The sequence below is a fragment of the Oryctolagus cuniculus genome, chromosome Y (genome assembly GCF_051225735.1).
Source record: "Oryctolagus cuniculus isolate XC-2025 breed Fujian yellow rabbit chromosome Y, ASM5122573v1, whole genome shotgun sequence".
NCBI lineage: Eukaryota > Metazoa > Chordata > Mammalia > Lagomorpha > Leporidae > Oryctolagus > Oryctolagus cuniculus.
Genome location: NC_142889.1, coordinates 27,670,557 through 27,814,735, shown reverse-complemented (window position 1 = coordinate 27,814,735; position 144,179 = coordinate 27,670,557). Strand labels below are relative to the sequence as shown.

At 38.1% G+C, this 144,179-nt stretch overlaps 1 pseudogene; it reads right to left on the bottom strand.

Moving 5' to 3' along the window:
• Positions 1 to 25,178: 25,178 nt before the first annotated feature.
• On the bottom strand, positions 25,179 to 87,769 carry LOC149119433 (putative vomeronasal receptor-like protein 4; annotated as a pseudogene).
• Between the last annotated feature and the right edge of the window lie 56,410 nt (positions 87,770 to 144,179).

Sequence of the window (144,179 nt, the reverse complement as noted above, 5' to 3'; positions counted from 1 at the left end):
CTTGAAGTTTCCTTACACCAAACTGGAATCTTTAAAAAAATAATAATTACTACGTGCTCACAACATTTAGTTCTCATTCTAAAGCTGGCTTAAGTTTAGAATCTGTAAAGTGAAGCTTTGGCAAAGGGACTGAGGATATTCTCTTTCTGCATTCACTTGGAGGGCAGCTAACCTCTGCAATCACCAGGAGGGCAGCTAACCTCAAGGCCAGGAAAGCTCAGACAAAATTTGGGATTATGAGGGCTGGCGCTGTAGCGTAGTGGGTAAGGCCAATGCCTGCAGTGCTGGCAACCCCTATAGGCACCGGTTGAAGTCCCAGCTTCCCCACTTTCAATCCATCTATTTGCTATGGTCTGGGAAAACAGAAGATGACCCAAGTCCTTGTGCCCCTGCAGCCATGTGGGATACCCGGAGGAAGCTCCTGGCTCCTGGCTTCAGATCAGCACAGCTCTGGCCATTATAGCCATCTGGGCAGAGAACCAGCAGATGGAACTCCCTCTCTCTCTGTCACTCCTCTGTCTGTGTAACTCTGACTTTCAAAATAAATAAACCTTAAAAAAATTGGGATTATGTAATGCTATCTGTGATATAAAGGAAAATAAAAAAAAATGCCCAGACTCACCCAAAGTCTTTAGAACAAGTGTGTTGTTTAAGTTGTTTCGAAGATAGCAAAATAGCAACAAGATGATCTGAATCATGTAGGACAATATTAATATTTAAAAAAGAGCGAAGATATACAGCTGAGATAAAGCTGTGGGAAATTTGAAGTGGGAAACCCAGTGAGAACAGCAGAAATGCTCCAGGTCTGCACTGAAAGCAAATAAGGAAAACAAAAAGCAGAATCTCAAACCTGGGGATGTGAGTGCTGGCCCCTGGCAGACCATGTGAGAAGTGAATCCACAGGTCCACAGAGCTGCGGATAGCAGCAGGAAGGAGAGCTTGGCAAACTGCCTTTGAAGATCCAAGCAGGAAAAAGAAATATAAAGGAACAAATAGGGAGGTTGGGCATCTCCCTCCCCACTTCCTCCACCCTGCAGGGACTAGAAGCTGGCCAGGAAAAAGCATTTTGCTTCTTTGTACTTTAGGAGGCAAGCAGATGGCTGCCACCCTTGCCTTCTGTGCTTGTGCCCAGCAACAGCAAGGATCACCTCACTTCATGTCCCCATCCAAAAATGAAGACCTCAACAATTCAGAAGGATTTCATCCCCTACCATGCAAGCTGTATGACAAGGGGATACTACACTTATTGGAAGCTCAAAGTTACCCCCACAACACTGAGAATGAGCCAGTTTCCAGTAGGTGGAGCTCCAAGCACCAGCTTGCAAAGCATAGACCTATAGCAGCTCATAACAGAGGGAAACATGCTCACAGTAAGTTTTCACAGATAAAAATATGCTGTTCATTAAGCAGTGCAAACTAATGCTGAACACAGCAGGGAATAGCACTGGGGAGTCCTGCTACTATGAGGATAAAGGCAGGTCACACCAACAAAAGTGAACACCCTCTTCCAACCAGATAACATGAAGAAAGCTACAAAGCCCTATGGGGCCTTACCTTTGGTAATTGCTTTATCATGGAATACTTAAGAGAGAACATAGGTCACATCCAGCACATGCCTCTTGGTACTCATGGAAAGTATAGATGTCCCACTAAACCACAAGAAACAAATCAAAGAGAAAAGGAGCCAGCCTGAGTGGTCTGAACATGTGACTCAGCCATCCCTCTCCTGAGAATTTACCCAAGGGGAATGAAATCAGCATATGAAAAAAACTATCTGTACCTCCATGTTTATCTCAGCTCAATTCGCAATAGCAAAGATATGTAACCAACCCAAATGCATTCTTTCAACAGAAGACTGGATAAAGAAATTATGGGATATGTACACCATGGAATACTACACATCAGTAAAGAAAATGAAGTCTAGTCATTTGCAACAAAATGGATGAAAATGCAGAGCATCATACTTAGAGACATAAGTCAGTCTCAAAGGGACATCTTCTATATGTTCTCCCTGAGCTGTGATGACTAATACAGCACCTAAAAGGCAACATGTAGAAATGAAAATCATTGAGAAGCAATGATTTTGACTTCCTTTCCTTTGACTGTTGAGAAACCACTTTTTATTCTAAATTTTTTATTTATTTTTTCTTTATAATATTTTTCTTATCTTTTTTTCTTTCATAGAAATCATTGAACTCTATAACTTACTTAGAGTTAAGCATATATCTATAAAGTTAATTGAAAAAGATCTTAGTAAAGAATAATAGTGAAAATCAGGGAAGAGGAAAGGGTTGATTATGTGGGTGGGAGGGCAAGCACAGTGGGAATAATTCTCAAGATCCTAAAGCTGTAATTGTGAAATGTAGGAAGTTTTTAACTGCAAAGCATTATAGTACTACCTACTTTCCAGTGGACTTACTTCTAAGGGTACAGCTTAACAGCTTGCCATAGGACTCCCAAATCTCTTAACCTGGCTCATGAAAACAGCAGCTTAAGTATTAGAAAGATCAACTGAATAGGATTAAGTGGAAAAGAGACCATAAATATAGGACCAAGTGATAAAGCAATCTTATAAGTAGGACTAAGTGTTTGGAAACAATAATAGATAGCATTAAAAAGGAATGAAGGCTACAACATGGGAAGCAGTCCATAAAGCAGACTCATAGCATGACAATCACTTTAAGAAGCACTCCAACCTCAGAATCAGCCCTTATGTCATTCTGGTCTGGCTGGAAAGCTGGGGTGGGGGGTATTTTCAGTCATGGGAAGCCATGGAACTCTCATAAAAAATGTCTTGCATAAAGGACCCTTCTGAGTGAGACCCCAGTGGAAAGAATAGCTACCAAAGGAGGAGGTACTTTTCTCTGAGAGGAGGAGATAACTTCCACTTTTCTGTGGCCTTGTTGAAATAGTGAATTCAAAATGCTTCCATAGCCAAGGCAAGAGCCTTGTGTTATCACTGATGTCATTTATATGACTATTATTTGTTAAATAAACAAGAGTTACTGTGCACTAACTTCTCATGCATGACCTCTATTCCCAATGAGTTGTACCATGAGACTTGTTCTCAAGGGTCACTTCCTCTTAGTGCATTAAATGGAGGATATTAAGCTATATTTATTTCTGAGAGTTCATAAGCTATAGTTATGTCTAAGAGCTCACAACAGATGTATCATCCTTGGGTTCTTTAAAGACAATTAATTTTCCAACAGCAAAGAAGTGGGAGGAAGGAAGGGAAAAAGGAAAGGGTGAAATAAAAAAGCAAAGTCACCTTAGAGATGAAATAACATAGAACAGTCCTTGTATAGACTGTTGAGGAACAGTCCTTATTCTTTCTTTCTTTCTTTTTCTTTTCCATTCTCAGACAAAACAGGAGAGTGAAGAAGAAGTGGGGGGAGTATGGGTGGTAGGGTGGGTATGGTGGAAAAATTACTATGTTCATAATGTTGAATTTATGAAATATATAGAAATAAAAATAAAATTAAAAAAATGCTTTGTTTAAAGGATGATTAGTGGCATCATCCTGGATGCTTCAGCACAGTCTCTCTTCAGCCTATGCCTCCTTCTCCTAGAACCCTTGTCTCTGTCATTTTTCTGATCCATAAGAAGATCCTTTGGAAGTCTTCCAGATCTCTTGTAGATAAACACAGATAGAGGGAGATAGCCCACAGTGAGTTTCATTCAGGGGTGTCCAGTGGCATATGGACTTCATTTAACCCAGTGACTATCAGGTAGATCACACTATGTTTGACAAGAGACTGGTGAACTTCAGAGAATTCACCAGTGTGTTGAAGTACATCACAAGCTGACAAAATAGCTTCTGTTTGAGACAACCTCAGGATGATTGACAATAAGAATCTTAAGCAAGTACTCTTAGCTTTGGGCTAAAGGCTTTCTGATCCATTCCATGATATCCTCACTTGAATTGTTAACAATGATGGGACAGAAAGCACTTGCTACTTCATCTAGAGCAGCATAGTCCTGCAGTGATTGATGAATATATTTCAATGCTGCTATATGGATTAGGATGGGAGGGATTAGGTGTCTTATGGACAGTACCTTCCATTATATTCAAAATCATATAACACCATTATTTTTTGAATAGCAACACAAAAGACAGTAAAAATTCTAAGTGTCTTCCAGATTCTAGGTACTATATTTTATATAATTAATAACTGGTTCCTGTTTGTAAATATATGCATAGCTGATTTTAACAGTATCATTATTATGTAAAAGCTACAATTATAAAGAAATTGTTATGCAAATATTGGGTTTAGAAACTCTTTAATTGCACCACTACATATATTTTATTGTTAAAATCAATAATGTGTCAGGAATTCTGCTTAGAAAAACAGATCATATATTTTTCTAAGTATTTCCAGTTCTACAGTAAAAATATGTGTATCCATCAATGGTACTTTACTACAGAATTTGCATGGATAGATTTTGTGTGCCTTAGTTTTAAAAGAGGTGTGTTCATTGGAATATGTACTGTAAGCAATAAAGTAATACCTATTAAGTGAAATAATACTTTAAATCTTTCCAAGTATTGCATGGACATCTAGATTCAGAAGGCTCAAGAACCCAAAACAGACTTTCAAAATACAAACATCCTCCAACAAGTATTTTAGTCTATCTCTCCCTCCCTCTGTGGCTCTGTCTTTCAAATAAAAAAAAAAACTTTAAACAGAGGAAGTTAATAATTATTTTAAAAGCACCCAACTATATGCTGCCTACAGTAAATTCACAACAGTACAGAAACACATAAACTGAAAGTGAAGGGCTGGAAAATGATATACAGGAAAAGGAAACCAAAAATAAATGGCAATAGCTATACTGGTATTAAATAAAAAATCATATTATATAAATGCAATATAAATAAAAGTCAAATTATTCAAATACTGTAGAAACAGACAAAAGGGCCATTATGTATTGCTAAAAAGATTCACTCCACATGAGGGAATAGCAAGCATAAATATATATTCTCCTAACACAACACCATATGTATAATATATTCATAATGCATATTATTAGACTTAAAGGGACAGATACACTCCGATACATTAATAGTGGGTAAATTCAATGCCACATTATGATCAATGAACAGATTACCCAAACAGAAAATCACTAAAGGAACATAAGAGTTGAGGCTGGCGCTGTGGTACAGCGGGTTAATGCCATGGCCTGAAGCACTGGCATCCCATATGGGTGCTGATTCGAGAGGTGGCTGCTCCATTTATTATCCAGCTATCTGCTATGGCCTGGGAAAGCAGTAGAAGATGGACCAAGTATTGGGTCCCTGCACCCACATGGGAGACCCAGAAGCTCCTGGCTTCTGGCTTTGGATCGGTGCAGCTCTGGCCATTGCAGCCAATTGGGGAATGAGCCATCGGATGCAATATTCTCCTTCTCTCTCTCTCTCTCTCTCTCTCTCTCTCTCTCTCTCTCTCTCTCTCTCTCTCTCTCCCCTCTCTATGTAACTCTGACTTTCAAATAAATAAATAAATATTAAAAATAAAAAAGAAACATAAGTTTTGAACCATAATATTGAATGAATGGACCTAATGCACATTTTAAATACTCTATCCAATTAGATATAGAATGCAAATTCTTCTCATCAGTACATGGAAGATTTTCTACTATTCATACATTAGGCAGAAAATCAGGACTTAGCAAACTTTAAAAGATTGCACTATATAAGTTTTCAGGCTGCAAAGGATTAAAAGTAGAAATTATCAAGAATAATAGAACATTTGAAATACATGGAAATTAATCTACCTGCTATTGCATGACTGGAGTCATTGGAGGAATTGAGGAGGAAGGAAAGACAAAAGTTCTTAGGAAAATGAAAATAACATATTAAACCAGTAGGGAATAGCAAAATCCACATAAGAGGAGATTCTATCACAATATGTTTTTACAGTTAAAATCAGAAAGAGCTCGATCACAATATGTTTTTACAGTTAAAATCAGAAAGAGTTCACATACCAGGGGACTCCAATTTAATCCCATCAAGGTGGCATGTACCAATGCCATCTCACTAGTCCAAGTGATCAATTTCAGTTCACAATTGATCATAATGAAAGGACTAAGAGTCAAAGGAAGCACATAAACAAGTCTAGTACCTGCTAATACTAACTGATAGAATAAATAAAGGGGAGAGTGATCCAACATGGGAAGTGAGATACTCAGTAGACTTATAGAATGGTGGATGTCCTAAACAGCACTCTGGCATCAGAATCAGCCCTAAAGGCATTCCGATCTGGCTGAAAAGCCCATGAGAGTATTTCAGGCATGGAAAGCCAACACACTCTGGAAAAAAAAAAAAAAAACCTAAATGAATGATCTCTGTGAGTGAGATCCCAGTGGAAAGAACACGTCTTCAAAGAAGGAGGTACCTTTCTCTGAAGGGAGGAAAGAACCTCCACTTTGACTATGACCTTGTCTAAACAAGATAAAAGTTGGTGAACTCAAGGGGCTTCCATAGCCTTGGAAACTCATGACTGGTGCATAGGGAGATTACTGATGCCATAAACAGGAGTGTCAATTTGTAAAGTCAACAACAGGAGTCACTGTGCACTTACTCCTCATGTAGGATCTTTGTCCTTAATGTGCTGTACATTGAGACTTAATGCTATAATGAGTACTCAAACAGTATATTTCGCTTTGTGTTTCTATGGGGGTGCAAACTGTTGAAATGTTTACTTAATGTATACTAAACTGATCTTCTGTAAAAAAAAAAAAAAAGAAATTATCAATTCCCAACTTGACTCTCACTGGGATTAAACATGACAATAGGTCTGATCTGATTTCATCATCATTTAAAAAATCATCTATTATTTTTCACTTTATGTTTGTGTGGGAACAAACTGTTGAAATCTTTACTTAATGTATGCTAAACTGATCTGTACATAAAGAGAATCAAAAATGAATCCTCATGTGAATGGAAGGGGAGAGGGAGTGGGAAAGGGGAGGGATGCGGGTGGGAGACACGATATGGGGAAGAAGCCATTGTAATCCATAAGCTGTACTTTGGAAATTTATATTCATTAAATAAAAGTTAAAAAAAAATAAAATAAAAAAAGAGGCTTCCATAGCCTTGGCAGGTCATAAGAAGAGCCTTGGGTGATTACTGATGTCATCAATAAGAGTTCCCAGTTGTCAAATCAACAACAGGAGTCACTGTGCACTTGCTCCCCATGTAGTACCTCTGTCCCTAATGAGTTGTACTATGAGAATTAATATTAAAATTAGTCTTCAAACAGAAAAAAAATCAGAAAGAGCTCAAGAAATGACTTATGCATCTCAAGGATTTAGTAAAACAAAAATCAATGCAAAATTAGCAGGAGGTGAGAAATAATAACATCAGGGTGTAAATAAATGGACTTCAAACTAGAAAAATGATACAAAAGATGAACAAAATCACAATCTGATTTGTAGAGAAGATAATAAACTTTTATACAAAGAAAATAGAGAAAATTCAATTAAATAAAATTAGAGATGCAAAGTTGATACCTTATATATCAGATATTCAAAGGATAATAAGAAACTACTATAAAACTGCCTGCTAACAAGTCTTAAAATCTCAAAGAAACAGATAAATCCCTGAACACATAATGTTATAGGAATAACAAATGATTGTTGGATTTCTAAAAGATATTTTTAAAATTTTTTTGAAAAGCAGAATGACAGAGTGAGGGAGAGACAATAGAGAAGGAGTTCATTGATCTGCTCTTTCACTCCCCCAATGACCTCAGTGGCTTGTGCTGACCTGGAACATAGGCAGTAGACTGGAACTCCTTTGGGTCTCCCACATAGGTCACACAGCCTCAACTACTTGGGTCATATCCATTGCATTTCCATATGCATAAGCAGGGAGCTGGATTTAGAGCAGAAAAACTGTGACTTGAACAGGTACTCTGACATGTAATGACATCATCACAAGCAGTGACTTAATCTGTTGTGCCATAGTGCTTGCCCCTATAGTTTGGTTTTAAGCAAGCAAATAACATCATCAGATACAATTTTTGAAAAAAAAAATTAAGAAAAGCTGCAGATATGGCCAAGGTTTTATTAGGCAACGTGGCAAGGAAAACAATTAATATGTTACTACACGGATTCCTGAGTAGTGCATGGTAGTAATTCTGACATTGGGTAAAAACATAGGAGAATCAGAATCAACACAAAAGACCAGGAATGCCATTCACACTGAAAAAACTACACTGGTAAGTATATGAATTCCTTGGCTGAGAATTCCATTATACAACAGTTCTTATTCAATTTAAATTTCCAGGACATTTCTAGATAGCACTATAATGTATCAGGAATTGATATGTAGATATTATTACAGAAATATCTTAGAAAAGTATTATATTCATGCAATGATCTTATCTGTACAATGCATTTCAAGTTTTTCTTTTTTTTTTTTTTTTTTTTTTTTTTTTTAATTTTTTATTTATTTTTTATTTATTTTTAACTTTTATATAATGAATATAAATTTCCAAAGTACGATTTATGGATTACAATGGCTTACCCCCCATACCGTCCCTCCCACCCACAACCCTCCCCTTTCCCACTCCCTCTCCCCTTCCATTCACATCAAGATTCATTTTAAATTGGCAAACAAAAAAGCGGTCTGCAGCCTAATGTTTATTGCAGCACAATTCACAATAGCTAAGACCTGGAACCAACCTAAATGCCCATCAACGGTAGACTGGATAAAGAAATTATGGGATATGTACTCTTTAGAATACTATACTGCAGTAAGAAACAACGAAATCCAGTCATTTGCAACAAAATGGAGGAATCTGGAACACATCATGCTGAGTGAAATAAGCCAGTCCCAAAGGGACAAATACCATATGTTCTCCCTGATCGGTGACAACTGACTGAACACCAAAAAGGAAACTTGTTGAAGTGAAAGGGACACTATGGGAAACGGTGACTTGATCAGCATAGCCCTGAATGTTAATGAACAACTTAATACATTATCCCTCTTAGTAGTTTTTTTGTCTGTTCTACTTAATATGACTGATTTAATTCTGTAATTAATACACAGTTATTCTTAAGTGTTGAAATTTAACTGAATTGTGATCCCTGTTAAACATAAGAGTAGGAATAAGAGAGGGAAGAGATATATAATTTGGGACATGCTCAAGCTGACTTGCCCCAAATGGTAGAGTTAGAAACATACCAGGGGATTCCAATTTAATCCCATCAAGGTGGCATGTACCAATGCCATCTCACTACTCCAAGTGATCAATTTCAGTTCGCAATTGATCATAATGAAAGGACTAAGAGTCAAAGGGAGCACATAAGCAAGTCTAGTACCTGCTAACACTAACCGATAGAATAAATAAAGGGGAGAGTGATCCAACATGGGAAGTGAGATACTCAGCAGACTCATAGAATGGCAGATGCCCTAAATAGCACTCTGGCCTCAGAATCAGCCCTAAAGGCACTCGGATCTGGCTGAAAAGCCCATGAGAGTATTTCAGGCATGGAAAGCCAAGACACTCTGGCAAAAGATCTCTGTGAGTGAGATCTCAGTGGAAAGAACAGGTCTTCAAAGAAGGAGGTACCTTTCTCTGAAGGGAGGAGAGAACCTCCACTCTGACTATGACCTTGTCTAAACAAGATAAGAGTCGGAGAACTCAAGGGGCTTCCATAGCCTTGGAAACTCATGACTGGAGCATAGGGAGATTACTGATGCCATAGACAGGAGTGTCAATTGGTAAAGTCAACAACAGGAGTCACTGTGCACTTACTCCTCATGTAGGATCTCTGTCCTTAATGTGCTGTGCATTGAGATTTAATGCTATAATGAGTACTCAAATAATATATTTCACTTTGTGTTTCTATGGGGGTGCAAACTGTTGAAATCTTTACTTAATGCATACTAAACTGATCCTCTGTAAAAAAAAAAAAAAAAAGAAAAGAAAAGAAACTATCAACTCCCAACTTGACTCTCACTGGGATTAAACATGACAATAGGTCTGATCTGATTTCATCATCATTAAAAAAAATCATCTATTATTTTTCACTTTATGTTTCTGTGTGGGAGCAAACTGTTGAAAGCCATTTCAAGTTTTTCAATCAGTAACACAGAATATTAAAACAATTCATAATCCTCTCAGGTTGTTTCAGATGAATGAGCAATATCATCATGGCCATTTGTAAAATAAACATTCTGGCTTTGATCTTAAGAATTATTTGAACCTTAATCTTAAATGTATATATGTACAAATTATTTGTATATGAGCAAAAAAAATTAATACTTTAAAGAGCCAATTTATTTTCAAATGACAGTTTCTTAATCACCCATTACAACTAAGTTCCTTTTTAAACAAAAGATTATATTTGGGGTCAGTGCTGCCTCATATAAAGTTAAACCTCCTGCTGCAGTGTCAGCATCACATATCAGCACCTGTTTGCATACCAGCTGCTCCACTGAGAAAGCACCAGAGAATAGCCCAAGTGCTTGGACCCTGCACTAACTTGGGATACCTAGAGGAAGCTCTTGGCTCCCAGGTTTGGCCTGGCCCAGCTCAGGCTCTTGTGGCTATTTGGGGAGTGAACCATCAGATGAAAGATCTCTCTTGCTCTCACTCTCTCTCCCTCTCCTTTTCTCTCTGTATCTTTGCTTTTCAAATAAATAAATCTGTAGTAAAGATTATTTTACTTTACCTTTTATATTTTAAATTTGTATTTAAATAGTAATTTATTTTTATCTGTTTGAAAAGCAGAGTAAGACAGAGAAAACAGATACACAGAGAGATCTCCCATCTGATTCTTTGTGCCATCAATTCTCACAAATATCAGGGTTATACAAAGCCACAGCCATGAACAAGAACCCAAGAGCCAGGAACTACACCTGTGTCTCCCATGTTGGTGACTGAAGCCTATACACTTGATCCATCATTGGCTGCTTTCCAGGATGCATTATTCAGAAGCTCAGTTGGAATTGGAGTTACCAGGACACAAGCCAGCAGTGCAATATTAATGTGAGTGTTCCAAGTGGTAGCTTAACTCACTGTGCCACGTTTCTGCCTTGCTTACACTCTTTCAATAAAATGATATGGGCAAGTCAGGGATATAGATTATGTTCATGAGCTGAAGACCACACCTTACCTGCCTCCATGTGATCCATCTGTATCCTCCTAGCTGTCAGTCAGATTATGTAACTGCTCCCATCTGGAAGTGAGTAAGAAATCTGGTGAAAGGGAGGGGCATTCTTTTTTTACTGCTTTCTCTTTCACTTGCTTGGTCCTCTGGATTGCTCCTGCACTCTCTTTCTTTGTGGGCTCCTGGAATGACTGGTATGAAGGTCCTCATTTACCCTTTCTAGTACACTCTCCCTTAATAATGTCCTCATGTCCTTTTGTATTTTCTCACTTTCTAAATAAAACAAATCTTAATATGCTGCATGTCATGTTTGAGCCTATGCTTCGAATTCTGTAAGTAAAAGGCAAAAGCCAAAGTTCTTAATTTTTAGGTTAATATAGCTAACAACATATTGTTGACCATGAATGTCTAGACATTTGTTTCAAAAGTGGCAGCATGGTAAGTGGTTTGCAATATCTGTCTTAGCATAGTGTGGTTTCTTTTTCTTTTTCTATTTCTTTTTCTTTTTTTTTTTTTTTTTGACAGACAGAGTCGACAGTGAGAGAGAATAGAGAGAAAGGTCTTCCTTTTCCATTGGTTCACCCCTCAATGGCCGCTGTGGCCAGCGTAATCCGGCCAGCACACCACACTGATCCGAAGCCAGGAGCCAGGTACTTCTGATCTCCCATGTGGGTGCAGGGCCCACGGACTTGGGCCATCATCAACTGCACTCCCAGGCCACAGCAGAGGAAGAGGAGCAACCGGGACAGAATGCAGCACCCTGACTGGGACTAGGTCATCAAAGAAGGAGGTACCTTTCTCTGAAGGGAGGAGAGAACTTCCACTTTGACCATGGCCTTGTCTAAATATGATCAGAGTCAGTGAACTCAGGGGGCTTCCATAGCCTTGGCAGCTCATGACAAGAGCCTAGGGTGATTACTGAGGCCATAAACAAGAGTGTCAATTTGTTAAGTCAACAACAGGAGTCACTGTGCACTTACTCCTCATGTAGGATCTCTGTCCTTAGTGTGCTGTACATTGAGATTTAATGCTATAACTAGTACTCAAACAGTATTTTTCACTTTATGTTTCTGTGTGGGAGCAAACTGTTGAAATCTTTACTAAATGTATGCTAAACTGATCTTCTGTATATAAAGAGAATCAAAAATGAATCTTGATGTGAATGGAAGGGGAGAAGGAGTGGGAAAGGGGAGGGTTGCGGGTTGGAGGGACATTATGGGGGGGAGCCATTGTAATCCATAAGCTGTACTTTGGAAATTTATATTCATTAAATAAAAGTTAAAAAAAAGTTACAGATGCTAGTAGAAGGTGAACTTTAGAATATAGGGTTATATTCTCAATGCCCTCAATGGAAAATTATTAAGGAAATACATGACTCAACCCATCTGAGGAGAGGAGCTTTAGTGTGCATAGTCTCTTGAGTGGTTAGATGGAAAGGAGCGAGTGTTGTCATAAGGGAAGTAACTCATTCTTGTCCACTTTGTTTTTTTTTTAAGATTTATTTATTTATTTGAACGTCAGAGTTACAAAGAGGGAGAAGGAGAGGCAGAGAGAGGAGAGGCAGAGAGAGAGAGAGAGGTCTTCCATCTGCTGGTTCAATACCCAATTGGCCACAACATCCAAAGCTGTGACGATCCAAAACCAGGAACCAGGCACTTCTTTCTGGTCTCCCATGTGGGTGCAGAGGCCCAAGGACTTGGGCCATCATCTACTGCTTTTCCAGGCCTTAGCAGAGAGCTGGATCAGAAGTGGAGCAGCTGGATCTTGAACTGGTGCCCATATGGGATGCCGGCACTGCAGGTGACAGCTTAATCTGCTGTGCTATAGCACTGTCCCCTGTCCACTTTGTTTAAGAATAACCCTGGTGATCATGTGAGGCCACCTTCTTTACTGACTCCTCTGAAAGAAGAGAAACATATGTTTCAGGTGAAGATTGGCAGGTTGACTTTACTAATATGCCTCCAATAAATAATTATAAATACCTTCTAATTTTAGTTGATACTTTTACAGGATGGATAGAAGCTTTTCCAACTTGAACAGAAAAGTCACGAAAGGTATCCAAAGCCATTCTGAAGGATATTGTGATACGCTTTGGACCCCCACCATCACTCTAGAGTGACAATGGACCTTAGTTTGTATCTAAAATAACTGAAGAGTTAGCTGCTGCTCTAGGAATTTTTTATCATGTCAATGCCTCTCAGAGATCTCAGTTGTTGGGTAAAATTGAAAAAGCTAATCATAATCTTAAGAAAATTGTAAGATCTGCCAATGCACCTCAGAAAATTGGAAGAAACTATTGCCTATTGCCCTTCTCAGAATGATAATACCATTAAAGACTGTCTTCAAGTTTAGTCCATATGAGATGCTGTTTCAAAGGCCATTCTTCACTTCTGACACCCTCTTGATTAAGAGATTCAGGATAAGATAGCATATAGTATCAATTTAGGCCAGGTACAGAAGGCTTTGATAGGCTGATAAAGTTCTCCCAGTGCCGGATTCTAAGTCACATGAGTAGCCTATTTCCTCAGGAAATTTAGTTTTGTTAAAAACTTGGAAACAAGGATCACATTCAGACCGTTTGCAGCCTAAATGGAAGGGACCCTGCCAGGTACTACTGAGCACACCTACATCAGTGAAATTATAGGGCATCCAAAGCTGGGTGCATTTGTCAGGATTAAACTTCTACATCCTAAGTCTTTTCCAGATGCACTTGAAAGATATTATGGCCTTCTGCTATGAGCCAATGGAATGTCTCCAATAAGTGAAGCATTTCTTTTTGAAACATCAAGACTGCTGCACTTTATATAAGACATGCTGTACCTCTCTCTTCTTTTGATTCTTCCTTGGAGCTGTTATTGGCAGAAGGAATCCTTAGTATTTTTTTCTATTATAATATTCGATGATCACACTGAGCCAAATGAATCTGATTTTAAAAACCTGGCCACTGATTTAGGCAATCTGGCTTACACTTCAGGCCAACCTTTACAGCAAGTACTTATGTCTGTTGGCATTCTATTGAAGGTAGTAATGGACAGTTGACAGGCCTTGTAAAATATGTTAAAAAAAAAAGAGGGGCATGCACAGTGATTAGTGGGATCTACCACCTCTACTTTAACGGTACTATGAAAGATATTAAAAAACTGCTACACTCAGGCAATCTGCATAAAGATAGCCTGTCACCACTCACTATCCGGGGGTCTATAAAATATATTATTTCCATCTTAAAGGACATTCCACTTCCAATTTGTTTTGTTCCAGTTTTGCTCATGCAGATTGATAAATTTGTATGTTTCAGAATTCAACAACTTCTGAGAGTAATGATGACCATGTTGGGGACACAGGCATCAGCCATGATTGAATATACTCCAGCTCATGAAATGAATTCATTAGATTACTTGGGAAGAGAATCCAGACTCAGGACATGCAGGGCCTGTGTCCACGATGAGCTGGAAGTAGATACAGAAAATATGATGAGCCTATGCCCTTCAGTGAAGATGAGGGACTCTTTTTTCAGTATTTGCTCTCTGACATTCTCAGTTCTATAGCTTGCTCCCACTCTCTCCTGCTGAACCCTTGGAATGAGTGGTATAAAGATCCCCATTTACCCTTTTGAGCCCACTCTCACTTAAAGCCCTAATGTCCCTGTGTATTCTTCTCACACTCTAGACAAATCTTACAATGCTGCATGCCATGTTTGAGCCTGTGCTTAGACTTCTTTTCTAAGTAAAAGATAAGAGTCTGAGATACTAATTTTTAGGTTAACCTAGCCCATAATATCACTTTGCCTTTATAATGTGTTGGTTTAGTAATGGAAAATGGTCTTTCTGATAAGATACATAGTATGTTACATTTGTCACAGAAATCTGTTGTTAGATCTAGCATGAATTTTACACATACTGCTTCCATCACATTTAGTAATTGCAGTATATGGAAAGCACATGAAAATCATCATTCATGGGGTTTTCTGCAAAGAACTTAAATAGTATTTTACAAATAAGTTTCAGTACTCACAACAGCTTTTTTTTTTTTATTGAAAATATCTTTAAGGGTGAGCATTTGGTTTAGTGATTGAGATGCCAGTTGTATCCCATATCAGAGTGCCTGGGTTTAATTGATGGATCTCCTTCCAATTTTAGCTTCCTGCTGTGTATCACACATGATGAATTTTGGTCCAAGTATTTAAAGCCTTGTCACTGATGGGGGGGACCAGATTGAGTTTCTTGCTTCTGACTTTAGCTGAGTTTATCCAAGGATATTGTAAGCATGTGGGGAGTATGCCAGTGGGTGAACAATCATTGTCTGCTCTTTTCTGCCTTTAAAATATGTATTTGAAAATATATTAAACTTGGCTCATTTGCTTATATCAAACACTATGAGTAATTCCCCCCCCCTACCCTCCCACCTTTGGTTTTGACAATCAGAAACCTTGATCTAAACTTGATTATGCATTGTGTCATTATGAGTCACATACTTTTTTGTCCTTTAATGTTACTTTCTCTAGTTTAATCACCATTGCATAAAATTATTGTACCTTAAATTATCTGTAAACTGTAACAACTGGAAAATGGATTACCAGTGGTTTTTTTTTTTTTGTTTTTGTTTTTTTTTTTTGGCTCAAAGTTAATTATGTTTTCTTTGTAAATAAGCTCTGAGAAAACTTGTAGGAAAGAATTAGGTATCATTTCTGTTGCTCTTTTTTTTTGACAGGCAGAGTGGACAGTGAGAGAAAGAGAGAGAAAGAGAGAGAGAGAAAGGTCTTCCTTTGCTGTTGGTCCACCCTCCAATGGCCGCCATACTGCGACCGGTGCACCATGATGATCCAAAGGCAGGATCCAGGTGCTTATCCTGGTTTCTCATGGGGTGCAGGGCCCAAGGACTTGGGCTATCCTCCACCACACTCCCAGGCCACAGCAGAGAGCTGGCTTGGAAGAGGAGCAACCGGGACAGAATCCAGCACCCCGACTGGGACTAGAACCTGGTGTGCCGGCGCTGTAGGTGGGGGATTAGCCTCTTGAGCCGTGGCGCCGACCTACTGGTTTGTATATTATTTTTTTAAGATTTATTTTTATTTATTTCAAAGAGTTATAGAGAGGGTAGAGACAGAGAGAGAGGTCTTCCATCTGCTGATTCAATCCCCAAATGGCTGAAATGGCTGAAGCTGTGCCAATCTAAAGCCAGGAGCCAGGGGTTTCCTCCAGGTCTCTGGATGCAGGGGCCCAAGGACTTGGGCCATCTTCTACTGCTATCCTGGGCCATAGCAGAGAGCTGGATCGGAAGAGGAGCAGCCAGGACTAGAACTGGTGCTCATATGGGGTGCCAGCATTTCAGGCCAGGGTGTTAACACACTGCACCACAGCACTGGCCCCCCACTTTGTATATTCTATGTAAAGATACATATATTTATATTTTTGGTGAGATTTATCCATTTTTTATTTTTGTCTGTCCTTCCCTAAAATTTTACCCAAGAAACTTAAATCCTGGATCATAAGCTATGGACACTAAAGTCTGAACCATAAGTTATTTCTCACCCAATGAATTCTCCATAATATATATAGTATATTAAGTAAAATGTGTATATTAAAAATAAACTGTACAGTTAATTGTGTTCATCAAATCACTTTTTATGTCACTGAAGTGCTCTATAAGAGGCATAATAATTAACTCAGAAAACTGACTCAAGTTTTGACTTTGCTTCTGCTGCTGCTAAAGGCAGCCTGGAGGAGCCTGCATGGGACTGGGAACCCAGTGTTCTGGTTACAGGAGGGCTGGACCCTGTTACCATTGAGTCTGTAAAGGCCAGTGTTTTGCTGGGTCCTCCAGACCCTGGCTCCTGGCTCATGGTCCCTATTACCTGTTTCTGACACTTTTCCTGAACAGCAGGAGCTGCCTCCCTCAGACTTGTTCACCTGTGTTGACAGCTTTATCCTCATCAGGGAAGTGGTACCCAGACTGATTTTATCCCATATGACATTCTCACTCTGATGGAGGAGATCAAGGGACAATTGGCCCTTCTTATATGAGGTAAAACCTTCTTCATGGCTGAGATTTCGGCGATTTTTTCCAGCATGAGAAACCTAAGGCAATCCTGGAGAAGAGCAACCTCTCATCTGGAAGTCTCCACAGAAAAACCCTGCGTTCTGTAGTCTCAGCTTACAGTAACTGTGACCAAGCCACGCCATTAAATGAAAATGCACCCGAGTGCCTCCTAAGGACCAACCACTGCACACGCACATGCACAAGGAAGCCGGTGTCCACCAACAAACAGTGCCTATGGCGAGTCCTCCATACTGAGCGATGGCCTTGCTTTCAAAAGCACCTGGGTCCTGGGTAACAGTTGGAGACATTCTGGGAAAGAAAGATTCCTATATGGAACTTCAGGAGGATAGAGGCTTTACCCAGATTAAGCTCCTCTAAATTCTAAATAACGCTGTTTATCTCTGAGGTCCAAGTGCTTCTGAGTCCTAGCCAGTTTCCTGGGGAATTTAACAGCAGCACTAAAATTATGTTGTTGAGATCTTAGCAACTTTGTCATCAGTTACAAATTTAGAAGGAGAAATCAGTACACATTTGTGTATTTCAGTGTTTATTAGAATACTATTTTGTTTACAGGGACAAAGCAAAAAGATGCATCTTTTATGTGTATATCATGTAAAATATTGTAAATATAGATTCTTGTGGATACAGATTAGATTTAAAAATTCTTTGAGGAAGCACCATTATTTTTAAATCTGACTTATTTGTAATTAGCTAATTTTTCCAAAAAAGTTTTTGTCTTTCAGGGCTGGAGCTGTGGCAAAGCAGGTAAAGCTGCTAACTGCAGTGCCAGCATCCTATATGAGATCTGGTTCGAGTCCCGTATGCTCCATTTCTGATTCAGCTCTCTACTATGGCCTGGAAAAGCAGTAGAAGATGACCCAAGTCCTTGGTCCCCTGCACCCAAGTTGGAGACCCAGAAGAAGCTCCTGGCTCCTGGCTTTACATTGGTGTAGGTCTTGCTGTTGCAGCCAATTGGGCAGCGAACAAGTGGATGGAAGAACACACACACACACACACACACACTCTCTCTCTCTCTCTCTCTCTCTCACTCTCTTTCTTTGTGTGCGTGTGTGTGTAACTCTGACTTTCAAATAAATAATTATTCAAATAAGTTTTTGTCTTTCTATTTTTATTCTACTCTGATTAGTAAATAGTTTTCAAAATGTTTGGACAAAACTTTTATGCTCTGAAACAATAGAAATCATGTTTCTAAATGATGATCGGCATTATAAAATATCTAATAAATAGATTAGATTTTTGCTAATGTTCACTTAATGGCATATAACTGAATTATTATGAATGCAGTAGTATTTAAATATTATGGGGAAAATAAAAAATGTTATTAAGTTCATGTCTTTTATATATGGAAAGGAACATTTATTTGGTGTTAGTACTACTCACTGACTGAAAATTTAGTGTTTTCCTGATCTTCAAAAAAAGATAAATAACCTAATTAGTGAATGAAAAACAAATTCAATTTTTACCAAAGCTGCAATGCAAAGGTGAATGATCTGAGAATGCTAACAGAGGATATAAATTTTAGTAAGGCTAATTTTGGCTTCTCAGCTGTTAGAATTTCAATTTGCAAAAATAGTGTGACTCAAAACCTGAAATTTATAACTAGAAATAAAATGTTTAGGCAACATCTCCATTCAACTATTTCAGAAATCAGAAAAATAATCAGTTTAAATTGAAAAAAATCGGCCGGCGCCGCGGCTCACTAGGCTAATCCTCCACCTAGTGGCGCCGGCACACCGGGTTCTAGTCCCGGTCGGGGTGCCGGATTCTGTCCCGGTTGCCCCTCTTCCAGGCCAGCCCTCTGCTGTGGCCAGGGAGTGCAGTGGAGGATGGCCCAGGTGCTTGGGCCCTGCACCCCATGGGAGACCAGGAAAAGCACCTGGCTCCTGGCTCCTGCCATCGGATCAGCGCGGTGCGCCGGCCGCAGCGCGCCGGCCGCGGCGGCCATTGGAGGGTGAACCAACGGCAAAGGAAGACCTTTCTCTCTGTCTCTCTCTCTCACTGTCCACTCTGCCTGTCAAAAAAAAAAAAAAAAAAAAAAAAATTGAAAAAAATCAATTTAGGGAAAATTTCTAACAGGAGACATCAAGTTAAAAATTAGTTATGAAAACTCTTAAAGAAACTGTTTAATAAAAAATAAGAGGTAGAAAAGTTGCATTTCATTTAAAAATTTAATATTGAAGGATTATAAAGATGAAAAATGCAGTTTGAAAATGTTGTCACCGTTAAGAAAATAGTAAGCCTATGGAGAATAACAACAAAGAAAATGATTTTTTTTTAAATTAGCAAAGTTTAAATGGAGCAGTTGAGTGTAGATTTGTTTAAACCATTCTCTCATGTTCAAGAAAATCCTCAGCTTTATAAGTGTTCACAAAGAAGTGGAGGTAAATTATTTACAAGGAATTTTTGAACAGAAGCATTCTAGGTGAAAGGATAATCTGAAGTTTTCCTGCCAAAAATATATCCTTTTGAATGACTGCTGTACCCTGATAATTGAGTATAGTTATCTGAAAGAGCAGAAAAGTTGCCAGTGTATTTTTTTTTTTTTTGACAGGCCGAGTTAGACAGAAAGAGAGACAGAGAGAAAGGTCTTCCTTCAATTGGTTCACCCCCCAAATGGCTGCTACAGCCAGAACTATGCTGATCCAAAGTCAGGAGCCAGGTGCTTCCTCCTGGTCTCCCATGGGGGTGCAGGGCTCAAGCACTTGGGACATCCTCCACTGCCTTCCCGGGCCACAGCAGAGAGCTGGACTGGAAGAGGAGCAACCAGGACAGGACCAGCACTCCAACTGGGACTAGAACCCAGGGTGCCAGTGCCACAGGTGGAGGATTAGCCTACTGAGCCAAGGCGCAGGCTGCCAATGTATTAAAATGTAAAATAATTAGTTACAATAGTACAAATATTTTATAGTTAGCTTCAAGATAAATGACTAATACCAAATACATCTGAGAGCATTGTCTATTTTATAGCTATAGTATATAGACACATAAACAATATTTCTAAAATACACTTGTAATTCAACTATGAACTTAAGAAATTAGTGTCTATAATACAAATTTTATGTTTTGAATTATGTTTGAAAATTGAGGTTTTATGATGAAGACACACAGAATTTAAGCTTGTCTTTATTGAAATATTATATGAGACTCTACACATTTTGAAGTATATTTGGAATGAATATCATCTTGAGCAAAAGGATTTTAAACTTGATATTGATATTAATCTTAATTTCCCACAATACAAGTACATGTTTAATAAATAAATAACAATTTTGGTAGGCTACAAAGCAATTTCTCACCAGAAGTTTCTCAAGAATTTAACATTAATTGAAGCTCTATGTTTTATCCATTAAGTGACCTAGGCCAACAATGCCTGCTCAATGTCAGCTACTTAGGGTTGGCTATGAGAAAAGAAAGTTTTCAGTTTGCAGACATCTCCCAAGAGTAACTGTGTGCTAGGAATGGAATCTGGTAGTATAATGGTGATGGAAGAACTTTAGCCCCAGATTCCTGCAGGGAGACAGTTAATTGAGGTGGTCTTTTATTGAGTAAAGATAGAATCATTGTTTTTAGCTGCTTCCCAAAAGGGAGGCAGAAGAGATCAAGATGTTGTTGCTCATTTGGAAAGCCTATAATGAGAAAAAAAAAAAGAAAACCCAGTACAAATTCTTCTCTGAATATCTTCAGATGAATGAAGCTGACTCAGGTTGGCTGAAGAACATCCATTTGTGGTCTACATTATTATCCTGGTCAGACATCTCTGACCAACAGTAACCATTGGCTGTTAGCTTTTCTTTAGACCTCATTTTTTTCCTAGGCTATGCCTTTTTACTGTCTACCTTAGGGTTCACTCCTGGAGAGATTTTAAATGACCCATAGTGATACATGAGCTATGTTATCTTTATTTGCAGAGCAAAGCATTTGCACTTTAACTCCAGTCAGGGATACTTTTTGAACAGCCATGGTTGTTTTGAACCCGATTGTTAACTGGAAGTGGAGGGACACTCTCAACTTTTGTATAAAATATAGTAGTACCCACGATCTAAGGAGGGGAGAAAGACACGGAAAAGTAGGATCCTGATTCCTAAGGGTAATAGGCACTAGGGCTCTGAGTGCAAGAACAATCCAGTTCCCTTAGAGAGTTAAGAAAGAGTGAATAGGCCGGCGCCATGGCTCACTAGGCTAATCCTCCACCTTGTGGTGCCGGCACACTGGGTTCTAGTCCCAGTTGGGGCACCGGATTCTGTCCCGGTTGCCCCTCTTCCAGGCCAGCTCTCTGCTGTGGCCAGGGAGTGCAGTGGAGGATGGCCCAGGTGCTTGGGCCCTGCACCCCATGGGAGACCAGGAGAAGTACCAATGGCTCCTGCCATTGGATCAGTGCAGTGCACTGGCTGCAGCGTGCCAACTGTGGTGGCCATTGGAGGGTGAACCAATGGCAAAGGAAGACCTTTCTCTCTCTCTCTCACTGTCCACTCTGCCTGTTAAAAAAAATAAAGAGTGAGGAGACCAAAGGAAAAGAGATGACATCAACATTTTTCATTAAGTAAGACTCCGCCATTAATTCACAAACTTGAAAGTGCAAATGATAAAATATCAGCAGTTGATCCAAATTTAGATAGGTGTATCATGATTTAAATGAGATCAGGAAGAATTTGCTCCATGATAAATGTTATAACAAAAAAGAGACAATGCCTACCAATCATCATCACAGTTCTTCACTACTAGAAAAGCATCCACTAATTGCAGTAACATGATGTAGAGACATGGTCTCAACTGGGAAATTTGTGAAATATCTGGAGACATTTCAAGCTGTCACATAAGGGACTGCACTGTCTTTTAATTGGTAGATGTCACCCTTCATAATACAGTACTTTCCTGTGCTTCAACTAAGTTTATCCTGTTAAAGATGTGTAGGGTGTTCAGGTGGGAATTTAGACATAGGAAAAAATATATACTTGCTCCACTTTAGAGTCTTCACCTCTTAAAACACTTTTGCAAAAGTACGGGATTTTTTGTATCATGAACAAAGTTTTCAGAGAAGAGTGGGCTTGGAAAGCAGAATTTTAAGAAAGCACCTGATATCTTTACCTTGTGTTATGGTCTGTGTTTTCCTCTCCCTTAGATTGTGGCTAGCTCTAACTGATTGAGCATGCAAAAGCTAATAAACTGGCACTTGCATTGTTATGGTCTTGTATATCAGGAACCAGCTGGAAAATTTCAGGGCTTCCTTTTCTATCTGGCTTTTGGCTTTGGATCAGCATAGCTCTGGCCTCTGAGAACAATTGGGGAGTGAACCAGCAGATGGAAGATCTCTCTCACTTTCTCTTTCTCTGCCTCCACTTCTCTCTCTTTAAAAGTATCATACAGTTTCAAATGCATCAAGAGAGAAAAATAACAGAAATTAGCCATTTCCATTGATTCATTAAAAGTCAATCAGTATGTAAACAACAAAGAACTGCATGAACATAAATAATTTTCAGTAATTTATTTAAAAAATGACTAATTAAGCAGAGAAATAAATGAGAAACATATCATCCAGGGAACAAAGGATGAATTTCTATTTCAGAAATCAGATATGAGTATTTAAATAGAAAGATTACGTATAAAATTTGTCATTAAGTCCCTCACAGCAGAAATGCACCAGAGAAAATTTTCTGGGCACTGTAATGACAATAGAAAACATAATGTAAAATGTAACCACAAAAGCTGATATGTACCTACATGTACATTTAATGAAGACTGTTTAAGTTAACTTACAATTTAAACAAGAAATTCAGAAGGATTATTTTTGTAGATTAATGAGAAGGTTAATGAGGAAAAATGATGATAAAAGATGAAATCCTCATGTCCTGAATTGCACATCTCTTCCCTCTCTTATTCCCACTCTTATATATAACAGCGATCACTTTTCAGTTAAGTTTCAACACTTGAGAATAACTGTGTATTGATTACAGTATTCAACCAAACGTATTAAGTAGAACAAACAAAAAATACTAAGAGGGAAAACGTATTAAGTTGTTCATCAACAGTCAGGGCTTTAGTTAATATATGCTAAACTTATCTTCTGTATATAAAGAGAATTGAAAATTAATCTTGATGTGAATGGAAGGGGGGAGAGAGAGGGAAAGGGGAGGGTTGCAGGTGGAAGAGAAATTATGGGGAGGGGGGAAGCCATTGTAATCCATAAGCTGTACTTTGGAAATTTATATTCATTAAATAAAAGTTAAAAAAAAACATCTTAAATACAAAAAAAGATGAAATCCTGAATTCAGAAAATAAGCCCACCAATATTAATTTAAAGCTAGAGCAAAACTAATTCTGAACTTGTATATAGGTACCATTCTTGACAAGGAGTGTAATATTTCATAGGTTTGTGAAGAATATGAAATCAGTTTTATAGTGTTAAAGTTATATTCTATCAATAATCACTACCCTGTAGTGCATTGGTGAGGAGGAGTGTGTTCCAAATAATAGGAAAAGGGGATTTCTCGTGAAATATTGTTGTCTAATTCAGAAAATCTATGTGAAATGCCATTCTCTATACTATTGATAATTGCACTTTTGGAGAAAAATGTTAGCAACCTAGATTGGAAAAAGGTAAAATATTCAATGCTATTACATTCATTTGTCTAATAAAATTGGAATAAAATTTTGGGGACTCCCAACGACAAGGAAAATGGTCCAGGGAAAATAGCAAATGAATAAGCAAATATTCCATTCATAGAAGATTCACCACAAATATGACAAATTAATTTGCATAGTTCATATTGGAGGGATCAAAAGGCATTAAAAATAACTAACTTCAAAATTTCCAAGATTATTTCTTACTTATATGAGAATCAATCTTTACATTATTTTTCATATGAGAAATAATGTACCAAAATGAAATTCCACATTACCTAAGCTTCAAACACATGGATTATATTTTTAACATGTAAGTCAATATAATGGGGATCAGGAATCACAAAAAATAGCATTAGCATGAAAATGACAAGAAACTATATGCATAAAAAGGCATGTTTGGAAAAAGAAAGTAAATAACTAAAAGTATAGTGAATCTACTTAATATAAAACATGTTGAACATTATACAGTTAGTGCAGTCAAATACAATGAAGTTAGATTCATACAATTTTTAATATAAATTTACATAGACAAAGGTTAGAATGAAAAGGAATTAAATAACCTAATTGTTTCTCTGAACTATGGAAACAAAATAAAAGACAATATTCTAATTATTTATATTGTATAAGTTTCAAAACTTGACCACAAGACAAAATCCATGAATTCACAAGTTGATTGTGTAAAAAGTGAAAATTTAATAAAAATGCTTAACTAATATTCACACTTTGTAACATCAAAGAGGAAAACAAGATTGACAGAAGTGAAAAAAGAGGATTACAGTCTACAAAGACAAGAGCAAAATTCCCATAGTTGTATAGTGTGAAAACAGAAATAAATATTGACAGATCACAGAGAAACTGTCATTATTGTAGAATTTGATAGTGATTTCATATGCCTTCAACAAAGAAAACTAAATTTAAACTACTTTCTGCAGTAAGAAGATCATTTCTTTACTTCTTAAAAGAAAAGAAGATCTTGGGATTAGGTACCAAAAGAAAATTCATAGGTGCACACACCAAAAAGAGAAAGAAGATTTCTTTCTGCATTAAGTTAAGAAAGTACAAAGGATAAAGCTTCAATTCATGAAGACCATTGAACTAAGAGAGGCACATGGTCTTTGGCGTGTCAAAGTAAAAAAAAAATTAGATGCAAGTAAAAAATACAAGTAAAAATCCACATGTATAGATTATACTTTAAAATCTTGAAATTTTAACTTTATTTTTTTAATTTTTTTAATTTTTAATTTTAATTTTTTTAATTTTTAAAATAATTAAAATTTCAAAATATTTAAAATATTACTATTTTAAAATATTTAATGGATGTTATGATTTGTTTTCAGATTTGTTTCATCAACTTGTTAAAATGGATGTCATAACAATCATGTTTGTAGAATACCAATTATTCTTTTATCAGCACTAATAAGCACAAAAGGACTGACAGTGACATAGACATTTCCCACAAGTCTCTGGACACCCAGGACAATTGTATCATATTTCCACAATATGGTTGAGAAGGATAACATTATAATATCCACACAGTACATGATCACGAAAGAAACTCACAACAGCAGGACAGTATTGGTGGCCCTTTTTGCTAGAGAGATTCTTGGTAAAATGCTCATGCTGTGAAGGTACTCAGATCTTCTCTGATGATGATTAGCTAGGAAAATCGCCATGTATGCATTGCAGAGAAGCATGATTCCTACAAAAAAGATATCCTGTGACAATGTGAGAATAAAAAATATTTCCATGAAGATAGAGTTCATTGAGGAAAGTGAGCAGTACTTACTGACATGGAGTAGATGGGTAATGTTTGAATGAGCTACAGTGTACATTATCATGCTACTCTTGGAGGACAAGTTCAAGGACCAAAAACAGAAGAAAGCATGGATAGCATAATTTGTGAGTTTTTGCTTAAGTCTTATGAAGGAGGTGCTGGGGCTGATGGAAATGACCTGAATGATCCTAAGGAGGCAGGTGGTACAGATGGAGAGACCCCTCATCAACCTGATCATATAGAACAAAGCCTTACATTTTACATTATTTGGAAAATTCAGTGACTTGAACATGTCTGCAGATAAAATATCCAGTGTAGAGAGTAGCAACACTATGCGGACAAAAGCCAGGTGACAGATGGTCACATCAGTAGGCTTAGGCCTATGAGTGTGGTAGATTGTGAAGATGTGGAAGAAAAGAAGGAAGGCATTGGCTAAGATTCCAATTCCAGCTTGGAAAAAAAAAACATATTTCTTAATAACATAATTGGAAATTTCATTGATCTTAACAGCATAGAAGAAACATGTTAGATACCTGAAAATCAAACAAAAAGGTGACCTATCATCAGTAGTTTTTCTGTCATGAAAATAATCAAAAATCATTTTTATTTTGCCCACTTACTTCTAACAAATCCAGTTTATTTTATATAAATTCTTGGTAGTAAAATTCTGAACTACCCTCTACAATAAATGAAGTTTTGTCCCAACATCCAACATCGATTTTCTGAACCCTTTGAATATCCCTCTATTTGTAGATTTCAAAAACTTTTGCAACAAAATAAATGTGTTTTTAATTTTGTTTTCCTGTAAACTTTTTGAAGCATTCTGTTTAAACACACACACACACACACACACAGAGCAAACAAAATTTGTATTCAGCAAAGAATGGCTGAAGTAGAAAATTCCTCTACAACCATATCACCTGCATGAGTAATGTGTCAAAGGACACATTTTCCAGGTGATTAAGCACTTGTTGAAATTTCTTCAAAGGCTAATATACCAAACATATTTATGTATCAGAGCTGAAGAACTTATTGTTCCATAAACATACATCTGCACCCTCTGGACAATATAGATCCAGGAAAAGCCCCAGGATCATATTGACTAAAGGACTATTTCCATGTTTGAAGGATCATAATCAATTCTATTCCATTAATTAATGTTAGCATGGAGTAATATCTATGCAATTCTTATAGCTGTATATGTATATAATTGCATTGATCTACTCCTACTACTATTAGCAATTCAGTAAGAGACACAATAATTACATAAACAAGTAGATAAGTGTTTAAATATTTTATTCTTACTGCATAGCAATATTTGGATGATTCTCTCTAACTTGTATCCTTCATTCTGTAATTGCCCACCATTCCCTGAAACAGATTTGATCTCACAGATCTTCAGTTGCTCTTTTTAAAATGAAGCTCTTGGGTAACATGCAGCCAGAATGAGGGAAAATCATGGTTGATGTGGAAGGTCATTAACAGATGAAGTACAATCACTTACATAATTTATTTTGAAGAGTTGTCTAAATTCCCCAGATTAGGTGGTCTATACCATATGTAAGAATACAAAAATGATATTTATTGTATATTTACATTTTAAACTTAATTTAACATCATAAGTTTTTCTGTGAGTAATCTGACAGTCTCATCATTTCATGATCACTGAATTTATAATAAAATTCTACTGATGTGTGAGAAATGGAATAGAAGAAAGTTTGAGCATGGTCACCTATAATTCTGTCAGAGTGTAAAGAATAATTGGGTCCTTTATTGAACAAGGTAACTACTTAAAATCTGGATGTACAGCTCAGTTATCACTCTAAGAAGTGACAACCTGTGGATACTTGGTCTGAAGGTGAAGCCCATGAACAGTCTCAGGATACAGAAAGTGTGGACAACATTCATTTGCTTTATTCCGGCTTTCAACTTATATTCCAATGCACAAAGGTAATCCTGGATCACAGTGAGGATAATACCACAATTAAATGAACCAGAAATCAAAAGATTGATAAAATTTCTGGGCTTAGGTTAGACATTCACATAAAACAAAAGAACTGTAATGACAGACAGAAGCCACCTGCACAAACTCAAATGCTATTTTTAAATGCACAAACACACACACATAAAGTGTGTGTGTTTGTGTGTGTGTGTGTGTGTGTGAGAGAGAGAGAGAGAGAGAGAGAGTTATCTTCCACCACTGGTTCACCCCTCTAGATGCCCACAAATAAAGAAAATTTACATACCTTAAATAAATTTTTTAAAAATAAAATAATCTTTAAAGAAAAAGTATCAAATTATGTTTTCTTTTACTTGTTTATTTAATAAACTTGAATTCTACAGCATGTCCATAATCATTTATTATTCCAAGAGCTTTCTGGTTCATTCTTTGAAGTTTTCCAAATAGAAATGTGTGTCTTCTGGGAACATATTCTTATCTCTGTGCAGAAACTCCAGTAGCGATTACAGTGCTGTCTTGTGGTTCATGGTTTTCTGATGTTATTAGATAGTTTAGGATATCTTGGTTAAGATCTTGGATGAGGATGGATGAGTATAATACCTTCATTAGGAGGCTGGAGGGAGTCCTTATGTTGTTATTCCAGATTGCAAGTCATATCAAAAAATAAATGAGAAGAAACTCAGGACAGGAAATCCAAGGATAAGCCTGGTATGATGATGAGAGTGCACTGAGCAGTTATGGGGCAATGGGAGCTGTGAGATATAGGGATAAGTTATGTGTGCTGTTAATGGACTCTCTCCAGGACCTTTGCATACACTCCTCTAAGTTTGTTTCTCTTGACAATCAGGCTAGCGTCACATTTACCTGCTTTAGAAAATATTTATGTATGCCAACTGCCATGATTTTAGACCTCTCAGGTACAGTTTCTCATTCCTTAATTGGCATCATCTTTTTCTTTTTAGGGTGTTAACTTCATTTGTGAAGAATCAGATAGTCCTAACCTTCATTGGGTAAATGACCTGGTCCTGCCCTGTTAAAGTGGGAATCTTTATCCCCAAGCTGTGGGGAGACTGAAGCTCACAGTAACCTCTTCAATTCAGCCCATCTCCAGCCCCCAGATGCCTGAGCTGGAAGATCTAATGCTTCCCACGAGCATGTGTTTTGTCTTGTGAGCAGTGAACTCTCAAAACAGTGTGACAACAAGCCATATTTCTGTTTTTCATACAATTTTGTGTTTTGCCTGGAGTCAATAATTATGTTAGCATAATTTTCTGTGTACTTATCAGGTAACTGCACATACCACAGCTACTATGCTGTATGATACACACACTTTATGAGGTGTCTGTAAGTATTGCTAAAATTTTCTGAATCTAGGTGCTCACATGTTGAATAAAATATTAGCACACTAGGCAGCATAACATTTTATTGCTTTAAAATCCCAAAATTTTCATTATCAATTTGAATGCAACTTTAAGAACTTTATATCTATATCTTTATATAGAATTGTTACTCCATTACTGATTTTATCAAGTTAGCTACTACATCCTATATTCAAAATCAAACATCTTCTATAAATGAGAAATTTTCTCATTTTACCTTAGACTTTATTATTCCTACCTGAATAGCTAGCTAAGAAAACCCTACTTTATGACCATCCTAACACAGATACCATGAGTTTCTTTATCATTATATGATCTTGCTCTAAGTGCTGCAAGTTGTCCTAACTCAGGTTAACAGGATTTAAGCATTGGAAGGCCAGCAGAATTGTTATCAGTAGTGGATATATGTTTGTTTGCTTTTTATATTCTTGGATCTGTTAACTAACTTCCGTTTTTTTAAATTTTCCAAAATGTATCATACCACATTTTTGCATTTCAGCAAATATGCATGCATATGTTTGTCTTTTAATTATGGTACACCCTAAAATATTCATTATTGGTAAGGGGAATCAAAGCAGAAAATTACTTTGTCATGTCCATTAGATTTATTTTTTTAATTTTTTTCTTTTGTTTTATTATTTTTATCCCATATTATCAAAATTAATAAGCTCACCAATCTTTTCACTACAAATATACGATTGTTCTTTTGGGCCTTTACATTTTAACATGATAAATTCACTGAAAATTGTTTGACTTGTCCTAGCAACTTCCATCTTCATGGTCTATCAAATCATTTTAGGATGATATGCGCTTTTACACATTTGATGAAATACCTTTTTCACATGTTTATTTTTTAGTCTCACCATTTGCCATTCACTTTAAAATGCCCATGCATTGGATTGAGACACTATTTCCACAGTTTCAAGATTATATGTGGGAATATGAGGGGAAGGAGGAAGAAGAGTTGGAGGGTGGGAGGGAGGAGAGGGTCATATTGCCATGTTCCTAAATCAGTATGTATGAAACACAGGAAACCTGTATATATTAAATAAAATTTCAAAAAGAAAAAAATATTATTGCAATAAACTGGGGCTGGAAATGTTGCATAGCAGGTAAAGCTGCCACCTGCAGTGCTAACATCCCATATAGGCACCAGCTCATGTCCCGGCTGCTGCACTTATGATTCAGCTCTTTGTTATGGCCTGGGAAAGCAGTAGATGTTGGCCCAAGTCCTTGATCCCCTGCACCTGTGTGGGAGACCTAGTGAAACCCCTGGCTCCTGGCTTCAGATAGGTGCTGCTGAGGAGTGAACTAGCAGATGGAAGGCCTGTCTCTTTATCACCTTCTTTCTCTGTGTAATTCAAATAAATAAATCTTTAAACAACAATAAAAAAGAAATAAACTGCTTATGATTCCCTTGTTAAATGACTGCAACATTTCTGTATTTTAAATTAATTTTGACTATTTAATTTATATCCATTATATCTTCTTGTGAACCCATTCTGCTCCTATAACATTCCCCACTGGTATACCCAGTAGTCAAAATATAATACACATAGAAAAATGAACATTTATCTATTGTATTTGAATTTATATCTACCACCTGACTAAATACTCAACCTAATTTATGTCAAATCTAGCACAAGAAATTTCAGGGTACATTATTTTGCTTTGTCTCTGGTAAGGCATCATCTGTCTAAATTCTAGAAAATGCCTGAGCAAATTTCATGTTCATACTATTTGAGAACAATCTAATGCCACTTCCATCACTCTTATTAGTGTCTTTTATAGCCTTTATGTATTATCATGAAGCTTTAACATTTCATGAAGGGCATTAGGCTATTTACTTGTTTGGTCTTTGAATTCATGGAGCTCACTTTTTTTGGAATGTTGAAGCAACCCAGCATAACAAGAATAAATATCATTTGGTCCAGATGGATGATCTTTCCGATACATTTTGGAGTTGATTAGCTAGTATCTTGTTGAAGCGTTTTGCATCTATGTTCAGTCTTGTTTTATTTTTTTCAAGTTTAATTATTTTTTTCATCCTACTAATTTGGGGTTTGGGTTTTTTTCTAGGTTTTGTGATGCATTGTTAGACCTTTCTAACTTCTTGATGTACATGCTAATTGCTGTAACATTTCCTTTTAACATTCCTTATGCTGGATCCCATAAATTTGGATATATTGTGTTGTTATCTTAATTTGTTCCTCAGATATTATTATTTCCATTTTTCATCCACTGTTCAAAATGGACATTTGTTCAATCTCCTTGTGTTTGTAAACTCCACAGTTGTAGGGTGAACCTGTACTATAGGTGTCAATTAGGTTCCTTTGTTCTGTTAGGAGATTAGTCATATTTCTTCATTTAATTTTGAATATTTCATATGTGCATTGACAAAAGGTAGTTGTTAAAGTCCCCCATTATTATTTTTAAGACTTACTTATTTATTTGAAAGGCAGCATTACAGAGAGGCAGAGGGAGAGAGAGAGAGAGAGAGAGAGAGAGAGAGAGAGAGACAGTCATCCATCCAATGGTTCAGTCCCCAGATGGCTGCAACAGCAGGAGCTATACTGATCCAAAGTCAGAAACCGGGAGTCTCTTCCAGGTCTCCCATATATATATGGCGGTGACCAAAACTTACAGAATCAAATTACTTCTCAGTAATTAACCAGATAACCAAGCCAACAAAGTAACTGGAGACCTTTGAAGGAGAACAGATCAACACATATGAGATGTTTAGAATGTAGTCACTGGGCATACAGACACAGGAGAAAACCCTGAGATGTGGTAATATTGGTTCCAGAAACATAAGGAGGACAATGGCTATAGGTAAATGGCATTGAGGCATCTGATAAAGACAATTGCCTCAAGCATTGGCATAAAGATATCTAAAGTCTTGCATGATATGGAAGCTCAGGAAATAAAGTCACTCCATGGTAGGCTCAAAACCATTCTGAACAAGGAATGTAGATAACTGATAGAAGATCAAGACTACATGCAGAGAGGCTGGAGCACACAAAGATCATCATTGAATGCAGAGTGGAGACAAGCAAAGAAAGTTCTGCTATAGACACAGGGGTGGAAACTCATATGACTGGCACATGGTGTAGGCACAAGCGATGGTAGGAACTTTTGAGAGCTGATATAGATGATAGATTTTAAAAATAACACAATAGCAGCTCTTTCTCCTGAGCATACCTGTGTTGCTTGTCAGTGTGCCTTCTGCTTTAAATAAGTCTTGCCTCTATTCATTTTCCTTAAATCTCTTCCTTGAGTCCTTCTGGATAGGGGTCAGTACAAAACCTAAGAGACCGTAGATTTTGAAATAGATGATGAATGGTGACTAATATTCTGATAAGGTAAATCCCAAGGAACAATAAACCATGCAGTTATCTGAGCCTTTCAGGAAGGAAGGAAGACCACATGCTGCTGAAAAGAAGAGGGTGAAGGGTCTCGGGAGGATGGGGTGACAGGTGGGGTTAGTGTTGAGGTCTGGGAAGGTGCTGAAGGTCGTGTAGAGCTTGCAGGCCCTACGAATGCTTCAGACTTTTACTCTCAAGTAAAGAAGGCACTGAAGGAATTTGACCTCACTTCAATTTCACAGAGATGTCTCTAGTTGCCTGCTCTGGGTTTCAGGAGGGAGGCAGCTGTGTCCAACCATAACCTGAAGGATTAGTCCAGATGAGAGGTGCAGGGGCTTGAGAGCAATTGTGGAAAGGGAGAGGAACTCCTGCGTGTCCACCATGATGCATCCTTTCCTCAGACTTCCATCAGTAGCCCCAACTCACTGCAGTATTGACATCTCTGATGTCCTCCTCCTTTCCTGTCCAAAACCTTCTTCATGTGTTATTTCCTATCCTCTTCATACAAGCACTTGCTGCCTAAATCCAACACCTCATCTGTGAAACCTTCTAAGAGGCAGTCGTAGCTTGTGCCTGACCCAGCTTCTCTAAGGAAGCTTCTAACTTATGCTTGGGGAGAACATACAAACCAAATCCAGACTTTTCTAGGGCTCTAAAAATAAAAAAAATTAAATTAAAATAGGACAACAGACAACTCGAGTCACAGTGAAACAGAACTGTAGGTTTAGGACATCAAAATTGATTATGATGGTAACTATGACAGTACAATAGTTTCCATGTTGTCACAATTTATGTTGCCATAAAAAGTGTTTTATGACTTTACGATGATGTTTATGTTTTTGCTAATCATACATCACACTTTATGGCATATACTTGATTAAGAATTCACAATGGATTTTAGGACATCACACTTATGACATAGCAATTGTTTATGACATCCAAACAGTGGTTTATGACATCACAATTATTACAAAACAATAGCATATTTATGATATCATGATCGTGGTTTTAAGAATAAGATATTGGTTTGTGATATCACAATCAACTTTTTTTTAGCATTTCTACTGGAAAGGACATTATAATGATGGATTTATACATCACAATAAATTTGGACATCACAATGTTTTTAGGACCTTAGAGTTGATTGCCCATCTCTTTGGTGATTTAAAACATCACAATTGCATATGAAAACACTGTTGGTTTATGATATCACCATTGATTTTGACATAAAAATTCTTCATTACAGCATGATGGCTTATAGCATCATAATTGATTATGCCATCAAAAAGTTCATTTTATTATGTCACAGTGGTTTTATCTCTTCAAAATCGATTATGATTTCATACCATCAGATTATGATGTAACAATAGTGGTTTATCATATCCAAATTTATAAATCAGAAACATTAGTATGAAATTATGATTACAAAGTAACAGTGATTATTTATAACACCACAATATTTATATGATGTCACATTTGATTTTGACAGCCCAATTATTTTTAAATTTTTACAGTGTTTGATGTATGGATATAAAATTGTTTAGGACAGTAGAATGTTTTTTATGGCATCACAATTGAATTTTATATCCTACTGAAGTTTATAACATCACAATTGATTATGAGAAGAAATTGGTTGATTCACAAAACTGCCATGGTGGACTTACGGTGTAATGATATTAGTTTATGATATCACAATTTATTTTGACATGACAACCATGACTTATGACATTACAATTTCATTCATTACATCACAAAAATTGGAATTTAACCTCCCAATGGTAGGGTTACTGTATGACAATGTGAGGTTTATGACCTCACATTGATTTCCTGACATTATAACTGATTTCTCACACAATTGTTTTATGACATTAGAATTTCGGATTTGTGACATCACAATTGTTGCTTATATATCACAATTCTATGGCATCAGAACAGATTATGGCATCCCAATGATTTTTAGAACATCATAATTGATTATTACATAATATTGGTGGCTTATGGCATCAAAAAGATGACATTGCAATGGTATTATGACATCACACTAAATGTCAACATCATATTGTATTTATGAAATCACAATGGCAATTTTATGACTTCAAAGGTTTATTACAGTACAATGTATTTATGACATCACAGTTATGGCAGTAAAGTATTAGTTTATGAAATCACCTTATATTTTGATGTCATCATTGTTTACGACATGATATTCTGTTTTATGACTTTACAATTGCCTATATCACAATGGTAGTTCTTAAATTTGAGAATTTATTTGTGCTTGTAGTATGATAAAAATGTGTTTAATATCTGTCCCCAATTTCTGGTGTGAATATATTAAGGGTTCAAACAAATTACATCCTAATACTGTGACTTTCATTTACTGAGAAGACAGAATATGCCTTTCTGTTTATGGATCCAATGAATTTTATATTCAATTATTTACTTTTGTTGAGAACTTCGATATTTGATAGTATTACTCTGTGTATCTAATATTAGCTCTTTCTTTCCTCCTATAAATTTTAATTTTCATGGTTATATAATCTGAATTTTTGTCATGAGTTCTTTCTTGTGATACACAAATAGCTTTCTGAATGTACATATTCCAAGGTCCACCAGGGTGACAGCTATTATGAAAAGAGCTATAAATATTTATAGCAAATATGCTGTGAAGTTCAAATGACTGTTGTGCATCAATAAGAAGATGTTCACAAGAATTTATTAATGAATTTGGGCTTATTTCACGTGTAATGATTATTATTCCAAGCAATAAGATGCTTCTCTGTATTGTATGTATTGAAGAAGTTTTCTCTGCCTAATAGTCCTTACCAGGAAGGTAGCAAGAATAGGTGCAGCTACAGATAATTTGGAATGAGCACCAGTCCGTGGTAGTAACAAGAGGGAAATAATGGGCATTTCCATGATTTTAAACGTTGTCACATTCCATTTTTGACACTTGTTTACACAATGACATTTTATGTTTTTTTGAAAGATTTATTTTTTACTTGAGAGTCAGAATTACTCAGAGAGAGGAGAGGTAGAGGTAGAGGTAGAGAGAGAGAGAGAGAGAGGGCTTCCATCCATTGGTTCACTCCCCAGTTGTCTGCAGTGAGTGGAACTGCACCGATCCAAAGCCAGGAGCCAGGAGATTCTTCCGGGTCTCACACACAGGTACAGGGGCCCAAGGACTTGGGCCATTTATACTGCTATCTCAGGCCATAGCAGAGAGCTGGATCAGAAGTGGAGCAGCCGGGACTAGAACCAGCACCCATATGGGATGCCGGCATTTCAGGCCAGGGCATTAACCCACTGTGCCATAGCACCGGCCCCTTATGTTTTAATCCAAGGAAATCACGGGGAAATAGTTTATGATGCTGACAGTGTATGACATAATCATGAATCTCTTCAACAACCCAAGTCTTATTTTTGTTGAGGTGAAACCAGTCCTGGTCTTCATGACCTATTTTATTTTTGCCTGTGTAATTCAATAGCCAAACTTGGAAAGATCTCCTGCACTGTATGGTGCACTGTTTCCTATTAGGTACTCCACTTAAAATAAGGAAAACTATGTAACATATCATTAAAAATCAACTTTTTAATTCAAATGAGACCAAGTTGAGGAGGTTGACATAATTCAAGTCTACAAAAAAGATGAGATATTATAAAAATTTCAGTCAGGCTTTTTTTGCTGTTTAGAAAATGTGTTCTTGATGCTAATTTTTCAACGTAAAGTTAGATACCAAAATATTATACTTGAATTGTAAAGAAATCATCACAAATAATCTGGAAATTAAAGGCATTGGATATAATTACACAAAATAAAATCTTAAAATTCAGTGCATCTGTTTTTGGAAAAAATAAAGGTAGGCAATAAATAGTAGCCATTGTTTAATAAAGTGGAATAAAACACACTTTAATGAAATAACTGATGGCACCTGAGCTTTTCAGGAACCCTGGGTGTGTGTATATCTTCACTAAGTGGAAAGGGATGTCAGGGATGATGTCATCATTCGTTATGTATTTCTACTTCTAATACATATTCAGCATAGTTTTAAAAATGTCTCAGGCATGGATTGTATGTGGTTGAAAAATAGGTAGTCTTTCCTTCTTGATTCCCCATAATAAAAAGATATATTCATGGTTCATATTCATATGTACAAGCATTAAGTATTCCAATACTGCTTGTTCTTAATTTGTTTGATGAATCTCTGCTTCTCTTTAATGTCACTTGAAAGATTTCAAAAGTGTCTTTTACTTCCTTGGTTAAGTTTATTCCAAGGTATTTGATTGTTTTTGTAGCTATTGTGAATGGGATTGATCTTAGCAGTTCTTTCTCAGCCATGGCATTGCCTGTGTATACAAAGGCTGTTGATTTTTGTGCATTGATTTTATATCCTGCTACTTTGCCAAACTCTTCTATGAGTTCCAATAGTCTCTTAGTAGAGTTCTCTGGAACCCTTAAATAAAGAATCATATCATCTGCAATGAGGGATGGTTTGACTTCTTCCTTCCCAATTTGTATCCCTTTAATTTATTTTTCTTGCCTAATGGCTCTGGCTAAAACTTCCATACTATATTGAATAACAGTGGTGAGAGTGGGTATCCCTGTCTGGTACCAGATCTCAGTGGAAATGCTTCCAACTTTTCCCCATTCAATAGGATGCTGGCCATGGGTTTTTCATAAATTGCTTTGATTGTGTTAAGGAATGTTCCTTCTATACCCAATTTACTTAGAGTTTTCATCATGAAAGGGTGTTGTATTTTATCAAATGCTTTCTCTGCATCTATTGAGATAAACATATTTTTTTCTTCTGCAGTTTGCTAATGTGGTGTATCATGTTGATTGATTTGCAAACATTGAACTATCCTTGCATACCAGGGATAAATCCCACTTGGTCTGGCTGGATGATCTTTCTGATGTGTTGTTGCTTTCTACTGGCCAGAATTTTATTGAGGATTTTTGCATCTATGTTCATCAGGGATATTGGTCTGTATACTTCTGGTATTAGAATTTGCCCCTATACACAGTGACTGATACAATTAGGTAAACCATGTAAATCCTTCTAGATTAAGAAATCATTTTGGCCATCTGCACAGCTCTTTTCCATGACAGGTTTTTCCTGTGACTAGAATGATATCAATGTCAAATTACTTTAATTGTCTCATTGAAAGATTAAAGGGAGGCTGGTGCCATGGCTCAATAGGGTAATCCTCTGCCTGTGGCACCAATACTCTGGATTCTAGTCCTGGTCGGAGTACTGGATTCTGTCCTGGTTGCTCCTCTTCCAGTCCAGCTCTCTTCTGTGGTCCAGGAAGGCAGTGGAGGATTGCCCAAGTCCTTGGGCCCTGCACCCACATGGGAGACCAGGAGGAAGCACCCGGCTCCTGGTTTCAGGTAAGCGCAGCGCTCCAGGCGCAATGCGCTAGCCATAGTGGGGGTGAACCAATGGAAAGGAAGATCTTTCTCTTTGTCTCTCTCTCACTGTCTAACTCTGCCTGACCCTCCCAAAAAGATTAAAGAGAGATTTTGATATTTTGAATTCAGTTACCCCTAGAATCATTGAGGTTAATAGCACACAAAGTTTCTGACCTTGAGTATGTTCCTAATTTAATGAGGCAAACCCAGTAGGCAAAGCACAAATATTCCAGTCATTGTTCTCCTCTTAAAGCAAAGTATTTAAATTTCCCATGTTTAGAATCTCAACTATACATTTGCCTCCACTAAATTTGAAACATACTCAAGGTCAGAAACTCTGTGTGCTATTAATCTCAATGATTCTTGGGATAACTGAATTCAAAATATCAAAATCTCTCTGTCCTTAATGTGTTGTCCAATGTGAATTAATGCTATAACTAGTACTCAAACAGTGTGTTGTCCATCACATTAGGTTATATATGAAATTTCCAATAATTATCTCATGTCAGCACATAAAATGTCTCAGAAATTAAAGCTTTTGGGATTTTGTGCTTAGGAATATGCAATCCAGAATGTTGAAGCATTTACATTGAACTATTTCATTTATGTCCAGAATTACCAAACGTGTTCCCTCTTTCAGTAGCAAAGGCCTTAGTCCCTAAATTTCTTCCCAGAAGCTTGAATCACAACTCTAGATTGAGTCTTTCATACTCATTCCTGGTCTCCATGTCTGGGTTCCTGAATCCAAGCATTTGTTCTTAGATTCAAATTGTTTCCTGGGATCTGGGTACATCCCTTCAATCCCCAGTCCTATTATCCAGGAATGACTCTACAACTTAAATTCATGATTTTGTCCCTGGGAGCATCCTCTAGATAGACAAGGCCCACATTTATAACTTGGATGTGACTCCACATCCTCAGCTTCCACTTTGAGGCTTAGTACACTGTCTCCTGCACTAAAGTTCCTACATGCAGAATAGCCCTTGGCATTCACAGACTTCCATCATGCATTTCATGCACTGCAGTCTGGAGTGACAGAACTACAGCGGTTTTGCACCCTGTGTTAACTCTTACAGGCAGATGATGGGGAAGGTGGACTGATCCTCTGTGCACCAAATGGGTTCAGCTGGGTAAGGGAAAAGGGTGCTTTCTCTGTGCTTATATTTGGTGCTTCTTCCTTTCTCCTTGGAATTACTCTCACGCACAAGTTCAAAGTTACATATCAGCTCAAATTGCAGTCAAACTTGCTGTCCCATGGAGAAACAGTCTCCCAAGAGAACTGTCAATGCCCTGGCACCAGTGGCCCAGTTGAACAGATTAATATAGAATAAATCTCTCCAGGTGCAGCTGTGGGAACATCAGAAAAAGTTATGAAATGGGACTCAGCATGGGGATCTGATATGTGACTGAGCTGAGAAAAAAAAAACAGTACATGCGGAGGTGGATTGGATGAGCCAGAAGGAACAGAAGGCCTTTTCAGAGAAATGAAGTTGAACTCATTTCCTCCTACCCACAGGGAAAATCCCACCAATGCTACAGCACTTGCCATATGAACTGCTCACATTGTTTATGGCATCACATGAATGGTTTATGATATATGTTTAGAATATGACGACAAAATGGTGGATGATATCACAATGGTTTAGGACTTCATAATGGGTGCTTTATAACAACACAAATATTGTTGTTAACATGCCATGGGTTGATTTATGATGTCACCATATTTTATGACATTAAGATGATTATTTTAAAATATCACAATGGTGAATAATATCACAATGTTTTGTGGTACCACAATGGTTAGCTTATGATATCTCTGTCTGGTTTATGAAATCCCAACTGTGAATGGCATCGTGATGTTTTATGACATCAGAAGTTTTAATTTATTACACATGGTTTGTGACATCATGATGTGAGTGACATCACTGTAGTTCACAACATCACAATGCTTTTTCTAGTGCAGCACAATTCTGAATGTTTATGATACCACGATATTTGGTATATGGCATCAAGGAATTGAATGACATCACAGTGTTTTGATTATGTCTCAGTGGTGAATGACACAAACTATTGTTTAGCTTTATCATCTCAATGTTTGTTTCATAACATCACATTGGTGAATGAACAATTTTAAATTCATGATGGTTTATGACATCAGAATGTGATTGACCTAATTTCACTCCATCAAATGGTTGGTTTATGATATCACAGAGTTGAAAGGGATCACAAATCTTCATGACATTGTAGTGTTTGTTTTATGACCTCACAATGGTACAAAATATTACAAATGTTTATGATATAACTGTTTTAGAGATTAAAATGGTAAGTTTATGGCATTACAGTGCTAAATTATATCAAACTTTATTATTACACCACAATGGTTTAAGACAACAAAATAATTCATTTATGATATCACAGTAGACTAACCACAAATATTTATGGTATCACAACATTCAGCCTAGGACATATCAAGTGATGGGAATGTACATAAAAATTATGAATGACATCATAATATTCCATGACAACACAATGATTGCCATATGGCATGTCAATGATTGACATCACAAAATTTATCACATCATGCAATTATAATAACTCACTAGTTTAGTGTGTCAATATGCTTTTTATGAATTCACAATTGATTGTATCAGTGATAAGTATATTAAAACAAAATGGAAGCTGGCACCACGGCTCACTAGGCTAATCTTCCACCTTGCAGTGCCAGCACACCGGGTTCTAGTCCTGGTCAGGATGCTGGATTCTGTCCTGGTTGCCCCTCTTCCAGGCAAGCTCTTTGCCGTGGCTAGGGAGTGCAGTGGAGCATGGTCCAAGTACTTGAGCCCTGCACCCACATGGGAGACCAGGAGAAGCACCTGGCTCCTGGCTACGGATCAGCTCGGTGTGCTGGCCACAGTGCGCCGGTCGCAGTGGCAGTTGGAGTGTGAACCAATGGCAAATGAAGACCTTTCTCTCAGTCTCTCTCTCTCACTGTCCACTCTGCCTGTCAAAAAAAAATTAAAATTAAAAAAATGGAGGTATACAACATCCCAATTGATTGATGCATTGCAATTGTAGCTTTAGAATTCACAATTATTTCTATGAAATTTCAATGTTTAGTTTATGACATCAAGATGGACTTACATTACAATAAGTTTATGATATCACAGTGAATTTTATGACACATTTGATTATGATGTTACAACCTTTTTGATGCCACAATTGATTAAAACATCATAAATGCAGTTTGTGACATCACAATTGTCTGGTTGTGATATCACAGTGCCTTCATAGCACCTCAATAGTTGTTTATAACATCAAAATGTGTTATGATATTACAATTTTTTATGACAATCCAACTGGTTATGACTCAGCAATGCTAAGTTTATTACAACACAATTAGCTTTTTGATATCACACTTGAATAGGCATCACAGTGGCTTTTGTTGCATCATAATTGTAGATAACATCACAACACTCACTTTACAATATAAAAGTTGTACTTTAATGCATCACAATTCAATACAACAGTATTTCAGTGATAATATCACAAGAGTTTTTACACGATCATAATTCCTAAATGGTTTTTATGACTTCACAATTATAATGTAACAATCATAGCATCATGATATCACAGTGGTGGGTTATCACATGCCAACTGATTATTATATAAAAAGCAATTTTATTTCATAACAAATGATTGTTTCATCACTACGTTAGCTCTATGATATCACTGTGATATTTTGATTTTACTGTAAATTTTGACATGGCAAATATTTTTCATGAAATCACAATGCCATTCTCATGACATTACAAATATTTCTAGCAACATAATGATGTTTGTCTTCACAGTGGATTATGACATAACAATTGTAAGTTTATGACTATATTTTTATTTAATCATAATTGATAATGACATCATAATGCAATATACAACATAATTTTATGATATCATAATTGGTTCTGACATTTCTAAGATATTTTATGGTATTATAATGGCTTACAATATCACAAATGTGGTTTATGACACCAAATTGTGGCTTATGACATCAAAGTGGTTATAACATCACATTTATTTTGATTATATCACAATGGTAGTTGTATGAAATAACTATTAGTTTCTAACATTACAATTATATTTATGGCATCAGAATTGATTAGAGCAACAATGTTAGTTTTATGATTTCAAGACTCAAGTTTTTATGACTTCACAGTTTATTATAAAATCACATTTTTAGCATTACAACATCACAATATTTTATGACATTGCAGCAGATTTTCACATCCCTGCTTTTGATGACATCAGAATGCTGTTCAGAGCATTGTGATAGAATATGACATTGCAAATGAGGCTTATAATATCACAATTGTGGTTCATGGCATCACAACAGTGACTCAGGACATCCTAATTATAATATCACCAGGGTAGTTTTTGACATCACGTTGATTATGATTTCATAGTTTTGGATTAAGACACCATAATTGATTATGATATTGCAATAGTATATTTATGCTTTCACAAAAATTTTATCACATTGAAATCCATTACAACACCACAATGGTTCATTAAGACATCACAATGTTAGGTTTTATGACCAAAATTTATGGTGAACTCACAATGTAATATATTATGCAATTAGAGCTTATGATTTGACAATTGACTTTGATATCATGGGTCACTTTATAGCATCACAATTATGGCCTAATGATGGTACTTTTATAACATCATAATTTATTATGACTGTTCAATTATTGGTTTGTAACAACACAATTGAATGTTAATACATCTCATCAGTTGTTTATAACATTGTAGCTTTATTACATAATGATTATGTTGTCACACTATATTTCATGGCAACAAAACCACGTATAATCACAAAGTTAGTTTGTGACATCACAATTGATTACAACATATCATAATTATTTTATAATATCAAAACTGTTTATATCAACAATACATTTTAGGGTACCATAGGTTTGGGTAAATTAAATTGCTTTTGATTATGATAGCACAATTGTGGGTTTGATATCACAATTATAATGTCACAATGGCAAATTTCTGATATCACATCATACTTGTGTCATCACGATTATTTTATAACATCATAATTGATTATGAAATCATGCTACTTGCATTATAACTTCACAATGGTAGTTTGATGGCAATCTAATGTTAGTTTATCACATCACAATGATTTTATGACATCAAAATGGATCATGACATTACAAAGAAGATCTATCATATCTAATTATGACAAGTGTTCTATGACATAAAAATTGATTATGTAAAACATTGTTAGGCTTTTCTTTACATGAAGGTGGATTATCACATTGAAATTGATTATGAAAATAATGGTTGCTTTATGAGATCACAATGGTCTGCTTTATAATCACAATGTTGATCTATAATATCAAAATGCTTTTGTGACATTAAAATTGATAGACTCACAAAGGTGGTTTATGACATTACAAATGCTTATGACAAAACAATGGTTTAGACATCACAATGGTAGTTTGATGGCATACCGATGCTGGTTAGTTCACAGCGGTTTTTAGACTTGTACATGTCATTACAATGATTATGACATCACAATAGTGCTGTATGTTAAAATTCATTAAGAATAAATATTGGTTGACCTGTGACATCACAATGAACTTTATAACATCACAATTGACATCAAGTGCTTTTTTTTTAATCTTTTATTTAATGAATATAAATTTCCAAAGTACGACTCATGGGTTACAATGGCTTCCCCCACCCATACCGTCCCTCCCACCCACAACCCTCCCCTTTCCCACTCCCTCTCCCCTTCCATTCACATCAAGATTCATTTTCGATTATCTTAATATACAGAAGATCAGCTTAGTATACCTTAAGTAAGGATTTCAACAGTTTGCTCCCACACAGAAACATAAAGTGAAAAATAATAGATGATTTTTTTAAATGATGATGAAATCAGATCAGACCTATTGTCATGTTTAATCCCAGTGAGAGTCAAGTTGGGAATTGAAAATTTCTTTTTTCTTTTTTTTTTTTTTAAAGAAGATCAGTTTAGTGTACATTAAGTAAAGATTTCAATCGTTTGCACCCCCATAGAAACACAAAGTGAAATATATGGTTTGAGTACTCGTTATAGCATTAACCCTCAGTGTACAGCACATTAATGACAGAGATCCTACATGAGGAGTAAGTGCACAGTGACTCCTGTTGTTGACTTTACAAATTGACACTCCTGTCTATGGCATCAGTAATCTCCCTATGCACCAGTCATGAGATTCCAAGGCTATGGAAGCCCCTTGAGTTCTCCGACTCTTATCTTGTTTAGACAAGGTCATAGTCAAAGTGGAGGTTCTCTCCTCCCCTCAGAGAAAGGAACCTCCCTCTTTGAAGACCTGTTCTTTCCACTGGGATCTCACTCACAGAGATCTTTTTGCCAGAGTGTCTTGGCTTTCCATGCCTGAAATACTCTCATGGGCTTTTCAGCCAGATCCGATTGCCTTTAGGGCTGATTCTGAGGCCAGAGTGCTATTTAGGACATCTGCCATTCTATGAGTCTGCTGAGTATCTCACTTCCCATGTTGGATCACTCTCCCCTTTTTTTATTCTATCGGTTAGTGTTAGCAGATACTAGACTTGTTTATATGCTCCCTTTGACTCTTAGTTCTTTCATTATGATCAATTGTGAACTGAAATTGATCACTTGGAATTGTGAGATGGCATTGGCACATGCCACCTTGATGGGATTGAATTGGAATCCCCTGATATGTTTCCAACTCTACCAATTGGGGCAAGTCAGCCCAAGCATGCCCCAATTTATACATCTCTTCCCTCTCTTATTCCCACTCTTATGTTTAACAGGGATCACATTTCAGTTAATTTTCAACACTTAAGAATAACTGTGTATTAATTACAGAATTAAACCAGTCATATTAAGTAGAACAGACAAAAAAAATACTATGAGGGATAATGTATTAAGTTGTCCATTAACAGTCAGGGCTATGCTGATCAAGTCACCATTTCTCATAGTGTCCATTTCACTTCAGGAGGTTTCCTTTTTGGTGTTTAGTCAGTTGTCACCGATCAGGGAGAACATATGGTATTTGTCCCTTTGGGACTGGCTTACTTCACTCAGCATGATGTGTTCCAGATTCCTCCATTTTGTTGCAAATGACTGGATTTCGTTGTTTCTTACTGCGGTATAGTATTCTAAAGAATACATATCCCATAATTTTTTTAATCCAGTCTACCATTGATGGGCATTTAGGTTGGTTCCAGGTCTTGGCTATTGTGAATTGTGCTGCAATAAACATTAGGGTGCAGACCGCTTTTTTGTTTATCAATTTAAACTCCTTTGGGTAAATTCCAAGGAGTGGGATGGCTGGGTCGAATGGTAGGGTTATATTCAGGTTTCTGAGGAATCTCCAGACTGATTTCCATAGTGGCTTGACCAGTTTGCATTCCCACCAACAGTGGGTTAGTGTCCCTTTTTCCCCACATCCTCGCCAGCATCTATTGTTGGTAGATTTTTGTACGTGAGCCATTCTAACCGGGGTGAGGTGAAACCTCATTGTGGTTTTGATTTGCATTTCCCTGATTGCTAGTGATCTTGAACATTTTTTCATGTGCTTGTTGGCCATTTGGATTTCCTCTTTTGAAAAATGTCTATTGAAGTCCTTGGCCCATCTCTTAAGTGGGTTGTTGGTTTTGTTTTTGTGGAGTTTCTTGATCTCTTTGTAGATTCTGGTTATTAACCCTTTATCTGTTGCATAGTTTGCAAATATTTTTTCCCATTCTGTCAGTTGTCTCTTCACTATCCTGACTGTTTCTTTTGCAGTACAGAAACTTCTCAATTTGATGCAATCCCAATAGTTGATTTTGGCTTTGACTGCCTGTGCCTCCCGGGTCTTTTCCAGAAATTCTTTACCTGTGCCAATATCTTGAAGGGTTTCTCCAATGTTCTCTAATAACTTAATGGTGTCAGGACGTAGATTTAGGTCTTTAATCCACGTTGAGTGGATTTTTGTGTAAGGTGTAAGGTAGGGGTCTTGCTTCATGCTTCTGCACATGGAAATCCAGTTTTCCCAGCACCATTTATTGAATAGACTGTCCTTGCTCCAGGGATTGGTTTTGGATCCTTGATCAAATATAAGTTGGCTGTAGATGTTTGGGTTGATTTCTGGTGTTTCAATTCTGTTCCATTGGTCTATCCATCTGTTTCTGTACCAGTACCATGCTGTTTTGATTACAACTGCCCTGTAGTATGTCCTGAAGTCTGGTATTGTGATGCCTCCAGCTTTGTTTTTGTTGTACAAGATTGCTTTAGCTATTCGAGGTCTCTTGTGCCTCCATATGAATTTCAGCATCATTTTTTCCCGATCTGTGAAGAATGTCTTTGGTATCTTGATTGGTATTGCATTGAATCTATAAATTCCTTTTGGGAGAATGGACATTTTGATGATGTTGATTCTTCCAATCCAGGAGCATGGAAGATTTTTCCATTTCTTGGTATCCTCTTCTATTTCTTTCTTTAAGGTTTTGTAATTTTCATCGTAGAGATCTTTAACGTCCTTGGTTAAGTTTATTGCAAGGTATTTGATTGTTTTTGTAGCTATTGTGAATGGGATTGATCTTAGCAGTTCTTTCTCTGTCATGGCATTGCTTGTGTATACAAAGGCTGTTGATTTTTGTGCATTGATTTTATATCCTGCCACTTTGCCAAACTCTTCTATGAGTTCCAATAGTCTTAGTAGAGTTCTTTGGATCCTCTAGGTACAGAATCATATCGTCTGCAAAGAGGGATAGTTTGACTTCTTCCTTCTTGATTTGTATTCCTTTGATTTCTTTTTCTTGTCTGATGGCTCTGGCTAAAACTTCCAGAACTATGTTAAATACCAGTGGTGAGAGTGGACATCCCTGCCTGGTGCCAGATTTCAGTGGAAATGCTTCCAACTTTTCCCCCATTAAATAGGATGCTGGCTGTGGGTTTTTTATAAATTGCTTTGATTATATTGAGGAATGTTCCTTCTATACCCAATTTGCTTAGAGTTTTCATCATGAAAGGGTGTTGAATTTTATCAAATGCTTTCTCTGCATCAATTGAGATAATCATATGGTTTTTCTTCTGCAGTCTGTTAATGTGGTGAATCACATTGATTGATTTGCGAATGTTGAACCATCCCTGCATACCAGGGATGAATTCCACTTGGTCTGGATGGATGATTTTCCTGATGTGTTGTTGTATTCTATTGGCCAGAATTTTGTTGAGGATTTTTGTGTCTATGTTCATCAGGGATATTGGTCTGTAATTTTCTTTCAGTGCTGCATCTTTCTCTGGCTTAGGGATTAAGGTGATGTTGGCTTCATAGAAAGAATTTGGGAGGATTCCCTCTTTTTCGATTGTTCTGAATAGTTTGAGAAGAAATGGGATTAGTTCTTCTTTAAATGTCTGGTAGAATTCAGCAGTGAATCCATCTGGTCCTGGGCTTTTCTTTGTTGGGAGGGCCTTTATTCCTGTTTCAATTTCTGTTTCAGTTATGGGTCTATTTAGGTTTTCGATGTCTTCCTGGTTCAATTTAGGTAGGTTGCATGTGTCCAGGAATCTATCCATTTCTGATAGGTTTTCCTGTTTGCTGGCATACAGGTCCTTGTAGTAATTTCTGATGATTCTTTTTATTTCTGTGGTGTCTGTTGTTACGTTTCCTTTTTCATCTCTGATTTTATTGATTTGGGTCTCTTCTCTTCTTTTTTTAGTTAGTTGGGCCAATGGGGTGTCAATTTTGTTTATTTTTTCAAAAAACCAGCTTCTCGTTGAGCTGATTTTTTGTAATGTTTTTTTGGATTCAACCCTGTTGATTTCTTCTCTGGTTTTAATTATTTCTCTTCTCCTACTAGATTTGGGTTTGGTTTGCTGCAGTTTTTCTAGGTCCTTGAGATGCACTGAAAGCTCATTTATTTGGTACCTTTCCAATTTCTTTTTTTTTTTTTAATTTTATTTTATTTTTTTTTTTATTTTTTGACAGGCAGAGTGGACAGTGAGAGAGAGAAACAGAGAGAAAGGTCTTCCTTTGCCGTTGGTTCACCCTCCAATGGCCGCCGTGGCCGGCGTGCTGCGGCCGGCGCACCGCGCTGATCCGATGGCAGGAGCCAGGAGCCAGGTGCTTTTCCTGGTCTCCCATGGGGTGCAGGGCCCAAGCACTTGGACCATCCTCCACTGCACTCCCTGGCCACAGCAGAGAGCTGGCCTGGAACAGGGGCAACCGGGACAGAATCCGGCGCCCCGACCGGGACTACAACCCAGTGTGCCGGCGCCGCTAGGCGGAGGATTAGCCTAGTGAGCCGCGGTGCCGGCCATCTTTCCAATTTCTTGATATAGGCACCTATTGCTATAAATTTGCCTCTCAATACTGCTTTTGCTGTATCCCATAAGTTTTGATATGTTGTGTTGTTGTCTTCATTTACTTCCAGAAAGTTTTTGATTTCTCTTTTGATTTCTTTTATGACCCAGTGTTCATTCAGGAGCATGTTGTTCATTCTCCATGTGTTTGCATACTTTCTGGGGTTTCCTGAGTTGCTAATTTCCAGCTTCATCCCGCTGTGGTCTGAGAAGCTGCATGGTATGATTCTAATTCTTTTAAATTTGCTGAGACTTGCTTTATGGCCTAGTATGTGATCAATCCTAGAGAAGAACGTGAAGTCTGTAGATGTAGGGTTGAAAGTTCTGTAGATATCTGTTAGATCCATTTGGGCAATAGTGTCAATTAAATCTGCTGTTTCCTTGTTGATCTTCTGTCCGGATGATCTGTCTATTTCTGAGAGTGGAGTATTGAAGTCCCGCAGTACTATTGTATTGGAATCTAAATCTCCCTTTAAGTCCCTTAACATATCTTTTAAATAGACCGGTGCCCTGTAATTAGGTGCATATACATTTATAATAGTTACATCTTCCTGTTGAATTGAACCCTTAATCATTATATAGTGTCCCTCTTTGTCTCTCTTAACAGTTTTTGTATTAAAGTTTATTTTGTCTGATATTAATATGGCTACACCTGCTTTTTTTTGTTTCTGTTGGCATGGAATATCTTTTTCCAACCTTTCACTTTCAGTCTGCATGCCTCTTTGTTAGAGAGATGTGTTTCTTGTAGGCAACAAATAGTTGGGTTGTGTTCTGTGAGCCAGTCAGCCAAACGGTGTCTTTTAACTGAAGAATTCAGACCATTAATGTTCAATGTGACTTTTGACACATAGTGACTTTGCCCTGCCATTTTCCCAGAAATATTTTCTAGTATATGCTTTGAGCTTCCCATGCTCTTTTACTGGTAGGTATTCTTCCTTTCCCTTCTTTCATATTGATGGCCGTATTTCTGTGTTTCTGAGTGTAGCACATCTTTAAGTATCTTTTGCAGGGCCGGACGAGTGGCCACAAAGTCTTTCAAATTCTGTTTGCTATGAAAAGTCTTTATTTCACCTTCATTCACAAATGAGAGCTTGGCAGGATATAATATTCTGGGCTGGCAATTTTTCTCTCTTAGCACCTGTGCTATGTCTCGCCATTCCCTCCTAGCTCTGTAGGGTTTCTGATGAGAAGTCAGCTGTGAGTCTGATTGGAGATCCTCTGAGAGTAATCTGACGTTTCTCTCTTGCACATTTTAGGATCTTTTCTTTATGTTTCACTGTGGTAAGTTTAATTACCACGTGTCGTGGTGAGGATCTCTTTTGGTCATGTTTATTGGGGGTTCTATGAGCTTCCTGTACTAGGATATCTCTGTCCTTCTCCAAACCTGGAAAGTTCTCTGCTAGTATCTCACTAAAAAGGCCTTCCAATCCTTTCTCTCTCTCCATGCCTTCAGGAACTCCTAGAGCTCGAATGTTGGTTTTTTTAATAGTATCCTGTAGATTCCCAACAATATTTTTTAGATTTCTAATTTCCTCTTCTTTTCTTTGGTTTGACTGTATGTTTTCCTGTGCTCTATCTTCTAAGTCCGATATTCTCTCTTCTGCTTCACCCATTCTGTTTTTAAGGCTTTCTAATGTGTTTGTCATTTATTGAGCTCTTCATTTCATTTTGATTTCTCTTCACTATAACACTTTCCTGTTCTACTAGTTTCTGAGTTTCATTTTGACTCTTCCTTAAAATTTCATTTTCACGAGAGAGATTTTCAATCTTGTCCATTAAGGATTTCTGTAGTTCAAGGATTTGCTTTTGAAAACTTTTAAATGTTCTTATCATAAATTTTTTGAAATCCGTATCTTGCATTTCTTCTATCTCATCATCTTCATACTCTTGGCTTGGGGTGTTTTGCTTATTTGGAGGCATCATAGTGTCATCGTTGATCTTGCTCCCTCTATTTCTGTGTTTGTTACTCGGCATAGTTAATTCTTCTTGCGTCACTGTGCGTTTTTTTTTGTTTGTTTGTTTTTGTTTTTGTTTTTATACTGTGTCCGTGTTAAGTGGACTGCCTGCTGTTGGAGTAGCCTTGGAGGCTTGAGATGGGTGGGGCCTGAGAGCTCTGCCTGGTTCTTCCTGGTTAAGGGTGTGCAAAGGTGACACCCTCAGGTTATGCGTGGTAAATCTCTCTCTTTTTATTTATTTATTTATTTTATTTATTCAGGGGGTAAGTAACACCGCAGGGCACGGCTGTGCAGAATTGATGGTATTTAGCTTCCAGTCTTTGGCTCCTCTGGACTCCCACTGGGTTGCCTAGGCTACTGAATTGTAGTGACTCAGTTCCTTAGCTCTCCCCCATTGATATGTAAATCCAGAGAGGAGGCCTGCTCTTTGTCTCTTGGGAATTCTTCAAGCTTTGCAGCCTTGTAACCTTTGCAAGGTTAAGGGGAAGAGAAACCCCAAAGCTTTTTTTTTTCCCCTTCTTTCCGGTAGTGAGTTTGCTGCACTTTCCGGCCCCCCTCTAGATTCTGACCCCCGTTTCCCCACCAATGTCTCGGGTTATTGAGCTCACCTCCCCTTCCAGCGCCAATGTGTGGACTCAGAGCCCTGAGCATCCCAAGTCTCCCCGCTGTTGTCTGTGTGGCATGCACTCCCCTTGGAGCACTGGCGCGCGGACCCTGGGGCTTCTGCGGCTCAGTCCTGCGACTTGGCTTCCGCGCGGTGGGCGACCTTGTTCTCCCAGTAGGTCCTCCGATTCACGGCTGCTCCATCCAGAAGGGTTTCCCCTGCAATATTTTCCTGGTTCTTTTTTCTGCGGCTATCATAATTCCCCTTTTATTAAACTAAATTTTCCCAGACTATCGGTGCGCGCTCTCACTATTCCGCCATCTTCGACATCAAGTGCTTTTAATAACACTGAAATTATGATGTCACAAAGGTGACTTATGAGCCCAGCATATTGTTTTATCACATAAAATTATCACAGAGTTAAGGTTTTTATGGTGTAAAATTATTGTAGCATCACAAGGGCTGAATTATGATAAAAATGGAGTGGTTAATCACATCCAATGATTATGACATTGCAGTGCCTATATGACAACAATTATGACATCACAAGGGTGGTTTATGTTTTTACAGGTTTACATCATAAAAATTATTATAAAAAATTGCTGGTTTATCATATAACAATAATAGGTTTATCACATCTATGAGATGTTGTTGACACATTTCATGACATAAGATTTATTATGATATCAAAAAGCTATAATACCATGAAGGAAGTAACATAACATGGTAGTTTATGACATCTCAGTTTTTTATGACATCACACGGTAAGTTTTTGATATCATAATTTTGGCTTATCTCATCACCATAGATTATGATATCACCTGCATTTCTTTTATGTCACAGTTGGTTATAATGTCACAAAGTAGGTTTATGGCTTCACAATGGGTTTTAGGGAATCAAAATTGTTTTTATAACAATTCATTTTGATATATCAATGGAATCTATGACATTCCAATCAATTATGAAATCATAAATTTTACGGTACCAAATAAATTATGAATTCACATTGATTGTTAATAAAATTATGATTGATTACTGCATCACATTCTTTGGTTTATGACATCACTGTCACTCCCCCTCTTCGCGGAGGAACGACACTGGACCCTGCGCTGTTTTTTGTCTGCTCGGCCCTTCCCGGGTTTGCTGCTGGTTCTTCCTGGGTTGGCTGCCAATCCTTCCACCTCCGTGGAAGGGCGGCTCCTCCTGCCACTTTCCCCACTTCCGCAGGGGAGCGGCACACCACCAGCCGGCTCTCTCGGGGGCTGCTCAGATGTTATCCGGATGTTCCCCTTAGATGTTCCTTGTGCATGTTGTCTCTCTCCTCCTTTATAGTCCTCTTCCACCAATCCCAACTCTGCTACCCACATGCCGAGTACGCTGCTCTCCTCCAATCAGGAGCAGGATCAGCTCCTGCAGGTTATTGGTCGAACTGGAGGCAGCTGTGTAGAAGTTGTTTACTCCTCTCCCAGCGCCATATTGTGGGAGAGCAGATGCATAGAATAAGTCTTAATTCCAGTAACTTAGTCTAGTCCGAGTTGCTCCCCACAATCACAATTATTTTATAAAACTAAAATTGATTACGATATCACAATTTTTTCATGTCACTACACATTATTATAATACACAGTGCTGGTTTATGACATCACAATGGTATGTAAAATGGATTACAATGGATTTTATAAAACTGCAATGGTGTTTTATCACATCCCAATGGTGATATCATGATTGATTATGAGTCCATGGTACATTTATGTCATTTAATAGTTTTTTATTATTTTTCAAATGATTATATCTCCATAAATCTTATGACATCAGAATTTATTATGTGGGAGTCTGTTACCTGTGCTCAAGGTCAACCTACTCACTCAGGCCATACCAGCATGCCATATCTCTACTCCTCCCCTACCAAAAGAGCAGCTGACTCTCTTTCACAATGACAACTTTATGGCTTAAGGAGTCAAAACTGGATGGAGTATAGTTTAAGGTGTTGGTCCAGGGGAAGGTTCACATGCTAGCCACCAAACAGGATGTCTGGGATCTATGGGTACAGACTGCAATGCCAAGACCCTCAGAAAGCCTGTGGGAAGACATACTTCCTTGGGTCCAGGACTTCTTTCACATAGAAGCCAGGGGAACCTTTTCCTAGGGCCAGTCAGCATATGGGGAGTTGTCAGTGCCAATGCAAGCCAGTTGCCTGTTGCAGGTGGAAATCTAATGGAGTGAAACCCTCTGCCTGTGATGTGTGTCAAGGTTGAACTCCTTGGAGTTTCATGGAAGAACCTCTGTTCACCCACCCTAACCCCAACTCTCACCAAAACCCCAGCCCCTCCTCTACCCCTCCTCTGCCCCTCATCACCCATCTTCCAAGAACTCTGAGCTAAAGGCTATAAGCTCAGCTCAAAGCTTTTATAATCAGTTTCTGGACCAACGGTGGTGTCCCATACTGGTGCCACCTAGCAACCACCTCCAAAAATCTGAAATCAGCATAGAGGTGAGACCCCATCCTCTGGGCCTATGGGGTCAACTAAGCACTCAGTTCCCGGCCTTTCAATGGTAGGTGGTTTTGAGCTTCATGCTTCATACAATAATAGGTCCTGGTTGTTTACTGAGTCTCCCATCTGCTCCCTTCCAAACACCAACACTGACCTTGACCCTGGCACCTAACATGCTGGTCCACTGATTTCAAAAGTCCCCAGACCAAATACCCCATCTGCAGTGAATCAATTCTCCAAACAGGACCCTTGTTTCTCACCATGACAGGATTTTTCTCCTCCAGCTCATGCTCTCTCCAGCAATTCAGGGAGACAGCTTTACAGCTCCCCACCCAGGCTCAGTGGCAGGGCTCATCCACACGTGCTACACTGCAAGTTTATTAAGCTCACTCAGTTGAAGTGGGTAAAGCTGTTCAGGTATGTCACTCACAGTGCCTGACTCATCCATTCTCCACTGTTAGGAGAATGTTAGGCTGACAAAATATCCTATGGCTTGATGTGTGACTACTAGCCTACAGGCAATGTGGGTGAAGAGCAGATACCTTATGTCATGTGATCACTTCTTCACAGGTCCTGTGGGCCACATCCACACTCCTGCAGACTTTGCTATGACATCCTTTCATTCCATGCACAATTGTCCCTAGATGTGTCTCCCACTTACCTTCTTGCTAATTGTCCTTGCATTTCCTATCTTTATTTCTACAATTCTCTGCAACACCAAATTGCTTTGACCTTACTGTGACCATGGAAGTTGTGCAGGTCCCTTGCTCCCACCCCACCCCACTCCCACACTCAGACACACTGCATGCTGTGCAACAGCCTAGGCTTTCTCCTTCACCATCACTGCAGTGTTGCTTTTTCTCCATATAACACTTACTTTAATTTTTTGAGAGGCAAAGTCAGAGATAGTGGGAGAGACAGAGACAGAGAGAGACTCCCCATCTGCTGTTTGGTAAAGAAGTGCAGGTTTTTTGAAAGAGTAAATCAAGGTGGCCCAGCTTAGTTCCAGGTTGGGAGAACTGCAGGTGGAATCTGCAAGGCTGTTAAGAAGAAGCAGTAATTATATCAAGCTCTGGGGTCTGTACTGTCTTAGGCAGAGAGAAGACTCACTGCACAAGTCCTGCCCCTCAATGTGACTTATAGAAGAATACTTCAGGTGGGGCTGGAGTGAGGCAAGAATGGAGGAAACTGAGGTGGACCATGACTGGACCTGAGAAGTTTTCCTTATCATAATAATGATTTGGATTTTGGCCTAAGACTGAAGAATAAATAGGAAGTGTTTGATTAAGAAATTGCTATATTTCTTTTAAATGTTCATATGAGCTCTGGGACTCTTCCATGGTGGGAGGTGAGTGGCAGCTCCTAGAAAGAACAGGGTGTGCCAATGAGAGTGGGGTGTAGCTCCCTTCATCCATGGGGAGAGTTTAGAAGAAACAACAGATGGTACAACTGTTTCCTTATCACACATAAACTTTCAAGGTGCATATGTGTGTGCGTGTGTGCATGTGCATGTGTGTCTCTTCCTACTCCTTTAACTGGTTCCTTCACTCATTTAATCGGGTAACTTTTGATGTGGCTTTACTTTAAAAACACTGTTCTATAAATGAGACAGACTTAGATTGTGCTTGAAAGAGTTCATGTTTAGAGGGGATAATTATTAAATAAGAACTGACTTCATTGTTGTAATTGATCACAGAAGCATCTGGATCTCCTAACTGGATACCATGTGAAACTCTTAATAAAAATCTCCATGAGTCAGTTCTGGCTATTATAACAAAATATCAGATTTTAGAATCTTATATTCTATCAAAATATATTTAAATATATCAAAATATATTTGAAAAAATACATGTTTTATCTTATGAGAAACCAGCATATGCTCTCAATGGATCAAAATATGGATGTAGAAATCATATCAGGTAATTTTATTTTCAATGCCTAGTTGGAATCTCCTGCCATAACAGCATGATAGCAGGAAATATATGTTTGAGGTACCTGGGCAGAAAATTTCAAATCAAGTAATAGCTTTTTTGGGTAATTCTGGGAAAAGGGCTTCCTACTGCACAATGGGCTGGATTTCAGGCACAACTGGTCAGTACAGAACTGCAGAAGCTGTCAAATTTTGAGGCAGCTAATATATCTTTAATCTGTACAGGAAAGAAGTTAAAGAGGAGGAAACATCAAAGATGAAAGCTTGAGTCCCTACAAGTCCATGATAAAGGGGTGGATGGGCATGGTTCAGGTGAACTACATAGGCTCAATGGAGAGAACCTGCTGTTGGGATAAGAGGGGTACAGCTATATTACAGGCTGTACCTGTATCAGGAGGCTAACCCAACAAAGACTTTGTTAACATATTATTAGTACCAAAGGCATCGAAAGGAGATCACAGAAATTTATAGTAAGTAGACTTATTTTATAACTTACTAAAATACTTTGGAAACCAACACTAAACACCTCAGATTTGTTCAGACAAGACATTAAAACAAATGTAAACATAGGATACAAAGAAAGCTGTCTGTTCCCTTTGGTTATGTTGGAGTAGCATTGACTAGTCATCCCACTTAAAGCATATATAATGCTGGATTAATGATATTAAATTTCCCTTTAAGGTATTGTATATTTAACCTAGAAGAAATGCACAAGTTCCTAGAAAAACTATGTGTTTCAACTCACACCAGAAAAAGTTTGCATTCTGAACAAGCCTATATCTTAAAAGAATTGAATAAAGTGGTGGTGTGTGTTTCACATTGGTTAAGATGCTTACATCCTCTATTGGAGGGGCTGGATTTCAAGATCTGGCTCCACTACCAGTCCTGGCTTCCTGAAAATGTGCACTCTGCTAGGGAGCAGTCAACAACCCATATTATTGGGTCCCTGCATTCCAGATAGGTGACTTGGATTGTGTTTATGATTCTTGGCTTCACACTGGTCCAGTTTCAGCTCCTGTTCAACCAGGGAGAAAACCAGAGATGGAACATTCCAGTTCTTCAAAAAATTAAATACATTTTGAAAAGATCCTGGGTCAATATTTGATATTTTTCCACAGCAGAAAGCAGCAAGCCATTATTAATTTGCTTGATAATTCTATAAAATGGTTAAGAATTTACACCAACTTTTAAAATACTTCTCTAGAAGATGGAGACAAGGAGGGTATTTTCTTATACCTGATATGAGGATAGCATTCTCCTACTATTGAAACCGTACAGCAAGAGTGCAGGAAAAGAAATTACAGACCATGAACTTAGATGCAGGTAACCTTAAAATGATATTCTCAAATGAATCCAAAAGATATAAATACAGTGATACTTCATAAAAATGGGTATTAATTGCATAATTTGAGACATCAAATAATAAAAAATATTTGATTCATCACATCAACAGACAAAAAGAGAAACACAATTTGATCAATTCAATAGATCAAAGGATGAATTCAGTACATCAACAAACACTGGACAAAATTCAATACTAATATGAAATAAATGGATAAAAAATGAAAACATCAAGCAAACTAGAATGGAGGGTGAATTTTCTCAATCTAATTAAAGGAAAACTCTACATCAACAGTTCAACTAGCACCAAAGATAATGGTTGAAAACTATAAAATCTTCTATAATCAGTAACAGGGCAAGCAAATTCCTTCTTACTATTGCTTGTAAACATCCTCCTAGAAATCCTAGCTAATGCAATAAGATGAAAAATGGAAATATAAGGCCTATATATTGAGATGGAAAACAGTCAGTACATAAGGGACATAATTATTGATTTGAAAAATTCTAAATGATCAACTAAATTATTCCTTGAACCAGTGATCAATCATACCAAGATTGTATATAATTTTGTTCAATTTCTTTCCTATATACCAGCAATAATCCAATTGAATTTAAGGAAAAGCACACTACCATTTACATTAAACCCCAAAGATATATCTTGGTATAATCCTAACAAATTATGTAAATGTTGGTATAGGATAAAAAATATGCAAAACCTCTATATGAGGGAACTCATAAGCCTTTGCTGAATGTTGTTTCAAATAACTAATATTTGGAGATACATTCTATGGACTGCATAAGAATACCCAATATAACCAAGATTATTGGTCCTTCCCCACTTGATATATAGATGAAACATAAACTCAACCAAAATATTAGCAGTTGATTTGTGATTATAAATGAAAGTTGACTCTAATGTTAATACTGAAAATTCAACAATACAGAATAGCCAACTCAACTCATTAAAGAACCAGAAAAATACACTTGGAGGATCAGCAATATTCAACTTCAGCACTTACTAGAGTGTTAGCCAAGACAGTGCAATATTGGTGAAAGAACTAGCAAACAGATAAATGACAGAATAGAGACCCAGAATTGATCTTTCCAAGTATAGGTAGTCGATAACTGACAAAGGAGTGAATGCAATATAATAGATTAGAGATAACCTTGCTACAAACATTGAACACATAATACAATGAAAATCCATGCATAGATTTTCAAAAATTAAATTAAATATTATAGTGAGTTATACATCCAACCACAAGAAAAGAAAAGTATTAGTCTCCCAGAAAATAATTTTGCAAAAAATTAAGGTAATATTGGGTGTGATGCTGAGTTTTTGATACAACACTGAAGGCATAATCCATGAAATAAATGATTACCAACTGGACATCATGAAAATGAGAAGCATCTCTTCTGACAATGTTAAGGAAAAAGGGTAAAAATGAGAGAAAATATTCACAAAAGTCATTTATGTTAAAGAATATATGCATTATTCAAAATTAAAAAGCAATTTTACAATCAATGAAATAAAAATGAAAACAGGTTTAAGATGGGCTCCCAAAAAGGAAATATGTGCACACTGAGACCCGAGATGAGTAGGGGTGCCCTGGAGTTTTGTAGCTGAGGACTGGTCAGGACGTGCCTGAAAGATGACCACTGGAAGGGAATCATCCATAGAATCACAGCAAACAATATCAGTGCTAACAGAGATGGACATAGAGCCACTTCCCTCCAACCAGGGTAGAATCATACATTCCAGAGGCATGCACTAGAATTTTAATATATTTGCCTTGATAATGGGAAAAATTTATGCAGAATTTAATGCTGATCCATAATCACCCACAGAAGAATAAAATTAAAACTTGAAAGGATGCAACTGGTTTTAAATGACTTAAGTGATTCCCAGAACAAACCTAAAGAGCATAAAAATACTCACCTAAAATATTTGGACAAACATGCAAAAAAGTATCTTAGATACACACTTTAAGCAATTTAACTAAAATGAATAATACCCTTAAATTATAAATGTGAAAGAACAGAATTCTCACATCAAAAAGATGACCCTGTGTTTGATAATTAGATTTCAGTGTCATACCAATACCACAGTTTCTAAACAAAAATTAATAGGAACTGTGTGAAAGCTAAACATATGTTTTGAAAGACACATCTAAAAAAATGATAAGTTACAACTAGAAAATACATCTGTGTCAAAATTGAGATAAAATATTATTCGTGGAAACACAGCAGGACATCAGCATAGGGAAAAACTTCTTGGAAAAGATACTAAAAGCACAGCCAAATAAACAATAGAGAAATGGGATTACAACAACTTTAGAATATTCTGCACTACAAAGGAAACACTCAACAAAGTGTATTGGCAACCAGCAGAACAAGTGAAAATATTTGCAAACTATGGAAATGATAAATTATTAATATTCATAATCTGGAAAAAAACTGAAGAAACAACAAAAAATGCAGTTTGGAAATAGGCAAATGACATGAATAGGCATTTTTCAAAGGGTGATTTACAAATGGCCAACAGACACAAGAAAAAAGTGTTCAAGATCACTAACCATCAGGAAAATGCAAATCTTCTGGCGCCATGGCTTATTTGGCTAATCCTCCTCCTGTGGTGCCGGCATCACATGTGGGCACCAGGTTCTAGTCCCGGTAGCTGCTCTTCCAGTCCTGCTCTCTGCTGTGGCCTGGGAGGGCAGTGGAGGATGGCCCAAGTGCCTGGGCCCCTGTACCTGCGTGGGAGACCAGGAGGAAGCATCTGGCTCCTGGCTTCGGATCAGTGCAGTGTGCCAGCTGTAGCAGCCATTTGGGGAGTGAACCAATGGAATGAAGACCTTTCTGTCTCTCTCTCACACTGTCTATAACTCTACCTATCAAATAAATTTAAAAAATAAAATGCAAATCAAAACCACAATGGGGTTTTACCTCAATCCAGTGAGAATGGCTAGCATTCAAAAAAAAAAAAAAAAAAACGGGCAGGCACTGTGGCATAGGGGTTAAAGCCTCCACCTGCATCACTGGTATGCCACAGGGGGACTGGTTTGGGTCCTGACTGCTCCACTTCTGATCCAGCTCTCTGCTATGTCCTGGGAAAACAATAGAGGATGGCCCAAATTATTTGGCCCCTGCATCCATGTGGGATACCCAGAAGAAGCTCCTGGCTCTTGCCTTCAAATTGGTGTAGCCCCAGACATTGCGGCCAACTGGGGAGTGAACCAGAGGATGGAAGACCTCTCTCATTCTCTGCCTCTTCTTCTCTCTCTAGGTAACTCTCACTTTCAATTAAATAAATAAATCTTTAAAAATTAAAAAAATAATTCTGGTAAGGTTGTGGCAGTAAATTATCCCAATCCACTACTGATGGCAATATAAACTAGTACAACCATTATGGAAGTCAATATGAATGTACCTCAAAAATCTGAGTATAGAACTACAATAAAACAGTCATCCCATTCTTTTGAATTTACTAGAAATGAAGTGAGCATGTGAAATAGTTATTCTTTACCCCATGTTTATTGGAGGTTAATTTATAAGAAATAAGATGTGGAATCAATCCAGTTACCCATCAAATGATGACAGGATAAATAAAGGATGGTGCACACACGCACACACACACACACACACACTATGAAGTACTTAATAGTCATAAAAATGAGTAAAATCCTCTTTCACAATGAATGGGTGTAAATGGAAACTATTACGCTTACTGAAATAATCTATTTCCTAAAAGACATGTGTTTTCCCAGATATGTGACAGTTACTCTAGGATTAAAAAAGGTATAGGGATGAAATGAACACATTCTTATTTGTTATTTTTAACTCTTGTTTATACTCTTGTGGAACTGTGGTCTTACTACTTTTTACTTGTTGAATGTTATGGTTAGTGGTGCATTTAGCCTGTTATTGTTGAGCAGATTGAAATTATGTTTTTGCAAAAATCATGAAAACAAAAAACAAAGGAAGGGCATTGAGGGAGGGAATATGGTTATATTCTTGGAATTGTTACCTATGAAATGCGTGAAATCTGTTCTTATATTAATATGATTTTCTTAACATATTGCTATAAAAACACATCCCTTAAAACAAAGCTACAAAAATATGCATCCTAACTGAAATTTGGTAAATATCTAAGAAGGAAACACATTATTTTACATCAATAGATCCCAATAAAAACATGGAAAAATGTTTACCATCATATTTTACTAGGAAATTGAAAATCAAAACCACATGGAGACATCAGTACATATACACTACAAATAAATACAAATATTTGACAAAACAAAGAATAGGAGCCATGTTTCACTGCTGCCAGAAATGCAACATGGTAAAGCAACTCAAATTTCAGTTAGGAAGTTTCTAATATTTTTCATTTTTAATATCATTTGAAAAGCAGTGTTACAGGAAGAAAGGAAGAGACAATGAGATCTTCCATCTGTTAGTTCACTCCCCACAGCAGCCAGAGCTGGGCAAGACTGAACCCAGGAGCCAGGTCCTTCATCCAAGTTTCTCACATGGGTGCAGGTACTGAAGTACTTGGGCCATCTCCTACTGCTTTCCCAGGCTCATTATCTGGGAGATGTATAGGAAGTGGAACATCAGAGACTAAAAGTGGTGCCCATATGGGATGCCAGCTTTACAGATGGCAGCATAACTCATTATGCCACAGTTCCAGTCTCTATTTTTAATATTTTTACTTATTTAGAATATATATTTGAAATACAGAGACACACAGAGGCACAGAGAGTAATATCTCCCAATTGCTAGTTCACACCCAATATGTACAACATCAAAGGCTGGGTCAGAAAAAAAAATGGAGTAGGAAATTCAATTAGAATCTGCCACTTGGGTCAAGGACTCAACTACTTCAGTCATCACCTACTGCCAACCATCGTCTGTATTAAATGAAGCAGGAATCAGAAGTGGAGCCAAGACTTTAAGCCAGGAGCTCTGTCTAAAGTGGTGTCTCCAACAGTTTGCCAAATGAATACCCCACAGTTGAGCTTCTTCCTACATAGATTTAAAATAGCTTGAATGCAGATCATGCAATCGTACAGCTAGGGAGTTACCTCAGTGATCCAAAACCTTGAGTCAACACTAGATCTTCCATGTATGCAAATACTGATGCCACTTTATAACCATCAAGAATCAAAAGTCAGGGTCTGTGCTGTGGCTCAATAGGTTAAGCCATGGTCTGCAGTGCTGGCATAACATATGGTCACCAGTTTGAGTTCTGGCTACTCCACTTCCAACCCAGCTTCCTTCTGGTGCACCCAGGAAATCATTAGAAAATGGAACAAGTCCATTGACCTCTGCAAGCATGTGGGGGATCCAGGGAAATCTTCCTGACTTGTCCTTGGCACAGCCCTGGCCTTTATGGTCATTTGGGGAAAAGAACCAGTGGATGGAAGTTCTCTCTCTCTCTCTCTCTCTCTCTCTATGAGTGTGTGAGTGTGTGTGCGTGTGTGTGCATATACATCTGTCTGGGTCTCCTCTCTCTGTGAAAATCCACCTTTAAAATAAATAAAGGACATTTAAAAAAGAATCGTAAGGCATTGATGTGTTTTCATAGGTGCATAAAAAATCAACAGGAGTCACTGTGTACTTACTCTTTTTGTAGGATTTCTGTCCTTAATGTGTTGTACTATGAAAATTAATGGTAAAAATAGTCTTCAAAATATGCTTTATACTTTGTGTGTCTGTGTGGTTGAAAATTGTTGAAATCTTTACTTAGTTTATTTACTAAGTTGAACTTCTATATATAAAGGTAATTAAAAATGAATCTTAATGAAGAATGGGATGGGATGGTTTCCAGCTTGGAGGGTGGTTATGGGGGGAAGAACTGCTATAATCCAAAAGTTGTACTTTTGAAATTTATATTTATATATATATTATATATAATTATATAATTTTATCAAAAATAAATAAACCACAGGATACCCATACAAGTTAATTCTATTCAGCAATATAAAGGAAATGGCTATTGTGTCACAGATCCAGCTGGAGTCTTTAAAGCTGTGTTTCTATCTGAAAGGATAAAACCAAAATGATGGGAAAATTAGTGTTTGTGACATATGCATTAAAGAAAATGTATATGTGGAGCACAGGGGAGTGTTAAAGAATGTTGAAACTTCTCTGGAGGATGATATTACACTATCGGTTTGTCCAAATCTATAGATTTTTAAAGTCCATAAATTAAAGATAAATAATATCAGGTAATTCAGGAACTGAACACAGAATGTGAAGAAATGAGGAATAATGTATTCTAAATATAAGAAACAACCTCATTGAAGGATATGGGAATAGTGCTAAATTAAGTAACTGTAAAGTGTGTGGAGGCATGGGCATTGTGGAAAAGCAGGTAAAGCTGCTGCCTGTGATACTGGCATCCAAACTGGGTGGTGGCTCATGTCTTGGCTGCTCCAATTACTATCCAGCTTTCTGATAATGACCTCAGGAAAAAATATAAGTATGTCCATTGTTTGGGCCCCTACCATCTATTTGGAAACCCTACTAAAGATCCTGGTTCTTGGCTTTGGCCTGGTCAGCCCTGGCCATTGCAATCATCTGGGGGAGTCAATTGGCAAGTGGAACATTCTCCCTCTCTCTCCCTCTCCCTCTCCTTCTCCCTCTCCCTCTCTCTCCTCCTCTCTTTCAGTGTGTGTGTGTGTGTGTGTGTGTGTGTGTGTGTGTGTAGCTCTGTCTGTATTTCCCTCTCCCTGTAATTCTGACTTTCAATGAATCAATAAATCTGGAAAAAATTGTGATTGGAGTTTGGCAAACTAAGCCTAAATATAGTTCTTTGGCTCATCAAGTAACTAACTACTAGAGCTGTGGCTCCACAATTTTGAGATGGTTAAGTGGCATGTACTAAGGTGGAACAAATAAGTGGAAGAAGACAAACTTTTCACTATTGGAGTGGGACTTCATAGGTAAGCAAGGGAATCATCCAGAAATATATATGTATTGGATCAGAGTTGAAGACATCAATATTAACGCATACTCCATTGAATATAGATGCAGAATGTTACAGAGAGACCATTTGTAGATCCATGACATTCATGGGTTATTAACTACACATTTAGTTCCTTGTTTTCAGACAAAGGGTCTAAAAGTGCAGAAGTACCCCCCATATGAAGAAGAATGCCCAGCAGCTGAATTGTCTTTCTGGTGAGTTGACTCCCATGTGGAGTCACCTCACATCCTTGCATCAAACCAAGTGAGACACAATAACTGGCAGAAATGATGTTGCTCCTAAAACTGCAAGAGTAAAGAATCTGAGGAACAGGAACAAAAGCTAGAGATATCCTTTATATCCAGAAGATGCAGAGGGAGTACTAATGAAAAATTTGCAACAGTTTTTAGACACACATTCCAATCTTATATAGAAGTAAACACAGGGCAAATATGCAGAAAGACCTAAGACCAACTTTAAGATGTAAAAGTTAAAATGTCTGAAAAGAGTAATTTATGGAATGGAAGTTGTGCAGATGAGAATTTTAAGAAAAAAATGAAGAGTGAACATGAAAACACAGCAATATAAATCATCAAAACACAATTTAAGGAGAAGAAAAGTTTTAAAATGCTGAACTGATCTTCATTACATTATATATTTAAATAGGATCTCAAAAATGGTCAGGTGAATATTTGGGGAAATTATCACCAAATTTTTCAAACTTGACAAAAATATAATCCATAGTGTTTATTGCACTCGAAGGACAAAATTAAAAAAAATCACTGTGCCAAGTTAGATCATAATTACATTGTATAAAACCAAAATGAAAATTAAATTCTAAAAAGATAAAATTCCAACATGATTGAGTAGGGAAAAGACATGCTATTTTGATCACAATAAAATAAGAGAAAAACAGAAGAGGATCTGTGTTCCTAGGAGATAACTGGAATAGACCTTTTAATGAAAAGCCTGTAGAAAGAAGAAGGCATCTGTGAAGCAGTAAAGATTGCACAGACATGCAGCAGCTTGCAATTCCCACCAGCAACTTCCATGGACAGCATCTGGAGGGCAGGCTATCTTCCCAGAACAAGGTGAGAGGAATCTGCAGCTCTGGGCCACTGGTGATCTTGTCTGAAGAAATGACTCATGACCCCTGCTGAATCCACGCAGAGGAGCAGGCAGGGGAAAAGTGCTCACTTAATTCTTTGAATGGGGACATATTTATTTTCTCTCCACCCCTCAACCAGGATGTGCATCAGCTGGAGGGGAAGGCACCATTTTCCCAGAATAAGGCTTCAGCAGCCCAAGCATATCTGGAGGATTTTCACAGAGAGAGAAATATATAATCCACACTGACTTTGAGTGCATGAAGACTAGCTGGCAGAGGGCAATGTGCCCACTTAACTCTGGGAACAGAGGCCATGTTGTTTCACTCCCCTATCCTCCAAGGGACCTGGATCAGGAATGGGGTGGCTCTCTGGATAGGGAGGTTTGCAGGGTAGAGTGGATTCCATGAAGCCTGTGACTGCAGGAATACTGCACCCTGTGACCGTGGGAATGCTGTGAATGTGCAATAGGTGGGAGGATTAATAAGATAATAGGGTGTGGCTGGGTCTTTTGGCAATTTCAGAAGTCAAATTTCAGAAGTTCAGAATTCCCTGAGTATTGGGAGTGGACATTGAAGACGGCTAAACATTCACACTACAGAATGCACAGATTATGTAGTTCATGTGTATTAGTGACAGGGGTTCAGGCACAAAGGGGTTCACCTTGGCACAGAGAAAGGTGGGGCAGTGATCATACAAGCCAGGGTGATGATCACTTCAATCTCACTGGCTACAGAGAAACTATCACTAACAATTTGGAACTTACCCTGGAATTCTGCCCTACCCACAAATGTTGGCCAGAGCTCCTGCTCCACCTAGTACACACTTCTGGATATCTCCCAAAGTTGCTGACATCCCACTATGCCTAGAGGCACACTTCCAAAAACAAAGACTTCACAGGAAATAGCAACAACTGCTTATCCAGATGCATAAAAATTAGAATAGAAATATAAGAAACATGAATAAGGAATATAGTCTGGTTCCAAAAAGGAACACCATAAGACTTCAATATTAGACTGTGAACATGAGGAGATTGATGAAATGTGTCAAAAGGAAGTCAAAAGATTGATTGAAAGGTAATTCAATATCAGAGAAGAAATTAATATGATTTAAATCTGTGAATAATATGGATGAGGAATTCTGCTAATAAGACTTGTTAAAAATGTAACTGAAATATTAGAAATGAAGAATTCAGGAGCTGGCACTGTGACACAGTAGGTTAATCCTCTGTCTGTGGCACCGGCATCCCATATGGGCACCGGTTCTAGTCCCAGCAGCTCCTCTTCCAATCCAGCTCTCTGCTATGGCCTGGGAAAGCAGTATAAGATGGCCCAAGTCACTCGGCCCCTGCACCCATGTGGGAGTCCCAGAAGAAGTACTTGGCTCCTGGCTTCGGATCAGTGCAGCTTGGGCCATTGTGGGCATTAGGGGCGTGAACCAATGGAAGGAAGACCATTTTCTCAGTCTCTCCTTCTCACTGTCTGTAACTCTTTCAAATAAATAAATAAAAAATCTTAAAAAAAAGAAATGAACAATTCAACATGTCAAAGAGAAAACACAGTGGGAAAGCTGAACAACAGACTCAGTGAGGCTGAAGAATAGCTGAGCTGGAAGACAAAGTTTTTGAAATATCTCAGACAATAAAGCAGATGAAAAACTTTGAGAAACTGTATATGACAATTTCCAGAAAGCCTACAGAATATGAGTGTGTTATACCTTCACAAAAAGCTAAACACATAGTGTTGGCTGGCTCAGATTAAGATATTTAAAATATATACTGGTGGGATTGGTGCTGTGGCATTGTGGGTAAAGATACTGCCTGCAGTGCTGGCATTCCATATGGGTGCAGAATTATATTTTAGCTGTCCCACTTCTGATCCAGCTCTCTGCTGTGGCCTGGGAATGCAGAAGTAGATGGCCCAAGTTCTTGGGCCCCTACACCTGCATGGGGAACCCAGAAGAAGCTCTTGGCTCCTGGTGTCGGATTGGGTCAGCTCCAGCCATTGTGGCCAATTGTGGAGAGAACCAGTGGATGGAAGATGTCTCTCTCTCAGTCTCTGACTCTCCTCTCTCTGTGTAACTCTGACCTTCAAATAAATAAATAAACATTTAAATATATATGTATGTTTATATATATATATATGTATATATAGGTAATAGATATAATTTAAAAAGTAATGCAATTGTGAAAAGCCTATTATTATCACTGTAAGAAAAAATGAATAACTTGGGATGAAAAATAAAAATAAGCTAATATAGACCAAATGACAAAAGCACAGATCATTTCAATTGCATTAAAAATGAATGTTAAGAAATCCAACATAGTTATACCAAACATACCTTCTATCACAGAAGTAAAATAAGCATGTCCAGGGAAAGTGTTCTGGTGCAGTGGATTAAGCTACCAATGGGCATGCCCTCATCAAACATTGTGGTGCTGGGTTAGAGTACCATCTGCTCTGCACTACTAATCCAGCTTCCTGCTAATGCACCTTGGAGGCAGAAGATAATGGCCTAAATAATTGGTTTCATGCCATCCCTATCAGAGGTCCAGATGGAGTCATGGATCCTGATTGGGCCTGGCTCAACCTGAGTTGCTTTGGCAATTAGGTGGGCAACAAATACATAAAATTTCCCTCCTCCATCTATCTTTTCTACTGTTCAGTTACAATAAAACTTTAAAGAAGCTAAAAGGCTTAACTATATAGAAATAGGTCACTTTCAATAATAAAAGGTAAATTTAGATTCCCCAAAACATCAACAAAATCTGCAAAATGTTATATATAAATGGTTAATGGACAGGTCTCGCCTTAAATTTCTCTGAAAAAATATGTACACAAATGTGAGGTAAAGTTACAATTTCACAGGGTTGATAACATCAGAATGAAAAAGGTAACATGGAAGGCTCTGGCTTCTATATACTTATGACACACAAAGGTGGTAGGTAAAATGTCAAATGCAGAAATACAAAATGATAGGGTGATGCAGATGTAATAAAATATATATTGTGATCACTGTGAGAAAAATAAACAAGTTGGTAAGCAACAGTGGGGACTGACTTTCTGGTTTAATGGGTCAAGATACCATCTGTGATGCCAGCATCCTATATGGGTACCAAATGCTCCACATTTGATCCAACTCTCTGCTAATGACCTGAGAAAAGCTGTGATAGAGGACCTAAGGGCTTGTACCTTTGCCACCCTCGTGGGAGACCCAGATGAAACTCCTAGACTTCAGCCTGGACCAGACTTGGCTGTTGCAGCCATCCAGGAGGTGAACCAGCAGATGGAAGATCTGTCTCTCTGTCTCTTCCTCTTTCCCTCCTTTGTAGCTCTGATTTTCAAAAAATGAAACTTTTTAAAAAAAAGGAATGAGGTGTGATAAACTAATTTCAGATAAGTTGCTAAAAACAGTCCATTATAATTGAATTAAAAGGGTAAAACAAATTAAATCTTTTCCAGGAAACATAAATTAAGAATATATGATGAAAAAAATAAGAAATAAAAAAAGAATATATGATGCCACTTACCTGAGTAACAACAAAGAAAATGTAACACATATATTCTATTGTAACTGTCAGAAATCAAAGGCAAAGTTTTGTAAAAAATGAGAACAAGCAAAAATATATTACTTAAAATCTGTGTGCATGATAGCTTTAGCATTATTACTGTGTGAAGAAATGAGTAAGCTGGTAAGAGTCATAATAAAGTCACAACCAATTATAAAGGCGTTTGCTGAAAATAAATCATTAAAATGGGAAAAATAAAGGGAAGGTAAAAAAACACATTTCCTTTAAAATAATCATAAATGAAATATGATACTACATGGGACAACTCAATTGGGTATTTAAAAAATCATAGGAAATGCAAAGTACCCCAATAATTGAGGAAAGATTTAAAAAATTGTCAACAAGAAAAGATGAATAATTGGTGAGACCAAAGATGGCTCTAAGATTTGTGTAAATGAAGATTGTCAGGACAACTTATCATTTTGATATAAATATTATATTGAAAAAGAATATTAGTACATGAATAAGACATGACATCAAAAACAAAATTGAAGAATCAGAAACATTATGAAATAAAAATATGGCAAATATACACAATGGAATACTACTCAGTCTGGAAAAAAGAATGCAATTCCATCTTTTACAACAAAACGGATGCAACCTGAGACCATGACCATTATGCTTAGTGAAATAACCCAGTGAAAGACAAGGCAATAGATGTTTTCTCTTATATGTGGTAGTTAATATAGAATACAAAAAACACAATACACAAGAATGAAATTGACATCATGTTATAATCACTGTTTATAGCCATTCTTATGTCCTATGGAATAATGTTCTTCTACTACTTTTTACTTGTTGAACATTATGGTTAGTGGTGTATTAAGTCTTTGATTATAAAGTACATTTTAATTGTTATTGCAAAATTAAAGAAAAAGGGAAGAAAAGAGGGGGAATTGAGGGAGAGGGAAAATTGTGGTAATATTCCTGGAATTGTATCAGTAAGCTACATGAAAGCTGTTCTTTTTAAATCAATAAAAGTTTAAAAAGAAATAAAATTCATTTATAATTGCTCTGAGAAGAATTGAGTAATTTTAGTTGGAACAGAAATTTTGTGAATAAGAAATATGACACATTACTCTAAAACAGACCAATACAAGTACATTGAAAACAGGAAAACCAAAAAGTATATTTCAGAAAAGATAAAGACCAAATATCTTACCACAATTATCTTATTTTTTTCTTTCTTAATCACTATTACCTTATAGGAAACATGTATCTAGGAGTATTCTATCAAAATTTTCAAAAATTGGAGTTCCAAGTAATCAGAAATTGTAAACATTTGCTAACTGAAAGAATGAATTTTCAGAATTATCAGATGGATCTAGGATGTCTCAGAAATAGGTGTCCATGATGGTTGCCAGCAAAAACCATAGTATTAGGACGGTGTTAATGATATAATGAAAAAGCTAGTCATGATGACCATGCACTCATAGTGCTAGGACTGGCATATAGTACCAAGTCAAAGAGATATATAAATGTTGGCTGTAAACTTAAATGCAAAAGCAAATAAGAAAAGATATTATGAAATAAAGTATATTATGATTACTATGAGAAAAATGAATAGTTTTCAGTAGCAATGATGGAATGCCAAGAAGATAATCTGTTGAAAACTAGACTATTGGGGCTGGCATTGAGACATAATGGGTAAAGTCACTGTCTGTAGTGCTGGCATCCCATATGGGTACTAGTTCAAGTCCTCACTGTTCCACTTCTGATTCAGGTTTCTTAGCTAAGGAATCACTAGATGATGGACCAATTCATTGGCTCCTGCACCCATGTGGGAGACCTGGAAAAGTCACTTGGCCTGTGGATTCAATCTGGTTTGGCCATGGCCATTTCAGGCATTTGAGGAGTGAATCAGGATGAAAGATCTCTCTCTCTCTCTCTCTCTCTCTCTGATGTGTATATGCCAAGATATCTATCTATCTATATATATATATATAATCTATATATATCTTTCTCTCTCTCTCACACTCATTCTCACTCTTTCTCCTTCTTGCCCTGTAACTCTGCCTTTTAAATAAATTGTTTTTAAAATTATGCTATTATAATTAATGTAAAAAGAAAAATAAATGAAATTTTTTCAAGAAATGTAAATCAAAGAAAATACCACCCTGCAAGAATAAAAACTCAGGTAAGATATCAGTGTTTAAAACTAACCTACTGACATTTTCCAAAAAATCAAAGGATATGTCACAGTTCCATAAAATCACAATTACCAAGAAATATGATACCCTGAAGAAGGTAATGACCAGATTCTCCTAAAATGCCTCTGAAAAACTGTGTACATGAAAGTTCCCAGAACTGCTTATACAGTATTGTGGCCTCTGATAATCTCATAAAGAAAACACTAGGCAAGATGGCATGAGGTTCACAGTGGTAAGATTTGCAGAGAATATATTACTAAAGATATGTGTAGGTGATAGTTACAAGAACAAATAGAAAAAATTAAATAAGGATGGTGATGTTATGACATCAAATATACTGTAAGAAACAATAATTTCAGAGAAACAATGGTAGAAAAACTAGTAGATATAAGTATTTTTGCTGGAAAATACATGACTACAATTATCCTCAAAAGTAAAATGTATGTTACACAATGTTACAGAATGGAAATAAAAGATCAAACAAGTTAGAAGCACAAAACCAAAGAAGGCAGTGTCAGTAGCTATTCTAATGCAACTCTCATATACTAATATTAAAGATAGAGGCCTGCAACATTCAGATAAGTTAAAATATGTTGCACAGGAGCCAGCACCATGATACAGGAGGTAAAGCTGCCATCTGTGAAACAAGCATCCCATGTTGGTGCTGTTTCCTGTCCTTGGTGCTTCTCTTCTGATTCAGCTCTATGGTTAATAGCCTAAGAAAAGCAGTGGAAGATACACCAAGTGATTGGGCCCCTGCCACTCATGTGGGAGATGGGAAGAAACTCCTGGCTCCTGGCTGCAGCCTGGCTCACCCAGCCATTGCAGCAATATGCAGAGTCAACCAGAGATATCAGAGCTCTATCTCTCCTTTCTGCAGCTCTTTCAAAGAAGTAAACAAATCTTTAAAAAAGAAAACAAGAAAAGGTGGCTTTAAAAATGCATTACATGTATAGTGTGAATTATCAGGGTTGCCAAGATTTCTCAAATATATGAATATCATTGTTGTCATTACAACTTAAATAATTTTATTTGAGCTCATGAACAAATAGTCAAAATTCAAATTGTTTATAGGTTCACAATGGACAGATGAACAGACTAGGATATTTAAAAAACACAGGTAATGATAATATGAAAGATGGAACATAAACTAATTGGATATTTCAGAAAATAAAAGATTGTTATTAAGTGAGTAGAAATGAGTATTATAGTGGGAGAAATAATAGACTTATAAAAGACATATGGGAAAATTGGTGATAAACATATTACTAAACACTTTAAAAAAGAAAATACTCAAGAAAAAGAAAATCAAAGACAATGACACCACAATAGTCTTCATTTTCTTTAGCTTTCACAATTAAAGGGAAGTTTAGAGTCCCATAAACATCCGTAAAATGTACAAAATATATTACCTTGTAGTGGTGAATGATTAACACAGTCTAAAGTGTCTCTGATAAACTGTACTTGAATGTTGCCAGGACAACTTACAGAGAACTTAGAAAGCTGATGACCTCACAATGTAAAACCCAAGCAAGATGGCCACCATTTCACTGGGCAAATTCTAACTTAAACTAGGATTTTAAAGATACATGCATGCGGTAGGTAGAAAGTCAAAGGCCAAGAAATTCAAATATGCTGCAAATATTATGAAATGTAAAGAAATATGCTGTGATTACTGTGAGAAAGAATGAATAATTTCCTAGAAACAATACTAAATGACAGGAGATAAGAGAAACTTTTTAAAAATAGCCCATAAAAATACATTAAATCTGTATAGGTAGCTGTTAAATATTCAAAGACAGAAACAACACATAAATGTTGCAGATGTTTTAAAACAAACTATGGTAATTATCATGAGAAGGAATGATTAATATTGTAGGAGCAACTGGAGGCAAGATGGCGAAAAGGAAGGGAGCACACTGATAGTCCGGGAAGAGACAGTTTAATAAAAGTGGAGATACTGCAGGTTCAAGGAAGAGTAGGGGAGGAAACAGCAGAAGAAACTCTTCCGGAATGCGTGATTCACAGCAGACCTGCGTGGAGAGCATGGGAGCCCACAGTTCAGAACACAAGCGGCAGACTCAACACACCAGCGCTGGAACGCAAGGTGAGCCAAACCTCAATAGCACGAGACACTGGCAGGCAAGCGGAGAGAGGAGACTAGAGGGAATGACCACCGGGGGGGAAAAGTTCACCAGGCTAACTAGAAGAGAGAGAGAGAGAAAAAAAAGATGAATGGTACAGACACGGGTTTCTCTCTCTCCGCTCACCTCTCAAGGGCGAGCAAGACAAAGAGCAGGCACCATCTTGGACATATGTCATAAGCAGAGCAACCTCAGGTCTGCACCAGCCCTGAGCCTAGCAGAAAAACCTGACTCTGGGCAGGGCGAATTAACAGGAGATTAGGACCTAGTAAATTTGTGGTGCTACTGAACTGAGACTGTGAAAAAAGAGACGGTGGGGGAGAGAACTCATGGAATTCACGTGAGTACTCTCCAGAGATGCTACAATTCTGTAACTATGGCAACCCAGTGGGAGACTGAAGGAGACTCTGAGCCCACTCTGAGGGCAGAAGAGATTCCCTGTGTAGTCCTTGGGAAAGAGCTTCCAATCTCTGGCTCCTGTGGGTATATCATTTGCCTGCTAACTACCTCCAACTTCATTCAGCTGTGTGGAATTACTTCCCTTTTAAATCAAAAAAAGAAAGAAACAGAGGGAGAGAGATCTACCACGCCTAACCTGGGAGTGTCACCTTTGGCACACCAAACAGAGCTCTCAGGCCACACCCATCTCAAGCCTCTAAGGCTCCATCAAAAACAGACAGTCCACTTAATCTAGAGTCATAGTATAACAAGAAAAAGCACCACAGTGAAGAAACCAAATATCTCCAATATGCCAAATAACAAACGCAAAAACCGAGGTAATAAAAACAAGGAAGTCACCATGACGCCCCCAAATGAAAAAGACACCCCAATTCAAGATTATGAAGATGATGAGTTAGAAGAAATGCAAGAAGTAGATCTCAAAAAATTGATAAGAACATTAAGAAGTTCTCAAAAACAAATTCTTGAACTACAGAAATCCTTAATGGACAAGATAGAAAATCTCTCTCGTGAAAATGAAATATTAAGGAGGAATCAAAATGAAACAAAACAACTAGTACAACAGGAAACTGTTATAGTAATGAGAAGTCATAATGAAGTGAAGAATTCAATAGATCAAATGAAAAACACAATAGAGAGCCTTACAAACAGAATGGGTGAAGCAGAAGAGAGAATATCAGACTTAGAAGACAGAGAACAGGAAAGGATACAGTCAGACCAAAAAAAAAAAGAAGAGGAAATTAGAAATCTAAAACATATTGTCAGGAATCTGCAGGATACTATTAAAAATCCCAACATTCAGGTTCTAGGAGTTCCTGAAGGCATGGAGAGGGAGAAAGGATTAGAAGGCCTTTTTAGTGAGATATTAGCAGAAAATTTCTTAGGTTTGGAGAAGGACAGAGAAATCCTAGTACAAGAAGCTCACAGAACCTCTAATAAACATGACCAAAAGAGATCCTCACCATGACACGTTGTAATTAAACTCTCCACAGTGAAACATAAAGAAAAGATCCTAAAATGTGCAAGAGAGAAACGTCAGATTACTCTCAGAGGAACTCCAATCAGACTCACAGCTGACTTCTCATCAGAAACCCTACAAGCTAGGAGGGAATGGCGAGATATAGCCCAGGTACTAAGAGAGAAAAACTGCCAGCCCAGAATATTATATCCTGCCAAGCTCTCATTTGTGAATGAAGGTGAAATAAAGACCTTTCATAGCAAACAGAAATTGAAAGAATTTGTTGTCACTCATCCAGTCCTGCAAAAGATGCTTAAAGATGTGTTGCACACAAAAACACAGAAACACGGTCATCAATATGAAAGAAGGTAAAGGAAGGAAAGCTCACAGCAAAAGATCACAGGGAATTCAAAGCATATATTAGAACTTATCTTTGGCAAATGGCAGGGCAAAGTTACCACTTATCATTAGTCACATTGAATGTTAATGGCCTGAACTGTCCAGTTAAAAGACACCGATTGGCTGATTGGGTTAAGGAACAAAACCCATCTATTTTCTGCTTACAAGAAACACATTTCCGACAAAGATCCATACAGACTGAAAGTGAAAGGCTGGAAAAAGATATACCATGCCAACAGAAATGAAAAAAGATCGGGCGTAGCCATCTTAATATAAGACAATATAAACTTTACCACAAAAACTGTTAAGAAAGACAAAGAGGGACACCATATAATGATTAAGGGATCAATACAACAAGAAGATATAACAATTATAAATGTATATGCACCTAACTACAGGGCACCGGTTTATCTAAAAGATTTGTTAAAGGACTTAAAGGGAGACTTAGACCCCAATACAATAGTACTGGGGGACTTCAATACTCCACTCTCAGAAATAGATCAACAGGACAGAAGATCAACAAGGATACAGTAGATTTAAACGACACTATAGCCCAAATGGATCTAACAGATATATACAGAACTTTCAATCCTACAGCTAAAGATTTTACATTCTTCTCAGCAGTACATGGAACCTTCTCTAGGATTGACCACATACTAGGCCATAAAGCAAGTCTCAGCAAATTCAAAAGAATTAGAATCATACCATGCAGCTTCTCAGACCATAAAGGAATGAAGTTGGAAATTGGCAACTCAGGAATCCCTAGAGCATATGCAAACACATGGAGATTGAACAACATGCTCCTGAATGAACAATGGGTCATAGAAGAAATTAAAAGAGAAATCAAAATTTTTCTGGAAGTAAATGAGGATAACAGCACAACATACCAAAACTTAAGGGACGCAGCTTTCAATTCACCTGAAGGATTTAGAAAACCTACAGCAAACCAGACCCAAATCTAGTAGCAGAAGAGAAATAATTAAAATCAGAGAAGAAATCAACAGGATTGAATCCAAAAAAAAACACTACAAAAAATCAGCCAAACGAGAAGCTGGTTTTTTGAAAAAATAAACAAAATTGACACCCCATTGGCCCAACTAACTAAAAAAAGAAGAGAAAAGACCCAAATCAATAAAATCAGAGATGAAAAAGGAAATGTAACAACAGACACCACAGAAATAAAAAGAATCATCAGAAATTACTACAAGAACTTGTATGCCAGCAAACAGGGAAACCTATCAGAAATGGATAGATTCCTGGACACATGCAACCTACCATAATTGAACCAGGAAGACATCAAAAACATAAACAGACCCATAACTGAGACAGAAATTGAAACAGTAATAAAGGCCCTCCCAACAAAGAAAAGCCCAGGACCAGATGGATTCACTGCTGAATTCTACCAGACATTTAAAGAAGAACTGACTCCAATTCTTCTCAAACTATTCAGAACAATCGAAGAAGAGGGAATCCTCCCAAATTCTTTCTATGAAGCCAGCATCACCTTAATTCCTAAGCTGGAAAAAGATGCAGCATTGAAAGAATTACAGACCAATATCCCTGATGAACATAGATGCAAAAATCCTCAATAAAATTCTGGCCAATAGAAAGCAACAACACATCAGAAAGATCATCCACCCAGACCAAGTGGGATTTATTCCTGGTATGCAGGGATGGTTTAATGTGCGCAAATCAATCAATGTGATACACCACATTAAGAGACTGCAGAAAAGAAATCATATGATTTTCTCAATAGATGCTGAGAAAGCATTTGATAAAATACAACACCCGTTCATGATGAAAACTCTAAGCAAACTGGGTTTGGAACGAACATTCCTCAATACAATCAAAGCAATCTATGAAAAACCCACAGCCAACATCCTTTTGAATGGGGAAAAGTTGGAAGCATTTCCACTGAGATCTGGTACCAGACAGGGATACCCACTCTCACCACTGCTATTCAATATAGTTCTGGAAGTTCTAGCCAGAGCTATTAGGCAAGAAAAAGAAATTAAAGGGATACAAATTGGGAAGGAAGAACTCAAACTATCCCTCTTTGCAGATGATATTATTCTTTATTTAAGGGACCCAAAGAACTTTACTAAGCGACTATTGGAACTCATAGAAGAGTTTGGCAAAGTAGCAGGGTATAAAATCAATGCACAAAAATCAACAGTCTTTGTATACACAGACAATGCCATGGCTGAGGAAGAACTGCTAAGATCAATCCCATTCACAATAGCTACAAAAACAATCAAATACCTTGCAATAAACTTAACCAAGGACGTTAAAGATCTCTACGATGAAAATTACAAAACCTTAAAGAAAGAAATAGAAGAGGATACCAAGAAATGGAAAAATCTTCCATGCTCATGGATTGGAAGAATCAATATCATCAAAATGTCCATTCTCCCAAAAGGAATTTATAGATTCAATGCAATACCAATCAAGATACCGAAGACCTTCTTCTCAGATCTAGAAAAAATCATGCTGAAATTTATGTGGAGACACAGGAGACCTCGAATAGCTAAAGCAATCTTGTACAACAAAAACAAAGCCGGAGGCATCACAATACCAGACTTCAGGACATACTACAGGGCAGTTGTAATCAAAACAGCATGGTACTGGTACAGAAACAGATGGATAGACCAATGGAACAGAATTGAAACACCAGAAACCAATCCAAACATCTACAGCCAACTCATATTTGATCAAGGATCCAAAACCAATCCCTGGAGTAAGGACAGTCTATTCAATAAATGGTGCTGGGAAAACTGGATTTCCACATGCAGAATCATGAAGCAAAACCCCTACCTTTCACCTTACACAAACATCCACTCAACGTGGATTAAAGACCTAAATCTACGACCTGACACCATCAAATTATTAGAGAGCATTGGAAAAACCCTGCAAGATATAGGTACCGGCAATGACTTCTTGGAAAACACCCCAGAAGCACAGGCAGTCAAAGCCAAAATTAACATTTGGGATTGCATCAAATTGAGAAGTTTCTGTACTGCAATAGAAACAGTCAGGAAAGTGAAGAGACAACCGACAGAATGAGAAAATATACTTGCAAACTATGCAACTGATAAAGGGTTGATCACCAGAATCTACAAAGAAATCAATAAACTCCACAACATCAAAACAAACAACCCACTTAAGAGATGGGCCAAGGACCTCAACAGACGTTTTACAAAAGAGGAAACCCAAATGGCCAACAGGCACATGAAAAAATGTTCAAGATCACTATCAATCAGGGAAATGCAAATCAAAACCACAATGAGGTTCCACCTCACCCCAGTTAGAATGGCTCACATTCAGAAATCTACCAACAATAGATGCTGGAGAGGAGGTGGGGAAAAAGGGACACTAACCCACTGTTGGTGGGAATGCAAACTGGTCAAGCCACTATGGAAATCAGTCTGGAGATTCCTCAGAAACCTGAATATAACCCTACCATTCGTCCCAGCCATCCCACTCCTTGGAATTTACCCAAAGGAAATGAAATTGGCAAACAAAAAATCAGTCTGCTATTAATGTTTATTGCAGCTCAATTCACAATAGTTAAGACCTGGAACCAACCCAAATGCCCATCAACAATAGACTGGATAATGAAATTATGGGACATGTACTCTATAGAATACTATACAGCAGTCAAAGACAATGAAACTCAGTCATTTGCAACAAGATGGAGGAATTTGGAAAACATCATGCTGAGTGAATTAAGCCAGTCCCAAAGGGACAAATATCATATGTTCTCCCTGATTGGTGACAACTAACTGAGCACCAAAGGGGTAACTTGTTGAAGTGAAATGGACACTATGAGAAACAGTGACTTGATCAGCTCTTGTCCTGATGGTTGATGTACAATGTAATACTTTATCCATTTTAGTATTTTTTTTGTTCTAGTACCATTTGTTGAACTCTATAATTAACACACAATTTTTCTTAGGTGTTTAAATTTTAACTGAAAAGTGATCCCTGTTAGGAATTTGGAAAACATTATGTTGAGTGAAATAAGCCAATCCCAAAGGGACAAATACCACTTGTTCTTCTTGATAGGTGACAACTAACTGAGCACCAAAAAGGAAACCTGTTAAAGTGAAATGAACACTATGAGAAACGGTGACTTAATCAGCCCTCACCCTGACTGTTGATGAGCAGCTTAATATGTTATCCCACTTAGTATTTTTTTTTGTTTGTTCTACTTAATACTTTTGGTTGAGTACTGTAATCAATACACAATTCTTCTTAACTGCTGAAACTTAACTGAAAAGTGATTGCTGTTAAATATAAGAGTGGGAATAAGAGAGGGAAGAGATGAGCAATTTGGGACATGCTCAAGCTGACTTACCTCAAACAGTAGAGTTAGAAACATACCAGGGGATTCAAATTCAATCCCATCGAGGTGGCATGTACCAATGCCATCTCACTAGTCCAAGTGATCAATTTCTGTTCACAATTGATCGTAATGATAGGACTAAGAACCAAAAGGATCACAAAAACAAGAATAGTGTCTGCAAATACTAGCTGAAAGAATCAAAAAGGGAGAGAATGATCCAACATGGGAAGTGAGATACACAGCAGACCCATAGAATGGCAGATGTCCTAAACAGCACTCTGGCCTCAGAATCAGCCCTTAAGGCATGCGGATCCGGCTGAAAAGCCCATGAGAGTATTTCAGGCATGGAAAGCCAAAACACTCTGGGGGAAAAAAAAAACTAAATGAAAGATCTCCACGAGTGAGATCCCAGTGGAAAGAACGGGTCATCAAAGAAGGAGGTACCTTTCTCTGAAGGGAGGAGAGAACTTCCACTTTGACCATGGCCTTGTCTAAATATGATCAGAGTCGGTGAACTCAGGGGACTTCCATAGCCTTGGCAGCTCATGGCAAGAGCCTAGGGTGATTACTGAGGCCATAAACAAGAGTGTCAATTTGTTAAGTCAACAACAGGAGTCACTGTCCACTTACTCCTCATGTAGGAACCCTGTCCTTAGTGTGTTGTACATTGAGATTTAATGCTATAACTAGTACTCAAACAGTATTTTGCACTTTATGTTTCTGTGTGGAAGCAAACTGTTGAAATCTTTACTTAATGTATGCTAAACTGATCTTCTGTATATAAAGAGAATTGAAAATGAATCTTGATGTGAATGGAAGGGGAGAGGGAGTGGGAAAGGGGAGGGTTGCGGGTTGGAGGGATGTTATGGTGGGGAAGCCATTGTAATCCATATTCTGTGCTTTGGAAATTTTTATTCATTAAATAAAAGTTAAAAAAAAAGGAAACATTTACCAAACGAAAAAAAAATATTGTAGGAGCATCTGATTTAAAATGAAAAATCAGGATTATGTATTTTCTGTCCTTTCAGAATTTAATCAATATTAGATGTTAATCACATCTATAAAATATCTACATAGCAACATCAATAACAGTGTTTGGCCAAACACGGCACAACAGTACAACTAAGTTGATCGATTTGAATTGTTGATTATAATAGTCTACTTATCAATACAGAATTCACAACATATCCTTAAATCAAATATAAGCATCAAATAAAAGTTCTTCTTCCATGTCAAAAACTAAAACTATACTTAAAACCAAAAAATAAATGCTTGTCATTCTGCTTTATCTCTTGGGGAAAATTTATTTCTAATTAGTGTACAAAACACAATATTCCACTGAATTACTGTCACCACGTAAGTTACACCAAATAGGCAAGATCTAAACAAAACATTGCAAATCTCATTAAACTCATCTAAGAATGTGAGAGGTAAACTTTACCAAGGTTGATGGCTTCCATGTGAATACTTATGCTGGGATCCAGTGACCAGATTAGGCTGGGAAACATTCTTATAAAAAAGGCTCCTTATTGTGCTACCAAGAAAGAAGACTGACAGTAGGTAGGCATTCAAGACATAGCATATTTTACTCTGCTCAAACTATTTTGCTTGGTAAAAATCAGGCCTATTGAGCTTTAAAATGGATATAAATATGGAAATGATTTTGTAGTAGTTCTGAGCTGTGGGTTGTAAAATCACAACTTGGATTAAAAAACCAGAGAGATATTCTGGTAGCAGAGATACTCCTGGTGAGAAAATGCTCTCTGGATTTCATGGCTATCCTTCATACTATCATAACACAGAAAATATACATGTTCTCAAGAAAGAACATATTATCTATGGCAAGTAAATATATACCATTAGAAAACTATCTCTGGGTTTGCTCCTGGGTTCTAGTAAGGACTGGGTATTTGACTATGCTGGGTCAAGAGACTATGAGGGCAATGATGCATTCTGTCAAAACTACTAAGTTCTAAAGAAGAGTAGCTATAGCAGCAATAAATGGAAAGATGCATCATAGCTCAGGCTACTGCAGGCCCAGAAGGCATAAGTAAACTGACAAACAGTGAGACTCACCTCCCTTAGTATTAGTGATTTTACAGAGACTACCATATGACTGTCAGAGAAAGTAAAAAAAAAAGCAGCTGAATCTTGTTCATTGGCTTAGCAAATTAATGTCAATTGAAAGTATATGGATAACAGTAGTACCCTGTTAAGGGACCTGTAAGTTAGTGGTATAAGTAAATCTCTGAGTATTATACCTGATCTAATTCATGGAGAAAAAATTACCAGAAACATTGATAATTATAGGTTCTCAGGACATAATAGTTTACCTGGTTGATCAGAAGATTGAAAACCGTAGATTTGTACCACGGATTTTTGAGAAGGATATGTGAAATGTGCCTATCAGAGTGGCTATAATGTGTGGTCTTTATAGTGCTTCCTAATAATGACTAGATAGCAACTTTGAAAGAAGAAACAGTAAGCACCCATGTAGACAGAATGATGTGAGCCATTGGTTTCAACAGGCCTCTGCTACTGCCCAGTCCCATTTATTACACAGTGGATACAAAAACACAGTGACCATGGTGGCTCAAATTGAAAGTGATCATAGACTTATTAAACACAGATCTATTAGCATAGGCTAACATTCAACAATGTCAGCCCACGTGCTGCCACTGCTGTTTGGGCATTCTGCCAAAGGGACTAGCACGTAATTTATGCTTCACTATTTCGTGAGGTGACCATCAAGGTAGTTGATGAAAACTGATCAATTTGATTGAAAATAAAAGGTTAGGCTGGATATGTAATACCAAGATGTCATTGAGAAGAGGACTAAGAATAAAATAATGGCCGGCACCACAGCTCAATAGGCTAATCCTCTGCCTACGGCGCCGGCACACCAGATTCTAGTCCCGGTTGGGGCACCGGATTCTGTCCTGGTTGCCCCTCTTCCAGGCCAGCTCTCTGCTGTGGCCAGGGAGTGCAGTGGAGGATGGCCAAAGTCTTAGGGCCCTGCACCTGCATGGGAGACCAGGAGAAGCACCTGGCTCCTGGCTTCGGATCAGCGTGCTGCACCGGCCACAACACGCCAGCCGCGGCAGCCATTGGAGGGTGAACCAATGCAAAAGGAAAACCTTTCTCTCTGTCTCTTTCTCTCGCTGTCCACTCTGCCTGTCCCAAAAAAAATTAAAAAATAAAATAAAAAATAAAATAAGTTGCATGACTGATATTGTACCTTCTAAAAAAGTAGGTTTTTTTTTTTTTTTTGCTTTGGTTTATATTTACATGCTTGATGCTTTTCAGAAATCATATAGCAAGAGTTGTGCATATAATCAAAGCCTGAGATCAATGTTTACAGCTGTGATAAATCACTGGGAAATGCAGTGTGATGATATTTCCCATATTTCATTAGCCCTAGAGTTTGGCAATGTTAATGTTCTTCTAATTATTAACTCTCACATTCTGATTTAAAACTGGTGACTCAATTTGCCTCTGTCATGTACAGGATATTGTTGATATATATTTACTAACATATATGTGGCCATAACAATTTTCTTTCTCATAGAAATAAAAAAACTAAGTGAATCTATTCCTATATTTAAGGTGCTTCCTCCCACTCTCTATACTTTATGTATGTCGATGTCTAGGAAATGTTTTCCCTAGTAACCAAAGGGAGCTCTTTACTTAGTGACTATAACTCAGTCTTAAAGTGTTAGGCATCTGTTTGACAAAAAGTACAAATTAAAAAAAATGTTTAATGGGAATGTAAGTAAAAACATGTTAAACTAATGGCAATTTTGTTACTAAACAGAAGTCTTTCTAGAGTTTCCCCACTTGGAGATTTTGGCATCTTGTTACACACTAGATTCTCCCATAATTAGTTACAATTAGAAGAAATTACCATTTATTATAGATGCTACATTAAGAAGTTTTGCTAGGGGCTGGCACTGTAAGCCTCTACCTGTGGTGCCAGAATCCATATGGGCACTGGTTCAAATCCCAGCTGCTCCTCTTCCAATCCAGCTCCCTGCTATGGCCTGGGAAAGCAGTTGAAGACAGCCGGAATGCTTGGGCCCCTGCACCAGCATATGAAACGTGGAAGAAGCACCTGGCTTCTTGCTCCTGGGTTTGGATTGGCTCAGCTCCAGCTGTAACAGCCATAGAAGGAGTGAACCAGCAGATAGAAGACCTTTGTCTCTGTCACTGCCTCTCCCTGTCTGTAATTCTCTCTCTCAAATAAATAAAAATCCTAAAAGTGTTACCAATGCCTTCTCACTAGTCCCAGTGATCAATTTCTGTTCACAATTAATCATAATGATAGGACTAAGAACCAAAGGGATCACATAAACAAGACAAGTGTCTGCAAGTACTAGCTGATAGAATAAAAAAGGGAGAGAACGATCCAACATGGGAAGTGAGATACACAGCAGACCCATAGAATGGCAGATGTCCTAAACAGCACTCTGGCCTCAGAATCAGCCCTTAAGGCATGCGGATCCGGCTGAAAAGCCCATGAGAGCATTTCAGGCATGGAAAGCCAAGACACTCTGGGGGAAAAAAAAAAAAAAAAAACTAAATGAAAGATCTCCAGGAGTGAGTTCCCAGTGGAAAGAATGGGTCATCAAAGAAGGAGGTACCTTTCTCTGAAGGGAGGAGAGAACTTCCACTTTGACCATGGCCTTGTCTAAATATGATCAGAGTCGGTGAACTCAGGGGACTTCCATAGCCTTGGCAGCTCATGGCAAGAGCCTAGGGTGATTACTGAGGCCATAAACAAGAGTGTCAATTTGTTAAGTCAACAACAGGAGTCACTGTCCACTTACTCCTCATGTAGGAACCCTGTCCTTAGTGTGCTGTACATTGAGATTTAATGCTATAACTAGTACTCAAACAGTATTTTGCACTTTATGTTTCTGTGTGGGAGCAAACTGTTGAAATCTTTACTTAATGTATGCTAAACTGATCTTCTGTATATAAAGAGAATTGAAAATGAATCTTGATGTGAATGGAAGGGGAGAGGGAGTGGGAAAGGGGAGGGTTGCGGGTTGGAGGGATGTTATGGCGGGGAAGCCATTGTAATCCATATTCTGTGCTTTGGAAATTTATATTCATTAAATAAAAGTTTGAATAAAAAGAAAAAAAAAGAGTTATGCTATAGAGGCAGTTTCCCTTTCCAAATTCTGTTACTATTAATTGCAAATGCTATAGCTCACATCTCAGCAGTATCAAGAACTGAAATATTTAATGATTAAAATTACAGTAGTAAAAAAAATTACCTCTTTTTGCCACACTTGATGGGAAATGGCTAACATAGATGTCAAAGATAATGAAAAAGTGATTCCTTTCAATAGAAAACTATTTGCTGTAACATCAACTAATTATAATTGCTCATTTTAAAAGATGGGATATCTGTATTCTGGTTTCCTGCTTAGTTGTTGAATTACTTCATATATAAATTTTAAACATCTATTGAATTCATTTCTATTAACTGTTAACATTCATTTTAAAGATACATTTACTCATTTGAAAGAGTTACAATAACAGAGGAAGAGGAGATAGGAGAGGGAGGAAGAGAGAGGGAAAGATAGACATTTTTTCATCCAATGGTTCATTCACCAAAAGACTGAAAGGACAGGCTGGGCCAGGTCAAAGCCTGGAGATGGAATATTCTTCTGCCTTTCTGTACCTTTGCCTTTCAAATAAATAAATGAAATAAATCTTAAGAAATATTTCAGACATGGGAGTACACACATCTCTATTGATACATGCAGGTCTACTGTTGTATCATGAAATCAACCATAAACAATATGTAAAGAATAAGCATGCCTGTGTTCCATTTGTCCCTGTTTCCTACTGACAATCTGTTCTAGCAAGACACTTGGTGTCATTAGCTGAAGATTGGTGTATTTACCATTCATTAGTTTATCATTTATTTGCACACAATGATTATTAGAGTTGCAATTAGGAACACTACTAATAGAAATGGAACAATCATAATACTCCATAAAAGAACTTGGTATATGCATCTGTTTATATGTCAGATGCTGGGAAGCATTTTTAACACATATGAGAAGGCATAATCATATGCAGATCTTTCAACAGTCTAAACTGGACAAGATGATGTCTTCTGGAGCTATACTAAACTGACTATTACTCCTGCTCTTGTACCTCTGTGCTGCTACTTAATCTGCCTTATTCCTGTGATGAATGTGGATCCTGTTCCAATACTCCTATTCTCCTGTATCTATCCACTTGGCATTGTTCATTCCAACCTCACTACATTGTCTCTCTAGTCAATGAGCTCATGACATACAAAATCTTCATAAATACTTATGCTGAGGACAGTATATATATTTTTCATTTAAAAAATAAAACACCACCACTTCTGTTGTTCTCTGTTCCTGAGACAACCTTTTGTTGTTTAAACAGTTGGCATAATTGTACAAATCCTTTAAAACCTGTAAATTGTTGTATTTCTGAATATTCCTATACAAATTCTCCTCTCCACATAATATAAATAAGAAATTTACAGGTAGATAACAAAATTAGCATTTGAAAAGTTAAACTCAAGTATTATTAAAAAAGTATGTACCTCCTGGTTAAGAAAATACTTAAAAAACACAATTTGAGAAAAATGCAGAAATACAACTACAATAATATTGTGTATTCTTCCCTAGTTAGTCTAAAGAGAATGAGAATGAAAGCCTAAAACTAGAAGATACTTGAACACATTTACTTATAAGATGTGAACACCCATAACATAAAGGGAATTTTAGAGCTATAAGACCAGAAAACCAATTAAATGACAGAGACTGACACAGTACATGAAAAACAAAACCTAACATACTGCTGCCTCCAAAACTACATTTTAAATATAAAGACATATGAAGGGGATGGATCTGAGGCCAAGTTTGTCAAAGGACAGCAAATTTCATTCATATTGGAATAAGTAAAAATGATCTATTGTACAGCATTGTGACACTATTTAATGGCACTATATTCACTGTAAAAGTCACTGAGAGATTAAGTATTACAGATTGTTTTGATAAAGAATAAATTGTTCTGATAAAGAATACATGTATAATAAAATACACAGAGAAATCAGCTTGACTTAGTTATTTCACATTGACTTATATATTCCACATATATATTTCTTAAAACTATCTTTTACTGACAAACATATTCAATCTGGCTAGTTTGAGATATAAAATTAGGTATTTTAAAAGATAAAAGATAAAAAAATTCAAAGGAGTTAAAGTTATGTATAAAGACCATTGCAAGACCATTTAAAAGAACAGATTAGTTACAGTCCTATTGACTAATCAGGCCTTAGGTCAGAGAAAATTATCATGGCTACTAAAATTACATAATGATAAAGGAGGCAGTTCTCCTTATGTGTATGAACTTAACAGTGCACCAAATTACATGAGGAAAAGATTATAGAATTACAAGGAAAAGTATATGCACTAATGATAATTAGCATAAATAAATAGCAAAGTATAAATTCAAATGTGGTAATGAGTACTTAGCAGTATATAATCATAGAGAGATGCTATTTAATATTAGAGGGAAAAGATAAATTCTATCACTCCAAATATTGACAAATCACAAGAATAAGTAAATATACCTCCATAAAAGATCAGTAAATTCATACACTGCCAACACATCCTACTAAATTTAACTTGATCCACAACCTACAACCCAATTTTTCTCATCACATAAAAAATTACCATGCATTGTCATGAACAAGAATGACATTGACAACACCTTCAAAAACAAACTTGAAAGAAGCCAAGTCCCCTAAGCAGTTGAATGAGTGCATTTCTAAAGCACAGCTTCAGACAGCAGCACACATGCACAAAAGTGAAAAATATTTCCAATATAATATCAAAATTGCAATAGAGTAAAAGCCAAGCAAAGTTCCTCTTTGGTAGAAATGGTAAAGTAAAAATCACAAAAAAAAAGGAAAAAAGAAAACCAAATCAAACCAAATAGGGAAGAAAAAAAAAAAACACAAGACTTTGCCACTTCTGGGTTCAAAGGTGAATGATATCCAGAAGACATTTGAACTGACCAAGGCCCATTGATCCACCTGGGTGGTCAGTCCATGGGTCCCTCTGTTCCTATTTCAACTTAGCAGGAAGCAAACACTTCAAGAATTCTCTTTCCTTTTCCACAAACATTATCATCCTATCTAACCAGGTTAAATCCAAGAAAATGAGACACTTATGCACAAATCATAAAACTAATTCCTAAATTGGTAGATTAAAAGTAATTAAATGGCATTAAGATTCTACACGAGATGTGAAAGGGGACCAGCTCAGAGAAGACACCTACTTTATCAAATCTGAATCTCTTGTGAAAATTTAGTTCCCATTATCAGAAATTAAAAGGGGTCTCATTTCAGGGGCCATTAGGTCTCTCCCTCAAGAATGGCTGAAGACACACATAAGTGAGTTCTCTCCAGGGGGTCTACTATGAAAGCCAAACTGAGTTGTCATCTTTTAGAGGCTCTTTCTGAGTCCACTTTGTACTCTGCACAGCTTCAGGACTCTGCCATTCAGAACTTACTGCCTTTGAACCTTAGACCATAACTTGGAGCTAAAATAAAACTTTTCTTTCCAACTTATTCGTCTGTGGCACTGTGTTATTAGGCAAAGCAAATGGACTCAAACTCTAGGAAGCACCATGCTGTTGGGCTGCAGTACAGAAAATTCAAGGGATTCGGATAGCCACTAGGGAGATAGACCCAGAACAACACAGATCACAGTTTCTCCCCACATGAACCCCACACATGCATTCCCGGTTCTCCTCAATGGGTCTCCAGTCCTCAGCACACAATGGGGAAGACACAGGGCTGCAGGTGTGGAGCTGCCCAGAGAGGCTCAGGGAACTAGCCAAAGTCACTGCTTGTAGGTATGGGATGGGATGACTGAGGTCCTGGATCTTGGCCAAGCTCACATCCCCTGGACATTGGAGGGGAAGGGAGGCATTTAATGAGGAGATTCCAGAGCAGGAAGCTCAGGTCTGTAAATCCTAGAGCTGACCACTGGGAGGACTGGAGTTGACTACAGACATTTCTAGTAGATTTCCAGCAGCTATGTACTAGTCTCCCACGTGATGCCCAGCCCCCTACACTCACCATTTCCAGCTTCTGAGGGGTCAGGATGTCCTCTTTGTCAGGTCCTGCTGTGAAAATAAAGCCATGGAAAGCAAAGCCTGAGCGACTCACCACCTTTCTCTTCCTGTCAGCCAAGCCCATCTGGAACTACCGCTGCTCTCTACTATGACATGGGTACCTGATGATTGGACAGTTTGCGAAAGCTGAGTATGCAAGACGTCACAAAAGACGCAGCCAATGAGAATCCTCTCTGTCACAGGAGGGCTCCTTTGGGTTCTGCTGAGTGAACTGGGAGTGAGGGGTGAGGTTTGAGTTCCGGTTTGAAGCAGCCTGTTTCTGCTTGGCTCTTGGCCTCCTTACACCTGATGGTAGATCCCATTCCTGTCAGTCCCTCCTGGAGTCCCTCCTGAACCCACATGTCTGAGATCTTGCTAGCAAGTTGTGATCTGGAGCTGCAGGGGCCTGCTGCAGGTAAGTTCCAGTTCACTGAACGTTCATTGGCTTCTGGACTTTATTTTTGTTATTATTATATCTATATTCTCAACTCACTTGTATTTCTTAAATACTGCTTGGTTGATATCTCTTTATGGATATCACATAAATTAGTCTTCTTTTGGTTAATTTTTCTTTTAAGCTTTTGCAAACTTCTGCTTTTGTCATTTAATATTATTTTTATTTGGTTTTTGATGGTACATAGTAATTCTATGAATTTTATTTATTGATTTCAGATCCAGTAATTATTTGAATTTTTGTATTTGGGCTTAGATTATATTGGGTTACCTATATGATAGTGTGAGTTACATATGTTGTTGTATAAAAGTAGATCCTTATACATTGTGTTTCCAGGACTATACCTCCAGTGCAATGTTAGAGACAGGTAGTGAGCAGCGGCAACCTTGTCTGAGTCCACTCTGAGGGAAAAAGCTTTCAATGATTCCATATTACTGTGTATCATGTTTGTGTATCATGTTTGTTGTAGGGTCATTATAGGCAATCTTGATCACATAAGGAAGTTACTGTTTCTGTATTGTTCTAAGAGTTGTTTTTAATAGGTACATGCCAGAATTTATTAAAGTTTTAAACATTTAAAGTTTAAACATTTAATCAAACATTTAATTTAATGGCTTAACCTGCTGCACCACAGCACCAGCCCCAGGATATAAGACCATGACATATAAAAGCATGATAAATATTTTCTGGAAAAAAAAGTTATGTGTACTTATGAAATTGCCATTTAAAACTGACTTTTTAAATTCCATAAAACTTTTTTTAAAAACCCAATAGAAAAAATGTATTTTTATATATGACACTGGATACATATTAGGCAGTACTACGAACATTAATTCTTTAAACATCACAGTTGTGATGGAAATAGATAAATTGTTTCTTTGTGCTGTAATTTTTCATTCTTGTTTTTTGTAATCTCTTACACAATATTAACAGAACTGCACCTTCTATTTGTTGTGAATATTCACACCTTTTTATGTAAAAGAATCATTTAGGAAATAGTTTATGTGATGTTGTATATGGGAAAAATACTTATGAAACTAAAATTCAGTAAAATAGCAAATTAAATTGTGTTAGTTTTTTAAAATATATTTTAAAAGCCAATATATATTTTGGCTGAGTGGTTGGGAACAGATCAGAGCTTTAAACATTTGACTGCATGTGTTGTTTGTAAAGCAATCCACCTTAACTTGGTGGTGTTATAAACCAATTTTGGAAATGCTTTATTGCATTTTTTAAAGAAGATTCACCTTGTTGAAGTAGGTATGTGCTTCTAATTCTCATCCTTTCTTCATAATGAACCCAAGGTTTTTGTTAGATTCTGTATTTTCCAAGGGCCCATTGTTGAGAGAGATTGCACACACCAAATGCAAGTTTTACTCGTGGTAAAATATTAATGTGCTTTGGTCAGAAAATGGGGCAGAAGTAGCAAATATCACAATCCACCATGTTGAAGGGCTAAAGGACTGGAGTCTTTTATGTTGCCCCTTTATTTTGCCTGGCTTCTCTTTTTGAGAGAACTAAACTGTGTGATCATAACTGGCAGAAATTTGTGGTAGCAATAAGATTGTGTGTTTTTGTACTATGAAGTGCTTTGAACAAAGTGTCTGTATTACATGAATCAATTTAGTGGGTTATACTATCCACTTAGAGATTGTTCCCCTCCTTGCACAATGAATATACTGTCCTTATGGACTATTTCAAACAGAGTTAAGCCCCTAAGGAAAAGAATCACCTATATACCACCAAAATGTTAATGTTATATCTTTTAAAAATCTTTAAATGCACATCTATTTACAAAAACTCATTTGTTCACTCACTCATTCACCTATTTGTTCATCCAATAAATACTGAGTGGAGACAATATGCCTGACCTTGTCCTAGGACCTGGGGACACAGAAGTGAACAGCACAGATAAGGCCCCTGCCTTCTTAGAGCTTATATTCCTGCTGGGGAAGTTATTAGAATTGCAAAGAAGGGACATAATACAAAATCAAGGCCCTGCTTAGTGAAGGAAATAAAGAGCTTGGTGTGATGGAAGATCTTTGGGGGGCCTGCACTGTGGCGCAGTGGGTTAATGCCCTGCCAGCATCCCATATGGATGCCAGTTTGAGTCCCGGCTGCTCCAATTCTGATACAGCTCCCTGATATGGCCTGGGAAAGCAGATACAGCTCCCTGATATGGCCTGGGAAAGCAGTGAAAGATGGCTCAATCCTTGGGCCCCTGCACCGCATGCCGTACCCAGAAGAAATTCTTGGCTCCTGGCTTTAGAATGGTGCAGCTCTGGCCATTTTGGCCATATGGGGAGTGAACCAGCAGATGGAGGACCTCTTTCTCTCTTTTTCTCTCTCTGCCTCTTCTCTCTCTGTGTAACTCTGACTTTCAAGTAAATAAATAAATAAATATTTAAAAAAAAGAATCGTTGGACATGGCAGATGGGAACTTACTCAGAAGGAGATTTAAGTCCAAACCAAAGGAAGAGAAGGAACAAACCACATAAAAGTTAGAGTGGAAGACATTTCAGGTAGAGAATACCAAGTATACAAAGATTTTCATCTACTTTTTTCCCCCACTAAATATAAATGTCACAATTCTTTATGTAAGACTCTTGTGGTATTTCAGAGTTTGGAGTTTTCTGAACTTTTCAAATATAAAATAGCTGAAATATACAGATCCAGTAACATTTTCAGCAGTGTTTTGGGGCAGTACCTGAAATGAAAAACATTAATATTTAGATAGTGAAACTAAAATAATCACATGCTGTGATATAAAAACTGTGAATAGCTTTACTTCAAATTAGGTTCTGCAGTCAAATGTGTACCAATAAGGTCAAATTTTGCTGCCAAATAGGTTATCTATGCACTTTTGAGTTTCTATACTTTTTGAATTTCAAGAGCATAGGTGAACGGATTGTGCAGCAGTATTTCATGATGCAAAACATTATAATTCATTTAGCTAATGGCACATTTTTATATATTTAGATGGTTTCCACTTGGGTTCTCATATTTTTATAAATATATCCTTTAAATTTTTCATTGTATATGAAATACAGAGAGAGAATGAGTAACAGAAACAGAGAATTCTGACTCGGTTCTCAAAATACCCTCGACAGCTGGGGTTGGGCCAGGCTGAAGCCAGAAGCCTGGAGTTCAATCCAAGTCTCCCACATGGGTGGCAGTGGATCAAGTACTTGAACTATATCCTGCTACCTTCCCTGGTGTGCTTCAGGAGAATGTTGGAATTGGAAGTGGAGCTGGTATGCAAGCCCAGGCACTACAGTATGGGATGCAGACATCCTAAGTGACATCTAAGTGGTTGTACAAAGGCCACTCCAATTTGTTATGGGATGAACATTCTTCTAGCCACATATTTGTGTACATTAACATTCATTTTCTTAGGATATATTTATAGGAGAAACAACGTTTTATTCTTCTCTCAGGAGATTGGACTAGGCCCGAGAATTAAAATGGCATGATGGATTAACAGGAGAAAAACATATATTTATTTAATATAAAATTTACACGACATAGGATCCTTTTTAAGGAAATGAAAATCCAAAGAAGCAGTTATAGTTAAAGGCTTATTTAAAGAATTAGACAAAGCTTAGCAAAACATGAAAACATTACCAAATGAGCGGGTTTTTTTTAATTTATTTTTTAAGGAATACAAATTTCATAAGTACAACTTTAGGAATAGTTATTCTTCCCATCCTACCTGCCCTCCCATGCACACTCCCACTCCTCCTCTACCCTCTCCCCTTCCAAGTCTCATTCTCCATTAAGTTAGTGCACAGTGACTCCTATTGTTAATTTAATAATTAACACTCATAGGTATAATGTCAGTGACCACCCAAGGATCTTGACATACACTGCCTAGATTATGGAAGCCTTTTGAATCCACAAACTCCATCAGTATTTAGACAAGGCCATAAGCAAAGTGGAAGTTCTCTCCTCTCTTTAGATAAAAGTACATCCTTGTTTGATGGCCACTTTTTTCCACTGGGGTCTCACTCACAGAGATCTTTCATGTAGAACATTTTGTGCCACAGTGTCTTGGCTTTCCATGCCTGAAATGCTCTATGGGCTTTTTAGCCAGACCAGGAAGACTTCAGGGCTGATAAGAGGTTTTGATCTATGGTGGGTAATGAGGGAAAAGTAACTGGGAAGCTAAAGATTAGTTTAACAAGAGTTATTTTTACAGGTTTTTCTGAGCCCCAACCTCCAACTCTGGTGATAAGAATATAACTTTCCTTATACTACAGGAGGGGCATCTTTCATATGGAGGTTTTATCTTTTGCTTTTAGAAAGAAAAAGGGGGATGTCAGAGCATACTTCTTGCATATACTTTTTTCTGAAGTGTCTTTATTTGAAAGCAATCTTTATTCCAAAGTGGCATATTTTGGTGTGATATATTTTTTGCTATCCTTCACATTCAGTTGTCATGTAAGAGATGTGCAAAAAATCTTGATGCAGATTCCTTACATAGATTTATGTATGTTTATTTATTTTGAGGGCAGATTGACAGAGAGAGAGGGAGGATGGGAATAAGAGGGGCAGAAAGAGTGAGAGAGAGGGAGAGAGAGAGAGAGGAGAGAGAGGAGAGAGAGGACTCTTCCATCTGCTGGTTCACTCCCCAAATGGCTGCAGTAGCCAGAGCTGGGCCAGGCCAAAGCAATGAGCCAGGAAGTCCATCTGGGTCTCCCACACAGGCAGCAGGGGACAACCACTTGGGCCATCTTTTTTTTTTTTAAGAGAAAGGGTTTATTGGGGGAAACCCGATAGACCGGAGGGAAGAGGTGAATAAGGAAAAGAGGGAGAAAGAGAGTGTAAGAGAGAGATCAAGAGACAGAGAGGGACAAAGACAGAGAGAGAGAGAGAGAGAGAGAGAGAGAGAGAGAGAGAGAGAGAGAAGGAGATGAAGAGAAAGAGATCCACATGTTCAGGAACAGGTCTTCTTAAAACTTTGCCAGGGGGAAGGCAAGGAAGTAGGAGCAGTTAATCCCATTAGGATGGTGATGGAGCTGACAATGCTGGTTGGGCCATGTGGCCATCTGGCTTCCAGCAATGGCGGCAGGTGCTAGAGCCTAGGATGGTGTCTGGGGTGTAGATTGTGTCATAAATAAGACTGCACCATCTTACTAACATTCTCCGCTTTTGTTTTTTTATAAAGCAAGAGTTGTATGGGATTACCTTAGCCCCAAAAGTCCAGGAAGGGTAGAGGGATGATGGTCTGGTTTTAGAGCTACTTCCTGCTGATATGGGGTGATAAGGTACTCTCTGCTGGTGTAGGGTGATGTCACAAGCTGCTGACTCCTGGGTGGGGAGTCGAGTATATCCCTGTAGCAGGATTTGTTTGACTGCCTGGTTGGTGAAGGCCTTGTAAACACTTAAAAAGACACTGTAGTAGACAGAGTGAGAATAGCAACCAATGATCCTAAGAGTGGCATTAACCACTCTTGGTTAGTTAACCCCTCTCAACATTAACCAAGTAATGAGAGGATTTCATAGAGGAGAAGAAATGAGGGGAGTCTCTGGACCCTGTTGGAGACTGTGTGATGGACATGATTTAAAGCTGATCTCAACCAAGACTGGGAGAAAGGCCATGAATCTTTTGTGGGTAGAGGGATTTGTGTGTAGGGAAATTCTGAACAATCATATAACATGAATTGGGGAAGAGTACCACAAATAGATACAGGTTGGGAGTAGATCCATTGATGTTAGAGTAGAGGCTATGATTACAAATGAATGAGGGCCCAAGTGGGCTAAGCAGGGTCTAGAAAAAATGACAGAGTCCCGAATTGCACATCTCTTCCCTCTCTTATTCCCACTCTTATATTTAACAGCAATCACTTTTCAGTTAAGTTTCAGCAGTTAAGAAGAATTGTGTATTGATTACAGTATTCAACCAAAAGTATTAGGTAGAACAAACAAAAAAAATACTAAGAGGGATAACATATTAAGCTGCTCATCAACAGTCAGGGTGAGGGCTGATCAAGTCACTGTTTCTCATAGTGTTCATTTCACTTTAACAGGTTTCCTTTTTGGTGCTCAGTTGGTTGTCACCTATCAAGGAGAACAAGTGGTATTTGTCCCTTTAGGATTGGCTTATTTCACTCAACATAATGTTTTCCAAATTCCTAACAGGGATCACTTACCAGGGGATTCGAATTCATTCCCATCGAGGTGGCATGTACCAATGCCATCTCACTAGTCCCAGTGATCAATTTCTGTTCACAGTTGATCGTAATGATAGGACTAAGAACCAAAGGGATCACATAAACAAGACAAGTGTCTGCAAGCACTAGCTGATAGAATAAAAAAGGGAGAGAACAATCCAACATGGGAAGTGAGATACACAGCAGACCCATAGAATGGCAAATGTTCTAACAGCACTCTGGCCTCAGAATCAGCCCTTAAGGCATGCGGATCCGGCTGAAAAGCCCATGAGAGTATTTCAGGCATGGAAAGCCAAGACGCTCTGGCAAAAAAAAAAAAAAAAAAAAAAAAAAAAAAAAAAACTAAATGAAAGATCTCCACGAGTGAGATCCCAGTGGAAAGAACGGGTCATCAAAGAAGGAGGTACCTTTCTCTGAAGGGAGGAGAGAACTTCCACTTTGACCATGGCCTTGTCTAAATATGATCAGAGTCAGTGAACTCAGGGGGCTTCCATAGCCTTGGCAGCTCATGGCAAGAGCCTAGGGTGATTACTGAGGCCATAAACAAGAGTGTCAATTTGTTAAGTCAACAACAGGAGTCACTGTGCACTTACTCCTCATGTAGGATCTCTGTCCTTAGTGTGCTGTACATTGAGATTTAATGCTATAACTAGTACTCAAACAGTATTTTTCACTTTATGTTTCTGTGTGGGAGCAAACTGTTGAAATCTTTACTTAATGTATGCTAAACTGATCTTCTGTATATAAAGAGAATTGAAAATTAATCTTGATGTGAATGGAAGGGGAGAGGAAGTGGGAAAGGGGAGGGTTGCGGGTTGGAGGGACGTTATGGGGGGGGAAGCCATTGTAATCCATATTCTGTACTTTGGAAATTTATATTCAGTAAATAAAGTAAAAAAAGAATAACAGGAAAAAAAGAAAAAGGGACAGAGTCATTATTAGAGGAACTAAAAAAGTTTCTATCTAAGCCACACGTAAATTCGATAACGACCTGGTGGGCTTTAAGGCCTTGTCAGCTATGAGACCCAGACCTATCTATCTCTTCACCTGGGGTACATCCTAAGGGAGGTGTGAACCTCATTGGGGAAGGCACCCTGTTGACTTCCATTACCTAGCTGGCCAGGTAAAGGCAGGTGGCATCTTCTGCCTGCAATGTTACTGACCCTACTTGGCCATTTCCTCAGTTGCAGTGGTCACTTTGTAAGCTGAGCCAAGTGAAGGGCTTTTCAGCTTAGAGCCAGCAAGGTCTGTGGCTCTCACCTGGGCACCCTTCGACTCCAGGGCAGTTCCATTTGGGCCATCCTTTGAAGCCTTCCCAGGCACATTAGCAGAGAGCTGGTTTGTAAGGCAGAGTCACTGGGACTTGAATTGACTCTCTGATAAGGGAGGCCAGTGATGCAAGTGGAAGCACAGCTTGCTGTGCTGCTCTGCCACTATGCCAGATGATACATGATATTTTAAATAAGTTATTGAGGTGGACATTTGGCCTAGCTGCTGAGGAGCTGCTGATTGTGATACCTTCAATGCTCTATCAGAGTGCCTGGGTTCAAGTCCTGGTTTCACTCCTGATTGTTGCTAACATAAACTCTGGATGGCAGCAGATAGTGGCTCAAGTTCTTGGTCCCTTCCATCCATGTGGGAGACATTCATTGAGTTCCTTGCTCCTGGCTTCAGCCTGGACCAGCCCAAGTCATTGTGAGAATTTGAGGAGTGAACCAGTACATAGGAGCTTCATCTATCTGTCTGTCTGTCTGTCTCTCTCTCTTTATCGCTCTGTCTCTCTACTTCTCAAATAAATAAAAAATACATTTAAAATAATGTCTAGGGACCAGAGTTGTGGCATGGCTGATAAAGCCACACCCTGCAATGTCAGCATCCTACATGGGTGCAGGTTCATGTCCCACCTACTCAACTTCTGATCCGGCTTCCTACTAATGGCCTCAGAAAAGAAGTAGAACATGGACCAAATATTTGAGCCCTGGTCACCCATGTGGAAGACTCAGATGAAACTCCTGGCTCTTAGTTTCAGCCTGGTTCAGTCATGGCCCTTGTGGCCATCTGGGGAGTGAGCCAGTGGATGGAAGATGTCTCTATCAGTTCTCCTCTCTCTGTATCTCTAACTTTCAAATAAATCAGTAAATCTCTTAAAAATAAAAAATAATGTATTTCTAAAAAGTAATTTATTAAAATCAGGCAACTTTCAAAAGGGCTTCCTAATTCTGTGTCTTAGCCAAGGGTAATTATTTTCAAAATATCATATTCATAGTTAACATTTTTATAACTTCTAAAGGCAACAACCATAAGAGTGTGCTATTCAGTCCCTATTGTTTTTCAGTTTCTCTCTTTAAATTCCTTTCCACTTCTCTCCTCCATTTGTAACAGAAACTGAGTAAATAGAAAGATTGGATTATTTGCCATTAAAATGCACTCATTTAGGAGGAATTCTTTTTCATATCAAAACAGAATGATTTAGCATTTGGGCTTATAGAAAAATCATCCTGGCTGGCACCGCTGCTCAATAGGCTAATCCTCCACCTGCGGCACCGGCACATGGGGTTCTAGTCCTGGTTGGGGTGCCAGATCCTATCCTGGTTGCTCCTCTTCCAGGCAAGCTCTCTGCTGTGGCCCAGGAGTGCAGTGGAGGATGGCCCAAGTCCTTGGGCCCTGCACCTGCATGGGAGACCAGGAGAAGCACCTGGCTCCTGGCTTCAGATCAGTGCAATGTGCCAGCTGCAGCAGCCATTGGGGGGTGAACCAATGGAAAAGGAAGACCTTTCTCTCTGTCTCTCACTCTCTCACTGTCCACTCTGCCTGCCAAAAAATAAAAATTAAAAAAGAAAAAAAGAAAAATCATCCTTTAGAGAGCCATGGGTCATATTGACAGATTTCTGGCATGTGATTATCTTTTCTTGGCCTAAATAGATCTCATCATGCATCTGACCTTCCTGATTGAGATTCACCAGGGGATAACTCCAGAATCTAGATTTCAAAGCATATCTTGTTCAGAATGTGATAAATTTCTTCTTTCAGAGCAGGAACGTGGTCCCTTATAGTGGCCTAAGGTTAAGCATGTGTGATATCAAGGCTACAAATTCTGCTATGCACCATTGTAATCAACTATTCCCTTCCTATGCTATTGCCTGTAGTTTTTCAAGTGAGATGCCTGTTCTGATGAAAGCTTCAGCATCAAAATGTCAAATTGCTGCTGTTGGTTGCCAACATATAATCTTATTGCTATGTCTGATAATTCAGCACAAAATAATATGTAATTTGTTTGAGAACTGTGTAAAACTTGAGCTACTACACTATATAATTTAAAAATTCTGCCATAATTTACATATGGAATCAGATGGAATTCATAAGTGAAAGACATTGTTTATTTCAGTGGTGTATTAAAGTGATCCTAGCTGACATAAGGCAGGAATCCCATACTTTGGAAAGTAGCTGATACCCCAATGAACAGCACTCTAGTTTGCTATTAGCTCAGAGTATGTAATATATAGTACCAGGGTGACAATTTAGTAGTCTGTTTTTCAAAGTGTTTTGACTTCACAGGTCCTACCTAATTCAAGGTCATTTCCAACAGACTCTTCCAAGGGTTCACAAAATAGCTAGCTCATCAATCATCACACCTTGATTATTTGAAAGGAAAAGTATCATATCATGTTTCTTTCATGCAGCAGAAGACTTAGGGCATCTAAAAATATGAGCTTTCAAAAATGAAAATACCTTTATTTTTTAATTATACTACTTTTTAATACTTATCTAAAATGCATGGGTGGGTGGATGATCTAGTGGTTAAGTTGCCACAAAATAGTACCTGAGTTTGATACCCAGCTCTGACTCCTGACTTCAGCTTCCTGCTAATGCACATATAACAGACCTGGATTGAGTTCCCAGCTACCGGCCTCAGCCAGGTTCAACCCTGACCACTGTGGAACCAGTTGATAGGGATTCTCTGTCTCTGTCTCTGTCTCTCTCTCTCTCTCTCTCTCTCTCTCTCTGTGTACGTCTGTCTTTTTATATCTCCATCTCTCAAATAAGTAAGTTTTTAAAAAAGTTAATGTGCAGGAAGTTTAGAAAGCATAAAGCAGATATCTAAATATCTACCCACATGAACTACTTTTTAAAAAAGATTTATTTATTTATTTGAAAGGTGGAGTTACAGAGAGGCAAAGGCAGAGGCAGGGAGAGAAAAAGAGAGAGAGAGACATCTTCCATTTACTGGTTCACTCCCCAAATGGCTGCAATGGGTGGAGCTGGGCAGATCCAAAGTCAGGAGGCCAGGAGCTTCTTCCCAGTCTCCCACACGAGTGCAAGGGCTCAAGCATTTGGGCCATTTTCTACTGCTTTCTCAGGCCATAACAGAAAGAGGATTGGAAGTGGAAAAGCCAGGTCTGGAACTGGTGCTCATATGAGATGCCAGCACATCAGGTAGCGGCTTTACCCACTATGCCACAGTGCCAGCCCACATTAACTATTTTTTTATCTTTTTCCTTTTTTTGACAGGCAGAGTTAGACAGTGAGAGAAAGAGAGAAAGTGTCCTTTTTCCATTGGTTCATCCCCCAAGTGGCCGCTACCACCAGTGCTTTGCAGCCAGCATGTGCGCTGATCAGAAGCCAGGAGCCAGGTGCCCCCTCCTGGTCTCCCATGCAGGTGCAGGGCCCTAGGATCTGGGCCATCCTCCACTGCACTCCCTGGCCATAGCAGAGAGCTGGACTGGAAGAGGAGCAGCTGTGACAGAATCCGGCTCCCCGACCAGGACTAGAACCTGGGGTGCCGGCACTGCAGGCAGAGGATTAGCCTAGTGAGCTGCGGCACCAGCCCACGTTAACTACTTTTAACATCTTATTGTAAGCATTACCTGTATCTACAGTTGCTAAGTGAAGAAAGAAGTATAAAACATATATGTGTTTCCTTGGCAACATTTTCTTAAAAATATAGCTGTATTATATTTTACACTATTATGGAACTATCTTCATGTTTGCTGTTTTGTGGTTTTAAACACTTTCCCCTGAAGCATACATCAAAACACAGAAATGGTCAGAGATTAGTCTTAAATTCAAAAGCTTCTATGTTATGAAATATTTGTGCTGTCCTATTCCAAGGAATATTCAAAGTATTTGGTTTAGGGATTTTGTAAATCACCATCTTAATGGAATTCTAAGTCTGCATTTTGTCTTATTTTAGACACTGAACTTTTAAGAGAAGTAAAGAGATTGTGTAATTGTTTCATTCCAGTCTTGTAATGTGAAATTTGATTCAATTTAAGAAATTAAAGTGATTACTTATTCTTTAATAGTTGAGCATTGAAGGCTGGACAATTAGTTTTAGGTTAGCTCAAGATCAAGTGTTGAACTACATGCAGCACTCCCTGTCTGTTGTAGGTCATTTTGCAGAGACCCCAAAATGAAAAATAAAACAGTGAATCTTTAAAGATTCCAGAAAACGTGTCATCAGTAAAACCGGGTAAAGCCACCTTCCCCAACACCAGTATCCCACTGGGTGCCAGATCTTGTCCCAGCTGCTCCACTTATGATCCAATTCACCACTAATGTCCTGGACAAAGCAGTGGAAGATGGCCCAGGTGTTTGGGCCCCTGCACCTACATAGGAGACCTGGATGGAGCTCCTGCCTTCTGCCTGGCCAAGGCCTGGCCCAGTGCTGAGTGTGGTACCATCTGAAGAGTGAACCAGAATATGGAATATGGAAGATCTATCTCTCTCTATCTGTAACTCCAACTTGAAATAAATAAATAAATCTAAAAAAAAACCTTATGTGTACATAAGTGAAAACAATAATAGGCAATATGCTTTTGAGAATTAAGTATGTGCTAGAAACTCTCAAAAGAATTTCATTATTAACTCTTAAGCTTTATGATAACCATATGAGGGTTCTATTACTCATGATAATCTTAATCTGCTATTCCTATTCTAGAGAAGGACAATGATGAGAGAAGTTCAGGAACTTGCCCAAAGCTTCATGAGTTTGAAGGATCAGAGTCAGCATTTAAACTTGGATTCTACCCACACAGCCAGCTCTTAAAACCACTGTACTTTGCTCTGAGGGATACTGAGTGATGTGTTTGGGATAGTCATTACCTGGTTGTATTTATGGCTCACAGCTTCATCCACAGCTTTGCTGGTTTCAACACTTTTTGGTAATTGTTTCATTTGGTATTTCTCTTTTCATTTTTTATTCTCTTTTTCTTTTCTTCTTCTTCTCCTCCTCCTTATTTTTCTTCCAGCTAACCAAGAGTTGTGTTTTTTCAGACTTCATTTCTCATATTTACTAAAAAGATTGAGACAATGAAATGTATGTAAAGCACCTAGTACTGTATCAATCACAGAATGCTCTTGATATGGTGAAGTCCATACATTTGCCATACTGATTAGACTTAGGAGAGACCACTTGTGTAACTGTGTATCACATAGCATTTAATCTGTTGTTTGCAGAGCAGGCTTAAAGAAATTGTTGGCACACAATGGTGGGTGACTTTTGGCAAATCTTTACTTCTCTCAAGTCTTAATTCTCCACCATCTGTGAAAAGATGCAATAATACCTAATTTTCAAGATTGTGATAAAATTTAATAATTAAATAAAAATAGACTTAGCTAAAAGCCCCAAATAAATAGTAATGACAACATTTTAATAGCATGACTAGTTGAAATGCCCATGGGACTTTTTTTCTGACCATATATTCCAACTCTGAGAACACCTCACAACATTCTATATCCTGCTTCTTGGATTTTCAATTGATGCACTAAATGTTACAATTTACTATGTTTAAGAAGCCATTCAAAATATTGTTATTAGTACTTTTTTATTATTTCTTTTTTCTACTTACAATTTTGTGTCCCTTATTTCTACTTAACAAATAATAAAATATAGATTGTTGGATGCCATTAGTGCTTCCATTTTCCAAGCAAACTTTGCAATCTAACGATTATTGCTACATCTGGTGCCATTTTACAAAGGGAATTTAAAAGTATCATAAGTACATTAAGAACTTTAAATTCTCAATTGTGTATATTTCCTTTGCTCCATCATGTATTTTTGGGGGGGGCAGAGACTTATTTATTTGAAAGGCAGAGTTAGAGAGAGTGAGGGAGAGAGAGAGAGGTCTTCTATCTGCTGATTCACTTCCCAGTGGCTGTAATGATGAGAGCCATAGTGGAGCAGCTGGGACTTGAACCAGCACACATATGGGATGCCTGCACTGCAGATGGTGGCTTTATCCACTATGCCACAGCACTGGCTCCTCCATCAAGTTTTTTACTTTCATGAAGCTTTGCTCATTTTATTCCCAGAGAGTTGGGCATAGATTTAAGAGATTTTCTCAAGGTTTGATGAATAGTAGAACAGCAAATTAATCATAAGGGAGGTAATAATAGAGTCATTATTTATTTGTAATGTTATTTATTTATTTGAAAGGTAGAGTGACAAGAAAGAGAGAGATCTTCCATCTGCTCATTCACACTCCAAATGCTCACAACAGTGGGGCTGGACTAGGATCCTAGCACTCCATCTGGGTCTCCCATGTGGGTGGCAGAGACTGAAGTACTTGAACCATTGCTTGCTACCTCCAAGAGTGTACATTAGCAGGAAGCTGGATTGGAAGCAGAATAGCCAGGACTCAAAACAAACACTCTGATGTGGGATGTAGGCGGCACCAAATGTTGACTTAATTGTGCCAAATACCCATCCCATAAATAGAAGGTTTCAGAGAAAAAAAAAAAAAGAGATGTAGCAACATTCAAGAAAATCTCCTGGGGGCAGCGCTGTGGCTCAACAGGTTAAAGCCCTGGCCTAACATATGGGTGCCAGTTCTAGTCCCAGCTGCTCCTTTTCCAATCCAGCTCTCTGCTATGGCCTGGGAAAGCAGTAGAAGATGGACCAAGTGCTTGGTCCCCTGCACCCACATGGGAGAGAAGAAGCTCCGGGCTCCTGGCTTTGGATCAGTGCAGCTCTGGCTGTTGCGGCCATCTGGAGAGTGAACCTGTGGATGGAAGACCTCTCTCTCTATCTCTACCTCTCTCTATAACTCTTTCAAATAAATAAAATAAATCTATTTTTTAAAAGAAAATCTCCTAGGAAATTCTCATCAGGTGCTACTGCTGTGTGAAGTACCTGCCCCCATCAACTTCATTCTGTTTTTTCCAAAAATTTTTCATTTTTAAGAAATATTCATTTTATTTATTTGAAAGGCAGAATTACAGAGAATTACAGAGAGAAGAGGGAGGTAGAGAGATTTTTCCATCCTCTAGTTTACTCCCCAAAGGACCACAATGGCTTGTGCTGGACTAAAGCCAGGAGGCTGAAACTCCATCTGGGTCTCCTACCTGAGTGCAGACACTTGGGCACTTGAGCCATCTTCTGCTGCATTCCCAGGTGCATTAGCAAGTAGCTGGATTGGAAGAGCAGCACTCTTTACTGTCACTTCCATTTCATTTCTAAGAAGTGAGCACTTAGAATTGTAGCACACCACTTCTGAAAGTTTTATGGGCAGCCACAGTACATAAAGTGTTCTTAATTTAATTCAAAAATGTTTCAAAAGGCTTTGTGGCTGATCATCAACCTTTATGTATGTTGCTAGATTTTCTTTGGTAAACGTTTGTTTATCTTTGTGTCTTACTTGGCTAATACTAAATTATTTCATATTCCTTGAGTACATTATAGAATTTAATTTTCCCAAGAACATGTTTCACTTCCAAGGAATGTCTTGGATGTGTGAAGATTCTGATTTGGTCAGTTTTCTATTTTGTGGAAATTATGCTGATGATATGAATTCTGCAAAACATTTACCAGAAGGTCCAATGCCTTTCATAAATATTAAGAATACATACATTTGGAAACATCTCTTAAATATCTAACATGGTGTAGCTTGTTTAACCAGTAAACTTAAGCACAAACATATAAAGTGTTTTTAGTTTCTTTCTACCAATAAGTTTAAAACATTTGATACAGAGATTCAGGTCACATGAATTAAAATATATCTTTGAATAATTTTAACTCTTTAAATTTATGGACAATCTCTTATCTATAAGCCAATTAAAATAAAATTCTTAATAAATTTTCCCATGTAGACATATAACATGTATACACATGTAACATAATAGACCAATATAGCAGTTTTAATAGCTTTTTTAAAAAATCTAACTTCTGTTTGTAAATTACCAATTGATTTGAATTACTTTTTGTTTTAGTAACCTCAGTTAACCATACTTTCTCTCAGTTGGTACCTTTAATACATTATAGGCTTCATTTGTTTACAGAGCTGTTCCAAAGTACTGAATACAATAGATGTGGCAGGAAAAAGTCCATTGGAACCTATAGGACAGCTAAACACAGAACCAACAGTGCTTTAGTTTTATGAGCAGCAAATCTGATATACAAAACTGTGGATGACAAAAGACTTTAAGTTGCCACGTTTGAAATTATAAACTCATTAAGCAACAAGAGGCACTTGTTTACTTCACAGTATTTTTGAAAGCATCTGTAGGATTTTACAAAGCATTTAACCCTTTTAGGCCTCTGGGCTTTCTCGTTAAGATAACCATCATGTCTAGTAATACAAGATCATTAGACTTTTTTAATTTTTAGAAATTTGTGGCAGTAGTATTTGATACTATAGACTTAAAATTTAGCACCACTTCATATCTTGACAGTACTTCTAATATATTCCAAATTGCCTGATTAATTGGTGTCTCTACAAGGTGAGAGACATAGGTCCTTCGGTTTTTCAGTTGGGCCTGAACTGGAAAAACCAAAGTCCAGAATTTACTGGAAATTTAAGAGTCCGAATTATTTGAAACTTTGATTTTTTAATGCCTGTCAAGAATGCCAAGAAGACTCAAAATCCAAAATATCTGGTTGAAATAAGATTCTTTAACATCATGACATAATATAGATCAAATTTGATCATTGTTACAAGGTAATTATTTAAATATTTGAAAATATGCACATATTTAAATAATCCATAGCTCTTAATAAAAATTCAGCTGTTTTTAAACAATTAGGATTTACCAGACATCAAAAGAATAGATTGCTTTAACACATTGCTTTAACAGAGGATCAGATTTTAAATTCTATGTCAAAGAGGAATAGATTAGTATACTTGTGATGTTTTTCATTTGCCAATAAACTTGATTTACATTTTGAGATAAACTGTTAAAAATCTTCAAATTAAGATTAAGGTAACGCATCAAATTTTAACCTGAGTTACTTTAAACAGTGTTGAACTATTTTCATAGACAGTTTGTAAACTAACCCGAATAGTTTTTTATAGAATATAACATGTTGAGTATACAAAAGTTTTACCCAATTTAAATTAGCAGTTACACTTAAATGACTTAGGATGCTGATATATTTTTATCTGAATTTAATTGAAATTAAAATTGCATTCATCTAAAACAAGTACTAATTACCCATTGCTGTTTCATTGAGTACTGATTACCTGGAAACCTGTCAAAATAAATTGCAAAATAAGTTCAGCAGGTTACAAAGCAATATTTTTAAAGGTTGTGGTCTTCCTAGATTCAAAGAAAAATTAGTTACAGTGGGCCAGGTCCATGCAGGAAACCTGATTTTCCTGTTTGCGTTGCTTATGATAAAACAAGAGCCCTCAGAAGGGTGGGATACCTAATTTGTTTCTCAATAAGCAGGGAGCCCAAAAGGATGGGACTAACCACTCCCTTGGTATTCTTATGGTAAGACTGGGACAAGATAGCCGGCGCCGTGGCTCAATAGGCTAATCCTCCACCTTGCGGCGCCGGCACACCGGGTTCTAGTCCCGGTTGGGGCGCCGGATTCTGTCCCGGTTGCCCCTCTTCCAGGCCAGCTCTCTGCTATGGCCAGGGAGTGCAGTGGAGGATGGCCCAGGTGCTTGGGCCCTGCACCCCATGGGAGACCAGGAAAAGCACCTGGCTCCTGGCTCCTGCCAGGATCAGCGCGGTGCGCCGGCTGCAGTGGCGGCCATTGGAGGGTGAACCAACGGCAAAGGAAGACCTTTCTCTCTCTGTCTCTCTCTCACTGTCCACTCTGCCTGTCAAAAAAAAAAAAAAAAAGACTGGGACAAGAGAGGGACAAAAGACCAGTTGGAGACCATGGAGACCACCATTCCCAAGCCAATACGATAGAGATAGTAGACTTTGGGCCCCGACTGGTTCTGAGACAAAGAATTCCTAGGTGGGAGGGGGAGATACAGTGAGAGTGGGAGTAGGAGATAGGGAGGAAGTCATCTGCAGGATCAAAGGAGGCTGTGGTAGTGGCTGGAACAGGATGGGGGCAGAAGAAAGGATTTTTTGCTCAGGTCTCTGACCCCTAGTGCAAATCTTGGAGACCAGAAGGACTTGAGCAGGAGAGCAAGAAGTACACAGGAAAGGTTTGGTTTGAAGATAGGAGAAGGCTTGAACGTATGGAATCCCCTTCCATTTTCCCAAATGCTCACAGAAGTGATAAAGATGTTATCAGGGTCAAACTACTCCAACTTCCGATCCCTCAGGGCTGAATGTGCCACCATGGAGGGGCCACTTTTGAGGACTGGGGCCCATTTGAGAGGGACCATCAGACAGAACGTGGTTAGAGAAAAGTTCCCATTGCAACCTGTAGAGTCAGATCTGTGGATTGCAAGCATCCTTCATCCCCGCTATCTGACTAGCGAGAGAATATGGGAGCAGAAGGTGGGGTCGTCACCCAAGCACCTGCTGGAGCCCAGGGCCTCACCTGTAAAGAGGCAAAAAGAGATGGAGTCATCATTCGCACCCACTGTTGCCTGGACAGTCTCCATAGAGGCTAAAGGCCTTAAGTAGGAGAAGTAGGAGTGGTGGCTAGAGTCCAGTGCTGCGACCTTTATGTGAGAGTAGTCAGGTGAGTATATGACAGTAGACCACCACTCAAATAGCAGTCACCCTGAGGAATTTTCATTCCGCATCTTACCTCAAAATTTAGAAGGCCGATGTGTGGATGGAGATCACAGAGTGTTCAGTGGCTTGGAAAGAGTTCTGGAGGTGTGCTTCATGACTGGCCGAAATCCAAGACCCCAGAGTGCCCTGGGGGATGCTGGATTACCAATATGAGGCTATCCGAGTCATGGCACCAATGTTATATATTAATGTTAGCCATTGCGAAACACACCGAACATTGGAGTAAGGGAAAGGGTTTATTGGGGAACGCCCAACAGACCTTTGAAGGGGTGGCGAAGGAAAAAGAGAAGGAGACTAAGAGAGAGAGACAGAGAGGAGGGAGAAGAGAGACGAGAGGAGAGGAGAGGAGTCAAGAGAGGCCAAGAGAGTGCAGGAGAGAAGGACCAAGAGCCAAGAGCCAAGAGAGAAGAACCAAGAGAGCACATGTTCAGGAACAGGCCCTTTTAAAACTTTGCCCAAGGGTGGGCAGGGAAGCAGGAGCAGTGAATCCCATTAGGATGGGGGTGGAGCCTGGCTTAGGTAGCTGGGCCATGTGGCCACCTGGCTAAAACTGAACCAGTTTCCTAACATATATAATAATATACCAAATAACCTTGTGAGAATAAAGCCTATTGTTTCAATAGGTCAACAGTTATTTTTAAATTTATATGTTGAGAGACAAATAGAGAAGAACACAGAGAGTGCCATCTGCTGATTCTCTTCTGAAATGTCCATAATAATCAGAGGTGGACCATGACTAAATTGAGAGCTTAGACTCAGTCCATGTCTCCTACATGGTTGTAGGAACCTGGTTTTAGAGCCATCACTTGCCACTTCCCAACAGAAATCTTTAGCAGGAAGCTACATGTCAGAGTAGAGCTGGAACTCAAACCTGTGTGTTAATTTCTAGAATAAGTGCTTACTCTGAAAATATTATTTGTAGCATTTTTACACATTTTGTCTAACTACATCTTAGAAATGTGGAAGCAATGAATACTCCCAATGGTTTTATATGAGTGTTTTTTTTTGTTTGTTTTATCACTGGGAAATGTTATTCCTGCTTTGTTGTTTCTTTGTTAATTCCCTGTATGTTTGTATCACATAATTTCTTAATTTTATGTGGCAAAGTAGTTTTCATATAATTTCTCTAGCTATTTTTATTTTAAAAAATATCTGTACATCCAAAAATATTGGCACAAGATTTTCCTTGTGGAATCATAGTAAAAAATGTTAGCATTTCATCAATTATATTTTGTCCCAGAGGGAGAGAGACAGAGAGAAAAAAATCAATAGATACAAACAGACAGAGAGATAGACATGTCCCACAAACATGCTGACTCCTCAAATGCCTACAATAGTCCAGATGAGGATCAGCTCAGATGAGAAGTCAATCCAGGTACCCTAGTTGAGTCATCACTTGCTGCTACTCTGAGTGCTCCTAAACAGGAAACTGAAATCAGGGGCTAGAGTGGGAGTTAAACTCAACCTTTCACCATGGAATGCAGGCACATCAACTGCTAGGACAGTGCCCACTTTTTAATTTTAACTTGTCTATTTGCTCAAATGGAAAATCCTTTTAAAAATATTTCAGAGGGGCCAGCACTGTGGAATAGTGGGCCAAGCCACCTCCTGTAGTGCTGGCATCCCATATGGGTGCCAGTTCATGTCCTGGCTGCTCTTCTTGCAATACAGCTCTTTGCTATGGCCTGGGAAAGCAGTAGAAGATGTCCCAAGTGATTGGGTCCCTGTACCCATATAGGAGACCCTAGGGAGCTCTTGGCTTTGAAATAGCACATGTCTGGCCACTATAGACTTTTAGCGAGTGAGCAAATGGATGGCAGACTTTTCATTTCTCCCTCACCCTTACATAACTCTACCTTTCAAATAAAAAAATAAAATATGTAAAAATGATTTTAGAATAATATTTTAAAAATTATTGTAATTATATTTATTTTTGAGACATGGTAGAATAAAGGAACATGAAGTTATCTTTTCCATCTTTTTTTTGACAGGCAGAGTGGACAGTGAGAGAGAGAGACAGGTCTTCCTTTGCCATTGGTCCACCCTCCAATGGCCGCCGCGGCTGGCCCACCATGCTGATCCTATGGCAGGAGCCAGGTACTTATCCTGGTCTCCCATGGGGTGCAGGGCCCGAGGACTTGGGCCATCCTCCACTGCACTCCCTGGCCACAGCAGAGAGCTGGCCTGGAAGAGGGGCAAACAGGAAAGAATCCGGCGCCCCAACCGGGACTAGAACCTGGTGTGCCGGCGCCGCTAGGCAAAGGATTAGCTTAGTGAGTCGCAGCGCTGGCCTCACTTTTCCATCTTAAAAATTAAAATAGGCTGGTGCTGTGGCTCACTAGGCTAATCCTCTGCCTGCGGCACTGGCACAGCAGGTTCTAGTCCCGATCAGGGTGCTGGATTCTGTCCCGGTTGCCCCTCTTCCAGGCCAGCTCTCTGCTGTGGCCAGGGAGTGCAGTGGAGGATGGCCCAAGTACTTGGGCCCTGCACCCGCATGGGAGACCAGAAGCACCTGGCTCCTGGCTTTGGATCAGCACAGTGTGCCGGCCTCAGCGTGCCTGCCACGGCAGCCATTGGAGAGTGAACCAACGGTAAAGGAAGACCTTTCTCTCTCTCTCTCTCTCTCACTGTCCACTCTGCGTGTCAAAAAAAAAATTAAAATGCCTTCAGCAATAACTGTATGTATTTATCAGGTATAATGTATAATTCAGCAAAGGTAACCATGTGTACTGGTAAAATCAGAGAAACTGTCATTTTTTCACTTTTTCCTTTACTTTATGATTGCAGCCTATTATAACCTCTCTTCTGTTTGCTTAGAGAATATCTAGTAGTTTATTGTGAACTATTGTCACCCCACTCTGTTGGGTAACACTAGAAACATATTCCTTCAATTTGTGATTTGATGCCCATTATCCAGTCTTCTTCTAATCTCCCACACATACTTAGCATTCTACAGTCATCATTATTATGTGTAAGATTGATTTTTTAGATTCTACACCTGTAAGAGAAAACGTAGTATTTGTCTTTGTGTGTGTTTCAACTATTTAATTAATACCATGTTTTCCAAGTCCATCCATTTTGCTGAAAATGACAGAATTTTATTCCTTTTATAATCAAATAATATTCCATTGTGAATATATACTATATTTTCTTTATGCATTCATCTGATGATAGACATTTTGGTTTATTCCATATCTTGCTATTGTGAACAGTGCTACAATACAGAGGGGAGTTCAGTTATCTTTCCTATAGAATTATTTCATATCTTTTGAGTATCTACCTAGCTGATTCTTTTTACTAAAAAATAATAAGCAAATAAACACTAGAATCAGCTGATGCCATGGCTCACTAGGCTAATCCTCCACCTGCAGCGCCAGGACCCCAGGTTTTAGTCCTGGTTGGGGTGCCAGTTCTGTCCTGGTTGCTCCTCTTCCAGTCCAGCTCTCTGCTGTGGCCCGGGAAGGCAGTGAAGAATGGTCCAGGTCCTCAGGCCCTGCACCCACATGGGAGACAGGGAGAAGCACCTGACTCCTGGCTTTGGATCGGTACAGCACGCTGGCCATGGTGGCCATTTTGGGGGTGAACCAATGGCAAAGGAAGACCTTTCTCTCTGTCTCTCTCTCTCTCACACTAACTCTGCCTGTCAAAAAATACAAAAATAAATAAAATTTAAATAAATACTAGAACCATGAGCTACCCATTTATTTTATTTGTTTGGCAGAAATGTTGAGTTTTACCTGCACATTCACACATTGGAACATTCATATTAAATTGCAGGTTTAACAATGGGGTTTTAGGATGAATATTGTGATTCAGTGAATTAAGTGGTTACTTGAGGCTTCCACATCCTGTATCAGATTGCTTGGTTTGGAATCCCACCTCTAATTCTGATCCAGCTTCCTGCTAGTGTACACTCTTGGAGACAGCAAAGATGGTCAAGTACTTGGGACACTGCCATGCAGCTGAGAGACTCAGATGGAATTCTTTGTTCCTGGCATTGGCCAGGCCAGGCCCAGACAATTATAGACATCTGTGGAGAGAACTAGTGGATAAAAGTTTTCCCTCCATGCCTCAACTTTTGTATCTGTAACTGCCTTTTAAATAAATACATCTTTTTTTAAAGATTTATTTTATTTATTTGAAATATAGAGTTACAAAGAGAGGTAGAGACAGAGAGAGAGAGAGAGATCTTCCATGCGCTGGTTCACTCCCCAAATGGCCACAACAGCTGGAGCTGTGCTGATCTGAAGCCAGGATCCAGATGCTTCCTCCAGGTCTCCCACGTGGGTGCAGGGGCCCAAGCACTCTGGCTATCTTCTACTGCTTTCCCAGGCCACAGCAGAGAGTTGGATTGGAAGAGGAGCAGCCATGACAAGAACCGGTGCCCATATGGGATGCCAGCACTGCAGGCCAGGGCTTTAACCTCCTGTGCCACAGCACCAGCCCCCAAATAAATACATATTTAAAAATAAGTGGGGTCTGACCATGCTGGATCCATAATCCCAGGGGATGACAATTGACTGTAGCTAGATAGCTGCTATTTCTTTTAGACTTAAGCATTTGCTAATTCACCACACTCATTATTGTATTCTAATAGGTCCTCTTCCATCCTCCACGCTGTTTGCCTCAGCACAGTTATCACTGAGTGGGAATTCTGTCAAGTAATAAATTGTCATGGATAGTCACAGAGAAGACTTATCAGGACTAATGGCTTCTTGATTCCTTAGGAAACTATGTTATTGCCATTCTCAGGAAGAAATGGGTTCTGATACATGTTGAGCTTAAGGGACGATTATTCTTGGAGGGCCAATATTTTTTATGTATATGTGGGGGATCAGGATTGTGAGGTGCATTTCATGAAAACTAGAAGTTATGGGAATGTTGGGCCTGCAAAATAGCATTGGTAATGAAAATGTGTCTTAACATTTAGAATATCTTAAATTCAGTGGCTTAGAAGAAACTGCTTTGTATAATATGCTTTGTATAATATTAATTTTTGTAATGAATTAAGGATAGATAATTGATAGTCTACCTTATGGTAAGATCTCATTAATGGGGAGTTGAGGATTAATTGGAGAGGGAGAAACAACTCAAACTGCCTGAAAAGGCTAAATAGAGCTCATTGAATATGAGGCAGGAAACAGTCCTCCATTTGCGTAGGTCAAAGATGTTTTGAAAATGCACGACCAGGTGCTCCATTGCCATGTGGAAAAAGGCTTTGTTCCCCAGGTGAACTACCACCTACTCTCCAGCCTCAGCCTCTGTAGCATGCCTGCCCTACCCCACAGTGTCTAAGTACAGCTCCAGAGATCTTTGCCCACACTGCTGCCACAGGAAGGGTTGGGAGAATCGGGGGGTCACTGGAAAAGGCCAGGTCTAGCTTGCCCTTGGGTTGATCCACTACCTATTTCTAGTCCAGCTCTGATTGACAGTCATCATCTTTAGTGTTAGCCATGGCCATGTCTCATGATGGGTCCAGGCTTGCACACTGTTACATGGCTGCTTCACTACCACCCACTCAGAATATATTCCACTCATTCTGGCATTAGCTGGAGGCTCCATTCATGCTCAGGCTCATGCTCTGGCTCCAACTGACTTGAGTAGGAAGCTGTGATACACACTTCTAACACCCCCATGGGACAGGCCCTAGAGTTAGTTTTATAAAAAAATGATTCTGAAACTTTGGACTTTAGGATTCCTTCATACTATTAAAACCAATTGCAAATACCAATGAGCTTCTTTAACTGAGTTGTTTCATGTATATTTTGTAAATATTATATCTGAATAAGTTAAATACAAGCATACACATTTTTTTTTGCATTTCCATACCCATTACAGAAATCATGATTAACCAACTGAGTTAATGGTGTTGTGATACCCACAAACCTTACCTAGGTTTCAAAATGATCAACCTAAATTGTGATCACACAATTCCTGGAGTTCATGTTACACTGAGGGGGGGGGGTGAAATACTACCATTGTTAAATGTTCTTTGCATATTTATTATAATTCTCTTGAAAATGCCTGGCAGAGTTTTTTTTTTTTTTTTTCTTTTTCGACAGGCAGAGTGGACAGTGAGAGAGAGGAGAGACAGAGAGAAAGGTTTTCCTTTTGCCATTGGTTCACCCTCCAATGGCCGCCGTGGCCGGTGCACCACGCTGATCCGAAGCCAGGAACCAGGTGCTCATCCTGGTCTCCCATGGGGTGCAGGGCCCAAGCACTTGGGCCATCCTCCACTGCACTCCCTGGCCACAGCAGAGAGCTGGCCTGGAAGAGGGGCAACCGGGACAGAATCTGGCGCCCCGACTGGGACTAGAACCCAGTATGCCGGCACCGCAAGGCGGAGGATTAGACTGAGCTGCAGCACCGGCCGCCTGGTAGAGTTTTAAACAGACATGACATTTCACAACACCATCAAAAGATGTTAAAGATTTCTATGATGAAAGTTATAAAACATTAAAGAAAGAAGTAGAAGAAGACACAAGTAATGGAAAAATCTTCCATGTTCATGACTTGGAAGAATCAATATCATCAAAATGCACATTCTTCCAAAACCAATTTACAGAGTCAGTGAGATACCATTCAAAATACCAAAGGCATTCTCAGATCTAGAAAAAAATGATGCTGATATTCATATGGAGGCACTGGAGACTTAGAATAGTGAAGTGAATCATATACAACAAAAACAAAGCCAGAGGCATCACAATACCAGATTTCAAGACATACTACAGGGCAGTTATAATCAAAACAGCCTGAAAATGGTATAAAAACAAATGATAGACCAATAGAACACAACAGAAACACCAGAAATTAATACAAACATCTATAACCAACTTATATTTGATCAAGAAGCTAAGGCCAATCCCTGGAGCAGGGACAGTCTATTCAACAAATGGTGCTGGGAAAACTGGATTTCGACATGCAGAAGTATGAAATAAAACCCCTACATTACCTCTTACACAATAAGGCACTCAACATGGATTAAATATCTAAATCTATATCCCTACACAATCGAATTATTAGAGAACATTGGAGAAACCCTGCAGGATATTGGCAGAGGCAAAGATTTCTTGGAAAAAAAACAGAAGCACAGGCAGTCAAAGCCAGAGTTAATAATTGGGATTACATCAAATTGAGAAGTTTCTGTACTTTAAAAGAAACAGTCAAGAAAATGAAGAGGCAACCGACAGAATGGGAGAAAATATTTGTAAATTATGCAACTGATGAAGGATAAATAACCATAATCTATAAAGAGATCCAGAAACTCCACAGTAACAAAATAAACAACCCAGTTAAGAGATGGGCCAAGGACTTGAACAGATATTTTTCAAAAGAGGAAATCCAGGGTCCGGCGCTGTGGCTCACTTGGCTAATCCTCCACCTGTGGTTCCAACATTCCATATGGGCACCGGGTTCTAGTCCTGGTTGCTCCTCTCCCAGTCCAGCTCTCTGCTGTGGCCAGGGAAGGCAGTGGAGGATGGCCCACGTACTTGGGCCCCTTCACCTGCATGAGAGACCAGGAGAAAGCAGCTGGCTCCTGGCTTCGGATTGGCGCAGTGCACCAGCTGTAGTGACCATTTTGGGGGGTGAACCAACGGAAGGAAGACCTTTCTCTCTGTCTCTCTCTCTCACTGTCAAAAAAAAAAGAGAGATTTATTTGTTTATTTGAAAGGCAGAGTTACACAGAGAGAGGAGAGGCAGAAAGAGAGAGGGAGAGAGATCTCCCATCCACTGATTCACTCCCCAATTGGCTGCAATGGACAGAGCTGTGCCAGTCCAAAGCCAGGAGCTTCTTCAAGTTCTCCCACACAAATGCAGAGGCCAAAGGCATTGGGCCATTTCTACTGCTTTCCCAGGCCATAGCAGCAGAGAGCTGGGTTGGAATAGGAGCAGCGGAGATTAGAATCGGCACACTTATGGGATGCCAACGCTTCAGGCCAGGGCATTAACCCGCTGTGCCACAGCTCTGGCTCTGAACAATTCTTATATAATATCTTCAAAGCTGTATCTACACAGTCTATCACTGTACTTAATTAATAATAGTTCATAAGAAATATTGAAAGTAAAATATTACTTCAAAATAAAAATATAATCCATTTTAGTTCTAGAACTCTCCATTTATCAATTGCACCTTATGTGTTCTGCTTAATGTAGCATCCTTAGTCAATCATATTGTCTTCATCAAAATAATAAACCATAGGATATTTTTCATCTTTCTTATCCCTTCTCTTACTACCTGTGGAATGAATAATTTTATAGGTGTTTTCAATTGCCTTCTAGAATAGTGACTATAAGCCATAAATCTGAAATTATTGAACTATCCAAAGACTGGTTTCTCTTATTTCTTCTTGAGTTTAGGAGATCCAAAAAGCAGGACATTTAAAACCAAAGACACAGAATACTTAAAATCAAATACCTAAATGCATCTCCTTAACACAGGAGGATGTGAAAAGAAAAACAAAAGCAATCATAAGTAATTTACACAGCTCATGGAGATCATTTCAGTTTTGTTATTGGGAAGATTCATAAAATAATGATCAGATGCTAGTTTTCCAAGGACTCTCATATAGTATTTTTCTTTTCTTAGATTTTTTCTTTTCAAAATTTATTTGAAAGACAGAGTTACTGAGGGATATGGAAGAGACACAGATCTTCCATCCACTGGTGCATTCCCTAAGTGGCTCTAATGGCCAGGGATGTACCAGGCCAAAGCCAGGAGACTAGGGCTTTTTCTGGATCTGCTACCTTGGGTTAGGGGTCCAAGCAATTAGTCCATCTTCTGCTGTTTTCTCAGGTGCATGAGCAGGGAGCTGTACTAGAAGTGGATCACTTAGGTCTTGAATTGGCACCCATAAGTGAGGATGGCATTAGCTTGGCTGTTTAATCCTTTTCACTACAACTCTGGCTCCTTCTGCATTTTTCTTTAATATAAATTCATTCTATAGTAGGTACTGACAATTTTTACTCTAAATATTTATGGATATATTTCCTCAATCCAGGTGTGTTTTATCCTTCTTTTCCACTCTAGTCTCTTTTACACATCTCACTCCATATACCATATGCCCTCATTCAGAATTTATACCAACATATTTTCAATGAAAATATGACAATTAGCCCTTATTTAAAACCTTAATTTTGAAGCATCTCGACATTATGTGTTATGCTTTAAAAATCCATCTTAGTCCTTCATCTTAGTCCTTTCCTGTCTGCCTATTGCTTTGACATTACTGATTTGTTTGCTGATGCCCTTCTCAGCAATATCTGTATTTTATTTTATTTCACCCACATGTAAACTTATGTTCCATTTAATATTATACAAACATTTAAACTTAAAGAAGGAAATGAAAATAGGCACCTTTTATAAATGTGAGGTAAAAGAATTCAAATTTAAGAATTTGCTTTTATTTTATTGATTCTAATTTATTTGACTTCTAATATTGAAAAAATGTTTTTCTCTTCTCCAGTTAGTAACCTTTAGAAAATGTGCCTGCTGCACACCGGGTTCTAGTCCCGGTCAGGGTGCCGGATTCTGTCCTGGTTGCACTTCTTCCAGTCCAGCTCTCTGCTGTGGCCCAGAAGTGCAGTGGAGGATGGCCCAAGAGCTTGGGCCCTGCACCTGCATGGGAGACCAGTAGAAGCACCTGGCTCCTGGCTTTAGATCATCATGGTGCGCTGGCTACAGCATGCCAGCAGCAGTGACCATTGGAGGGTGAACCAATGGCAAAGGAAGACCTTTCTCTCTCTCTCTCTCTCTCACTGTCCACTCTGCCTGTCAAAATAAAAAAAAGAAAGAAAATGTGCCCAAGTGAATTGTGAATATTCATTATTTATGATATGGTGAAGTAAAGTATTTTAAAATGAAGAAACCATTATTTCTATCCTAAAACTTCTACTGATTTAAGCAATAATATTATGTGTGTATATTAGGGAAAAGGAAAATGCAAATAAGCAGAAGAAATAAGGCATTCATAGCCCTACCACTGAGAAACTTTCTATTTTAATCCTTCATGATTCTTACTTCTGTATCTTCTTCTGTGAATATAATTGCTGTGGTGCAGCTTCAGTTTCTTCTTTCTTTTCTAGATTCAAAACATGAAAATGAAGTTTGAATAAGAGATTAATGTAACAGTAGTAATAGCAACAGGTTAAAAGTACAAAGATGGCAAAGGTTGTCAGAAAAATGTTATTTCAAAAATAATCTAAGCTAAAGCTCAGCATTAAAGCCAAAACAGAGCAAAACAATAAATGCCCTATGCAGTTAATATGCCAATACTTGTATCTTTAAACATGTCAGTGCTACAACTAAAGTTGGACATAGATCAAGAAGACATTGTAACTGCAGTTATTTGTTTGATTACATAAATCAAGGAAGAGCATACTGATAGTCCTGTTCCAGGCTCATACTCCCTTGTCCATGAATTCAAATCTAAAAGACCCTGAAAATGTGAGGCTCTGACACAATGGTTAAGATGTCACTTGGGAACCCACAGCCCATACGCAGAATTCCTGAGCTCAATCCTGCCTTCAGTTCCAGCTTCCTACTAACATGTGGCAGGTGATGGATTAAGTGCTTGGCTCCCTGCCATACACTTATGAGACTCAGTGAGTTCCAGTTCCTGGCTTCATCTTAGCTCAGCCCATTCCCAGCTGTGATGGGTAGTCAGGACTGAAGCAGAAGATGGAAGGTCTCTGTAAATCAATCTCTCTCTCTCTCTCTCTCTCTCTCTCTCTCTCTCTCTCTCTCTCTTCCTCTCTCAAATAAAATGAAAGAAATTAATGGTTAAATCCCTGAAAAGCTAGTTTTTCAAATAACTTAGTGATGAAATTGCCCTCCAAATGATCTGATATGAGGATAGATGTAGTTCTATTGATCCCACTTCATATGAATATTATGCATTGCTAAAAAAGACCAGTGTGCTTGGCTGTAGACAAATACCTCTGTCTCCACTTGAGGTTAGACATAATTTATGTTATTCAAGTTTTTGCTGCCTTTCCAAATAATAAATAATCATTTTATTATATTTTTAAAGATTTATTTATTTATTTGAAAGGTAGAGTTACAGATAGAGGGAGTTACACACACACACACACACACACACACACACACACACACATAATGATAGGGAAAAGGAGAGAGGAAGACAGGGAGAAAGGAATAGAAGGAAAGTGGGGAGAAAAAGAGAAAGGGATAGAATCTTCTATCCACTGATTCATTCCCCTAAATGACCATAGATGCCAGAGCTGGGCCAGGCCAAAGCCTGGAACACTATCTGGGTTTCCATGTGAGAGTAATATGGACCCAAATATTTGGTCCATCCTCCAATCTTTTTGCAGATGCCTTATGAAGGAGCTGAGTGGAAATGAAGCAAGTGCTCTCAAAATAGATGTCATATATAACCCTGGCATTGTAGGACATGGTTTAACCTGGTGCAATACATCAGCTCAAATTAATAGATTTTAAAAGAACTGTTTGACAATTTTGATGGCTGAAAAAACAAAAAGAATAATATTATTTCATAATCAATGGAAATTATATGAAACAAACTTGAATGATCATAAGGTTTTATTGGTTGAGGCAAGTGCTATGGCACTTTAATCCCATATGGGCCAAAGTTCTAATCTTGGCTGCTCCTCTTCCAATCCAGCTCTCTGCTATGGCCTAGTAGAGCAGCAGAGGATGATCCAAGTACTTGGGCCCATGCACCCATATGGAAGACCCAGAAGAAGCTCCTGGCTCCTGGCTTCAGATTGGCACAGCTCTGGCCATTGCAGTCATTTGGGGGGTGAATCAGTGGAAGGAAGACCTTTCCCTCTATCTCTCCCTGTCTTTTTCTGTAACTCTGCCACTCAAATAAATAAATAAAATATTTAAAAATGTTTAATTGACATATGACCACCCATTCATTGTCTATCATCCCTGAGACCAGAGTTGAATAGTTATGATAGACACTAAATTGGCATACGTGTCTCAAACATTTGCTTCACTATTTTCCCATCTCTCCAAAATATCATTACCTTTTTAGCATTCCACAGTACTGTTTTGTGTGAAATAAGTTGAATGAAGTACTCTGTGCCTTAATTCTATAACAGGACAAATGAACTCTCACCATTCTTTGGTTGCATCATGGATTTATTTCTCCGTACCCAAGCACTCACACCATCCACTTTCCCTGGAGCACCCCTCTCTTGTGCATTCAGAAACTCCTGGTCATCTTTCAGAATCTCATCCAAATCCCACCTTCCTAGAGTTTCTCTTGAGTCCTCTAGGCAGAATCAGCACCTACACCCTGCTTCCACAGTGCTGAAGATGGGCCTCTAGTGTTTCTGTGAGGAGCCAGGGTGAAGGAAAGGCATTCATATCTTCACATACCGTGTAGTAACCCTTGCCCCTCTGCTCTCTCCATGCATGCACCTTCCTCTCTGGTCTCATCAGCATGTGAAGTCATTGTTTTAGCAAAAAAATGAGTGAGATGGGATGGGAACATTCATTGCAGTGATCTGGTAATCCTCAGTTTCACTCAGAAAATAAGATGCTCCAGATCCCCCAAAGCACTGGATATGTCCATTATAGAATTTTCACATTTCTTTTTTCATTTCATTGCCTTTGTTAGACCAAGCTGCTAAAACAAGGGAAGAAGTTTTTTCTCTCTTTACAGCTCTCATTTCAAAAGGCAGGCATATTCCACAGACTTTGGGAGAATTGCATTGAATGAGGTACTTTTACTGCCATGGTTCTGAAATCATGCTACTATCTTGGCAATAGGGAAAGACAACCTATGACTTCATATAGATCAATGTTGATAAATAATGAGACAGGGCACGGAAATCTTTAAGGATAGTGATTTTCAAACTTTAGTGCGCTTAGGATCCACACACAGAAATGGTCCAATAGGCAGATTTCAGAACCTCACCCCAAGCATTCTGAATTGTAAAAGCATGACATCCAGAAATACACTTGCTGGTCAGCTTGAATCTTATAACTCAAGTAGTCATAGACTGTACTGTTTGGGGACCCAGAGACATGTTGCCCATTTAGTTTAGGGATTCACATAGACACACTCCTTCCTAGGATATTCTTAGGTACATATAAGGATATCTTGCTTTGGGATAGCTTTAAGTTAAAGGAAACTCATTCAGGAGATAAATTAGATATCACTTATATTGCAAACTGATGTTCACTGTATGAAAAGATCTGCTACAGGTGGCCATTGAAAGATCCAGAAACCCCTGATAGCTTTCAAAATTGTATGTTATTTTAAATATGATTTACACTCAAGTTTTCTGGAACATTGCTGTTGTTATGTTTCTTAAAATTTATGCTCATATGCAAATTCCCCAAAAATGTAACATCACACCCCTGGTAACTTTTTAAAAATTTAAGATATCACAATGGTAGTTTATCACATTTCATTTGATTATTATATCAACAGGGTTTCTAGGTCATCACAATTGATTATGAGAAAACAATGGTAGCATACGGCATCACAAAGTTTAGAGATTCACAATAGATTTTGATTTCACATTTTTTATAACATAATTGGTTATAACACCATAATAGTTTTATGGCATCACAGTGGAAGTTTATAACATCACAATGATAGTTTATGATGTCACAATCATTACATCACAATGGCATATTCATGATGTCACAATGGCATTTATGGCTTCAAAGTTCAATTAACAACATTTGCATCTTTATGAAATCACAATTATATATGTATCATGGTATAAATCACAATATTGTCATGACAGTGGCTTTCATGACATCACAATTTAATGTGACATCACAATGGTGATCTATGGAATCATGGTTATGACATCACAATGCTAGGTTTATGATTTCAATGATATTTTTAACTTCATAGTTGATTATGACATCACAATGGTTGGTTAGTGACATAACAATTGCCAGTTTATTGCATCATAGTATTGATTTATAGCAAAACAGTGGTTTTTGTAATATTACAATTGATTATCATATCACAATGACAGTTTACCACATCATACTTGATTATAACTTTTAAAAAATAGATTTCTGACCTCACAATGGTTTCTATGAGTACAGAATTGACTATGGCATCACAATGGTAGCTTTATAACATCATAATGTTTTATTGACATCAGAATTGATTATAATGTCAGAATGATAGGCTGATAACATCACAGTGGCTTTTAAGACTTCAATATAAATAATTACATCACAATGGTAGTTTATCATATTCTAGTTGAATTTTTGGCATTTTATGACATCACAATTGATTATGACATAACAATGGAACATTTATGACAACACAATGGTACGTTATGCCATTGCAATATTGGTTAACAGGATCACAATAGATTTTATGACATCACAGCTGGATATAACATGATAATGGTGGTTTATAACATCACAATTTATGCAACATCACAATGGTTTATACAGAATAACAATTGCTTATGATATCACAAACTGATTATGGCTTCATATTGGTAGATGTATGACATCACAATGGTTTTATGAGTTAACTGATTATGAAAGCAAATTGTAAGTGTATGATATAACAGTGTGGTTGATTAGGAAATTACAAGAATTTTTCTGAAAACAATTTGTTAAGACATAACAATGGTAGCTTTATGTCATTTACAACATGTTGTGATTATTACCTCACAATGGTCGTTTTATGACATCACAATGATTTTTATTGCTTCAATATTTCATCATGACTATACAATGTTTGACCTATGACATCACTATTACATATTTATTGCAGCACAACATCAGTATCTGACATCAAAATAGTTTTGATAATATCAGAATTGATTATAACATCAATATTGTAGCTTCTGACATCACAATTGTTTGTGTCTTCACAATACTTGCTAATGACATAGTAATTGACTGAGACATCATAATTATAGGTTTACGATATGCCAATGGTTTTTATGAATTCAAAATTGAATATGACATCATAATGGTTAGTTTATGGGATCACAATTATGATGTCATAATGATAAGTGTTTGATGTGCCAATTATTTTAGACTTCACAATTACTTATGCCACCACAGTGGTAGCTTTATGAGATCACATGGTCATCATGACATCACTAGGGTTGTTTATGACATCATAATTGATCATAATGCCACAATGGTAGTTTTATGACATCAGAATAGTTGGTTTGTATCATAAGTATTCTATGACATCACAATTTATTATGACACAACAAATGTAAGTTTGTTACAGCACAATATTTTATGCCATCACAATGCTGATCTATGAAATCATAGGTGTTTTATGACATCACTACTGATTATGGTATCACAATGGTAGCTTATGACACCTTAATTGATTAGGATGGCACAACAGTGAATTTATAATTTCACAATGGCTTTTATGACTTGACAGTTGATTATAACATCTCAGTGATTGCTTTATGATATCACAATGGTGGTTTATCAAATTCTGATTGATTATTATATCACAAGGGTTTTGATTATGTCACAATTGATTATGTTATAACATTTATAATTTTATAAAATTACAGATTTTACATATCACAATAGAGTTAAGCACAATAATTTTCATGATATCAGTTGACTACAACATGATGGTAGTGGTTAGTGACATGAAAATTTATTATGACATGAGGATATTCATGGCATCACAATATTGATTTATGACATAATAATAGTTTTTTGGCCTCATAATTGATTGATTCCAATATTGCATGGAGGTTCATAATATAATTTATTATGATGTCACAATGGTCAGTTTATTATAACCCAAATGATTCAATGACTTCTCAGTTGATTATGAGATCACATTGGTAGTTTTATAACATCAAAATGATATTTATGATACAACTATAGTTTTCATGATATCAAAATTCATTATTACAACACAGTGGTAGCTTATGACACCACAATTGTTTTTACAATTCCCTGATCATTATGACATCACCATAGTAAACTTATAGTCATGTTTTTTGTCATCAGAATGGTGGATTATGACATAGTAAGTGATTATGACTCTATAATGGCATGTTTATAATGCCAGTGATTTTTTTATGATTTCACAATTGATCATGACATTGAAATGATAATTTTATGATATGACAATTATGGTTTATGACATTTCAGTTGATTATGATATCACAAGAGTTTTTCAACCTCACACTTGATTAATAAATAGCAATGGTAGCTTTATTTTATGTCATCTTAACATTGGTCTATGAAATCACAATGGTGTTTTTGATATCAGAATGGAATATAATATAATAGTGGCTTATAACATCACAATTGATTATGACATCCAAATCTACCACAAAATGTAAGATTATGATACACCAAGGGTTTTTTACTAGGCAATTGATTTTGAAATCAACATGATTTCAAATCACAATAGATTTTGACATCACAATGGTGTTTATGACATCATAATTGATAATGACATTGCAATATTAGGCTTATGATATAACAATGGTTGTTTGTTACCTCCCAATAAATTATGACATCAAGGGGTCTTTACATCACAAACTTTTGTGATATAACAATGGTAGCTTTATCATATTACAATGGATTTTTTTAAGATTTATATTATTTATTTGAAAGACAGAGTTGGCTGGTGCCATGGCTCAATAGGCTAATCCTCCACCTGCGGCACCGGGACACCGGGTTCTAGTCCCAGTTGGGGTGCTGGATTCTGTCCCTGTTGCTCCTCTTCCTTTCCAGCTCTCTGCTGTGGCCCAGGAGTGCAGCGGAGGTTGGCCCAAGTACTTGGGTTCTGCACCCACATAGGACACTAGGAGAAGCACCTGGCTCCTGGCTTTGGATCAGCATGGTGCGCCGGCTGCAGCAGCCATTGGGGGGTGAATCAACAGAAAAAGTAAGACCTTTCTCTCTGTCTCTCTCTCACTGTCCACTCTGCCTGTGGAAAAAAAAAGAAAGAGTTACACAGAGAGAGACAGAGAGGTCTTCCATGTGCTGGTTCATTTCCCAGATGGCTGCAACAGCCAGAACTGCATCAATCCGAAGTCAGGAGCCAGGAGCTTCCTCCAGGACTCCTATGTGGGTGTGGGGGCCCCACGACTTGGGCCATCTTCCACTGCTATCCCAGGCCATAGCAGAGAGCTGGATCAGAAGTGGAGCAGCTGGGACTAGATCCGGTGTCCATATGGGACGCCAGCACTGCAGGTGGTGGCTTTAACCTGCTGTACCACAGTGCCAGCCCCATAAAAATGGATTTTTATGACATTGCAACAGACTTCAAGATAATAGTTATTTAAGGTGATGTCACAATTGATTTAAAAATCCTAATGGTGGTTTATGAGATGAAAACTGATTATCACATAGTTATGGCTGCTTTATGACAACAAAATAGTTTTATGACATCACAATTAACTATGAAATCACAATGGTGGTTGATTACTTTATAGATTATGATGTAACAATTTTAATGCATCTGCAATTGATTGTGGCATATCACAAGTGTGAATTATGATTTCACAGTATTGTTTTATGTCATGGCAATCATTATTGTGACATTAAAATTTTGACATCAATGGCATCACCATGGTTTTCATGTCATAACGTTGATTTTTGAAATTGAAAAGATTTTTGTGATAACATAATTGATTGTAGCATCCTGTTGGTAGTTTATGACATCACCATTATGACATCATAATGACAGGTTTATGGTGTAACATTTGACTTATAATTTCACAATTGATTATGACAGAACAACTGTAGTTTTTGATAGCACAATTATGGTGTATCACATCTGAATTGATTGTGACATCACATAAATTTTTTAGTCTATCACAATTGATTGTGACATAGTAATGGTAGCTTATGATGTCACCATGTTTTTGTATAGTCACAATTGATTTTGACCTCTCAATGGTTTTTATGCCATCACAGTCCATAACACCATAATGGCAGCTTTATGACATCATAATGGAAGTCTATGACATCACAATTGGGTATGCCATCACAATTGAACTGATAACAGATTTGTAACTTTGGAATTCATTATGACAGCACAATGGTTAATGATGGTTATGACATCATTATAGTACTTCATGGAATCAGAATATTTGGCATCATAATTGTTTCCTGATATCACAATTGATTATTACATCACAGTGCTGGTTAATAAATTCACAATTAATTCTGCCATACAATGTTGATTTATGACATAACCATGTTAATATATGACACTATTTTTGACTATGATGTCTAATGATAAAATCATTGCCTCACAGTGGTATAATGAATTCACAATATAGTTTATGACATCATGTCTATATGACAACACAATTTATTATAACATCATAATTATAATTTATGACATAAAAATGATTATGATGACTCAATAGTGTGATTATGATGCCACAATACTTTGGGTGACCTCACAGTGATTATGTATTCACAATGGTTGATTTATATCACAATCATGGTTTATTAAATCACAATTGAGTATAATACCAGAAGGGTATTTGTATAACAATTGATTCAGACTTAACAATGATAGCTTACGACATCACAATGTTTTATGATATCAAAATATTTTTTAAAATCAGTGATTTTTGACATCACAGTCATAATATCATGACAGTTTTATTACTACAGAATTATTGGTTAATGACATCACAATAGTATATTAATTGTACCACAATACTTGTATACGATGTCTCTATGGCTCTCATGGAATCACAACTGGCTATAAATTCATACTGGTGGTTTTATGACATGCCAACTGATTATGCCATCACAAGAGTGGGTTATGCATCACAATTGATTATGATATAACAATTGTGGGTTTATGATGCCGTAGTGCGTTTGTGATTTTAAACTTGATTGTGACATCATAGCATTAGGTTTATGACATCACCATGTTGGTTAATGGTATCGAAATATCAGTTTATGGACTCAAAATGGATTTTATGCCATAACAGTTGAATATAATATCACAATGGTGTTTTACCTCTTTTTTTTAAGATTCATTCATTTATTTGAAAGTCAGTTACACAGAGAGATGAGAGGCAGAGAGTGTGAGAGAGGTCTTCCACCCACTAGTTCACTCCCCAATTGGTCACAATGGCTGGAGCTGTGCCAATCTGAAGCCAGGAGCCAGGAGCTTCTTCTGGGTCTCCTACATGGGTGCAGGGGCCCAAGGACTTGGACCATCTTCTGCTTTCCCAGGCTATAGCAGAGAGCTGGATCATAAGTGGAGCAGCCAAGACTCAAACCAGTGCCCATATGAATGGTGGCACTACAGGCAATGGCTTTACCTGCTATGCTACAGCGCTGGCCCCAGTAGTTTATGAAATCACAATTATGACTTCATAATGATAGATTTATGACACCACAAGACTTTTTATGTATTTTCAAGTGATCATGAGATCATAATGGTAGGTTTTAAATACAAAAAAGGTGGTTTATCATATCTTTGTTGATTATGATGTCACAAGGATATTTACAACATCACAATTGATTATGAAATGATTATGTCTTAATTGATTATGAGATGGAAGTGATATACTAACAATGGTTTTTACAAGCATCGCAATATTGATTTATGACATCATAATGGATTTATGATATCACAATAACATCATATTAATCATTTATATCACAATTGATTATGACATGTCACATGCCTTTATTTTATTGCTCTCTTGTACCTACTTTTAGCAGTGTCTGAGCATGGCTCATTTGGGTTCTCCATAGTAGATTTGGAGTCACTGTTTGCAAATCTGTTCTTAGAGATCACATTCAGAACTTGAAATCAGCCTAGGGTGGGAATATTTATAATAAAGAAATGGTCCACAGGTGTATCCCAGGATTCCCCTCCTCCTAAGGATCTGCTTTATCAGAATGACACTGTCCTGGCCCTTGTTCTTGTTTCATTCAAAGAGCAATATTTTTCTTCCCACAGAGAATATATAGCATGCTACCTCTGGTTCTTAGTCAAAAGCTGGTTTAAACCTCAATTTCTAAGCTAGGAGTAAGTGCTCATTTTTGCATATCTCCTAGGTTCAGAGCTTGTGCAGATTAAACATTCCAAATAAGTTTTCAACTCCTTTCTTCACCCTGCTGCTAGATGCTTTAGCATTATCTTTAGGGAAGAACCTCAGTTGAAAGCAATGAGTTCTCCAAACTCAATGCCCATGGGATGGAGGAAACACTGGTTTTATTTGAAGAAGTAAAGGACTTGATATAGATGTGTTGGAGGTCCCACTGTACCTGAAACTATGCTGGCTGGGGACAAAGTGATCAGACAGACAGACCCAGCTCCTGCCTTCTAAAAATTTGTTGCCCAGCTTGATCTGATATTTCTAAATTACCCCCACAATTTGAAAAACACCCTCTCCATGTGTCTACATTCCTGAAGAAATTCTGGGTTCTAAATCAAAAAACAGACTTAGCTCCCTACATTTTAAGTAATTGCCTTCCATCAGGCCCTCCATTTGCAACAGGATTGACCTTGGTTAAGTTGCTACACTTTTCTAGACTTCATTTTCTTCATCTGTAAAATAGAAATGACAATCATACTAACTACTTAGTAAAGTTAGCGTAAGTTATAAATAGAAAGCACTTGCCTCAAGACAATGTCCATCAAATAGCATGTGCTAGAAAAATAGTATTATTATATTTAGGTGTTACTCTAAGTGCAATGACATATCTAAAAGCTTTCAGACATATAGTCTAATAATAATAAGCATTAAAAAGTGCTATTTATTGACTTAGAAAAATGCATTGTATTCTTAAGAATGACATCCTACATGTATTTAAACATATATATATATATATATGTGTATATATATATGTGTATATATATATATATATATATATATACATACATATATATATGGCCAGCGCCATGGCTCACTAGGGTAATCCTCCACCTGTGGCACCTGTACCCCAGGTTCTAGTCCCGGTTGGGGTGCTGGAGTCTGTCCTAGTTGCTCCTCTTCCAGTCCAGCTCTCTGCTGTGTCCCGGGAAGGCAGTGGAGGATGTTCCAAGTCCTTGGGCCCTACACCCACATGGGAGACCAGGAGGAAGCACCTGGCTCATGGCTTTGGATCGGCACAGCACACCTGCTGTTGTGGCCATTTTGGGGGTGAACCAATGAAAGAAGACCTTTCTCTCTGTCTCTCTCTCTCACTGTCTATCTCTGCCTATATAATATAGGCTTTATGATAGAGTAAAATGAAGAGTTTATAATGTGCCATGGAGTCAGAAAAGCCTGAAGTTAAATCCGTATTCTACAATTACTGGCCATGTGACCTTAGAAAAAGTCTCCCATTTCTCCATCTAGAAAATAAAGGTAAAATTAGCACAGTTGTTCCTTGATATGGGGAATTGACTCAAAATCCCCCCACTAGCACAGACCTATGGATGCTCAAGTCCCTTGTTTGGAAGGGCCTGGAAATTTCACAAATCCTATACATATTCTCTGATATACTTTAAAGCAGTTCTAAGTTATTTATAATACTTCATATAATATAAATGTTTTATAAATAGTTATTATGCTCTACTAATGAAACAATGAAGAGAACCATGATGATTTTATGTTTTTTGATCTGTGGTTGGTTGACTCATAAATTGCAGTACTGACTGAGCCTTCTTCAGATGTGGTTGATGGGATTCATTTAGAATATGATTTGGGGGGGCTGGTGCTGTGGCACAGTGGGTTAATGCCCTGGCCTGAAGCACCGACATCCCATCTGGGCACCGGTTCTAGACCCGGCTGCTCCTCTTCCAACCCAGCTCACTGCTATGGCCTGGGAAAGCAGTAGAAGATGGCCCAAATGCTTAGGCCCCTGCACCCATATGGGAGACCCAGAAGAAGGTCTGGCTCCTGGCTTTGGATCAGTGCAGTGGTGGCCATCTAGGGTGTGAGTCAGCAGACAGAAGACCTCTCTCGCTCTCTCTCTCTCTGCCTCTCTTCTCTCTGTGTAACTCTGACTTTCAAATAAATAAATAAATCTTTTTAAAAATTTAAAAAAATATGATTTGGGACATGCACCTGGCAAGTAGTCAATAAGAAAACCATTCAATTATACTGCTACTGACTCCACACACCCATCATCAACAATGACTTGTTTCAACCTTACATGTGCTTCTGACGACAGATGGGAAAACATGGCACAGAAGGGGCAGGGCTGATGAGTACTACTCTGTTATTCTTTCTTCAAGACAAGATTTCTGAGAGGGGAGTGGTTGGAGTAGCAGTTAACATGTCCACAGTAGAGAACTTCTGTTGAATTTTCCTCTTCACACTAGTAAAAAACCTGGGGGCAGCAGGTGATGGTTTGAGCATTTGGGTTATTTCCATCCTCTTGGAAGACCTGGACTGAATCCCTGGATCTTGCTTCCAGCCAGATACAAGTCCAGCTTCAGCCATTGTGGACATTTGGGGATTGAACCAACTCTACTATGGGAGGTCATGATTGAAAGGGACACCTTAACCCATGGCATCACAACCTGGACCCCAATTTAGAGATTCTTATCTTATAAGTCTAGTCCAAAATTCTCTTTATAGGAAATGGTGAGTTTCCCCAGACTACAAAGCTGGTGTTTTGACTTATGGCCTGTTCATGGTAGCCTTCATTTAAAAATACACAGCAAAAGATTCTAGGGAAGTGTATTGGGCTCCATCTGTTATTCTGAAGTGGTAACTGAAACCTTGTCCTAAATTAATAATGCAGTAATATCCTGCATTTCATCTTAGTATCTGAAGCATTTAACTTGACATGTGCCTAGTGCCCTACCAGTAATTTCATGTGCTGCATGAATCAATGGTGGCTGCATGTTAAAACAGGAGTAAGATGAACTTCACCAATGGGTATTGAGGTGCCTTAAAGAAAAATGTATATTATGCTCATGGGATTATACATATATTTGCTTACTTAATCCTCAAAGTAAACCTACTGTATAAGAATTAGTAAGCTAATTCCAAATTAGAACTGCAAATCACAAAGTCCTGTACTCTAACAAAATTCTATAGCTAAAATATGGAATGGTAAGAATTGGAAATTAGGTTTCCCTCTTTCAAAAAGTCTGATTTCTAAACATGTTCACCTTGAGGGGTGCACAATAGATCTACATGTTATCTAGAATGTCACCTCCTAGCTTGTTCACACAGTTCTTGCCCTGACTCAATATTCTCATCACAGGGTTCTACTGAAATGGGTCCACTCTCCTTCCATAAACGCAGCCTCTCCTCCTTTATACTTGCTATTTTGTTTCAATTATTCATTTTCCCATATGTTTATCAAGGCTGCATATTTTCATTCAGTGTATCTGCTAATTAAGCACCTGAGCCTCTTGATTTCAAATATATCTGCCCACCCCATGCATGCACCTGACAGAGTATCTATTAAAATGCCAACCCTGATCTACTTAGATTTATTATTCTCTAAGTGATATTAATGTATACCTATAAACATTATTATACCTAGCAGATGATACTATTTCTTTATGCTCCATAAATATTTCAACCTTTCTTCCACAAATTCGGTTTCATGATATTTCTCCAAGTTAACAAAACAGGTGAATAAATGGGATGAATAAAAAAAAAAAAAAACTCTGCTGCCATAGAAGTTACAAATATATCAGAATTCATTCTCATTTTTATTCATTTTATTGTTTTCAAAATTAAATTAACCATGAATATATTCTTTTTTCCTTTTACTATTTTGTATTCCTTTTACTTTCTTAACATTTCATGTCACTAATTGCAAATGAAATTTCCATCATCCTTAAGTTCCCCATTGTTTTCCAGCTTTCCCCTCACCATGTAAATGCAGTGTGTGACTTCTTTTTGGGAAGGAAACTACCTATGCACCTAATTTCCAACTCTTCAGTACCATCTCCTTCTCCCCTTCCTAATGATGCAGAAAGAACAGCTGCCCTTTCTTCATACACTCTTCATGCTTTGACTGAAAAGCATCACTAGTCACTCCCCCCACTGGAATGGCTGATCTCTATATTAATAAATCTTAAAAGACCGGCTGTTTCCAAATAAACAGACCTACTGAGCATTCCTATTGTATCTTAATTTTGAAAGATTTATTTGTTTCCAAACTCAGAGTTACAGAGAGAGGGAGAGAGAGAGGAGAGAGAGAGAGAGAGAGAGAGAGAGAGAGAGAGAATGAAAGGAGAGAGAGATCCTCAATCTGCTGATTCACTCCCTGGATGGCCATCACAGGATCAGGGCGAAGCCAGAGACCAGGAGATACTTCCAAATCTACAATGTGGGTGGCAAGCATCCAGGTACTTGGGACATCTGCTACTTTCCCAGGTTATTGGCAGGGTGCTGGATTGGCAATGGAGCAGCCAGGATATGAACCAATGTCCATATGGAATACCAGTGTCACATTCAATGGCTTAACCTGCTATGTCACAGCACTTGACTCTGTTTTCTATGAGCAACAGAAAAAACATGATTGTCTTTTTTGGATCTTCAGTTTTAAAAAAATTTTTTTTTTTGAAACCTCATGCTTTCTGGCTCTTAAACTTAATCTAGCTACTCCTTCCCAGTGTCTTTGTCATGGTCTCCTCAAACAATATTATTGGAACAGAACTAAACTTGTCTCAGCCTTGATTCTCTTTGATTCCTTACCATCTTGTCATTCTCATTCATTGATTCAGTTGTTTCAGTTCCCTTTCTTGCTATGATGTTCTATGTCTAAAAACTCACTGGAAATTTTCATTATAAGGTCTAATCTCAACTTGTGGGTCTTAGAGCCCCCAAAAGTAAGGATAGTGGCACTTAAAATCTTCCTAGAAAATGGAATTAAAAGACAAATTTAGGAGCAGGCATTTGGCCTGGCAGTTAATCATGATTTTGGAAAGCTGCATTCATATTATGTCTAGCTCTGTTCCTAATTTTAGCTTTCTGATAATGTACACCCTAGCAGGCAATAGATGGTAGATTCAAATTCAGCACTGATCAGGCTCAACCTCAGTTATGGTGTTTAGAAAGTGAACAAGGAATTGGGAGATTTCTCTCTCTTTCAAAAATATTTCAGTAATGTAAGTTTTTGTTGGGCTAATTTAAAACCCACTATTTCATAATATACATTTTCATGGAATTTTTGAAGACTCATATTTATAGATTTCAAAGTTATTTGCACAACAATGAAATATTCATTTTTTGTTATTTGAAAGAATTAGACAGAGAGAGATAGGGGCAGGAAGGAATTCCTCATCCACTAGTTCCATTTCCAAATACCCAAATATAGGCAGGACTGGGTGAGAAAATGTAAGGAATATGAAACTACATCTAGGTCCCTTACTTAGGTAGCTGGACCCAAGCATTTGGTTAATCAACTTTCACCTCTCAGGATGCATTAGCAGGAAATGTTAGAAGCAAAGTAGCTGGAATTGATCTGGCACTCTGATATGGGATGCAGGCATCCAGAGATATAGCTTAATAGTCTGCATGATGATGCACAACTCCTTATTTTCAAAGGACTTGGACATTTTATCAAAATATATGCAACACTTTATGCCACTGGAAAACGTACAAAAATATTTTTCTTGTATATCTCCAAGAAAACTTCTAAATCAAGTGCTCAATTTAAACAGTACACTCAAACACATCTGCATTGTGAAAATATACTTATTCCAAGTTCCATTAACAGCTAGTTCTCTAAACACACACTGTTTCTTCCTCAGATCCAACTTAAATCCAATCTTTTCTGACAACCCCTCTACATTCCCATGCCCAGCACTCATGCATTAATAATCCTGCTCCATGAATCCACAAAGGTCTTCTGCATACTGTAACTACAAAAATCTATGACAAAAATAGTTCCTAAATGTTTACTCTACTCCTGAGTACAATTACCAGTAACCAACAGCATCAGTGTACCTAAAATTTGTGTTACCTTCATGAGCTAATTTTATGCATGAGTGTGTGCATGTATGTGTTAAAATGGGCATGTGTGGCAATATTTGTACCAAGACTGTGTTAAATGTTTTATTCTTCTTGCTACCTCTGGCTCTCCACCCTCAGGAAGGAAGTCAGCCAATGATAACTGTCACCTAAAGTGGAATAGCCCCAGATGGATTGGTTACTGAGTTTTCTAATCACAATGATTGCTTTTTATTTCCCTTCCATATTTGAACATGTGAATCAGGATTGCAGTGGTTTTCATTCATCTAAGGGTGTTGCTTTACTTATTTTCTCATCCAGAAGCTCCAGTGACTTGGAGTCTTTCATATATAAGTCTCCTTGTGCTCTCCTATGTGAATTTTCGCCCTGAGGTCTTATTTCCTTACATAGTGAAACCCTCAGAAACCCTCACATACTTTCCAATTCTCATCAGGGTATAAGTAGGGCATAGTCTTATTGGCTTGTGCAGAAGTGCCATACACTGCTACCTTGGCACCTACATTTTGTACCACTTATGGTTTTTAGCATTTGTAAATGCATGTGTAATTTTCAGTGTGCAAGTGAATCAAACATGGGCAAACACAGCAGAAAATGCATTTTCAAGTGACACATTACTCAGCTACAATGTGCATATTTGTATATCAAGATACTAAGGATACTACACATCTTTAGCAATACTGTCATCAAGGAATCAGGCTCATAGAAATGGAACAAGCAGATTTAGCTGTCACCTGCAACACCAGTATCCCATATGGGCTCAAATTCAAGTCCTGGCTGATCCACTTCTGATCCAGCTCCCTGCTAACATGCCTGGGAAAGCAGCAGATGACCCACTTTCTTAGGTCCATATAGGATATACAGATGGAGTTCTTGGCTTCCAGTTTCATTGTAGCCCAGTTCCACCCAATTTAGGGAGTAATCCAATGGATAGAAGATTCTCTCTCTCTCTCTCTCTCTCTCCTCTCTCTCTCTTTCTGCCTCTATGTAACTCTGTATCTCAAATAAATAAAAATAAATCTCTCAAAAACCAGAAATGCCCTCAATGTGTTGAGAGCACACCTCTTCTTTAATCAATGCTAGAATGACAGGAATTTCTACTCTCAACCTGATTTTCCTTAACCAAATTTTCAAAGCTTGGTCCACACTTCATATTGCCTTAGCATCCAGAGTTATGCCTCAAAATGTTACTATTGTCTGAAATTTTATTGCAATGGAAATACTTAATTTGTGATATTCAGCAACCTACATATATGTGGCAGAATGGAGTGGTGTCTTTGGAGTGACTCTGTAACTCCTATTCCCAAGAAAACACACTGCCTGGTATACAAGTGAAATCTGTGCACATCTTCCTGCTGAGACTATGGAAGTATCTAGCCAGCAAAGGGTGCAATGACACCACAATAATGAAAGGACCCAGCACACTGAGATCTGTTCCTGTGCCCAGCATGAAGAAGGCCTGTCAGCTTTGAGACTGGTCCTTGTGACTGTGAGTACTTGGCAAGGGATGTGCCCACAGTTGCATAACACAAAGGCAGTGTTCCTCATGTTCTGAAACACGGCCTTAGCCCCACAAAGTCTCTTCTCACTCAAATGCAGTTTCCTAGCTGGAACAAATGTTTCCACAGAGCCCATCCATCCTCCAGGTCACAATGGATGCTATGATGACAACAATTATTTGTCATCTAGAAAAGTGTTCAGCAGACTTCAGTACAGAATGCAGGCAAACCAGAAATTGTGAATTTTGGAAAGTCCTGGAAAAAGGAAACTTCCTCAGAGGAGAGAAGCAGCTACTATGCTTCTGGGAAATATCACAAGATTTGCTACTGCCACCTCAAGTTGCAGAAACATGTTCTCTCCCTTTGTAGTCTCCAAATGACAAGTTTGTGAGCTGTAGTCCCTGTATGCTTCCTATGGTTCTCAAGCCCTTGTGGTCAGGCTCAGGATTGACCAAATGATTTACACTTCACTGAGTTGGGGGTTTTAGTGCATGGTCATTTTCAGTATGCAGAGTCCAATACACACGTTCCAATAATTTGTGGAGCACGTGAAGTGTGTTTACTCATTAGAATAAAGAGCAAAAGCAGTGAGAGTGGCTCTGGGTTACAGTGTTGGGGATAAACTGCTCTTGAGCCATTATCCCAAAAGGACAAGAATGAACCCAAGGGGCGGAGCCAAGATGGCGGAATAGTGAGGGCGCGCACCGATAGTCCGGGAAAATTTAGTTTAATAAAAGGGGAGTTACGGTAGCCGCAGAAAAAAGAACCAGGAATAAATTGCACGGGAATCGTGAATCGGAGGACCTACTGGGAGAACAAGGTCGCCCACCGCGCGGAAGCCAAGTAGCGGGACCGAGCCGCAGAAGCCCCAGTGCTCCAAGGGGAGTGCATGCCACACAGACAACAGTGGGGAGACTTGGGATGCTCAGGGCTCCGAGTCCACACATCGGCGCTGGAAGGGGAGGTGAGCTCAATAACCCGAGACATTGGTGGGGAAACGGGGGTCAGATTCTAGAGGGGGGCCGGAAAGTGCAGCAAACTCACTACCGGAAAGAAGGAAAAAAAAAAGCTTCGGGGTTTCTCTTCCCCCTAACCTTGCAAAGGTTACAAGGCTGCAAGGCTAGAATTCCCAAGAGACAAAGAGCAGGCCTGCTCTCTGGATTTACATATCAATGGGGGAGAGCTAAGGAACTGAGTCACTACAATTCAGTAGCCTAGGCAACCCAGTGGGAATCCAGAGGAGCCAAAGACTGGAAGCTAAATACCATCAATTCTGCACAGCCATGCCCTGCGGTGTTACTTACCCCCTGAATAAATAAAATAAATAAATAAATAAAAAGAGAGAGATTTACCACGCATAACCTGAGGGTGTCAACTTTGCACACCCTTAACCAGGAAGAACCAGGCAGAGCTCTCAGGCCGCACCCATCTCAAGCCTCCAAGGCTCCTCCAACAGCAGGCAGTCCACTTAACACGGACACAGTATAAATAAAAAAAAAAAAGAAAAAAAAAACGCACAGTGACACAAGAAGAATTAACTATGCCGAGTAACAAACACAGAAATAGAGGGAGCAAGATCAACAATGACACTATGATGCCTCCAAATAAGCAAAACACCCCAAGCCAAGAGTATGAAGATGATGAGATAGAAGAAATGCAAGATACGGATTTCAAAAAATTTATGATAGAAGTTTTCAAAAGCAAATCTTTGAACTACAGAAATCCTTAATGGACAAGATTGAAAATCTCTCTCGTGAAAACGAAATTTTAAGGAAGAGTTAAAATGAAACTCAGAAACTAGTAGAACAGGAAAGTGTTATAGTGAAGAGAAATCAAAATGAAATGAAGAGCTCAATAGATCAAATGACAAACACATTAGAAAGCCTTAAAAACAGAATGGGTGAAGCAGAAGAGAGAATATCGGACTTAGAAGATAGAGCACAGGAAAACATACAGTCAAACCAAAGAAAAGAAGAGGAAATTAGAAACCTAAAAAATATTGTTGGGAATCTACAGGATACTATTAAAAAAACCAACATTCGAGTTCTAGGAGTTCCTGAAGGCATGGAGAGAGAGAAAGGATTGGAAGGCCTTTTTAGTGAGATACTAGCAGAGAACTTTCCAGGTTTGGAGAAGGACAGAGATATCCTAGTACAGGAAGCTCATAGAACCCCCAATAAACATGACCAAAAGAGATCCTCACCACGACACGTGATAATTAAACTTACCACAGTGAAACATAAAGAAAAGATCCTAAAATGTGCAAGAGAGAAACGTCAGATTACTCTCAGAGGATCTCCAATCAGACTCACAGCTGACTTCTCATCAGAAACCCTACAAGCTAGGAGGGAATGGCGAGACATAGCACAGGTGCTAAGAGAGAAAAATTGCCAGCCCAGAATATTATATCCTGCAAAGCTCTCATTTGTGAATGAAGGTGAAATAAAGACCTTTCATAGCAAACAGAAATTGAAAGACTTTGTGGCCACTCGTCCGGCCCTGCAAAAGATACTTAAAGATGTGCTACACTCAGAAACACAGAAACACGGCCGTCAATATGAAAGAAGGGAAAGGAAGAACACCTACCAGTAAAAGAGCATGGGAAGCTCAAAGCATATACTAGAAAATATTTCCAGGAAAATGGCAGGGCAAAGTCACTACGTATCAATAGTCACACTGAACATTAATGGTCTGAATTCTTCAGTTAAAAGACACCGTTTAGCTGACTGGCTCACAGAACACAACCCAACTATTTGTTGCCTACAAGAAACACATCTCTCTAACAAAGAGGCATGCAGACTGAAAGTGAAAGGTTGGAAAAAGATATTCCATGCCAACAGAAACCAAAAAAAAGCAGGTGTAGCCATATTAATATCAGACAAAATAAACTTTAATACAAAAACTGTTAAGAGAGACAAAGAGGGACACTATATAATGATTAAGGGTTCAATTCAACAGGAAGATGTAACTATTATAAATGTATATGTACCTAATTACAGGGCACCGGTCTATTTAAAAGATATGTTAAGGGACTTAATGGGGGATTTAGATTCCAATACAATAGTACTGGGGGACTTCAATACTCCACTCTCAGAAATAGACAGATCATCCGGACAGAAGATCAACAAGGAAACAGCAGATTTAATTGACACTATTGCCCAAATGGATCTAACAGATATCTACAGAACTTTCAACCCTACATCTACAGACTTCACATTCTTCTCAGCAGCGCATGGAACCTTCTCTAGGATTGACCACATACTAGGCCATAAAGCAAGTCTCAGCAAATTTAAAAGAATTAGAATCATACCATGCAGCTTCTCAGACCACAGCGGGATGAAGCTGGAAATTAGCAACTCAGGAAACCCCAGAAAGCATGCAAACACATGGAGACTGAACAACATGCTCCTGAATGAACACTGGGTCATTCAAGAAATCAAAAGAGAAATCAAAAACTTTCTGGAAGTAAATGAAGACAACAACACAACATATCAAAACTTATGGGATACAGCAAAAGCAGTATTGAGAGGCAAATTTATAGCAATAGGTGCCTATACCAAGAAATTGGAAAGGTACCAAATAAATGAGCTTTCAGCGCACCTCAAGGACCTAGAAAAACTGCAGCAAACCAAACCCAAATCTAGTAGGAGAAGAGAAATAATTAAAACCAGAGAAGAAATTAATAGGATTGAATCCAAAAAAACATTAGAAAAAATCAGCCAAGCGAGAAGCTGGTTTTTTGAAAAAATAAACAAAATTGACACCCCATTGGCCCAACTAACTAAAAAAAGAAGAGAAAAGACCCAAATCAATAAAATCAGAGATGAAAAAGGAAACATAACAACAGACACGACAGAAATAAAAAGAATCATCAGAAATTACTACAAGGACCTGTACGCCAGCAAACAGGAAAACCTATCAGAAATGGATAGATTCCTGGACACATGCAACCTACCTAAATTGAACCATGAAGACATCGAAAACCTAAATAGACCCATAACTGAAACAGAAATTGAAACAGTAATAAAGGCCCTCCCAACAAAGAAAAGCCCAGGACCAGATGGATTCACTGCTGAATTCTACCAGACATTTAAAGAAGAACTAATCCCATTTCTTCTCAAACTATTCAGAACAATCGAAAAAGAGGGAATCCTCCCAAATTCTTTCTATGAAGCCAGCATCACCTTAATCCCTAAGCCAGAGAAAGATGCAGCACTGAAAGAAAATTACAGACCAATATCCCTGATGAACATAGACACAAAAATCCTCAATAAAATTCTGGCCAATAGAATACAACAACACATCAGGAAAATCATCCACCCAGACCAAGTGGGATTCATCCCTGGTATGCAGGGATGGTTCAACATTCGCAAATCAATCAATGTGATTCACCACATTAACAGACTGCAGAAGAAAAACCATATGATTATCTCAATTGATGCAGACAAAGCATTTGATAAAATTCAATACCCGTTCATGATGAAAACTCTAAGCAAATTGGGTATAGAAGGAACATTCCTCAATATAATCAAAGCAATTTATAAAAAACCCACAGCCAGCATCCTATTGAATGGGGAAAAGTTGGAAGCATTTCCACTGAAATCTGGCACCAGGCAGGGATGCCCACTCTCACCACTGCTATTTAACATAGTTCTGGAAGTTTTAGCCAGAGCCATCAGACAAGAAAAAGAAATCAAAGGAATACAAATCAAGAAGGAAGAAGTCAAACTATCCCTCTTTGCAGACGATATGATTCTATACTTAGAGGATCCAAAGAACTCTACTAAGAGACTATTGGAACTCATAGAGGAGTTTGGCAAAGTGGCAGGATATAAAATCAATGCACAAAAATCCACAGCCTTTGTATACACAAGCAATGCCATGACTGAGAAAGAGCTGCTAAGATCAATCCCATTCACAATAGCTACAAAAACAATCAAATACCTTGCAATAAACTTAACCAAGGACGTTAAAGACCTCTACGATGAAAATTACAAAACCTTAAAGAAAGAAATAGAAGAGGATACCAAGAAATGCAAAAATCTTCCATGCTCATGGATTGGAAGAATCAACATCATCAAAATGTCCATTCTCCCAAAAGCAATTTATAGATTCAATGCAATCCCAATCAAGATACCAAAGACATTCTTCGCAGATCTAGAAAAAATGATGCTGAAATTCATATGGAGGCACAAGAGACCTCGAATAGCTAAAGCAATTTTGTACAACAAAAACAAAGCCGGAGGCATCACAATACCAGACTTCAGGACATACTACAGGGCAGTTGTAATCAAAACAGCATGGTACTGGTACAGAAACAGATGGATAGACCAATGGAACAGAATTGAAACACCAGAAATCAACCCAAACATCTACAGCCAACTTATATTTGATCAAGGATCTAAAACTAATTCCTGGAGCAAGGACAGTCTATTCAATAAATGGTGCTGGGAAAACTGGATTTCCACGTGCAGAATCATGAAGCAAGACCCCTACCTTACACCTTACACAAAAATCCACTCAACGTGGATTAAAGACCTAAATCTTCGTCCTGACACCATTAAGTTATTAGAGAACATTGGAGAAACCCTTCAAGATATTGGCACAGGCAAAGAATTTCTGGAAAAGACCCGGGAGGCACAGACAGTCAAAGCCAAAATCAACTATTGGGATTGCATCAAATTGAGAAGTTTCTGTACTGCAAAAGAAACAGTCAGGAGAGTGAAGAGACAACTGACAGAATGGGAAAAAATATTTGCAAACTATGCAACTGATAAAGGGTTAATAACCAGAATCTACAAAGAGATCAAGAAACTCCACAAAAACAAAACCACCAACCCACTTAAGAGATGGGCCAAGGACTTCAATAGACATTTTTCAAAAGAGGAAATCCAAGTGGCCAACAGGCACATGAAAAAATGTTCAAGGTCACTAGCAATCAAGGAAATGCAAATCAAAACCACAATGAGGTTTCACCTCACCCCGGTTAGAATGGCTCACATTCAGAAATCTACCAACAACAGATGCTGGCGAGGATGTGGGGAAAAAGGGACACTAACCCACTGTTGGTGGGAATGCAAACTGGTCAAGCCACTATGGAAATCAGTCTGGAGATTCCTCAGAAACCTGAAGATAACCCTACCATTCGACCCAGCCATCCCACTCCTTGGAATTTACCCAAAGTAGTTTAAATTGATAAACAAAAAAGTGGTCTGCACCCTAATGTTTATTGCAGCACAATTCACAATAGCCAAGACCTGGAACCAACCTAAATGCCCATCAATGGTAGACTGGATAAAGAAATTATGGGATATGTATTCTTTAGAGTACTATACCGCAGTAAGAAACAACGAAATCCAGTCATTTGCAACAAAATGGAGGAATCTGGAACACATCATGCTGAGTGAATTAAGCCAGTCCAAAGGGACAAATACCATATGTTCTCCCTGATCGGTGACAACTGACTAAACACCAAAAAGGAAACCTCCTGAAGTGAAATGGACACTATGAGAAATGGTGACTTGATCAGCATAGCCCTGACTGCTAATGGACAACTTAATACATTATCCCTCTTAGTATTTTTTTTTGTCTGTTCTACTTAATATGACTGGTTTAATTCTGTAATTATCACACAGTTATTCTTAAGTGTTGAAAATTAACCGAAATGTGATCCCTGTTAAACATAAGAGTGGGAATAAGAGAGGGAAGAGATGTATAATTTGGGACATGCTCGGGCTGACTTGCCCCAATTGGTAGAGTTGGAAACATACCAGGGGATTCCAATTCAATCCCATCAAGGTGGCATGTGCCAATGCCATCTCACTACTCCAAGTGATCAATTTCAGTTCACAATTGATCATAATGAAAGGACTAAGAGTCAAAGGGAGCACATAAACAAGTCTAGTATCTGCTAACACCAACCGATAGAATAAATAAAGGGGAGAGTGATCCAACATGGGAAGTGAGATACTCAGCAGACTCATAGAATGGCGGATGTCCTAAATAGCACTCTGGCCTCAGAATCAGCCCTAAAGGCACTCGGATCTGGCTGAAAAGCCCATGAGAGTATTTCAGGCATGGGAAGCCAAGACACTCTGGCAAAAGATCTCTGTGAGTGAGATCCCAGTGGAAAGAACAGGTCTTCAAAGAGGGAGGTGCCTTTCTCTGAAGGGAGGAGAGAACCTCCACTTTGACTATGACCGTGTCTAAACAAGATAAGAGTCGGAGAACTCAAGGGGCTTCCATAGCCTTTGGAAACTCATAACTGGTGCATAGGGAGATTACTGATGCCATAAACAGGAGTGTCAATTGGTAAAGTCAACAACAGGAGTCACTGTGCACTTACTCCTCATGTAGGATCTCTGTCCTTAACGTGCTGTACACTGAGGCTTAATGCTATAACGAGTACTCAAACAGTATATTTCACTTTGTGTTTCTATGGGGGTGCAAACGACTGAAATCTTTACTTAATGTACACTAAACTGATCTTCTGTAAAAAAAAAAAAAAAAAGAAAGAAAGAAATTATCAATTCCCAACTTGACTCTCACTGGGATTAAACATGACAATAGGTCTGATCTGATTTCATCATCATTTAAAAAAAATCATCTATTATTTTTCACTTTATGTTTCTGTGTGGGAGCAAACTGTTGAAATGCTTACTTAAGGTATACTAAGCTGATCTTCTGTATATTAAGATAATCAAAAATGAATCTTGATGTGAATGGAAGGGGAGAGGGTGTAGGGTTGCGGGTGGGAGGGACGTTATGGGGGGGAAGGCATTGTAATCCATAAGCCGTACTTTGGAAATTTATATTCATTAAATAAAAGATAAAAAAAAAAAAGAATGAACCCAAGACTGTGTGCAGTTTGTCTGTTTAACTATTTATAAATATTTCCCAAATGCACACATATGAAACATGGTAACATTGTTAAGAGGTAAATTATTACACTTATTTAAAAATATTTCCTGGGGCTGACATTGTGGCACAGTGGGTTAAGTCACGACCTATGGTGATGGCATTTCATATGAGCCCCATTTGGAGTACTGACTGCTCCACTTCTCATCCATGGCCCTGCTTATGCACCTGGGAAAGAAACAGAGGATGGCTTGAGTATTTGGGCCCCAGCCACCTACAAGAGAGAGATGGATGGAAATTCAGGCTCCTGGTTTTGGCCTGACCTAGCCCTGGATATTACAACCTATTGAGTAGTGAACCAACAGATGGAAGATGTGGGGTGTGTGTGTGTGTGTGTGTGTGTGTGTGTGTGTGTGTCCATCTCTCTCTCTCTCTCTCTCTCTCTCTCCATCTGTCTCTCCCTCTCTCCCTGAAACACTCTCTTCCATGGGGCTGGTGCTGTGGTGCAGTGGATTAACGCCCTGGCCTGAGGTGCCCCATCCCATATGGGTGCTGGTTCGAAACTCAGATGCTCCACTTCAGATCCAGCTCTCTGCTATGGCCTGGGAAAGCAGTAGAAGATGGCCCAAGTCCTTGGGCCCCTGCACCCACATGGGAGACCCAGAAGCTCCTAGCTCCTGGCTTCGGATTGGCACAGCTCCGGCTGTTGCAGCCAATTGGGGAGTGAACCATTGGATGAAAGACCTCTCTCTCTCTCTGCCTCTGTTTCTCTCTGAGACTTTCAAGTAAATAAATAAATCTTTTAAAAAACAAAAAGAACACTGTCTTCCAATTAAGTAACTACATCTTTAAGAATAAATTAAACATATCTCCAATTTGGATACTTCCAGAAGATAAAAACTCAAAAACAGTTTTCCACATTTTCTCCTTGTCTTTTCTTATAAATTCTCTTGCAAATTGAATTTTCATGAAGGTAATTGATAGCACTTTACTTAGAAAGAAATTCAATGTAAAACAAATGATTTGATTTCTCATAATTGGAAAAACAGCTTTCCATAAAACAACCTTGTGGAAATTTCTCTATATGAGTACTACTATTTGTGTAATGGCAGAAAATAAAAACAGAGATGACTGTCATGTAGACTTTGTTCTACCATTCTTGATCTTCAATTTCATTCTTCAATAATATGGTTCTTAAGGCAATACTTAGTTTATTTTCATGTTCAAGTGTATGTACAAAACTTAACTACATAAATTCCATGTCTATCCATAGACTATTATATATAAATCAGACCTTAATGTGAATTTATGTCCAGCTCTAGTATGCTAATTTGTTGTATTATACATGCCTGTTTTTCACAATTGTGCCACACAATGATGAAAGGTAAGACTTCCATATTTCATGGAATGTATTATTCATTGCCATGCCATCTATGTACAGTATTAGGTTTTCCTTTTTCAAATCTGAAGGGATAATGCACATGCATTTAAATGAAAATTCTGTGGGTCAGTGTCTACCAACTAAATATCAAGCCAGGCAGTCAGTCTAAATGTATTTTTTGAAGACAGTTGTTATATAAACCACCTGCAATCTACACTCCACATTAGAAGAATTTAGCAGTGACTAGGAAAGGAGTGAATGTTCCAAACCAAATATATGCATTCAAGCTACATCACTCAGGAAAGCAGATTAGCACAGCCTCTGCCAGCCATGAGGCACAGAGCAGGACAATAAGACACTTTGTTTAAGGGGTAGTCCTGGGTTCTCATCCCATGTCCTCTCTAAGTCATTAATATACTGATAGTTCAATGTCATTTTAAGGTTTCAAGAAGACGTAGATCACATAATCCCAATCACAATGAGATTTGATGAAGATAATAGGAAATGAATTAACTGTTCATATACAAAATAAACTACTATTGTAAATACCAACAATGAACAACTGGAATTTGAAATGGAATCAATATTTTTTTAAGATTTTATTTACAAAATAAACTACTATTGTAAATACCAACAATGAACAACTGGAAATTGAAATGGAAGCAATATTTTTTTAAGATTTTATTTGTTTTTTTTTTCTTTTTTTTAACTTTTATTTAATGAATATAAATTTCCAAAGTACAGCTTATGGATTACAATGGCTTCCCCCCCATAACGTCCCTCCCACCCGCTACCCTCCCCTTTCCCACTCCCTCTCCCCTTCCATTCACATCAAGATTCATTTTCAATTCTCTTTATATACAGAAGATCAGTTTAGCATACATTAAGATTTCCACAGTTTGCTCCCACACAGAAACATAAAGTGAAAAATACTGTTTGAGTACTAGTTATAGCATTAAATCTCAATGTACAGCACACTAAGGAAAAAGATCCTACATGAGGAGTAAGTGCACAGTGACTCCTGTTGTTGACTTAACAAATTGACACTCTTGTTTATGGCATCAGTAATCACCCTAGGCTCTTGCCATGAGCTGCCAAGGCTATGGAAGCCCCCTGAGTTCACCGACTCTGATCATATTTAGACAAGGCCATGGTCAAAGTGGAAGTTCTCTCCTCCCTTCAGAGAAAGGTACCTCCTTCTTTGATGACCCGTTCTTTCCACTGGGATCTCACTCGTGGAGATCTTTCATTTAGTTTTTTTTTTTTTTTTTTTTTTTTTTTTTTTCCAGAGTGTCTTGGGTTTCCATGCCTGAAATACT